Raw genomic sequence first — 139,911 nt, 5'->3', positions numbered from 1 at the left:
AGATTGAATAAAATTAAATTATTAATAAATATTAAGGTCATATAAAACATATGTTTCTCATTTAGAATAAAGATATTTTTATACTACTTATGTATTGACAGAGATATNGAAATTTTAGAATGCATGTGCTGTAGAATTAAGTTACAGAATTAAGCATATGCTCTTTTATTATAAGCAACATTACAAATCTCCTTANTTATGTAATCAATTTTCGATATATAATGCTAAATAAATATTACTAAATAATATATTATATTAATCTATTTAATATACGACTTTCATTTGTGAGCTTACTATTTTACCATTTTTTGGTTTTACATTTTGTCATGTTCATTATGTTATTTAAGTCANGAAGTGTTGATGTTGGTGTCGCCCAATTTGTGAAATGGGCATTGCGTGTAATGGCAGTGACTTTTATCTTTCAGGTTGTTTTCTGTTTTCTGTCATTTGATTGCTTATGGGCAAGTATGGCCTTCTGCATGCATTACTGAGCACACCTTGATCATATGGTCCTTTTATTTTGTACTTATAGATTCATCTTCTCTTGTTACTAAATAATGAATTTTTCTTATGGGAAACTTGTCTTTTATCATCCATAGTTGGCTTCATCTGATTGCATGTGCTAGGTCTATATTTGATATGTGATTTTCCGGTTGTACTATTTATGTTGCGAAGTCCTATAATTCAATATTTCTTCACACTTTTTAGAGACGTCTTACATTTCTTTTACAATTATTTAATTTAATTATTTTGAAAATTTTCACATTTAAATCATTAGTTATTCTTTTGAATTTCTTTTTCACAATTAGCTAGATGTCTCTTACATGTATGTAAAGGTTCTCTCTTTTTTAGAGTTATTATCACTATATAACATCATCTTTCAACTTTTCTTTGTACTCAACTTTCAGAGCACTCTTGATACCCCTTTGGCAATGGGACTGCTTGTTTCTTTTATGGTGATATATTTGTCTTTTACTTCCATGAAGTGGGAGTGGGACAACCTCTGGTAAGCATCACATGATTTCTCTTTATTTTTGGTTTGCTTTTGCTATTTCTTGTAATTTACTATTCAGTTTTTTATGCATGTTTCATGATTAACTCCTCCTTTCATTGAAAAAAGTGATGCTTTGTTTCCATATTCTCCTGTCAACTCAATACTGTTGAGCAAATTTTGTGAGTACCAAATAGTTTTTGAAAAAGCATGTATTTTTTGCGGTGAAACTTTTTGTGATTATGTATATCCAATGTGTTTCAGTGTACATAATGTGTGAATCCATTATAAAAGGATGATTAAAACATTGAGTTTTATGGATGGTAAAAAAGAGGAGTATTCTGAACTTTGGCGTGTTCAGTTGCTATTATATGTAGACTGTTGCAATTTAATCGCCGAATCTTGGTTCCCTAGATCAACTAATACTACTAATTTTTCTTAGTACGTGAAAGTATATCAGATTGTACCCTTTGATGCAGGAATCATACATATTCTGGGAATGGGAGTCTGAAGGGATGGAAAAGTGGAAGGCTGATTAAGAAACGTAAGAGAACTGAATTCTTAAGTAGGCCTGGGGCTAAGCATTCTGGAGGAACTATATGGGAAAGTCCCAGGAGTGTGTCTCCACAGTTGAGATCTCCTTTGAAAGTGAAAGGTATCTATTGCTGGTTATTGCTCTCTTTTCCACTTTCTAAATTGATTTTAGTATCTGTATGTGTTGCATGTATGTTTTGAGCAGATGAGTATATAGATGGTGGATAGACATATGCAGGCTACTGAAGAAGTGAAATTAATGTATTAATGTATCCGCTGGTTAGTCTTGGATAAATCTTTTAGTAGACAAGGAAAAACATAATTTTAAGTTGCAGATATAGTTGAAGTGTGCAACTTCTGGAAAATGCCTTTGAATAATTTAAGGTAGAGGTTTTTTTGGGGCCAAAATTCAGGTGGCTGGAAAGAGAGGCAGGGTAATTAAGATTCAGCTCTATATTTTATCATGAAAGGCTTGATCAATCTCCGTCATTTACTTTACGAACTTCTTGAAACTTTTTTCAATGGTCACAATTTTTTGAACCTGTGCGAGCTAAACATAATTATGCTAAGACGTGCCTTTAAAGGACCATGTTTTTTCTTTTTTTGAGACAATACCAAGCTATTTTGAATTAACTTAATTCTTTCTCCTCTATATTGTTTGGCCTAGGAATAATTAGAAAAATATAGATAAAATAATTTTTTTTATATTTTATATCCCCTAGGTGTTCCATCACCATCTGGCGGCAATGTAAGAAGTCCGTCAACATATTATTCAACCTTCCACAAGACTCCCACTAGAAAGAAATATTCGGAGGAAGAGTGGAAGGAGTTCACAGAGGCATCTACTCGTCAGGCAATGGCAGAGTGGGCATCATCTCCTGAATTTACGGAATGGATCACGAAGAATGCTGATAGGATACAACTCCACCATGGGGATAGCTCTGAAGAATCTATTGGAAGCGGGTCAGATTCGACGGATGATAACAAGGCAGAGAGCAGCAGCAGAGGTCTATTAAAGTGGCAACCACGGGGTTAGAAGGTATCTTATCTACTCCACATTGGAACTTTCGAGTTCTTGATAAACCAAGGTCTTGCCAATTTTTGCCCCGTTGTCTTCTTCCTCTATATTTAATTTTTTTTGTAGGTCAATCAATCATTGTGCTACGTTTGTATATTCTACTGTCAATCATTTTGTACGTCATGGACTTTATATCATATTTGGATTCAATTTTCAGACCCTTTCTTAGTTTACAAAAAATAAATCAAACATTATCTTATTCTTCTCGAAAGATTTGCTTTCCCTTTTTTATTATCTTCTGATACTAATCAATACTTTAATTCTATCTTTATAACAACTCCACGAAAATAATGTATCATTATGTTTTACTTTAATTCAACAAATTTTCTATAAAAATCTTTTTAAAATACCCCACACCCCATTTTAAAAAAAAAAACTCATATTACACCATTGCCCCTATTCCCACACCACTACATAATGTAAAGTAAACATTATCTCAGCCAAATAATAAACCAACATACATAAATTTTTCTAAAACTATTTCTACGAAACATTCCAGGGAAAGCGAACTTAACCAGGACTTCCTCAGCTCCTCGTATTCATCCCAAGATGAACATAAAATATAATTTTAAATAATAGAAAGAAAAGCTAAATATCAAATATTTTCCGAAGACAGCTCAAACCAGTATCAAAACGTGACAATTCTTAAAATTCGACCCCGAAAGGATGATCGGCATACTAGTTAGTAGCTTGGCGGGAGGCCTTAATTCCGCCTCCTCCGAAGGACACAATATCCAAGTCCTCCCAATACAACAAAAATAATGAATCCATCAACCACTACTATCAATATTACCATCCATTTCTTCAATCTAGACTTCTTGCCTTGCCCATCTCTTGTTACTTCACCCACCTTCACCAGATAGATAACTCTCCTTCTGCCCTCTATTTTCTTGATCCCCATGGCCATCCTATACAAGGAGCATTGTCCCGTATGCGAATCATCATCTGCTATTGCATATTGTGTTGCAGCACAAGTGCAATCATCCGAACACAAATTTGAACATTCTTCTTTAGTCACATTAGCTTGGTAAACACCACCATTCAGTACACTAGCCACACCTTCCAACTCCATCATCTCCGTTTCCCTCGTGCCACACAAATCATCCAAACTTTCTTGAACATTGATGCGTGAGCACGAACCGGCTGAAGTGCAAATACCGTGAGGTTCGCAGGCCAAAGGAAGATCACAAGTTGAGTTAATTGCTTGAAATGAAGTTTCAAACTTTCCCTTTTCATTCGAGTAATAATAGAGTCCCAGATTACCAGTGCCGCCCCCCAATGCTAAAAATTGTGGTGGCTCGGGACTGATCGATGTAATGCGTCTTATTTTTTTTGTCTCCCACTGAATATCACCAGCCCATTTGATGTCAGCTGCAAATGTGTGATGTTTTGGTCACCGGGAGGCCTGAGTTCCCAGTAAGAATACTTCCACTTATCAAAATTTATGTACAATGCAATCTTGTTGTCTTGAATTTCAAATGAATAAAACAGAGTTGAGTTTATTGGTAACGAAGTCAATCGAGTCTGCGAACTTAGTCTCTGCCCCCACAGCATAATGTCAGTAGGAAAATTGAAAGTCTGCCATTTTATGAAGTTTCCAGCATCCACTAGAACAAGATTGCCAGTTCTCAGCAAGTATAGTCTCTGCAATGGTATGAAATCCTAAATCAGATAATCGGATAACTTAAGGTAAAAATACAAAATAAGACAAGACTTCAAGTTACCTCGGCGCCTTGTCCGGAAGTTCCACTCCTCCATCCAACTCTTTCCTTCTGACCCTTCAATCTCAAGTCTCCATCTTTTGTGAGTTCAAGGCTTCAAGCACACATTTTTCCGTAGTCTAGAATCTTGACAAATGGCCGGAGCTCCATACTCTGACGTCTGTGAGAAAGACATCTAGCGAACACGAGTATTTTTCATCGACAGCTTCCACATTGATGGCTGTTCGGAACTTTGATGTCATTTGCTCTGTTTCGATTAGAAAAGCTCTTCCAGTGAATCCCTTTGTGTATTCAGCGGGTATGGCTAATGTCACCTTGCAGCCAATTTGAATTTCTGAATCAGAAATAGTCTGTGATAGAAATTGTAGTTGGAGTACAAAAAGAAAATAAAACTTCATTGCAAGTTCAACACTTTATCTCCTCTTGCATTCAATCAGGGGGGATTCTGTTCCACGGAAAAAGTTGTACATATATTTTCCTAAAGCCATCAGAACTTTCATTTGCATTGTTCTTTATACGCTTACTGGCATGATGAGGCGGACCCGGATTTCCAGGGTGTGACTCAGTAGACTTGTACTATATAACCGATTTACGCTCGCTCTATTCAAAGATATAACAGTTAAATATTTTAGTCTCACATTCTATTCGAATTAAAACTCGAGTTCGAACTAGACTCGAAATATTAGATCATGTTTACGAGCTATTCAAATTGTTGTTCACGAGAGTACCCAACAGTTTGAGTATATAACAGTTTGAGTATATATATATATATATATATTAAAAAAATTATAAATCAAAAGATCACATAATAGCAAATTTCATGTATTGAATTTATAAATTTGTCCGAGATAAATTTTTTTTACAAAATTGCTTCTATTATCCATTTTTAAATATCAAATAAAATGGTCAGAAAAAATGTGAGACGATGAAACTAATTGTTTAACATTTTTGCCTTAAATTTATATATTATGAGAGCTGATTTTGGAACTTAAGTTAAAAAAAGATTTTAGTTCTGATTTTTGTTTCACTGTTTTTGAAAACCATGGTCGGGGTATAACTTTAGACCCTTAACGCCTAAATCTTAAACATTCTTTGTAGATGTTTTCAATACTACCGAATTTTGTTTATCGAATTTATAATTTGTCTGATATATAATTTTTTGAAAAATAAAAGTTCTACTAAAATCTTTAACTTTATTAACTCTCTGAATTTTTCTATGAGATTCATATTTTATGATATTATTAACATATTAACATTCATAATTATTGATATAAATTCTACTAAATAATTTATTAAACTCTTTATTTTCAACTCTTAGTTAAAAATTATAAAATATATTAGTATTAAATTTCATATTATTATATTATTATATATTTATCATGTAATTGTACTATTGCATATATAATTTTTTTCTCTTCTTGTGATAATATAATTTATTACTTAATTTGAAATTACACTAAAATATAATTAAAAAATTACATTAAAATCATAAAATAGCATGTAGAGAGAAAATTAAAAGGATAAAATATTTAAAGGTAGTATAAAGATGGATTATTTGAGAAATTTAATATAGGAGTTACATTTTATTCTTGAAGTGATATAAGTTACTACAATCAATATATATTGTTGTGATAATTCATTAACATTTGTTAGACTATTAATTATATATTATGTGGAATAATTAGTCTATTAATTAATTATATATTAGGTGGAATAAATAAAAAATTTTGATATTTCATTTTTAGTCTTACAACAATTAGAAATTTACATATATATCTTTATTGAATTTTTGGATTTGTATTGATGAGGAGATCATTTTTATTTTTTGACAATTGGAAAACATGGCCAATGATCTACACTTTTGTAGGTATATAGATAAAAAAATATTTTTATTATCAAACATATATTCATTTTTAATACATAGATTTCCCATAAATTGTGTAGAAAATTTTCATGCAAATCTAACAACACACAATTTAAGGGGTTAGTAGAAAATTTACAATGAAAAACTTTGTTAAAAAATATATTCTTGTAATATTTTTTCTAAGAATTATGTATTAAAAAGATGTTATTTTTCTAATGTATTTTTATTATCAAATATTTATTCAATTTTTATATAATATTATTTTCAAAATTTTTGTAATTTTCTATTAAAAAATAAAAACACTATTATGTTCCTCATGTATTTAATGATAGNGCACGAAGAACGAGGTCATCATTACTTCTTCTACTATAAATACCAGGTTCTCCCTTTACATTTGAATTCATTGATTCACACCAATATCACACAGTCATCACTTGACTACATTGGTTTTATCGCTTGAGTACCCTGCTGACTTAAGCATCGGAGTGGCCACGCCGGACACCCCTCCGGCACCCATTCACGAGTTCTTTTCATTGTTTGCAGGTGCTATTGAAGCCATTATCTTCACTCAAATTTCCTAAAAACTATAAATTATTGATTTGACTCGTTGGAGCTCCTTACCCGGCTCACCCATTTCAAAGAAGTCACATCATCTAATGTATTTTTTATTATCGAATATCTATTCAATTTTTATATAATATTATTTTCAAAATTTCTTATTTTACAATTTTCTATTAAAAAAATAAAAACACTATGATCCTCATGTGTTTAATGAGTTCAAAAAAATAAATAACCAATACATTACAAATTCAATATCCCAAATTTGTCCCTAAATTTTATATACTTGTTCCACCAATGCTCATGTAATTAATACAAATGTCCATGCAATTAATACAAACAATGCATAGTGTTTGGCAATGTAGTAAAATCACAATGCAAAAACTTTGCCCTTCATCCACACTTTTATAGGTATATATATATAGATATAGATTAGCTTTGTGATTCTTTGTCTCACGTACGCTTGATGTGTGAATTGAGGCCATTGGTGGCTCATCTTATGGTGAATTCTGGATTATCTAACTGGATTGTTGAGATCGGTGTCTTCAAAACAATTCATGTTATTCAAGTTCATAATCCTTTATCATTGGAAATACGAATCCCTGAGAATATAAGTTGCCTCTGCTCTAATGCACCAGAAATACACTACACAGTACGCCGTTGTTTACTGTTAAGATTAGAGCTTTGATCAAACTCAATCTCAAAAGTTAGTTGACGAGGGGAGGATTGTCCAAGCCATACAACTCTTACGTATTTTATCTAACCAATGGGAACAACTAACACACCCTCTCACGCTCAGGATTGAACATCTAGAGCGTGAAGTTTACAAATGACACAACTAGGGGCGGAACGGATGGTCCAACACATAACTATAGAACATAAGCTCTGATACCATGTTAATATTATAACTTGGACCTAACTCAACCCCTCACGCTCAGGATTAAACATCTGGAGCGTGAAGTTTACAAATGACACAACTATGGGCAGAACGGGTGGTCCAACACATAACTGTGGAACCTGAGCTCTGATACCATGTTAAGATTAGAACTTGGACCCAACTCAACCCTAAAAGCTAGCTCAATAGGGGATGATTGTCCAAGCTCATATATACAACTCCCATGTATTTTATCCAACCGATGTGAAACAACTAACAACCAAGTGCATTATAAACTTGGATTTCAAATCCATGGATTTTGATTATAGTTTCATTGTTTTCGAAGAATCAATTGTTCAAATCTCAAATCTACATTTTACTTATTTACATATTAATAATATAAATTAAAATGTATTTCAACTGAATCTATTATTGGGTGAGCTCAACATTCATCATAATTAATATGAAATACTGTATAAATATATAAGTGATGAATTTGAAGTTCATATTTTTATTTCTCTAAATAACAATAAAAAAATATTTGAAATTCAAGTTCTTACTTGCACGTAAAGCTTAATTACTACAAGTCAAATTTTTATTTATTATTGGATGCGATTCCTTTTGTTTCCAAGTTGTAAATAATGATTTGATGACTTGTTAATGAAATTTCAAAAAATAAATGAATTTTACTCATATTCTATAAATTAAATAGTGAATATATTCATATTATTTATTTATGATACACACACAAATAAATTAAATAAAATTAAATTAAATAGAGGAGCTAACCCACCATCTTTCTCAATCGCATTTTACCAAAAAGAATCTGCAATTTTCACAACTCATCTCTCTTTTCTCGCAAAATCTCACACTGTGAACAAAATTCTCCATTTTGCATCTTTCTGACAAGTGATTTTCTCATTTTGTGTTTTTGTGAGTGCCATCTCCAGCTGTTTGGCGCATCGACATGAAAATGAAATGGCCTCATCACTTGCATCCAGTCAGGTTTGTTTTATTCTAGTATTTTATTCGTGTGTTTAGAAGAAAATTCACAAAGATGAGAGTATTTCATGCTGTTGATACATAATTTTAGTGTGGATTACAGTCATCCGTTTGATTTTTTTTTCTTTTTAAAATTTGAATCATAAATGGAGAAAAGAACGAGAAAAGGATATCGCAGTGATGCAACTGCGAAGGTATAGTTTCAAAGATTTAAAACAGCAGAGTTTGAATCGAAATCGAGCCTGTGCTTGAATAGTGAATAGAGCTGAGCTGGAACTCAAATTTTATGTTTTCTGAATTTCGAATTGAGCTCAAAGTCAAGTTTGAATCTTTTTAGGTATTTGTTACGATTTGGTTAGCTTGCACCTATTGTGGACTGTAGACATGTCCATGTCCATCACATGATTATGTGTTATAATCGGAAGGTTGGTGTTAGTAGTTTTTGATTCTTGTAATTTGTTTATATTCACTTCTACTGTAAATTTAGTTCACTTCTTATCTTCTTTGTTTTTTGGACAGAGGCAATTTGAAAGTGGTAGGAAACATTATCCTATCTGTGGTTATGGTTCACTTCCTCCAAAGATGGAAAAAAAAGGCAGGTTTCCTTTGCGTTAGACTTATTTTTTGTTAGTAAGAGAATCGACACATTATATATGTCATATGGTATTATCTGCCATTGCAGGAGCCTCAGAATCTAACACATAGTAACTTGCTTTGTGATTCCATGGACATGCGGATATGCTTCCTCCAGACATGGGAACGCAGAGGTAACCAAAAACGGACCACTAATTTGATTCAGATATGATCAGCACTTGAAAGGAATATATAGACCTTATCTTCAGCCTTGTGTCTCCTTGGTTTTTTCTTTAACTATTGTAAAATGGATCGGGTTTTGTCAAAATATTACAAATTAGCCCGACTTCTCCATTTATAACAATCCGTTGACTGGGTAGAATCTACCAACCTGGAAATTTGTTTTTGTTTTTGTTTTTGTTTTGGTCCACCTGTCGAACAGAACCGGTTAACTCGATTTTTTTTCATAAAAACGGTTTGGTCAGAATCCGTTGATCGAGCCTGTAGATCATGGCCAATCTCTTATTAATGTGAGGCGGTTGGCCTTACATTATTGAGCCAGCTTAGCATAGCCAGGGGTTGCCTGCAGGCAGCCTTGATCAGCTCCTTATATATATTTTTTTCCAAAAAATTCCCTTTTCTCCTATAAATTCACCCCAATCCAACCAGAAATTATTCATCTCTAAAAGCCTATTTTTGCTTACTCTTTTTTACATTTTCCCTTAAATTTTCTATTCCATATTTTCCCTTAATCTCATTTAATGTTAATTTCAGTTTACCACCGGCTCTCGGTCCATATAAAAATGGACCCCCAGAGATCCCCAAATCCATTGAGCTCCGACCTCCGCCGCTTACTATGTAAGAAATGTCTTCTGTTTCCTTCTTCTCGTTAGATTGATTTAAAGTTGAGAAAAACAATGCTAATTTAACCTAATTTATGTAAAAACCTCCCTGACATGAATTTCTTTTTTAATGTCCTGTATTTGTAGAAAATGAAGGAGCCGTCGCCTTCAAATGATCAGGTTGATATTTTATTCGATGATTCTTTTTCATTCACTCGTGTAGAAAATGACAGTATTCAATCAATTGCTGTTGGTGGACCTGTTATCGAATTAACTCCCGAAGGTAATCGATTACCCTCTTAAATACTTCATTCTGAGTCCTTTTTTTGCTACCCGTTCCTGGATAATTGCTTGTGATTTTTCTTTGACTGTGCTTTGGGTATGCTTATGCATGATTTCCTGTTATATACAATTGATATAAGACCATGCTCTGAGAATAACTGAACATATTTTTCAAGTTTTTCTCGACAGTGTTATACAAATTCAGAAACCATCTACATGCATTGAACGCTAATTATTTGCAATAAATTGTAGAATTTTTTTTACTAAATCAGTCAGCTACCAATTAGGTCAAAGATATCTTTTAAATTATTTGAATTTTTTTGCCGGCCTTTTCCACTGAATTCGAATTTCATTTATATTGAATCAAATTCCTTAATCTTTGTTTGATTAAGTAGAGTTTTGCCTTAATAAAACATTAGAGCGCTGCATCGGCTTTTTCATCAACAAAACAAATGGCAGATGATTTTCTTTTAATGCTGGACATTGAGTTCACTCTATTCCCAAGCTCGTGATGGAGGAGTGAATACACATTTGGATTATGTGTGGATGTGTGCATATGTGGACACACACAAGGAGTTGCAAGCATTGGTGTTTCAGAGAAATTGTGGCAACACTTCTTAGATTGTGTTTTCAGAGGATGTCTTATGTTTAAATGAGATTTTTCCAGGCTTCATATATTTCACATAAGTTTGACTTCATAATGTTTTTTGATTCCCAGAAGCTGAACTTGGTTTTCCTGTGTCAAATATTTAGATCTTACATTGAAATTTATTATTTTTGACAATGATTTTTCATAACTCATGTAGTTAGTTTCTTTATCCATTTTCAATATGATGATATTTTTGAAATGTGAACTTGTGCTTAAAGGTTACTTTAAACTGCGACGAACATGGAAAAGCAGAAGAACCTTTCTGCCTTCAACACAATACTTCTCTCTTCCATCAAAATCTATCAAAATGTGTTTGTGCTTACCATGTTTTCATGCATACATGGTCGAAGATTGATACAAGGGAATAAGCAATCTATTTCCAAAATCTATATAAAGACTGCTCTTGTGGACCATAGAAAGTACATATTAGCTTGTGGTTTTGGCTTTTCTCTCTGTCTTCTTTTCTTTTTATTCTTGTGTTTGGGCATGGAACTACCATGACATGAATGGCGAGTCAGTTGTGACTAAAAATGTTGTGGCTGTTTTAGAACTTGGACTCATGCTATCATGTCGTTTGAAATTGCATTTTACAATGATGTCAAATACATCGCGTGAGCCTAGAACTATTCTTTCGGACCATGTATAACATGTCAATGCAAACCTAAAAAACTCTGTTTTCTGCTGTTTATTTTGGTGGTCAAACCAACACTACTTGACTTGTGCTGTATATTGAAGAAATGCAATTCAGACTTGCAGAAGGTTACCAAGAATACATGGAGATGATCCCCATACCAGTTAAGCGTGGCACCACTATTCCTGGTACCTCATGGATGGGGTTAGGCAACTCTATCGAGCAGATATATGGGCAGCCTCTGCACTACCTGACTTATCTTCATCTAAAGCAGTTGGACAAAGAGAGGATTGGAGCCAAGGATGAGAATGTTCCCTTGGATATGATTATCCATCCTTGTAAAGCTGAGGCCAGTATCTGGATCATTGAAGAGATTCACCGCCATACTTCTTCTCCGCATCATCTGGCAAAACTGTGGGAAAATGATCCCAGTCATCATGCTCTAATTGATGCCATTTTCCCAAAGCTCTGATCCTGAACCGACCATCAGGGAGAAGGAAAACATTTTCTTGGAGAGTGCAACTTAAGATTGATGAATTTAAGATATTTCTTTTATTTAACTTTATATCTTTGATTGATGCCAATAATTTGCTCTTCCTGTTAATCAGGCTTAATTGCAGCCAGTAGATTATCAACTTGATTTGCATTTGGCATGTTTGGTGAGTTATGTACCAATCAACTGGTTTTTTTTTAAGACCTTGAGTTGTGTAAGATATAGGGCAGGTTTTTGAAAAACCAATTTATTAGAACTAAGATGGAATTTTGACCATTCACATAATCAAAAACCGAAACAAACCAAATGAAAAGGCTATTTTTGTAAATTAGTACATATCCATGTTAAAGTCTACAACCAATTCTCAAGTTGTAGTGCTTGTATAGCAAGTTTTTAGAACTTTCATTTACCAAATTTCTGTTTCGTTCCATTCAAGTCTAGTTTTCTTATAATCATGTACACCCTCATTCCAAGATTTTACATTTTCTGCAGTCAAGTTTTCTATTTAATTTTCGATATTCGAAGCTGTTTTAAAACCCAGAAAATCGTAAATGTCTTATATTTTTCATAATCCTATTACTAAAAATCCATTGAAGGAAAAATAATGATAATTCGAGTATATAATATAATAATATCACATACAAATTACAATCATTCACAATCGTCGCTATTTAGTACTCAAAGATAATGTATTATTATCGAGTGTTATGGTTGGGTAGATCTAATCAGGTTGGATTTCCACTTAGCTATTTTAAATTTGTCTTTGTTTGGCTACTTAATCCAACTTTCGAGACACCACTCTTTTTTCTTTTTTTGATTGATCGGTTGAATTGAATCCACCCCATTGGATGCCAACATTAAATTTTATCTTCATTTATAACTATTCCCACTTTGGACATGTATCAAAAATATGACATCAATATCTCAAGTTAAGACGAAACTCGAGACCCAATTGCAACAACCTCCTCTTCAACCAAAAAGAATAGCGTAATATCTTGTATGATAAAGGTTTTTAACTATTCTTAAATCATCACGAATTATCATTCAAGTTCGTCATAAACTAATAGATAGTTTTATTTTCCATTTAAATATCAAGATTTGTGTTCAGAAATATATATCACTTGGTACTATTAATTAATATAGTGTATTAAACAAGCTTTGAACAGATCACAGCCAATGCAAATGGTTAATATATAAATCAGGTCATATTCATTGAAAAAGACTACTGATTAACCTTTTTGGCTTTACTATGATTAATTGATTAATTAATTTATTAATCACAATCAATCAAAACTTTTAATCTCGAATTTAAGGTTTCTTTGGCATTATCGACCATTTTCTGTTATTATTAGTTTAAACAAATTAAAGGGAATTACGTATGTTCTAAATATACAGGGGAAGTGGAAGAATCGTGTATTTCTCCGAGCCAAAGAGCGTGACTTAACCAAACAAAATTCACCTAATTATAAATGTAATCTTAATAAAAATACTATATTTTTTAATCAAATAGTTTATCTTGAAATATATAAATATATATTATATATATGAAATAAAATCAATGATATTTTTTTTCTTCTGTTAATACTTAAAAGAAAGCTATATTATAATTAAAGAACAATTTAATTTATTGGTAAAAGTTATTATGATTATTATTTTTGTATTGGTAAAATTTATTTGATTATTACTAATTCATAAACATTTTTCCCAATCATAGTTTTTAATGAATTCGTACTAGATTATATATTTTGTTAATCTGGAGCAAAATCTATCATTCTATTGTACGTAAACTTATGTTATTAAATAATAATTCAAAGGAAAAAAATATTTAAACATTTAATTTATCAAAAAAATGGAACAAATTATAAATGTCCTAAGTAAAATGTAATTATAACTTATTTATATTTAAACGGTGGTATTTTGGGAACACGAATAATATTTTATTTTTTTTATATGAAAATGTGTATAATGACTTTTAAAATAATTTCCATTCATTGACCACATCTCTTCGCAGTTTTTTAAAATAACAATAAAAGAAAAAAAATATTTATCCATTTAAAANTCAATTATTTACACCTAACATATCAATGAACAAAATAATATTTAGGCTATGATTAATCTCATGACTAGGAGTCACCTCAGCACTATTTAATTTGCTCTCATCAAAATAAATATTTTAATTTATATATACGGAATTAACAAAATAAGAAGTAGTCGCAAAAATTTAAATCTCAAATATTATTGTTAATCCCAAAAATATTATTTTTCATTTTAGATATAAATCGAGTCAATTCGTCTATAAATCTTTAAGATTTTCTCACAAAAAATCTGCTATATATAATTGTTAACAAATAACACAATATAACAATGACATGATGAAGTCCTAAATCTTCGTAATAAATAGCGAAAAGAAAAAAACATGATAAAAAGATATTATTTTTTATTATAAATATAAATAAAGTTGTCATTTATCGTCTCATAAAAAAACCAATTATTTACAAAATTACAACCTTCATGTCCTTATCTTTTACGCTGAAAGATCGATTCGTATACGTACAAACTCTCTGTAGAGATGTGTAAAACGACCGAAGCCCTATCCAAAGGGCAGGAAAATAAGAAAATGTATTTATTTATTACTAATTCAACTATAAAAAAAATATGGACACGATAGCCAAAGTTAAAGCATATGCCTCTCTATATATACCCCACGTATGAGTTTAAACTGTGTTCCAGTTTACCTTTGCTGATACGTTCTTCCATCTCCACACATATATATACATAGACACGCATACGAGGTAATATATATAAGTAATATGAGGAGTCCTGTGATGATGAGGACGTTATGGGAACCGAGACGGTTCAAAAGCTGCCGACGTTGGCTGACTCGGACTGCCGATGCATGTATTGTGGCGAGCGAGGCGGACATAACTCCTAAGATGCCACCCTTAGACTATACTCCGCCGGCATACACCGGCCCCACTGCCGACGAGATTTGAAGAAGCGATGAGAGTTTCTTAATTAGCCCGTCGATGTTTCACTTGTACAAAAAACCCGTGAGTTGTTTTGCATGTTTAAAATCGTAAAAGAAAAAAAAAGGAATTTTGCTGGAAAAAAATTCATATATTTAATCGGAAGATCATGCTAATTTAAAAGTTGTTGGGAAATTCTGTGGTGGGCCAGCTTTGTGTTAATGAAATGCTTAGTCTTATTTAACTTAGGTTGGTGGCGTAGATTTCTCAGCCTGACATGCAAACATGTTCTTTACAGACTGATTGATACGTTATTTCCCCTTATTTATTTGAGCTGTCTTATATTACATGATTCTTGGTTCGGAACTTTGATTTGACTGCATATGCAATCTTTTCTTAAAAACCCATATGTGGCAATTAGTCTTGCATGCTAAACATTTTGAAAATTTAAAGTTTTATGCCATTATTGGATGGATGATTATTTTAAGAAAACATGAAAGACCCAAATTTAGTCGGTAGCCTTGTCATGTGTGGCATACTTGATCTGTATTTCTTCTTTTGTTTGTGATGTTATGAGTTGACTGGTGAAAGTAGTATAAGAAGTGATAAGGATGATTATAACTTAATTTACGGCATGATATACCCATAGATACCGGTTATTATGAGGTGTTGGTGCTTGGTATATAGGTATAGATAGTGTTGAATGAGATTTAAAAGGTGTGCTTGATAAGCACATGAAAGGGATCATGGATGATAATAAGTTAATTGAAATGTAGTAGTTGAGATGAGCATCAAGTGTTGAGGCCGGATGCATTACTTAACACATGTCAATATAGTGCACGGCAAGATGCAGTACTTATTTGATGACAACGGGCGTAGATACGTCGATGCTTTCGGCGGTATTGCGACAGTGTGTTGTGGCCATTGTCACCCTGATGTGGTTAAAGCTGTTACCGATCAAACCAAAAGTTTGCAACACTCAACTATTCTATATCTAAATCATGCAATTGCCGATTTTGCTGAAGCACTGGCTTCCAATCTACCTGGAGATCTCAAGGTATGTGTTATACTTTGTTTTTTACTAGAAGTCGCCCATGCGCCTGGTAGCTCGTGTTCCATTAGCCACCTCTATCTTCTGTCACAGCTTATGACCGAACCATCATAATCAGCAATATGTGATGTGAAGAAGGAATGTTACTAATGTAATGGGATCGATGGTGTAGGCTGTTTTCTTTACGAATTCTGGGACGGAGGCGAATGAACTAGCAATGATGATGGCTCGATTTTACACAGGTTGTCATGATATCATATCCCTCAGAAACGCGTAACATGGAAATGCAGCAGGGACCATGGGAGCCACTGCGCAATGTAATTGGAAATTCAATGTTGTGCAGGTACAAGCCAGCTGTATTATATTGATTATTGGAACTTGTTTTGGAATAACTCGATGAATCATGTAAAATTTTAACTACATTTCAACAAGATTTTCTGATAGTATGTTCTCATCAACAGAGCGGAGTTCACCATGCCGTTAATCCAGACCCCTACAGGGGTTTTTCTTTGGTGCAGATGGTGAAAAATATGCAAAAGACGTTCAAGATTTAATCCAGTTTGGAACTTCTGGTCATGTAGCTGGTTTTATAACTGAAGCAATACAGGTGGCTACTCTCTTAAAGTTTTAATAGGAAACATATCATTATTTTACTTGAATTTATTTTTGTATAACAGGGTGTAGATGGGATCGTCGAGTTAGCTCCAGGTTATTTGCCTGCTGTATACCAAAGCATAAGAAATGCAGGAGGACTTCGTATTGCAGACGAGGTTCAGTCCGGATTTGCTCGCACTGGAAGCCATTTTTGGGGATTTGAGTCCCATGATGTTGTCCCTGATATAGTTACCATGGCTAAGGTTGATCTGAATGTCCTCGATTTTGTCAAGTGAACATCCCTTAAGCCGCATTTAAAGAAAATGTTTGTTGCTTGCTTAATGGATTGTAGGGGATAGGCAACGGAGTTCCCCTCGGAGCTGTGGTAACTACTCGTAAGGTAGCTGAAGTCTTGACCCGAAGAAGTTACTTCAACACGTTTGGAGGAAACCCCGTCAGTACAGCAGCTGGACTCGCTGTTCTAAGAGTCGTCGACAGAGAAAACCTTCAAGAAAACGCTCATGTAGTTGGTTCTTACCTAAAAAATCGCCTCAATTCTCTCAAAGTCAAACATGAAAGTAAAGATGTCCATTTTCTCGTATAATTTCAAATTTTCACGACTCCTAATATATTTTCTTGACATTTCATACCTGGATACACAGTTATTGGTGATGTGAGGGGAAGAGGATTAATGCTTGGGGTTGAACTGGTTACGGATGGCCAACTGAAGACCCCTGCGAAAATCGAAATTCTTCCAGTGATGGACCAAATGAAAGGTACCTCGTCTTCTGTCCCTTTCTAAGATTATTCGTGCCAATGAAACATCAACTAATTCCAACGGTGATAACTTTAAATTTGAGTGTCAAGATATGGGAGTACTTATAGGAAAAGGAGGCTTCCACGGAAATGTATTCAGAATTACACCTCCACTCTGCTTCAGTAGGGATGATGCTGGTAAATGACAATAACTCTAGCTAATACTTGCATGCCGTTTGCTTTTACTTTACTGATGTAGTTATTTGGTCATGATACAGACTTTGTTGTGGATGTAATAGACCTTGCAATGACCAAATAATGAACAGGGCCATCAAGTTCGCTGGATCTTTTGCTTCTTCAATGATGACTGTCATTAATTGTTCATATTTGACCGTTAATCAAGCATCATGTGTCCCATACTCCCTAATGAATATCTTCTAATGTCTTACTTCGTTTTCACGTTTATGTTCTTATACTTGAGGAGGTCAACGGATACAAGTATATTTAAGTTGTATATATAAATTTAATAACATTTATTCGACATTCTTGTCATTATTCTCAATTTTGTCCCTCGAGTTTTGCGTTTACTAATTATATACCTTAAGTTTTAAGTCGTATCCCGATTTCATCACAGCCTTTATTCGACGGTCAAAACATGTGAGAATCGAGTGACTACATTTTTTGCGTACAAACTGAAAATTAGCATCTGTAATCTCTAATTTTATCACGCTATGAATCTCTAAGTCTTTAATTTAAACGTTCGAGTGAAATTAGAGATTTGAATGTTGTTCATTCAATCTCGAGGAAAATAATGAACTAATGTGGTTCTAACGTGCGCTGGACAAACCCTTAATTCTGTGCTAGTGGTTGGGATGAAACTGAGGACATGATCTAAAATTTGAGAGATACAATTAGCACACAAAACTAGAGTGAAAAAATTAAGAATACGGACAAACTATAAATTTTCCTGATTTATTTATAACAACTAGGAATATATACGTGCGATGCACGTAAGTGACTAATAATGAAAAATATAATCATGAGAATTAAATAATGTTTAAAGTCGTTTGAATACTATCATTTTGATAAGTATTTATCAATCTAAATATATCAAAACACAATACATAAAAATACATCATGACAATAAATCATATATATTCACTTATTTATATGATATTTTTCAATACATGACATAATACAACTCTCTTAAATGATAAATCAACAAAAATATTTTTCATTCAAATATCATTCAAAATGAAAAAAACAATAAAAATAAAATTAACAGAATAATGAATTTTACCAAAATCAAAACTAAAATTTACTTAAATAGAGTATACATAGACAAACGTCAAATAAAATTCTCTTAATTTACTAAATTATCATAATAATGTTAAAATAAAATCATTAAACTTGTTATTAAGGTAAATATCACTTTTGATTTTGCTAACTTTTAACACATTGCGGATTTTATTTTATTTCTATGTTTTTTTTAGAATACATATTATAGATAATTAAGTTTATATAAGAATCAAATAAATTAAAAATTAATATTGGTGATTAATACTTTAAGAGAAATAAAATTTTAACATAATACCACTCAAATAATTATATATAGTAAAAAACATATATAAATAAAATAATATTTAATACTTAGTTAAAAAAATTTATATGTAAAATTGTAATATATTACAAATGATAATAAACTATCAATATAATTTATATTTATTATAAGGATTACATTGATTAAATTTTTTTTAAAGATTATATCATAAATTTAGTTTAAAATTTAGAAAAAATAATAATAATAATGTGTAGTAATGTTCAAATATATCTAAGATAGACAATAAATCACAAAAATTGACTAAGAAATATAAATAAATAATTTTTTTACAAAAAATTTAGAAAATAAATAAGAATGTGAATTAATGTCCAAATCTATCTAAGATGGACAATGAATCACAAAAAAACCCTTAAAAAGACATATTAATTTAATTTGTTAACTTAAATGAACAAGGAAATGTAAATAAATATTTTTTTTGGCATAAAATTTAAGAAATAAAGAAGAATGTGTATTAATGTCCAAATTCATTTAAGATGAACAATGAATTACAAAAAAAAGAAAAAACCCTTAAGATAACCTAATAATTTAATTGACCAACTTAAATGAACAAGGACATATAAGGAAATTCACAATTGAAGTGGTATATTAGAAATATATGATTTTATTAGTTCATATTTACAAATCAAAATGTGAAAAAATTGACTAAGAAATGTAAATAAATAATTTTTTTACATAAAATTTAGAGGGAAAAAAAAGAAAAATGTGTATTAATGTCCAAATATATCTAAGATATACAATGAATCACAAAAATTGACTAAGAAATATATCTAAGATGGACAATGAATCCCAAAAATTGACTAAGAAATGTAAATAAATACTTTTTTTTACATAAAATTTAGAAAAGAAAGAAAAACGTGTATTAATGTCCAAATCTATCTAAGATGACAATGAATCACAAAAAACCCTTAAAAAGACATTAATTTAATTTGCTAATTTAAATTAAAAAGGAAATGTAAATAAATAATTTTTTTGGCATAAAATTAGGAAAGAGGAGTAATAAATCTATCTAATATGACAATGAATCACAAAAAAACCCTTAAAAAGACATTAATTTAATTTGCTAACTTAAACGAACAAGGAAATGTAAATAAATAATTTTTTTGGCATAAAATTAAGAAAAAAAAAGAGGAATAAATCTATTTAAGATGACAATGAATCACAAAAAACTCTTAAAAAGACATTAACTTAATTTGCTAACTTAAATGAATAAGGAAATGTAAATAAATAATTTTTTGACATAAAATTAGGAAATAAAATGAATGTGTAATAATGTCCAAATTCATTTAAGATGGACAATGAATACAAAAAAAACTCTTAAGATTACCTAATAATTTAATTGGCCAACTTAAATGAACAAGGACATATAAGGAAATTTACAATTGAAGTGGTATATTTATATGTATAATATGTTAAGATGACAATGAATCACAAAAAACCCTTAAAAAGACATTAATTTAATTTGCTAACTTAAACGAACAAGGAAATGTAAATAAATAATTTTTTTGGCATAAAATTAATAAAGAAAGATGAATAAATCTATTTAAGATGACAATAAATCACAAAAAACTCTTAAAAAGACATTAATTTAATTTGCTAACTTAAATGAATAAGGAAATGTAAATAAATAATTTTTTGACATAAAATTAGGAAATAAAATGAATGTGTAATAATGTCCAAATTCATTTAAGATGGAAAATGAATTACAAAAAAAAAATCTTAAGATTACCTAATAATTTAATTGGCCAACTTAAATGAACAAGAACATATAAAGAAATTCACAATTGAAGTGGTATATTTATATATATGTTAGATATACGGTAAAAAAAACTATATACTAAAACTGGAGAGAGATAACAAATGATATTATTAGTCCAAATTATAGTTTCCAATACATAAAACAAATGCAAATCCTATCCATAAATTTCAAGAAATGAAACCAGAAGACTGCCAAATGATAGCACCCACCAAGCATCCTAAGTGGAAATCTATTTCATCAAGCAGCTCCTGTCTTTCACTGCTGGCTTCAACTATAGTGCAATGACTCTAGATCAAATCTAATATCTACACCACTCATACTCCACACTAAAAAACATTTACACCAAAATGACATGATGCAACTAGAATCCCAAATCACTAACTATGGTTGGTGGATCCTGATAAGCTTGGTGATGAATGACTTGTTGCTTTAAATCCTCCATCCGTACTGCCAAATACATTAAGATCTTCAAACAACCTGTATGATGGAATAAATGGTTTCTGTCCTGCATTGGGAGCCACAGACCTCGGACTGGAGATGGCAATTGTAGTTCCATTACTTGACTCTTGTCGCAAAGGCCTAGGCGTAGATGATGACGTGGGTCTTGGAGTTTCATATGTGTTAGGCAGTCTAGGCCCGGGATTTGGATTGCTGAAGTAGCCAGGAGTAGAGGCCCATGGTGGAGGAGGGTACACAGTCGGAGCATACTGGGGATATTGAGGTGTCGTAAGAGAAGATTGTGGTTGCTGAAGGGGCTGCTGCTCAGATTGAGAATGAATGCCATGTTGGGGTCGGGGTTGAGCCCATGGGGCTACATAATTGTTGAAGGCCACACCAGGGTGACCAGGATAAGCCTTGGAAGAAAATGCAACCCCTGGACTGACAGACGGCATATGCCCCTGAGGTGTGCTATGCACCGGAGAAGTCGGAGTCTGAGAAGGTTTTTCAGTTGATAACGTGATGCTCAGAAGGTCTATAATATCTTGATCTTTGGTTTGTACCGGAGTGGCTGTGGTGGTAGGAACTAGAGCATTACTCATGGAAGAGCTCAAGGGGGATTCTGGATATGCCGCATCTCGCATCGTCTTTACAAGTGTCAAATCTTCGACTTTTAACTCAGGCGTGCTATTTGAAGCAGCAACAGGAGTTTTTGAATGTCTGCATGCATGCCAAACACACTTCATTACCAATTAATGAATGAAGATAAATCAAAATTACAAACGAATTTTCTTGAGCGCATATTTTGAATGCAAAGAAACTTGAAAAATAAACCATGAGTTCAGAAACTGTGACAGCATCCACCAAGCAAATTTTCTCGAGCCTGTGAGTTCAAAAGAAAAAAACTAGTTTCTATTGAGCTTGACTCACCTTCTGCCCTGAGTATCTACCAGTCAATTCGCGATTGCCAAAAAGAATGCTTGAATATTTATATCCAGTTTCAAAATGATGGTGATATACAGATACACCGCTAAATTTTTTCACTTGAGAAAATGTGTGAGGGGAATTATCAATAAAGTTAAACCTTCGGGCTAGCAAAGCAAACTCGTCTTCCTCTTCCTCCTCCTCACTCAGCTCCCTATGAACAGGAACTGGTACAGAAGGGTCGGTATTTGCTGTATCCTTGGCTACCTCAACTTCAGCAGGCTGGAGACTGGAGTTAGGTTTTCCTGCTTCCCCGGGCTGCACATTTGTTACTTGAACAGGCGGTGAGGAACCAGAGGCTACTGCATCATGCTTTGCGAGCGTACTCTGCAGGCTATCATTCAATTCAAGACCCTGACCAAGAAGTTCTTCATCCCTGTTATGGTGCAGATTACGGGGCAAAAAACATCTAAAATTAGAGGGAAAAAAACCAAAGATGACAGCAGAAAACAAGAAAGAAGAATAACAAGAAAATAAATATATGAATGACAGACCCCGTTGTTGATAACATCTGCATTAACTTCTTTTGATTGGCACGACATTGCTCGACAAGGTCGACTATCACTTCATCTTTAACGGACTACAAGGAAAAAGGAAAATTATTTTTTAAGTATGCGACAATTTCTTATCATTGATGGCTAAAATTGATATTTCTATATACCGTTCGATCACTTGGATCAATAGCTTGCAGCATGTCAATCAAGAGAGCCAAAACTTGTCGCATGGAATCTATGCTAGATGAGCTACAGGAATGAAAATTGGAGTGTGGATATATTATAACTAAGCTAAAGTCGTTGAGATAAGAGTCATAACATTCGGGTCAAAAAAACCAAGTACACTACAAACAGTGTTGGGTCAAAACCTCAAATTTTCTTCAGCTGCCATTGCTTCATCAAGCCGTGTTGAGGAACTACTTGGCATCCCATAACCTGGTTGAGGAAGTCTTGATGTTGGATGTGTAGCTGGTGGAGTAAAAATTGGAGCTGCATGAGGTGACTGACGAGGAAATTCTACACCAAAGTGCTGCCACATCATAACATCCAGCAGTCACTTAAAAATCTATCCAACGAGCCCAGTAAAAGTAATATTACCTCAAAAGACAATTATCAGCAGTCAGCAAGTAAGGGAAATATATTTAGTTTGATTCAGCAACTTAACGTGATAAACAAAACGGGGCTGTAAGCATATACAGGTGACATCAATATAGATACGCACATCCAAAGAAGAAAATTTACCCTCAAGTCCTCGTAAGCCATGCAATATTGAGGATATCTTCCTCCAGATCCACCAAATGCTTGGTACCAAGAGCCTATTAGGATTAAAATTTTCTCTCTCACGTGCATATCTGTCTGGAGAAATCATCCAAAAAACAACCTATTAGGGTAGGCTCTATTACGAAACCGAACAGGTAATTTAATATAGGACCGTAAAATTTGTGTAAAGTGACTCAGAGGGAAGGAAAATACAGGAAGTAGGAAAACAGATAAATTGTTCTAAGCCGATGAAGATAAAAGATGAGTGATGAAATGGTAACGCCACTAAAAATTGCAACCAAGTAGATTGATATTAGTACACAAACTCATCCAAGAATAAACACAAACTGAATTTTTTTTCATGCGGGTCTAGCTAAAAAAACCACCAGTCTTAAGACTTGACAAGTTTCATAAGGTTTTATAAACTAGTGATGATCGTCTCACCAGTAGCATATACTATTTGGTAAGTAACTTTTACTAGTATTAACTGTGTGTTCCACAGTTCCACTTCAATAGACGACGAAACTAATTAAAAAATAACAAAGAACGACCCGCATTAGAATCGGATAGGACATCATTCAACAACGTCACTGCATGCTTACATTCACCACTTTCAGGTAAAAATAATTACGAACTTAAGTTTGGAATAAAAAAGAAAAAGTCGTATATCCAATGTCAATGCCCCCAAACTTAATGAAAAGAAAGCTTGCCTTTTTCTTAACAATCTTAACCATCTCCTGCAGTATATTTCTTTCTGCAATTTGCATATGCACGTAATCACCACAGTTCTTGACCATCGTCTCCAGAAGCTACAAGAAGATGCAGTTATTAATTAAATGGGAATTACAACATTAAATTAGCTGGAGTTAATAGATAATTTCCTTATAAACCAACTTTTTTGGCGAAAAAAATACTCTTGACTTATATCCTGCTCTAGTTACAAATTAATTTTAGTGATCTACAAGATTCGTCTAACGGAATTACTTTTGCCCATAAATACCGTTAAAGCAAGTAATTGAACTTTAGGATTCTTGTGTTGCAACCGTTTCTTCACAGCTTTCACAACATCTTTTGCCAGCCTAACCAAGTGAAACACATCATCAGCCTTGAAAAATGTTACTTGTCTCTGTGAATTTCAATCAAGAAAATACAGAGACAAGGAAAAACAGACAGAACTTCAACTAAATATTACAGACATCCAAACTAAAATAAGCATCAACCAACCACCACTTTCCCTATTTCATTATGACAACACAGAAAAGTTAGAATTTTGATAGTCTTCTCCTTTAAACTGTCAAGAAGTTTGATTGACATCCCCGATTAGAGATTCCAAAATCAACATATAAAAGAAGGGGGGAAATAGAAAGAAACACAGCAACCCTTCTCCGTTTACAGCACGCATATAACACAATACGACAAACAAAATCAATAATCAAAGGAAGAAACAAACAACCAATGATCTATTCACAAAATCCAAACGAAACCCGTAAAAATTCCACCGATTTCAACAAAATCAGAAGAAGAAGAAAAAACCCAAGAAAAAATTCTACAAAAAGAAGTCAACTTTGCATGAAAACAAGCGAAGGTAAAAAAAACAACAGATCATATAAATACACACGCAGCATATACACATACATCTGATTCAAATTGATGGTATCACAGATATCAATATTCATAGTCCAATCGGGTCCGATCAAGAACTCGCTCGTTGCTTTCTCGACCCTAACAGTGGCTGAAGAAGATGTCGCGATTGAAGCCATGGATGAAATCATCTCTTCTCCTACACCCGAACAGCCCCCTTCAATCCCGTGAAGAATAATCAGGAAACCCAATAATTTTTGCGGGTTCGACTAATGTGGTTCGTTATTTCTTGAAAGCAATTTCTTTTAAACACTTGTTCCAAGAAAACACATGAAAGTTTCTTTCTTTATCCTTCTTTATGGTGTTCGTTCGTGTATTAAAACTTTAAAAAAGTTTTTGCTTTATTGATGATAACATCATAATTATTATTTCTTTTGGGCAAGGATTTTATACAGGACCACAATATTTATGAGTTCTTCAGAAATATGTTTCTTTTATTTATTTTTTCTTGATTGTTCATAGGCATATCCAGACTAAGTGGTCCATTCTTTCTTTCTTTCTTCACCAATGTGTAACACATTCAAACGGGATTTTTGAATTTCATTCTGCTTCAATTATTGTCCCATTTATAAACTTTATGAGAAAATATTAATTTAATATAATTATATATAACATAAAAAAAATTAATATATAAAATTTGAGTAAATGCGGTCTCACGAAATTTTATCTGTGAAGACATATAAATCTTACCGATATTCACAATAAAAAATATTACTTTTTATTTTCATGGATGACTCAAATAAGAGATTCGACCCACGAAATTGATCAGTGAGACCGTCTCACCAGAAATTTTGTGATAAAATTATAGTTTATATTAGTTAAACTATGATGTTTAAGTAGGCCATAATTTTTTATATATAAATATTGTATAATATATAATGGAACGAAAAAAGCGGAAAGTAGTACTAAATCCACCTCTTTACAAAATGTTATTGAATTAATGCAACTTGACTACAACATTTATTAAAAAGAAAATGAAATATGTCGATGTCATTAGAGCTACTATATCTCAAAATCATCAAATAAAATAATCTATTATCTATAGATTGTCTCAAACCAAATTCTCGAATTCAGACGAATTCTTAAGTTCGAAATTCAGCGGTAAGAAACTTTTCATTAATAATAATAACAAAAACCACATAACAAAATCAAAGAGAAAAACTACAATCAAGATGATAAATAAACAAAGATACATAAATTTATAACGAGGGATAAATACAAATACATCAAATAATTAAATATGAAAACCAAGATTGGAGATTTTAAACATTTAAAATCACACAACAATACAAGCATTCTCTCTTTTACAAGAACCAATGTTGTGTATGTATTAAACAATTTGTGGGTTTTTTTTTAATACATTCTAGTATGGTATAGCCTTGGTGTAATTATCATGTACATTACTAATATTCTTGGATGAGTCGGTCAATATCCATATTTCGAGATGGCTCCAAAACTTACAAAAGGCAAATAAAAGAAAGTGGAGACGAAAACTATACTCTTCATAATTATGGTCATTCAATTTTTTGTGGCTTGAATTTAATTCAATTGACCCTTCGTGTCCAATAAAAGCCGATATTATTATCTTTATTTATTTATATTAATTAAAATAAAAAATGTGATTTAGTTTTGTAACTTTACATGTTTTGCATTTAGTTATATAAATTATATTTTTTTTTGAAATCACTAAATCCAACAAATATTGTTTATTTAGTATTGATGTTACTATACGTGGCTCATGTGACGATAATCAAATATATATTACACATTAAAATTTACCGAATCAAAAATAAAAAATGACGACAAGTTTGTTTCTTTTCATTTTGAAATATTGATATAAATACTTTATTTTTCCCTTTATGTTAGCATAAATATATTCTAATATGTGAGACATAAGTTTTTATTTATCTCATATGAGCCACGTATAATAAAATAAGAATCAAGTAAGCAATATTAAATGAGTTTATTGGCTTCTGACAATAAAAATCTAAGTGGATGAAAATCAAACTTTAACAAGTTGCATGATTAAATCAAAATAGACCAATTATAGGGCTAAATGCAATTTTCCCTAATTAAAACAGAATATAATTGTGTTAAAATGATATTTAATTATTTTTTTATCCTTTTGAGAAAAATCTTAAACTCGATATTTTCCTTTTCTACATCTATTTTGTGAAGTTAAGAATCGGCCATTCATATTGATAGTTTTTTTTTTTTTTTGAGGAATCGGTTTTTTTGTTAATCTTTTTAGAAATTAATTAATATGAAGTAGAAGAATACCATGGGTTTGGTTTATTCCAAACTTATTTAAGAATTAAGGTGAGAAACTTTTGTGAATTGTATATGAGACATCGGAAAAATATATATTTTTTATTATCTGAGTTTACAAGTAAGTATTTCTGTATAATTTGAACATAATACTTTAAAATAAACTATTGATAAAATTCGGATTTAATATTTAACACGACCTAAAATAAAAACCCAAAAAGATCTTCCAAAAAAAAGTTGTAAAATGAAAAACTATCGGGGGCTACAAGTTGGGCTTCCAAATGGTTTAAAGATTGGTCCGTGAGTTTGTTATAATTGGTTTTCGGATTCGAGAAATCGTTTCAAATTTGAAATTTGGTGTACAATATTTTATAAAGCTTCGATTATAATTATACAAAGTATTTTCTGAGTGAATTACATCAGCATCCTCATTAATTGAATTTAAAACTCGTGTTTTTAAAAATCAAACATAAAACCCCTATTTAATACTAAATGTTCTTTAATTTTTAAAAAGGCAAAAGCTTGTGTGAGACGGTCTCACGGATCGTATTTTGTGAGACAGATCTCTTATTTGGGTCATCCATGAAAAAATATTACTTTTTTATTTTAAGAGTATTACTTTTTATTGTGAATATTAGTAGGGTTGACCCGTCTCACAGATAAAGATTCGTGAGATCGTCTCACAAGAGACATACTCTTTTAAAAATAGAAGAAATATTATCCTCTTAATATTTTTTTAAGAGATTTTATTTTTATAGATTTTTCGTAGTGGAATTAACCCATTAATTTTTATACTAACAAATTATGATCTTATTAAAACAAAAAAATTTAAATATGATTTTATAAGATTTTTGACAATTAATAATCGAGTAGGATAATTTTTTGTTATTTTAAGTTTACGGTGGTTCATAATAAGTTTTATAATTTTAAATTAAATATGATAATTTGTGTAAATGATTATAATATATGATAAACTTTGGCGTATATTACGTAAAACTCCGAGCTAAGATAATAGCTTGAGAATCATTTTAATCACGTAAATCGTATTTGACAAATCATGTAAGATAAACTCATAAAAAAATTGTTAATGAAGGAATCAAATTTATAATTATCAGTAAGCGTTTGTCTGTCCACCAAAATTCCCAAAGTCACAGAGTCTATGTTTTAGTGAGTGTGTAAGCTACCTAAAGTTCTAATAAAGTCTCTAGATCTCTTCGAGCAAGCCTTCAACTATTATTTGATGAAGAGAATAAAATGTCCCCTCCAACCATTCAAAGAACAGTGGCTCCAAAGTTTTTCTCATCAATTAGCCATGCGGTCCTTCAAAAAATCAATAAAAAATGGTGAAATTACCCGCCTCCTTTCTTCCCTCGTGGATTCCTTCTCCGCTTACCAAGTTGACCCTTCTCCCAAAACTTACCGATTTGTATTCAAGTTCTTGACTCAAAAGCACCGCTTGTTTGGCCACCAGATCCCACAAATTCTTGATCACATTGAGAAAGTTGAGAGCTTTGAAACACCCGAATGTGTAATTATTGATTTGATCATTTTTTATGGCGATAATTATAACTTGTTGAATGGTGCTGTGGAGCTTTTCTTTAGGATACCGAAGTTTAGATGTGAACCTTCTTGGAAGCTTTGAATGCTGTGCTTTCGGTTATTTGTAGGGAAAAAGGGGACATGAGATTGTCCCTCAAATCTTGTTAAAGACTCATGCCGTGAATATTAGAATTGAGGAATCCAGTTATCTGTCGGTTGTGCAAAATGGGATTGTTTTCCAATGCCATATAACTTCTAAATGAAGTTGGTTTCAAGGGATGTCGATCCTAGAACCCAAGGCTTTAATGATACGGATTTTGGCTGGAAACTTTGTGATATCTCGGAATCGAAATTCACATTCAAAAGCTCCTCTAATGCACATCAAAATATTTGAAGCTGAAAATGCAAATTCCCAGTCGATAAGTGTAACTAAAAGAATAATATATTGGAAACCATTTCAAATGCTAACACGTTGATTCACTCTTACAAAGTTTTACATGTTTGGACTTTATGAATGCTGTAGCAGAAGAATTAAAATGCAGTGTGGCAAAGTGCCAATTATCTGTCTTTTTTCCTTCTTCATTCGAACAAATTTCACAAATCGATTGGCTTATCGGTTTGTTTAATGTTGTTGATGATTCCTTTTTACTCTGGAATTACACATTTTACGGGCTTTAGTTTGATGCTTGATTTTGCCACCCTGATTTTAGAAAAATAAAAATCAGGGGGCCCTTTGAGTCAACTTTATCTCGATTCCCACGGAACAAATATTGCTTAAAATACCTGTTTTCGGTTACCCATCTTCGACTTTTCTTTAATGAGTTGATTCAGTAAATAAGTTTACTTTGGATTCTCCGACCACTGGATGGTTGAGTTGCAACCAGACAAGATTTGATAGAATATGATATAAACGTTTCTTATCATAATTAAAAATTTGGACCAGTTCAATATTTTTCTTGGGTAAAAATTATTTGGTTATCCGTTTCCAAGAGACTCATCCTCATTAAGGGATAGAAATTTACATGTTTGACTTTTTGAATGTCTATCGCCCCCATTTTCTTCATAAAATATAGTCAATGAACCTTTTTTTTCCGGTTCATAATATCTAGAGGTGATGTGACACGATGCATATATATCTTGTTAAGTTAAAACACCGAAATTCCAAATTCAAACCAGCAGAATTTGCTGTCTTTCTTATGGATCCATGATCACAAACATTTAAAAGTGTCGCTACGATCTTATTTTTTGATCGGATTAGACCCCAGGGATTCAACGTGAAAAAGGTTGAACCCAAGAAATGGTGCCTGTGAATGAATGCCGTCAGGATTGACACATAACCAGTTTTGGCTGTGGGCCAACAGTCATGCATCAGCAGGATATATACTTGGTCAGTGCAATGTGCACAAGAGAATGGACTTCAGCTTTCGACACTTTGGAGCATATATATACCCTGATTTTGTAACATTAATGAATTTGAAAATTATGCCTTATTTCGCACAAATCACACAGAGAGCATGAGCGATTTTTGCCTTGATCGGTTCTACATTCGACGTATCCAGGTCGCGCTCGTACGCTTGCACGCAAGTCAAGTCTTTTCCAGTTCAAATCGGGCTCATGATTTGCAACCCATCTGCGCCGGCATGCACGAGAGAGAGCCTCTTGACCAATCTTTCTTACACTTCCATAAAATATAACACAATAGAATCTTATTTATACCACTTTATTTTTCTTATGTGGGACAAACCCACCATCCATTCATTTATATTCACACATAAGGAAAGCATATTAACACACAACCCAATATATATATTATATATATACATAATCCAACAATTACACCCCTAAACAAATGTAAAATGAATGAAAAACAATGCGTACTATGTAAGTCATGATATGAATGCATGAATAATAATTTTCATGTGTGCTTTTTTTTTTTCCCTAAAAAAATTCTCTTCTTGTGGCTTAACATATCGGCCTGTGGAAGATGAGACTGCAAAGCACTAAATATAGCCACCAACATATTCGGTGCCTGCCGGACCCATTTTTGAAGCTCCTCCAAATATTTGATTCATTCGAATATCCACCCATCCACTAATGGCAAAAATAATATCGTGTCAATTAATTTGAAGACCCTATTCTCATATAGACCTATCCATCTACTTACAATAATAATTTAATAACATTAATAATACTTTTTTTAAAAAAAAACAAAACAAAATTGTAGTGTAATAATTCTGCATGCATTATTGATATTAATCACAAGAAATAGTTCCTGCATTTAAAAGCAAGATTATTAGTCAAACAATTTGTGAAGATATGCGGGAAAGTGAACAAGAATTAATGATCATGCGTATGGAAGAGTGTATCGTGTCAATTAATTTGAAGACAACTAAATACCTCCAGTTGAAGTGTCCTGTACTAGATCAACCTTGATATAATAATACCTTAAGTTTTAATCTGCAAAATATGAAAATATTACACACAACTATATTCATATTTATCTTCAATTCTGGCAATCATTTTCATCATTAAAAATATCGGATCAATCCTGGTAAAGGGTTCGGAAACCTACGTGGAAGTATCGATGTAATTTCATAGAATCATTCGGTCTAAATGCCACATGACGAACGTATGCCTGGACGAAAAAAAGATGATCTAGGATGTCGTTCTTGTCTTATAATCTGAAAAGGTTTCTAGCAAATTATGGAAAGATTTGCTAGAATATGACACAAGACAGATTATCAGGTGATGATTATATTGCCCATGATTGGTATATCTAATCATATGAAACCATACAAGACACTTTTAACGATGCTAATTTACCTGAAAGTGATACTTGAGAAATGGTACTCGCCGCAACATCTCTGGATCCGGCAGTACTGCAAAGACGGGTTATTTTCGAGACTTCTTGGAGTTACAAGATTGAGTGGTCATGGTGGGGAAAAAGGGCACATGAAGAACCAACTCCATTGAAATAATCTAAATGAGCAAGTAATGCACGTGCCCTGCTTCTCCATCGTGCTCAACTCACCTTCTCGAGGTATACGCATGGAGGCACCTTTCTATGCTTAATCTGCACACTTACATGGGATTTCGGACAAGATTTTGGTCAGTTTTTAGGCTTCTTCTTTCTCTGTTTTTGGAGCTGAGTGTGGATTTTATGGCTTGAAACTACGAGTAGTCCACCCTTTTCTTCTCCATTATTTATAATAGCAGCACCGATAATAAATATTCTATAAAACGGTCAATCAGTCAAATTTTTTAATATATAATTTCAACAATCGAGTTAATTTACATAATATTAAATATTTAGAGCATATATATATAATAAAATATTTTCTGAAAAAAAAATATTGAATTATCAATAAAGTAGACGTGCGTATGAAGTGAAATCTAAGTCAAAGATTGATTTATGATTAATTAGTATTTTTTTTTGCAAGAATCACAAGAACTACTAGTTGTTGAAAAGGAAGAAGGATGAAAAGGCAGAAGGAAACCTCGAGGGTGCGCACGAGGAATTGAAAAATATAAAGTAAAAAATTAGTCGAAGTGGGACGACGTTGATTAATTTTTCCTAACCATACAAACTTTTCCATTACAAAACATAGGACCACTCACAGTCACTATACAAACGATGTTACACCACAATCAATTTTCCAACGCGTATACACAATCGGGTAACATTTCAACTGACGGGTCGATATTGATCATGTCAGCAATACATAGTTATCTCAAACGCTCCGACAAAGAAATGCAAAAAAATTCAGAATTATTACCTGTTAAGATCAGCACAAAAAACCAGTAGAGGATTACTTACAGGACCAAGTTTGCATTTTCCCTTAATTTTTCAAACAATGCTAAATTTAAAACCATGTTTTTTAATTTCTCCAGAAATTAAGACTTTTTTAAGACATCTAACGATTAAAATTAAATTTGTAGCAAAATTAGATCATGTGATTTTGTATGATCATTGATCACAGGAAGGGTCGTAATCAGAAATGATAAATGATCCCTATTGTGGCGACCGAGTTGGCCGGGATTAATTGGGCTTGACGATGGATCATAGCTGGTACCTGGGATACATGATGAAACAAAAATTTGAGGTTGGGTACGTGGCAAGTCTTGATCTGAGACAGACAGCACAAGTTGTTGTGGCATAGAGAATATCCCTACTTCTGGAGGGTTGGCGTACGTCGTTATTTTTGGGTCTATTATGAATGGACATAACAAGATCTTGCATGTTATACCCAGATTTTGAAATTAAGGTTGCTGTCTGAAGCCTAATTGCTGCAGAAAATCTTCTAAAATATTTGTTGTTTCATGAGAAAAATATATCATTATAAGTTTCCTAAATGAATATTCCCAACATTCACCAATTCATCCTGTTAATATATATAACAATGATTTATAGCACATATGACATCAAAGCATTCGTGACATAATATATATTACAAAACCTCTCCCCCAACTCCAAACATTACACACACACACACACACACACACACACACACACACACACAAATTTAATTAATTAGTTATTTTGTAGTCATATATAAGTGCTTTCATGTCTCTTTTTAATATGGGGCGGGGCCTCCTGAAATATGTGGGGGAAGAAAAAGATATCGACTCCCGTCCATTTTTGTGTCAGGGATGATTATTATTTATAAGAGTGGGGTAGTGCATCACCGCGCATTGTAGCGAAATTCTTAAATTTACAGATATTTTATTTCTTATCTATGAAAAATATTATTTTTTATGATAAAAATATTATGTGAAGATCTTGAAAATCCACATACTTAGTAGCATAAAAACGTGGTTTAGTGGATAATTAAACATGAATTAGAGGCATAAAAATGTGGTTTAGTGGGTGAATGATTATATAGTAGTGGCTTGAGACATAAGATCATGACATGTAGTGGGGTGCCTTACCGACTTTCTATAAAAGGGCATCAATTATCACACATAAATCACCTTTCACAAGCTTCAAATCTCTCATATTCCGAAAACAATTCAACAACAAAACATTCGAGCAACACTCTACTCACTTTGAAGCAAAAGTTTCGTCCAAGAAGCAAGGTAAGCAGCACCGAATTCTGAACAACACTCGACCTTTGTTTGAGCCAAGTTCGAGCATCAAGGAAATATCATTTCGAGTAGCAAGTCATTCACACTTATTTCGAGAAAAGAACATGTAAGTGGGCTTATAAGTATGTTTTAAAATAATGATGTTTATTTTATTTTTGAAAACTCGATCGTACATTACACGTCTCATGAGATTTGATTCTGTATATGTTTCGTTCATCGTGATCCCTTTGCTATGCTATGAAATCTCGAATATGCACTATTAGAATTCAAATTAAAGTGGTAAAGAAATTTCCGAAACATGACAAGATAAAACAAAGTCCTGATACGGTGGGTTATAATAACCGATATACAGCCTCGCCCTTTAGAGGAATAACAATTAGGGACTGATCAGTATATCATTGATAAGGAGATGAATAACAATGTTGTGTATAAATTGATACTCCAATTACGATATGTTTTGATGTCTTGCTTCGAATTCTATTTATCGTATGTATTGATTCATGTTGCGACATGTCACATTTGAACTCAAATTTTATGTAAATTTCATATTTGTACGATTAGCCCCCCACATATGCATTACATTTTTTTTAACTTTATTTTTCAAACTATTTTTCTTTATTCACATGTTTTGCTTGACTTTGGCATTGAAGGGGTCACGTCGGAAACAAATCATGTCATCCCAGCTATAGTGATTCAACAGAGCGCAAATCATACGTGTGTGTAATATGAAAGGATGAACAAAAATTGAAGTGAGAGATCGTCAGTATATGAGTTTGTTCCACTTTTGAAATCAAAATAATTGAAAGCTATATAGAAGATTATACAATCAGTTTCCCTAGGGGTTGAAATTTCTGCATGATCTTTTTCACTCGGACAATCACTCGTATACCTTTTGATCTTTTTCATCTATCAATTCACTAATACTTACAATACATAGGTTGAATTTAATAAATAAAAATAAAGGCCTATCGCGTCAAAATATTTAATGTGTTTTTTTTAAATGTACTCAATATGGAGGGCCTTGGATTTTCACATATTTCTTACTTTCACATGGGATTTTTAGCAGGTTTCGAATAATAATTGAAAACCATTTCGAGGCTATCGGGAGGCGCACCACTCGTCCCTGTGTTCGTTACTATCTTATAGTCATGACCAGACATCCATACATATATTCTCCATCGGCCAATTGTTCGTCGTCGGGGTCGGGATCCTCAGGTTTGAAACGAAATAATTGCAAATAGGCAAATTTTTTATATATATAAATATCATAACAATAACAACTTTTTCGAAATGTAAATTTCTCATGTCTTTGAATTCAATTTATAATTTATTTAATTTTTATATATGTAAATAGATAGAGAGGAGAAAAAAGGTTGGAATATAAAAATTCAGTGGAGGGTTTCTCCATGAACATTACAAATACCTTTTTATATCTGCTTGTGAATAATTAGGTTTTTCACTTTTTTCAATGGACACAAAGTGAAAAAGGCCCATCAAATGAAATATTTGTGCCTAATACAATCACTCACTATATTAAATAAGACGAATGCCCCCACTTACAAATAGCATTGACATAGTTAATTATATATTAATTGTAATCTCAAGTATTGCTTGAGGTTCCAAATATGAGTGGGTCTCTTGTGAGGCCGTCTTACGGATCTTAATATGTGAGACGGGTCAACCCTACACATATTCACAATAAAAAATAATACTCTTAGCATAGAAAGTAATGTTTTTTCATGAATGATCAAAATAAGATATCCGTCTCACTAATACGACCCGTGAGACCGTCTCACACAAGTTTTTGCATCCAAATATATAAGAAATTGAAAGAAAGTTAGAATTTATTATTCACTTCTTCTCACCACCAACATTTCCTCGATCAACCCTATTACACATGACTTGCTTAAAAATTTATCCAACGTACACCTAAAATTTCTTGCAAATTCAATTTCTACATAGAGTTAATTCGATATCGTTTGATGGTTAAAGAATTTCTATCTTCTTATATAAATTTATTCAATCAAATTAAATAAAGACATAAAAGATATAGAAATATAATTAATGATTTAATTCCATTTTAGATATGTCGAACTTTAAGGTATAGTTGACATCACGTGATTGTTTTAAGAATAAGTCCAATGCAATTAGAGATTCATATGGTGTTGCCACCGCGATTTATTACATCTCAGAATAATGGCAAACATGGACCCTAGTCACGGGAAAGATTGAATAATTAAAGGGAGACAAATATTAGTGGGTGGATTATTAATTGATGAGATGTAAGTGAAAAATATGACCTTATTTCAAGGATTTGGGGGGGGGGTTTTGATGGCGCATCGATGTCTTGTTAGTGTGACATTAGTAATGTAGCAATATTTATCTTTTGTGATTTGAAAATTTATTACTTTTATTCTTGATTCAAATTATTCACGGGATATTCTAATCTGGATTGAAGAATATGGATCCGAGAGATATTTGAGGATCTTAAATGAATCTTTGTCGGAGTGTATTTGAAATCAACTTCAATAACTTAAAAAATAACTATTTGAGATTTGAAATTCGTTATCGACTGGATTAATTTTACCAAACTTACCAAATTAAACATTAGATTTTGTGTCATGTTGGATAAAATATTTAGAGGTTTTTTGGGTTTGTTTAAACTAGAAAACTTATCACATCGCCATATAGTTTAAATGTTTTTTGAAATTTTTATATCTTAATAATTATCATTTAATAATCTTAATATAGTTGCCTAAAATTAATATAAACCACATAGTAAATCATTTCACATTAATATTACATACTATATTGCATAATGGGCTTGTTTTAGGAGTAAATCGGTTTGGGCCACTTTCAAGTTCGCGAAATTCATTTTTTGACCTAGTTATTGAAACGCTAATTAATTTTGAAACCCACACTTTTCAAAGAAATCAAATTTATTTCACGCGACTGAAATAAACTGGTCTATATTTCAGTTACCAAAAAACTCAGGTGAGAACGTCTCACTAATCAATTTCGTGAGACAGATATCTTATTCAACTCGTTATATGAAATAATATTAATTTTTATGCTAAATTATTGCTATTTTACTCTAAATATTGATCCGGTCAAACCGAATACATAAAAATCATTGAGACCGTCTCATTGAAAACCTACTCTGATAACGTAATACACCTCACCTCCATTTGGAAAAATGAGTAATCTAGAGTATTATACGAAATATCAGGACAATAATTCTAGATATTTAATTATAAGAAGAAAGGCACGTGTATCATCATTAAGATGAAATGGTTGAGAAAACGATACCAGAAATAGATAATAGAGATGTAATTTTTCCCCTCTCTTCTTGCACAGGAGATCCCTCAAACTTGTGAAAATTCGGGTCAAGGATATATGCTTAAGTAATTGTATGATTGAAATGTTTAGATCTCATATAAGATTAATCGATCTCCTAATCTTTCAACTTTAAAATCCAATCGACTATTTACAGAGCGAATTTGTGTCATTTTTCAACAACCGACTTATCCACTGTAGGAAGTCTCTTGACTTGATGACATGATCTCTCGTTAACAAATATCCACTCTCATTACAAAGTAGCTTTGCAAATCAATGTTACAGGGTGGTGGTTAAATCAGATCACCAAGCTCCTGATGTACTAACAAAGATGAACTCAATCATATGAAGAATCGATTTAATCTGCAAGTTGTTTGCACCTCTTGTTTCTGGATTCATTATCAGCTTTGTGACGTTAACTGCATCTTCCCTGGCTATGGCTCTCTGGAATGTGTTATCTGTGTTCTTGCAATATCGGCTTTTGATATCGGTATACAACGGGATTCCAGCTTTGAAAGAAATAAGTGAAAGAAGGATATCAAGATCTTTGGTGAGGGAAGTAGATGAAGTTGACTTGGAGCAGCCAGAGAGCTGCCCAAGAGGGACGATAATCGATAATTTTTCTAATACTCCTTACATCAGTGCATGGAAAGCGTATATTCAGCAAGAAGTAGCCCTACCAGGACTAGCACTTGCTCTATTGTACTTCATACTTCACAGTTCTCAGGTTATCCACTTTCTGGATCACAAAATGTTCTCTTTTCTTTGTGCTCGTTTCTTTTTGCTCAACAAAATGGTGCCAACAGCTTTGGATCATTAATGACTGCTACATTGGAATGGGAAGGTATACCTACTTATGTAATTGGAATTGCACGTGGAATAAGCGCGACAATTGGTATCGCTGCAACATTTCTGTATCCTGAGTTGCAGTCTCATATTTCAACACTTAGAACTGGTCTCTGGTCCATTTGGTCTCAGGTAAGCCACAACTTTTCCTTCAGAAAATCAATTATAGTTCTAAATAACATAATAAGCTAGCCTTGATCCAGGACTTGAGTTTAAATATTTGCAGTGGACCTATCTCTTGCCTCGGTATTTATCAACAACAAATCCATAGCAGCATACACGCTGATGAGTGGAGTGGCCACGTCACGGCTTGGACTATGGATGTTTGATTTACCGGTCATTCAGCAAATGCAGGTATGTGCATTAACATTGTCACACTTTGAGTCCACGAGCCCTCAAGAAAAATGAGACTTTAGAAGGAATATCCTGCTTCCAACAATTCCCATATGTTCTCATTTTGTCAAAACAGTATTCTTCTAGCAATTATTCTTGTTTGTTCTTATTTTGTGAAATAACTAAACCAAGTTGTTGGAAAAGTCCTTTTGTATTTTGTAATGAAACTATTCACATCCGTCCCACCATGCAATGTAGAACGAGGTATTACAATCACCCATTTTTTAAAAAAACGCCTTTGTCGTGAATTAACACATCAATCCAGTAGTTTGAGCATCTAGAAGTGGTGATACTATTTTGATACGCACGGGATCCACAAGCTCATGCTAGTGAGAATCTAAAATATCACAGACAACCTTTTACATATTTCATGATTGATGCTCATGATATGAGTTCTGTGCTATACTCGAATAGGATCAAGTTGCTCAAATGGATCGATGTGTCGTTAATGGTGTCCAGAACTCGCTTCAATCCATCTTGTCAAAGTTGTGTTTTTGTTACGTAACTTTGCGTTATGTTGGTTTTTAGTCATATTTGTCAGAACACTTACGTACGACAAAAAATGTTGATATCATATGTAAAATTTTTATTTTATTAAAAACAAACAAATATGAATCCAAGAACTTGTTCAGAAATATCATAATGAAATGAACATAAAAATTTGTCTCTAGTTATTTGATCAAATAAGATCGTCAAGTTCCTATAGAACTTATAATTAAAATCCCCTATAATAGGCTAGCCTCGAGACCGTGTAAATCATTGGCTCAATTGAGTAGGTACATTCGATTTGAAAAAATGTCACGGAGTAACAATAATTATGGTAATTTGGATGGGAACAAAAGCCTTAATTTCAACGATAGAAACAGATTTCAGCCATAAAATTCAAGATGTTTTGACAAAGTTATCAATGCCAATTAGATTTGACCAAGTTATCAAATATCACTGATAGAAACAGAATTCACAGATTTGCATCTACGTAGCATTTTTGGATAATTTAAAAATATAAGGGTATATTTGTAATCTTATAATAATAATATCAAGAAAAAGTCAATAATTATTAATTATAGAGTTTTCGTTCCTTTATAAGATGATTTTTCATACAATTTTTTAATAAGTTAAGGTAGGACAAAATTTTTTCTTACCCCGTAATTTTATTTTGTAGAATTTAAAATTGCATAAAAACTGGAACAGTCTGAAAAGTTAAATTGGCTAGCTTATAACTTTTCAGACACTCTAATTTTCAATGTTGAAAATTAAAGTGAGATATCGAGCTCGAGACGCACTTAATTTCCAACTTTTTTTTTAAAAAAAGTCTTTTTTTCCAAGATAATAACATAAGTAATATTAAAAAATAATAAAAGTATGATTATTTTTTTGAATAATATAAAAAAATAAAAGTATTATAACTTTAAACATTATTTATATTCGATTATTAGATCTAAGTTAATATTAAAAGATCCTCCTTCAACTCATATATTTAAATATTCCGTAGTACAAAATGGTGTACGGGTCGGCAAACCTAGTGGAATATGTCCTAGTTTGACAATTTGATGTACCCCTTCGTCCTTTAATTCAAATTTAAAAGATGCTCTCAAAAAACTCGGTCCAACCACCTCTTTATTTTCTTAGTTAAAAAAATAAATTTTTTTTTATTTGTATGCGTGTAAATTAATTTTTTATATACGATATTTTGTGGATTAAGCACTTTATTAAAAAAAATTATAAATTATATTAAGATCCAGGGATATAAGATTTTTTGATAATTAAATAAAAAATGTATAATTTAATATAATAATTTCTTGGGGTTTTTTAAATTAAGGATGATATAATATTTCTTGGTACACATGCTTATGAGTAACTAAGGATGATTAACATAGACTCACACAAAAAGAATATATTTTGTGAGACGATTTTATGTATATATATGTATGTTAAACGGATTGACTCCTTCTATAAATAATATTATTGATATAAAAATAATATTTTTGAATGAGATAGAAAATCAGACTATTTCTGTTATCATCTAAAGCAAAAGTTAAGAGATTCACTTGGCAAGTTGCATGGTATAAACCTCCACAAGTTTCAACCTCCACCAAAGCTTTCTCTCTCTTTTGAGTGCTACTATTATAATACAATAATTTGGCAAACTTTATCCCACAAGCACTGGGAAATATAATACTAATTTTAATGTTATTTCTAAGTTCCATAAATGCGTGTATAATAATTATTTATATAACTTTGACTTCTTTTTTATCGATGAAATCAATATTTCCCCGAATCCACCTTACTGTAAATCCACAATTAGCAATGATACCTCAAGCATGAGTTCATCAAGATACGGCCCAAACTTCTAACTTATATTTAGGGCCCATAGGTGAAGGACTCATGACAAGCCTATGTATTCTCCTATAAATACCAAGTTTGAGCGTATGATTATTCATTCACTATATTGTTTTTAGCCGTACTCTTAGCTGCACTTCACTTATATCATCAGTCTCTGATTTGAGCGTCGGAGGGGCTACGTCGAGACACCCTCCCGGCTCCTTTCTAACGGTCTTCTTCGTGATTTCAGGCTCAGGGTAAATTCAAAGCCTGCGTTTGGACTAGTGACACTTGCTGAAATCAGACCTTAAATTTCCTGTGAGTATCAAACAATTATATGCTTGGCAATGAGAAAATTACACAAAATATCTTTTTTAAAACCCCAAGCACAACTTTATACAATTTCAACGATCAAATCGTAAATCCACATATCAAAATCTAAATTATAAAATCGACACATTGTAACAATAGTGTAACAACAGAAAGTGAAAACATCGTCTTTTGATATATAACATGTTATTCGATGTCGTGGATGTCAATCAGCAACTCGAGTTCGAGAACTCATTATTATTTTATGTTGAATCATAAAATACTTCAAAAATTTACTTATTTGATAATAATATATAAATTATAATGTTGATAAGGTGAAAGGGACTTAAAAGAAAATATGTGTAAATTGAGGGAGTGGATTATTATTGGTGTTGGCGTTCTTTATCAGGGTAAGGTCGTAAGTCCACAAGTCATAAGTACGGCCTTCCCCACCAACAATATTAAAAGTCCTATTCCTTTTTTCAACCATATTTTATTTAAAAATATATAATAATAATAATAATAATAATAAAGATGTTTGGTACTTTCCGCACTTACGGTACGTCCTTCCTCAAATATTTTCTCCACCGAATGATACCCGAATGGAATCAAGGAAATGACTTTTTATCTTCCCCAAACTACCCTCGTCACGTCCTCCCCTGGTCTTCTACCGTTCTTATCTGTCCTTTTCCGTACTCCCCCTGTCAATTCAGAGTCCAAAAGACAAGAATACCCTTCTCCATACAGTTTTGAATCTTTTTGAGTTGAGTCATTCGGATTTAAGTTTGCTTTCAGAGTTTTGTGTGAATATATACGTGTATTTTAATGAAGGAATCATATGCTATGATGTTTGTTGTTGACGTAGAGAAAATATCTGTATCTATGCCAGATTTTTAATGGGAAGTGTCTGTATGGGTCAAAACTGCAACATCCCATGTGCTGTCTATGAAAGAAGGGTAATTATGTCCTAAAAGTAGCTGATAAACTTTTGCTTAATATGCGAGAAGAAACCAAATAATTAATTTATTATGCTCTCGTCTCTCAATCTACGCCATCTCCACCTGCGATAGATTTTCTTCCGCATGTGACTGAAGAAAGCTTGAAATCTGTGGCTTTTTTGAATCATTTCGAGCCTGCTTTCTGCTTGTGTTTCGGAGATCCTTAAAGATTCCGCCTTTATCATGCCAACGAAGAGGCAAAAATCGTCTTCCTTCAACCCCTTTGATGTTCTCTCCGAAGAGATCGTTTTCATCATTCTAGATTTCCTCCAAGGCGACCCACTTGATACGAAGTCATTCTCTCTTGTTTGCAGATCGTTCTACACGATCGAGTCTCGCCACAGAAAACTTTTGAAGCCCCTTCGTTCAGAACACTTGGGAAAAGTTCTGAAGAGATACCCTTTCGTGTCAAATATCGATCTTTCCTCGTGTCCCAGGATTACAGACACGTTACTGAATATAATATCATCTCAAAGCAAGGAAATGTTGAGTTCGATCAATCTTTCCAGGTCCATGTTTTTTACTCATCTGGGGTTGTCAAATCTGGTGATGAATTGTCGGAATTTGGTGGAGATTGATCTGTCAAACGACACAGAACTCAAGGACTTGGCCGCAGCAGCGATAGCTGAGGCCAAGAACTTGGAAAAACTGTGGCTTGTGAGGTGTAAATCGATCACTGATATTGGGGTTGGTTGTATTGCTGTGGGTTGTAAGAAGCTGAAGGTTCTCAGCTTGAAATGGTGTCTTGGTGTTGGTGACTTAGGGGTTGGCATAGTTGCTGTTAAGTGTAAGGATCTTCGGTACTTGGATCTCTCTTTCTTGCAGGTAAGGTTTCATGTTTTTCAGTAGTTGCAGGTAGTAATTGACGGAACATTTAGGATTGCTCTGTTGCCAATCTTGAGCTTGTTTGGTTTCACGATATAGCTAATGTATGTATATCCATAGAGATAGAATAATGGAGTAAAAAATTAATATTGTTTGTCTAAATGTTGTTGTATGTAGATAACAAATAATTGCCTGCCACAAATCTTGGGGCTCGAACGCCTCGAAGATTTGGTATTGGAAGGGTGTTTTGGTCTCGATGATGAAACTCTTGCAGAGCTCAAACAATGCAAATCACTCGAGGTATTGTCTGGATTGGGCTTTTTTTGTTTTTTCCTTTTTGATTCGGAAATGGCTGCCAAACTCATGTTATTTCACATTCTTTTCTGAGTTACAATTAATTTTTTTGGTCGTGGTGGATTATTTAGGTGACTTAGATTACATAGAACATAAAATTCTTGAAATTCCATCAACGGTTCTTAGGATTCTGTTTTACAGCAAAAATTGCGGAGCAGTATAAGTTCTCATGCTACGAGTTTGTCTCTACTAACATATGACCTCTCGGTCTTAGCAGAAACTTGATGTGTCGAGCTGTCAGAACGTAAGCCATGTGGGTTTGTTTTCTCTGGCCAGTGCTGCTCCATATTTGAGGGAACTCATCGTATCATATGTTTCTTGCGTGAGTCTCCTCCATAATTCCTCTTCCTCTGGTGATGTAGTTATCAATTGGCTCATTTTATACTTTTTTCCCAGGTGGATCTCTCTCTTACAGATCGTTTGCTTAAGTTCTCTACACTGCAATCTGTAAAATTTGACGGTTGCGAGGTCACATGTTCGGGGCTTAAATCCATAGGAAACTGGTGTGCATCTCTGCGAGAACTGAGCTTAAGTAAGTGCGTGGGAGTGAGGGATGAAGGACTATCTTTCCTCGTCAATAAACATAAAGATTTGAGAAAACTAGATATCACTTGCTGCCGCAAAATTACTCGAGTTTCTTTATCACATATAATGAGTTCTTGTACCTCCCTCACTTCCCTCAAGATGGAGTCCTGCACCTTGGTTTCGGCCGATGCTTTCGTTTTGATGGGGCAGCAATGTCCATATCTCGAGGAGCTTGACCTTACTGATAATGAAATAGATGATGAAGGTAACTGCTTTATTTTTCTGAAGAAAATGTCGAATGGTTACTAATGATGAATTTGGTATTGAGGATGGTTGAATTATTTTACTTCAGGCTTAAAATCGATCTCGAGGTGCTCACACCTGTCAAGCTTAAAGTTGGGAATCTGCCTGAATATAACTGGTGAAGGGCTTATCCATGTTGGCAAAGGCTGTTCGAAGCTCAGAGAGTTAGACTTATACAGGTTAGCATATGCATATTATTTCCATGTTATCATTTGTATCATTGTACCAATTCATTCTAGTTATGTTCTGAATAATTTGTTTGAAAGCAACAATGTCCCTGTACCCGTGTGATGCTATTGTGTCGCAACAATCAAAAGATGGTGTTCACTGTTTTATTAAAAAGAATCAAATTTTACAGCAAATTCGATAGTTACAAATGCCCGGGCCTGCAATATGCAACATATTTCTGGAACTTTATTGTGTTGAACTTTTTGAATTGTAATCAACCTTGAAAAATCTCATCAATAACCAATTCTAAATACTTCATTTCCTGTTTGAAAATTAATACGTATTCTTCTCTTTGCAGATCGGCTGGAATTACTGATTCAGGGGTTTTGGCCATTTCTCGTGGTTGTCCTGACCTTGAAATAATCAACATGGCGTACTGTGAACTCGTCACTGATCTCTCGTTGATGTCATTATCAAAATGTTCGAAGCTACACACACTAGAAATTCGAGGTTGCACCCTTATCACATCTTTGGGTCTAGCAGCTATAGCCGAGGGATGCCGACAACTTACGAAGTTAGATACTAAAAAATGTCCTAACATCGATGATTCTGGAATGATTTCTCATGCCCACTTTTCTCAAAACCTCAAACAGGTAATTAGCAATTATTCTTTAGTGTTTTCCCCATTCTTACACACGATTTACGTCCAAAAATAGTTCTTTCTCATTTATCCACTTTTCATTCAGATAAATCTGTCATACACATTAGTCACCGACGTGGGGCTATTATCCCTTGCAAGCATAAGCTGTCTACAGAGCTTGACTGTTCTTCATCTAGATGGCTTGACCCCGAGCGGAATAGCGGCCGCACTCTTAGCATGTGGAGGATTAACTAAAGTAAAGCTTCACACGTGGTTTAAATCATTGTTGCCACAACGTCTATTCGAGCATTTGGAAGCTCGGGGTTGCTCATTTCAGTGGAGGGATAAAGTGTTCGAGGTAAAGCATCAGAATTGAGTATCTTCCATGATCAAGTACTGTAGGTCAAGTGTGATTGAATTGTGTGTTTTTGTCGATTTGCAGGCTGAATTGGATCCCAAATGTTGGAAACTTCAGTTGGATGAAATGGAATGAGGCGAAACCATAACGATGTGGAAGGTTATAAGATCAAGGCTCGAAGTGTGGCTTGTTGGACTTCCCTTCAAGTTGGACAGATTTTTTGCTTAGATATTGTGAGGGAACAGTTATGTTGGGTCTGAGGAACGATGGCTNTTTTTTTTTTTTTTTTTTTTTTTTTACAATTTATTTTCTGAAGTACTTTGTTAATGGATAATCAGTTGAAGTTTTGATAAAATGCCAAAAAGAATCAAAATTTGTTCCAGAAAAATTAGTATTCAAGAAAATAGATTATCTGCATAAACCAATGTCTGGAACCGCTGATCGTTTTGAGCATATCGTTTTGCTCGTTATCCAAATGACTTGCTTCGAACGATTTTATCTAGAGTCGAATCAAAACAGAGAACATTACAAGCAAGCCAATTCTTGTATTCCCAGCACATTTCCTAGCTTGTTTACGATAGGGGGGAAGATTTTTCTGTGTTTCTAAGCAAACACAAAGATCTATGAAGCTTGGATCAAATCTAAACACGATGAGAAGTGTCCATGCTCATGATCCGGAGAGGAGAAAAATCCTACCACATACCAAATTTTAGTGAATCTTTATTTCATGGAATGGAAAAGAAGAAAGTATAACGCTTAGGTTTGTCAAATCTTGTATTTAATGTCTATAACCATTCTTTGTAACTACGTTTGAAGACCAAATCAGTTAGGCTGAAGACAGCAAGAAAAACATCAGAAAATGACAGAGCTGTGACAAACAAAAATTGACATGAAACTTTTTCTATTCAAGCATAGAATAAAATATCGTTTTAAAAAAAATTACTCCTATGAATAAGAGACGAGTTTGATATAATAGTTGAGTGAAAGTCTTTATATACATGATATCCAACCATTATAACAAAAAGGGTTCTTTAATTAACTTGTAGTTCATGGTTATGGAATGGAATATGTAAGAAGATATGATATAAAAAGACTACAACATTTTGAAATTTCAATAAATATTGAACTTGTACTAAAGTTTTGAAATGATTAGTGAAACATTTTATGCATTTTCATAAAATACTTCAATTGAATACATCAGTTGTTTGATAAAAATATTTCCACTAAATATTCGGTGAATGTTTACTTGTATCAGTCAGTTTATACCGTTGCTTTTATAAGAACACACTTAGTGCAATCACTTGACAATCATTTACTTCTCTCTACAAACTAGATTTAGTTTTAGAATTCACTAAAAAAACATTTTATTTTACATCATCCACCTTATCATATAATTGTTTATGGTATAGACATTTTTTAAAAATTTTTATTTTTAAATTTTCAATTGAGGAGGTGATTTATTATAATTAATAAAAATTCGAAACATCGTCTAAAATTTAAAATATTTATGTGTGTAGAGTTATAAATAATGAACTTATTTAAGCCCAAATTTTGTTGTCAAAGCCCATCTTTAAGTGCAATCGCCTTGATCAAAGCCCACGTTCAGATTTTGGCCCAAATAAATTGTTTTTCCTAGATTTTTTTCCCAATGCGATAAACCCTAATTCCCGAAACCTTCGCACCTCTCTTCTGATATATACACGACATCACCTGAAGTTCCTCGTCGTTAATCTTGATCTATAACTTTCAGATATTGGGAATGGCCCGGAGCTTAAAGAACCCGAAAAAGGCCAAACGGAAAAACAAAGTAAAATTCAATTTTTCATTGTACTTTTTTTTTTTTTTTTATTGTTTGAATGTTTTATTTCGGTACTTTATTTCGTCAATCTGAGTGCTTGAATAGATGATTTTTAAGGATAATATGGAAATAACTATAGGGTTTGAAGAAAGGTGAAGGATCATCATCAAATTCTGAACTTTCAGTTCCAACAAAGGTATGGCAACCTGGTGTAGACAAATTGGAGGAGGGAGAGGAGCTCCAGTGCGACCCTTCTGCGTACAACTATCTTCATGCCTTTCACATTGGATGGCCTTGTTTGAGGTCATTTTCTTGCAGAAAAGTATTTACTGCCATGATGCTTTTTTCTTTACTGATCTCCAATAATCAAGTGTGACCATATTCTTTTTTTTGTGGATTAAGTGAGCGTTGGCATAATACTGTGAAAGAGGAACTAATATTATATTTTGATCTGGAGCAGTTTTGATATCTTGCGTGATTCATTGGGGTTGGTGCGAACTGAGTTTCCACATACAGTGTATTGCGTTACTGGAACACAGGTTTGTTCTTAATCCCTGCCTATAAGCATATTAGTTCAAATTTACGTATGTAGTTATGAAGCTGGGACTGTTACACTGATTATGGTGTTATGAGCCACGGAAATTTACGACATTAAAACATATGCCTTAGCCTAAATTTTTTGCAATGTCAGAGGAATAGAACACTGTTGATACGCCCAACATGATTTTTCGATGAGAAAATGGCTCAATGTGCAACAATTTTGCCACATGTTGTTTTATCTAGTTTCAATTTTCAATATTTTGCCATAAAGTTAAAAAGTCTGTTTGGTAATTTCTAAAGTGGCAGTGATTCATCGTCATCAATTGTTGATTTCCCATATTTTCAGGCAGAAAAAGCGTCCTGGAATTCTATTGGAATATTTAAGATATCTAACATTTCCGGGAAGAGACGTAAACTATTGCCAACAAAGAAAAATAATGATGGTTCTGACATGGATAGTGATAGTACCGACAGCGATGAGGATGATGAAGAGGAGGGTGGTGGAACTATGGCCCCTGTTTTGCAGGTATTCTTGTATTAAGTGGCTGATATTTAATTTTTTAGCTTCTTTAATTTCATGCAGTGGATATAAGGTGTTCTGCATCTTCTCTTGATGGATCTACAGCTACGTAAGGTGTCTCATCAAGGATGTGTTAACCGCCTACGTGCTATGCCACAAAATCCCCATATCTGTGCTTCATGGGCAGATACCGGTCTTGTTCAGGTAATATTTTTTGGCATCAGATGTTCGGTGAGCTTTACATAGTACTGCGGATTGCTTTTGCCTTGATTTAGTTCTTTATACAGTGAAAAATTATAATTTGAATTCTCAGTATTTTAGTTTGTCCAGTATTACATGAAAAAAATGCAAGGACCAAAAACAAACAGCCTCCATTAAAGGCTGGATATGACTTAGAATTTGAATTCTCATGATCAGATCTTATTTTGTCCAGTACACCTGCAATGACCACAAACAATGGCCTTCTTTAAAGGATGGATATGACATTTGGCTTTCTTGTAAATGGGACTTGTCAAGTGAAATATTTATTTTAGGAAAACTCGCTCTATAACCTGTATGATATGGTTTAGACATATCCCTTTTCAAGATATTCTAAATGCTTAAACTTCTAGATTCGTTTTCGATGATTTGCAGTTGTGGGATTTCAGTTCTCACCTAATTGCTTTGGTCGGATCGGATGCTGAAACTAACCATGGAGAATCAACTGTATCAAATCAATCTCCCTTAGTCAAATTTGGCGGACACAAGGATGAAGGCTATGCCATAGACTGGAGTCCACTTGTCCCTGCAAGGCTTGTGTCTGGTATTGCTTGGTGGCTTCCTTTATGTTGCTCGACTACATCAGATTGTATTTCCTGATAGCTAAACATGCATAGAAATTGGTGTAATCATTATATGCTTCCATATACGTAGGGGATTGCAAGAATTGTATTCATCTGTGGGAACCAGCATCTGATTCTACGTGGAACATTGATAGCAATCCCTTTGTTGGACACACAGCTAGTGTGGAAGATTTACAGGTAAACTTGCATTTTTAAACATGTTCTTATATATTGCTCTCTGTTCCGCAATGATGGTTTATTACCTATTCGCAGTGGAGTCCTACAGAACCTCCCGTCTTCGCATCATGCTCTGTTGATGGGCATGTTGCAATTTGGGATATCCGATCAGGAAAGTCTCCAGCTGTTTCCATCAAAGCGCATAAAGCTGATGTAAACGTTTTAACGTGGAACAGGTGTTTAACCATCAGCATCATGCTACTGTTTTTCCATCATCTTGCCAAATATCTTTATTGTATTGCTTGTTTGTTTAACTAGATTGGCGAGTTGCATGCTAGCATCTGGCTGTGATGATGGAACATTTTCAATCCGGGATCTTAGATTGCTCAAGGTGTGTTTTCAAATCTTCTCGACAGTTACTAAGACTTGGTGTTAATTTCTTGGTTGTGTGGGAGGCTTGGAACTTAACTGGGATTGGAAATAAATTGAGTCAAATATTAGCCGAGCTCGAACATGGAACTTAACTGGAATTGGAAATAAAACCAGTTCTCAAGTTTTTCGAGTTGGTTTGAGTTTGCTTCATATATTAGTCGAGATCGAACATGGTCGAATATATTTTTTAGTCAAATTCCAGCCAGAATGTTTTGTTTGACAGCTTGAGCTTATTCCAAACTTCAATATTTTAATTGATATTTTGTAAATTTATTTAAAATTGTACTAGTTCAAAAGCTTTATTCTGAATTTGAGCCCTTGCTTAATGGAGCTCAATAATTAAATCCAAATGAATCGAGCTCAAATTTGGACTCCTAGTTGACCTGAGCTCGAGCCTAAAAATAGTTTTTTTTAGATTCAAGCCGAGCGGGCTGAAAATATGGAGCTTGGGATCGCATTGTGTCCTCAAGGTCTAGGAAAAGCTCTCTCTCTGATTTTGCATTTGACAGAGCCATTGATGCTTCTTTCCAGACCGTTTTTTGGTTTTGGTTTTCCCAATTTCTTTGACGGGAATGAAACGAAAAAGGCAATTTGCTCGAGTGCGTAAACCTGTTCTTTTTTAGACAGGGATGAAACGAAAAGGCTAATTGCTCGAGTGCGCAAACCTGTTCTTTTTTAGATTAACTCAAGTTTGCCAGTCTTAACTCTGTTTTTGCCCTCAGGAAGGAGACTCGGTTGTGGCACATTTTGAGTACCATAAACATCCCATTACTTCCATTGAATGGAGTCCACACGAGGCTTCCACCTTGGCGGTTTCTTCAACTGACAATCAATTAACGTGAGAAATCTCCAAATATCACCCTTCACTGATAGTATCTTCTAGCTGTTTAATCCTCTTAACTCGTATTATATCGACCCACTCTACTTAAAACTTTCAGAATATGGGACCTTTCTCTGGAGAGGGATGAAGAAGAGGAGGCCGAGTTCAAAGCCATGACAAAAGAGCAAGTCAATGCACCCACAGATATACCTCCACAGCTCCTCTTCGTTCATCAGGTAACACCACATTCTCTGTCCCTTTTCCTGAACTGAAATCAATTCCACTCCCAAGCCTCAAACTTGTTCATCTCGCAGGGCCAGAAGGACTTGAAAGAACTTCACTGGCATTCACAGATACCGGGAATGCTCATTTCAACCGCTGCAGATGGTTTCAACATTCTCATGCCTTCAAACATCGAAACGGCTCTCCCACCAAATAATTCTTGAAAGAATGGTATATGATCAAACTTTGTGTTCGATATGTTATGTATCATGTTATGAGATATATCACTACTTAGTTTGGAAATTTTGTCGGTAGGAAAGTTGTAAATTTGATCGGCATTAAATTCAATTATCCTGATTTATATATATCATTATGTTGCTATCGTAGAAACTTGGACTCTTAAATTTTCTTGGCATGAACTCCTCTGATTAATTTCACGATGGAATCTACAATCTACAATCATATTAACAAGAGACAAAAATAGTTGGCATTGAACCAAATGAAAATGAAACTTGAACAAAATAATACACTTGTTTATTTAATCGCACATTTTCTCTAGCAATGTGCTTTGTCTTTATTAATCTGTTTGTGCATGTAGCTATCTTTGTCGACTTCTTTTCTTTAGCATGGGGTATGGCAATTTGGTGGGTTGAAAGGGTTACTTGAGGGGAAGACAAAATTAATGAAGTAATCTTGATTTAATAAGATTTTGACGTACGTCCTACTAATATTTTTTTAACTTGATTCAATCTATACTCGGTCATGACAATATATTTAAATAATTTCTTTGTTTTTTTTTCTAAATATTTATCCTAGTATTTAATTTATGTCTTTTTATAAAGTAGAAGTTTAGTCTAAAATTACTTTTAAAAAAAAAGACTATTCGTTTAGGTAGGCATGAGACGAGAGAGTTCAACCAAAGCTTCATATTTTTCGTTTCTAGAGTTTGGGAAAATTCCATTTTAACATTTGATCTATCGAGTTGTTCGATTCTAACTTTAAGATGATCTATATTCATTACTGCATTTTTGTCAGTGGAGAAGACACGTGGTTCGGGTGATCTAAATTTTTTTTAAACAAAATTATATTTCAAATTAGTATAAGTTACTTAATTTAAAAAATTAAAATGTTATATATGATTTAAAATAGAGCAAATATGCTGACTGCTCTCCGTACACCCCACCCCGCCTGCGTGTAAGCCATAAGGGGGAGTAAATGGATTATTGGATTAATTAGTTTAAGATTAGTTCCAGAAACTTTAAATGATTTTGTTCTTAAAAAAAAAAGTGTGATCAATCAATCGGTTCTTGAAAAGTGGGAAAGCAACGAAACTAACGGTAACTTAAATTCTTCCGCCGCTAACGGAATCTGATATCCAGCTGGCAAAATGGGGTTAACCCCGTGTCGCCATCCTTTCCAGCTTCTCTCCGCATGTCTTGTTCCCATAAATAATCTCCTGTACCCGGATGCACTTCTTTTTATCGAATTGAGAAATCTTCGACATCCGTTGATGCATGGAATTATAGAGATTTCTTATGCAAAAATTATATCTCAATGTACTATACAATGTGTATTGTCAAATGAAAATGACAAAAAAAATTCAATTTATAAAATTTAACAAAATATTACCTCACACTAACTCTTTCTACTTCTCAAATGTTGGGAGAGTTTTTGATCACACATCACAATTGATATAACAAAAGAGATATAAATTAAAATCTACTGGATTGAATTTAATCAAATAACAGTAACACATTTGAAATCACAGAAATATAGTCAAATGACTCAATCCAAATATGTTTTTTTTAAAATTTTAATCTGTTTGTATAATTAATTATTTAAAATTGAAATTTATAATACAAACATATTTTTTCATATATAATATAAGAATTATGTACAAAGTGTGAAGGTAGAAAGAATCTGATCGAGAAACATTCTATTTGACTTGTGCAACTGCTGCATGTGATATTAACTCCTTGACGACCGGCTCCTCCAGTCACCCACCCCACGTCGTCTTCTTCCCCTATCCATCCTCTCGCGTCCATTATTTTTCTTTCCTTCTTCAAACCAAAGCTAAAATCCGAAACACTCTCTTATAATATACGAAGATTAGCTAAAAATCATTACTATTTTTAGATTAATACCAGAAAATTATTATGACCTAAATTTCTGAGTCAGTTTCGCCAACCAACGGCCCAATTATGTTTCCCAGATTTGTTTATCTTGTTTTCTTCAAGTTTCCTTTCTTCTACCCTTTTCCCATCCGCTCACTCGTCGGGGGTAACCATACTTCTGCTCGCTTCTGCTGTCGTTAATTGGGAAGATTATTCACTGTTTTTTGAAGCTTGACATACACGGGAATGCACACAGAATAGGAAAAAAAGATTCTTTTTTTAGATAGGATTTTGATTGTTTGTTTGTTATGGAGCCGAGTTGGGGGAAACCCAACTTTCTGAGGAATTTTCTGGTGCGGCTGTTTCTGTTGTGTGTGTTTATCATCGCTATCCGATTCGCTTACGTGGTGACTATCAGAGGAGAGTCGTGTGACGTCGGCGATTTCTGTTTCTTTTCGTTGCCGGATAATTTCACCCTCGTCGCCGGTGCTGGGAAGCTGAACAAAGCCTCGTCAGTGACCTTTTCGTCCTCCGGTGTGCAGTCAGCGTCGATGCCCAAGAAAGTTCCTGATCTCTGGTCCACGAAGGGATTCCAGAAAGCTGTGAGATTTTTCTCTTCTGTGTTCCAGGATCTCATATCTGATGGTGTTTTGAGCCTTAATTCGAAAACCCTTTGCGTGGAAACACCAACAGGAGCTGACGTTTTCGCCCTGAAGGAGCTAGGTGTGGAGGATTCCGTTGGTATCGCTAAGAAAGGTTTCAAGCCATTGGTGGTTTCGGGGCAGGGTTTTAAACAGCCGTTCGATGATGAGAGTTTTGATTTCGTCTTTTGTGGAGGTGGAGTAGTGGAGAAATCATTGAGGCCGGGTGATTTTGTGGCGGAGATTACTCGGACGATGAAGGCTGAAGGGTTTCTGGTTACCCACACTACGACCAACGATACATACAGTTTTGAATCATTTCTTGATTTGTTCCATTCTTTTAAACTGGTAAAGACTAAGGATTTTTTTGGGTTCGATTCTGATACGCGTTTCATTCGGGAAATTGTGATGCAAAAGGTGTATGTCAACACGGATAGTGGTCGACTGGTGAAAAAAGTGGGCGGTGGTCTGGACAATAAATGCTCTGTTGCCACTTATAAACTGGATTTGATTAGGAAAGCTGAGCCTTTGATTGAAGAAGAACCGAAAAAACCATGGATTACTTTGAAGAAGAACATTCAGAATATAAAGTACTTGTCTTCCGTGGCTGATATCAGTTTTAAGACAAAGTACGTGTATGTTGATGTTGGAGCTAGGAGCTATGGCTCTAGCATTGTCAGTTGGTTTAAGAAGCAATATCCTAAGCAAAATAAGACTTTTGATATATACGCGATCGAAGCTGATAGGACTTTTCATGACGAGTACAAGAACAAGAAAGGTGTTACTTTACTCCCCTATGCAGCTTGGGTGCGAAACGAGAGCCTGTTCTTTGAAATTAACGAAGACCCTGGTCATAAAAAGCAAGAAAAAGGTAGAGGAATGGGGAGGATTCAACCAACTCAGTCCTCTGGTAGTTCAATTTCCATTGGTGGTGTAGATGAGATACAGGGATTTGATTTTTCGAATTGGTTAAAGGATACGGTGACAGAAAAAGAATATGTGGTGATGAAGATGGATGTGGAAGGGACTGAATTTGATTTAATTCCTATGTTGTTTGAGACGGGAGCTATTTGTTTGATCGATGAGCTGTTTCTCGAGTGTCATTACGATAGGTGGCAGAAATGCTGTCCGGGAGAGAGGACAACCAAGTACCAGAAAACATATGGGCAGTGCTTGGAGCTGTTTACCTCTCTTAGAAAAAGTGGAGTTCTGGTGCATCAATGGTGGTGACCGGTAATCCTGCTGTACATTTTGTTACTTTTATACCTTCAATTCATGTAAACAAATGAAGATCATGTAGTTTTTTCTATCTTTCTTCTTTACATTTTACATTCCAATTCCAAATGTATTTTAATGTTGTTTGAAGACAATTCTGACAGCATTGATTCGCTTTTGTTGTTGTCATCAGATTGCTTGAAAAAATGAAGATATCGAAGAACTCATTAGTTTTTCCCAAAAAAGATATCAAAGAATTATTTGTAGTTCTAGTTTCTCTCGGAAAAAACTAATGATTTTACAACCATTTTAGAACTACCCATAATCATTTGTTTACTAGGGTGCAAAATCTTGTCGACTTGACCTAGGATTTATGTTGAGGCGGTGGGTGATTACTGATTCATATTTAGGGGAAAACTTGCCATTCACCCTTGTTATTTGTTTGTTGATAGCTAATGAGTCTATGTTTGCGATCGTGAATCCATATTCCTTCTGAGTAAACTGTCGCATGCACTATTTTATATGAATCGTTACTTGCCAGCTTCGATGTTCTGGCGGTTAGTCTGCTACCTCTACTTGTGAGGTCTCATAGACAACGCTCTTTACAGATTGTGAAGTTGTTATATAAAATGTTCCCTCCCCCGGATTTTCATTCTCTCGCCCTCTCAATCTTCATTTCTCTTTAATCCGTCTGAACACTCAACGTACCAAATCACAACCGTGTAGTTAATCAAATCATTTTATCAGTTCTTCTACAGTATACATGTTAATGATGTTATTCAATACTTCATATTTATGTTTAGATAGAGACTGCATTAGTCAGTCGAATTCTTGCAGTTTGTTCATTTTAATTCAATAGAGTTCAAGCTTATGTAATTGCATCTGTTCATTAATAAATTTCTGGCCGTAACACTGTGCTCTGTGTTTGTAGGTGACGGCTACTCCATTAAGCAATCACTTATTCATTCCATCTACATTTAATCACATTATGGTTTTTGGTTAAATATTATGCAAGTACTTTATAAGGATTTGTTTGGATATAATTTGCAAATGTGAACTAGAAAAATAATTTATTAGTGTGGGAATTTTTGTTGTTGGAGAGTTTGGATTTTGCTTGCATCAGTTAAGAATTTCTTTGTAGCAAAGTGAAAAGGTCCTGAACGAGAAAGAATACCGAATATGGATTCTTTGTAAACAAAATGGAAGTGTTTGGATTAGTTACCGTCTAAACTCATGAGTAAATAAAATGAAAACCAACACCAACGACAGAGGTGCATTATAAGTCCAAAACAGAGAGAATAGAAAGAAACGAGAGAGGATAACACTTTTGAAGGATTGATATCCATGCAGATGCAGATTCCCTTGCGCTGGAATTGATGATTGTGCTGTTTTATGCTTGTTCAATTTCAAACATGTTGAAGGATACAATTACCAGATAAAGATCAAGATAGTCGAGCTGCAGTTGGCTTTGCCTCGAGTGTAGATCAAGGGCTCATATATAGTCAAGTAATATTTACTATTTAGTATGTAGTGGTTGACTATGACGAACAAATTATAAATTTTTATAAATTCTCCTAAAATGCAAGGATTGTGAGGAGTATTTAAATTGATTGGTAAAAGGTTACAACATATTGGATTAACCATGTTCGTAAAGTAAAGATGTATACGAAGTAATTGCTACATAAGTTAATTGTGTAGATGTTCTTAAACAGACCTTTGAGGTGTGACATTTATACCATTTCACAAGGATTTATTGTCAAACCCAGCAAAGCCAAAGCCTAATTAACCTAGATATCAGAGGTTCAAGTTTGGAACCCAGATCCTCTCTATCGTAGAAAAGGAAGGGCTTAAAGTCTGAAAACAATGTTAGTTTAGTAGTTGCATTGACAACAATGAAATAATAGACTTTGTGTAGGATAACTAACCCATAATTAATAATTGAAAATCTTTACATTATTGAAATTATTCTACTAAATATATTTGCGTGGCATGAAACGTAACACAAAATGAGGCTGGAGATTTGATTCCAGAAACGACTGAGGAGATTCTGAGTATGTTAGTATCGGAACTGGGTTGTTTGATTTGAGTTGTGTTAGTAGCGGAAAACACCATGCAACACCAGTGCAAGCTTAACCAGACAAAACTCTGAGCAGTAACTATTTATTAATACATTTGAAAAGAACGGAGACTTCACATATATAAGCTATAAGGGATAGAAAATTCTCCATAATTGGAACAAGGCAACTCTAATGCAACGTAGTTCTTCCTCAAATTACTTTATATAAGAATGATCAGTGGCATGCGCAGTTCAGTGATTTTAATCTTCGTGATTCTTCGAGTTTCATGATCCCAAACATCAGCTGTGCTTTTATACAGTCCATTCGTCTCGGTCACAAACAAGGAACCACCATCGAGCAATCGCTTCTGCATTCCATGAGTGCATTTTTAATCAGCTACATGGCAGAGAAAACATAACAGCTCAAAAATGAGCAAATAATTTCCGCACCTGATCGGGGATGCTGCTAAGAGTTCGGAAGTCTCGATCGGGTATTTGCCACCAGCAAACATGCTAGTTCTCCATGATCCTGTCAGGATTGTTGGATTTGGGAATGGTACTAGTCCCTCTCTGGATTGCCCATCTCAAGAGAACCTGTCCCCGGCCGGCTCTTGTTTAGTTTTCTTGCTATTTATTCTACGACTGGATTATGAAGTAGATCTCGACCGCCCTGTGAACCTAGGGGCGAATATGCCTGCAAAATCATCTTCGTTCAAAGTTCTTCCTTCTTATTTTCCTAAACAAGAATCAAAGATTGACATTTTACCGTAGCATGGATGCTATGTTTCTCGCAAGCTTCAAATATTTTATCATTCCTCCATCCAGGATGCATTGCCATCTAATATCGGAATATCACAATCAACCGAATACTATGAATCTTGGACTAGAATAACCATGTTTTACCTGGGATACAGAAGGCTTTATCTGGGCAAAACTCAGTAGCTTGTAGAGTTTTTTCACAGTAAAATTGCTGATTCTAATGTTAGAAACAAGATTGTCCTCAGACAAGTTTCTCCTTTTCCTTCCATACTCCTTCCATGTCGAAATCCAAAACGTCCCCATCTTTCGGGGGACCTGCTCGCTCCATCTCTCTGGAGAAATGGCCAATGAATCTTAGCTTGTTAACGAATGACAAAAACAAACGGATTTAAACTTGACCAGAACCATAAGCGAATAACACTCTCAAATTGAACACGGTCCAAGAATCCAATTACCAGAAAAGTCCAGCTGCAGTTCTTGACTTGCCTTCTTAATTCAGATGTAATGAACAAATGCTCTCGTTCTATTGCTGCTTCGATTCCTCTTCCCACCTGAAAATGATATTAACAAGGAAAAAAACCACCACCAGAAATTTCACTTTTCTGGACCAAATTCTTCTTGCCCTCGAGTTGTAGAACATACAATGATAAAAGGAAACCTGATCTTGAACACCATATTCTTCTACCTTATCTGCCATTTTCACATCAAAACATCCATCTTTCTCATAAATTGTTGAGAGGACAAAATTAACATACTTTAACTTGTATATTGGATCCAAAACAATAGCTACAAACTACAACCAATTGACCTTATCAATACTTCCCCAATACTTGTTAAGCTTTTATTTCATTCGATTTGTCATGGAAATCATATGAGAATCTCCCTCATTGATCATATTGGACAAACCAAGATGCATAATCGCAAGCTCACGGAAAAAAAATATTTGAAGTGATATATGATGAACCAGAAAACTTTAAAGTCACATTATAAAAAATTTTCAGAAACTTAACAAAGTTTCTTGCAACAATCCAGTCAATCTCCACTGGAGGACCAATTACCTTCCCTTTTCCTTTTTTCTCCTCTGTATTCTCATCTTGATTCAATTCATAACAATCAAAGTAGTTCATGTATTTTTGATCTTCATCCCCAAACCTTTCAAAAGCCTTTTCAAATTTTTCAGCAGCCTCAAGCATCATATAAGTTGAATTCCACAGTGTTTCAACATCTAAACAAACAAGGCTCTTAGAATCAATTTTTTCTTTTTCCACACACTTCTTGAAAGCATTTAGCCTTGCTGGAGAAGATCTGACATATTTAACAGCAGTTCTAATTCTCATTATTGTCTCATTTTGCTCTTCCAATCCCTCTTTGACAATCAAATTAACAACATGAGCACAACACCTTACATGCATGTAATCATTATTCAAGATACTATCTTTCCACTTGCATTTCCTTTTCAAGTGATCGATTGCTCTATCATTTTCAAGTCATTGATTGTCATATTTCAGAGCTAATATTTGAACCCTCTTTGGTAACGATATCAACTGGTTGTGCTTTCTTTTTTTTAGGTGGTTTTTTGTGGAAGTTTTTATCTACTTCTTCTGTGACACATGAATTGATCTGTGGAGGGACATCACCTGATTGATCAATATTTGAAGCTTGCTCTTGCTCCTTACTTAGACTCGTTGTTTGGGCTTGAATTTGCAAAGTTGAAACTTCATTCGAAGTTCTCGCATCCTCCTGTTAAAAAATATATACAAATTCAATTAAATTTAATCTTTAATTTTTGTGTGCAAATTACTGTTTGAAATATTTTCAATTTCAGTAGGAAAATTACTATAAAATATTTGTAACTTATTCCTCACGCAAAAGGCCTAGAAATACATTTCACATTGAAATTCTAATTTGCTTCTTATTTCTATGTTGTAACACAACTTGAATCTAGACTAAGTTAGAAGTGAATGCCACAATTAGCGTGAGAATTCTATATGCTCTCATTCATAACATAAACAGGGTAATTTTATTGGATATGAATTTAAAACTAATTTGATATTTACAGCATAAATAAACAAAAAACCTAGCTTAAAACGAAATGGGTCAAGGATGAAATCTGAAACGTGGAGAAACAAAGTTAAAAAACAAAATCACAAATCCAAAATCAAGTTTAAAATAAAGAATTAAATGAAAAAACTAGAAGTAGAAATATAAACTATAATTTACCGTATTTGACATATTTTTATCTTCTAGGGTGCTTGAAGTTTCATTCTTGCTCATGATTACATATATATAATTTTGGGATGTGCAATCTACGAAATTTGTGAAGAATCGTTCGTGTTAACATGAGTGAGAGTTTACTTGACTGCACTCTTTTTCTTTACTATGATTTTTATTCCAATGTGTTTTTCCTAATAAGATTTTTAACGAGACATTATAAAAACACGTAATGAAGACGATGATCATATATCATGATTATCCTCACAAGGGAGAGTGTTGAAAATAAGAGTTGAAATTATCGAATGTTGAAAATAAGAGTTGTAAATATTAAAAATTAGTGTGTGATGATGTAATTTTTTTTGGATTATTTCCAAAAAAATTCTATAAATAGATCTCTCAATTTGTGAAGAAAAAACACAATTGAGTAGAGAAAATTTTATAAAATATATAGTTTAATATATTTTATGAATTTCAGATTTTAATAATACCGTAAATTTTTACTTTTTAACATTATTATAATTTTAACGCTTTCAATTGTTTTGGGTGGGATTGGGGTCTTCGTTTGTTCAAGGCCTAACTATTTATAGAATCAAAGCCCATAACTGGTCCAGTTAGAAAGCCGGAACCGAGTCACCGACCACCAAATCTTCCGTCTCTAATCGTATCAGGGGTTTTAGCGCGATTAACAATTCGATTCTAGATTTGGAATCTATGTCAAGGCTCTGTTTCTGGTTGTCGTGGATGCACGAATTTGAACTCCTGTGACGTCGTAATTCTCTATTTATCATATTCTTGCTGCTTTGTGTTTTTGGTTTTTTTTGCATTTTCGCCATGAAATTAGGAAATCTGGAGCTTTACCAATATGATGTCTCCATGAAGTTTTGTTTACTCAACTGCGATGGATTGTATTGCGAATTTTGTTTTTCTCGTGTCTAACTCCAAAATCAGATTTTTATGGCGTGGTTTGTGTCACGTTTTGTAATCTTTTTTTCCCATGGGAGGGAGATACTGGTATACTACCTATCCGGGGTACTGAACCATGATAAGTGTGGCATGGTCTGACAATTTTCTTTGAAATTGGAAAATGGGCAGTTTTCGCATGTTTTTTTTTTCAGTTAGGAAGTAGTTTGCGGTCAGTCTGCTTGCTATGAGAACATGATATTTTTTCACTTCTCAATAGAGTTCTATTTAGGAAATTATGAGAATTTTAGTAGGATGTTGTGTTTATGACTGATCAGGTTTATGTATGGTCAACTTGTCGTGTTGTTTCTTGTTGATTTTTTTTTTTTTATTAACTATGCCAATTCCTTGTGTGATATTAAGTCTTTATTGTCAGATTCAGCATATTTGCTTATGTTGTGCATGCATTGTGAATTAATCCTAGGCTGACATGCAGCTCGAACGTGTAGTAATGCAATCGTTCTTTCTGTTTCTTAAACTGGAAAATACTTTTTTGCAGGAAGATGGAGGAATGATGATTTTTTTAATTAAAGCTACATAATAGCTCAGAAAGATGCTGCAGATTCGACTGACCAAACCAGCTAGTGAAAGTGGTGGAAGTGCGAAACCCGCCCCAGCTGACAATATCAGAGTTGCATGCCCGGATCATCTTGTTTTAGCAGATCTTCCTGTAACCAAGAGCCTTGGTTCCGCAAGTGCTTCAGCTGTCATCAAGACTGTTGGCCGCAGGTCTCGCCGCCAGCTTGGTGAGCGTGTTCATTTTTGTGTCAGATGTGATTTCCCTATCGCTATATATGGGCGTCTGGTAAGTAGTGCATAGAAGTTCTTACTCGCATTGCAATTTCACAGTTTTCTCCTCTGTTTTTTCACTCGATAAACTATATTGCTTGGTAGTCTATTTTCAATAAGAGAATGTGTCTCAAGGACGTGGAATGATTATTCTGTTACACATACATATTTTTTTACCACTTCAACAAATGTGATGCCTGTACATCTGTGTTATTGTCATCACTCTGAGCATTCACCCTCAATTGTTGTGGTCTCAATAAATTACACCAAGAAAGAAATCTGAAAAGTTTTTGCTGCATCACTCTCACACTCCCTCATTCGTTATGTCTCATGCTTGTCACCATTGGCCCAAGTGTGATGGAAACTTTTGTTTCATTGATATTATTAACTTGAGGTTCTGCAATGAGCCAATTACAAGTAATACTACAACATATCTGAAGTATCTTATAGGGGATTATAAATTTGATGGATCATTTTTTCATCAGTTGTACCACGGTTTAGTTCTAGAGAAGATCACAGTTATCTATTTATTATTCTCATTACAATGCATGCTTGTTGCATGGGCCATAGTGTTTCGGCATTTTTATTCCCAGTATGGATTTTTATGCTTGTCCTTTCATTCCAGGGTTTTTTTTCTCATTGAAGCCATTTGATTTACACCTTTTATGTTTCATCTATTTGCTTGCAACTTTATCTTCCCCATCTTTGTGTTTTAGAAATTAACAATTTTATGTTATGGCAGAGCCCCTGTGAACATGCATTTTGTCTGGACTGCGCTAGGAGTGATTCTCTTTGTTACCTGTAAGAAAAGTTTATATGACTTTTTTTTTTATATTTTGGTAGACTAATGCGACATGTTGTCTTGTTCCATTTGCTTATGGTCTTCCAGAGTTTGTACTTGTCCAATAAAAGATTTATGATATTGATGATCGTGGGAGAGGGATGCTATAATATGGACTTGAATATGATTATTTTGTGACCATACTTTTGACTTTAGTTCACTTTGGTTTACTGCGATAATTTTCCTTGGTATGCAGCTGTGATGAACGCATTCAAAAGATTCAGACAATTAAAATGATGGAAGGAATCTTCATTTGTGCAGCTCCTCATTGTCTCAAGTCTTTCTTGAAGAAAACTGAATTTGAGTCGCACATAAATGAAATCCATGCTGACCTTCTTCATCCACACAAGGAAAAGGAAGGAAATGAGTCAGAAGCTACAAGTGCCAGAAAACCTTTGGCCTCAGATTCTACAGTTCAAGCACCCCTAAGGTCAGTATTTTCTTCAAGTTCAAATCTTCAGGCTCATGACCACGAGGACAAAAGCCAACGACCCCAATCCAGAGATCCACCACCTCTAAGACCTAATATGCATCCAATGTCATCGCCACATTTTCCTGGAAAAGTCCCAAATCACCCGTCAGAGCAACAGCATGATAATAATCAATCCCAAGTTTTTGACAGAGCTGCCTCCCAGATCCATTTTCCTCAACAAACCATTGATCTGCAGGGCGGTCTGAGGCAAGATTCAGGTCAGTTGATATATTGGAAACAAAAAGGTTTTATCCTTATCAACTATAATTTCTATCCACCTAATTTTTGCAGCAGCAACCAATCAAAACCCAGTCTTACCTGCCCCACAATTTGGCTATTCTCCTTATGTATCTGATGGAATGCAGCAGTTCTTTGGTGCTCCATATGATGGGGTGAGGCCAGGTGCCATGCCTGAAGCTGGATCAGATCAAGTTACATTGTTAGGTTTCCCACCTGGTCCTGCTGGACCCATGAATTTTGCACAAAACTATCCCCAGCCATGGAATATGGGAATGGTTTCTGGCCCTTTGGATTCTCCTCTTGTTGCCCAAGGAGCTACAGATGGCTTCGTGAACGTGTCTGATCCTCAAGGACGAGGATTCTATCAGGGTGATTATGGACAGAATGTGGCTGCGGCCAATAAAACTATGGAACGGAGGCCCCAAACCTTGCCACTTCCACCACCACTTCCATCTCCTCTACTTTCTTCCCACTTATCTCAACTAAAACAAGGGTGGTCATACCCTAATGATGGAAACCGTGATGCGCCACCAGGCTTTGGTTGGCAGACTGAGGGACGTGACAACTTTGGAGGTGGCCCGGATTAGGCATTTTTCTTTCCACAGTTGGTTTGCTAAAATTTCCTTCAACTGATAATTTGATTTGACACACAATCGTTGTATGATTTGGTTTGTTTTGAGATGACGTGTAAAACAAAGGAGTGAAATTTCGAGTGTTTTGGATCAGTTGTGTTTGGCTTTGGTGTCATTTAAGTATTTTTGAAAAATTATGCTCCATGTAATATTTCTATGGTGAAAACTTGGAAATATTGATGAACTGGAAAATATGTAACATCCCTTATAAGAATCATTTTCTCCTTTTTCCTCGTATTTTTTTAGGAAACGATTGACACGAGAAAATGTAGTGGGCTCGAAACCTGACCCAGTTTGGAAACATTTTCTTTAAAATACTTTCAAATGTTTTACTTTTATTGAAAAGAAAGAAGCGTTTCTAAAAATATTGTTTTCCAAGGCATTAAATTGAAAGTTCTGAATTATGAATTTTAGCTGAAGTTTGTCTGAATTGAGTTATGTTATAGATAATCCAGATAGGCTGAGGCAATGCCCGCACCTAATTTGGTTAGACCCACGGTGAATGCTCCACTAGGTGTCCTCAGCATTTGCCATGTAGATGTTATGCCGCTGACATGCTGGAATTTAGTTTAGATAGCACCATTCCAGATAAATGACGCAATGTTCACTCAGTTATTCTTTATTCTTAGTTTGAAAACAGAGAGTCGATCTTCTTTTAAGTGTTGGAAGTTTAGCAATCCAAAATGGAGTAAATAAAAGAAATGTTAAGCCAAACAAAATCAATAGAAACAAAAGTAAAATGAGATAGTATGCGGAAAAACAAAAGGCAAAACCAAAAAAAAAGGGTCAAAAAATAGTTTAAACTATGAGCCATCAACTCAATTTCTTCTTTTCCAGAATCCATTTATGAATCTTGGCAATGTATTCTTCCTTAAATCTTATATACAACTCCAGCAGTTTCCTGTATCCAACTAGTGCACGCGACTCTATGTCTTTCATATCTTTCATAAAGTGCTGGAACTTAAGAACAAGAATACGGCCTGCCCACAATACAACAAGAATTAAGGCTAATGAATCAAGAAATTCCGACGAAACATATAATGACTTCTTTTGGTCTTACTCGTGTAACCCAATGTAAGGAAATCGATTAGACCCCCAAACCACGGAGATTATAAACAGACAAAGACCAACTTTGATGAATATTCTCGAGTCCCGTCCTAGGGCGATATCTTCAGATGCTGAAAGCACCACATTTGCAAGGTCACGAATGAAAGTTGCTGCCTCATTTACCATTTCTTCAGATAGATGCAAATGGGGTAGAGGTGGTGCAGGTCTGTCTCAAATTATTTGAGGGGATTGTTAAAGAAACAAAACAGTAGTTGAAATTTCAATGATAGGCTATTTGTAATTCACAGATTATACCATTTGAAAAGAGAAAGTGAAGTTTTATCATACAACTCTGATGGTATAATAGGATTGTAAAAGAGAATGAAGATTGAGATGTAACGCAAAATTCACACATCAAACCCCAAAACTAAAAGTTATGTACCGACTAGAACCTTCATACAAATTCAAATCTCGATTTTATGGTTTGTTTATTGTCTTAATATGAGATGCATGGCAAGTATATACGCAGTACGATAGAAGGAATGACATAGCACAAGAAACGTGGATGAGGCATATCACAGCCTGAGAATCATTCCACCCATTTTATCAGTCATCAAATTATTTGATTGCTGTTCTTGGGCTTTAGTACCTTCATCCTTCCGTATCTGTTAGTTTCCTTTTTCTGTTTCCTTTGTCTCTATGTTTGTCGTATATACAGTTTAGTTTATTTTTTTTGTTTTCTGTTAGCAAAATACATGATATAATATATATCCACTTCTACATGATGAAAATTTAGCAAATGAGTTGTGGTGGCATGCATTTCAGACAAATAAGAAATTACGCATCATATTTCATCCTGTTTTTCGTCTCTTGGGGATAAACAATAATGCTCACATTACATATTTTCCATCAGGCACGCATTCCATCTATGTTTTCATCATCTCAGAAAATCCAAATTCAGTTGGTTTGACAATTCAGTATAAGCTTTCAAGTTCAGTTAACTTATAACTCCAACAAAAGAAAGAATAAGAGGGAACTCAAGAGTGTCCGAGGACCCTTAGAAATGTCCAAGTATCATCAACTTAGCAAGAGAGGGAAAAACAATAAAGTAATGAACTCACCTAAAGTTCTGCCTCTCCACCCCAAAAATCAGGCCTCCTAATACGTTGGCAGTAGCTGCAATGGCACACAATATCATTTGAGTTGAATTAAACTGAACAAGAAGAAGACCATAACTTGGAAAAGTTAAGTCCAACAGAAAGCAAAAATTTTATGTCAACCAAATTGAAGGGCTCACCGTCTCAAAGGTTCCTCAACAGTTATTGCAATCAACGCCTCTTCATATTGATGCCGTTCGTTGCCATTGACACAGATGATCTCTCCGACAGCCATCCGTAAATCATCTGCCACCCATTGAGAGCTTTGATTAGATGATTGCCAAAAGCTTATACAAATAAATGAAACAAGACATTGTAATGGTTTCATCAGCATATATGCAAAACCTGAAGAATTGCATTTGATCCCTGAATTAACATCAAGCATTTGCTGTGAAATGGAGGACACCACCGACAGTACAATAATGCAAAAATCACAACCACGACACAATAAAAAGACAACAGACACGTTTAGATTTCGGATGGCCGCCTTCAAGCTTCTTAATCACAATCTATAACTCGAGAATGAATAAAATGACATTTCTTTTAAAAAAGAACTTCAGCATTCATACACAGACCTGCATTTTCCCTCTCTTCTCGGGAGCTAAGTGGCACACCTTTGTTGAGAGCCATTTCTTTTACCTGAGCTCATTCAACAAACGTAAAGCCACAAAATGAAAAATAAAAAGCATGGTGAAACCCAAATAATGGCTGACAAATTGAAGCATGCTTTATTGAAACAGAACTTTCGGCAATGACCCCAGCATTGAACAACATTTGATTGTATATACCACAAATTCCAAAAAGCATTCTCCGTAGCTACAAATGAACATTAACAGTGATTCGGGGCCGGGCAGCTAGCAACGCATGCCACGAGTTGTACAGAAAGTCTCAATTTCAAAACAATCAGACTCCGAGAACACAGACACTTCACTCATACCAGGGCACGAAACAGGCAGCCTCCATCCCCAGCTACTCTCCGAACAGAATAACGCTCCACTTTCTTCAACGGCGGCGAGCACGAACCACTGACCAAACAAACGAACCAAAGATTATCCAGCACCACGTCAAACTTGATCACTTGGGGGGTGAAAAAAACCCAAGAGCCTTATCAAAAGAACAACTCATTTACGCTAAGTTTCCAATCCTGGCAAAGAGTCGAGGCTTGGCGTCAGTGAAAGGCCCGAATGGTCTCGAGCTTCGAGGGAAGTGAGTGGAAACTGAAGGAACAGGAGAAGAAGAGATTTCGAAGTCGATGATTCCGAGCTTGAGTTGCTGGAGAATGTCATCTGCCCGGTAGAACCCCAAAATTGTTAGATGCGACTGAGATAGGAAATGCATGATACATACAGAGAACAACTGGGAGCTTACCATTGGAGGAACTTTCCGCCATTCAACCACAACCACGAGAGTTCGACGAAATGCATCTTCGATGATCCACACAGTAACTCCAGCTACTCACCGGCCGTCTCCCATTTTTAATTACATGGACCGGGTTCTCAAATCCCGGATCCTCCTTTCAATTATTATATTATTATACGATTTAAAATATTAAAATCAATTTTTTTTTCAAGAAATATTTTTTAATAAATAAAAAATTTGGATAAATATGAATTTATTAAGTGTGAGTCGGACAACTGAGCAAGACGAGTAGTGAGTTTAGTAGTTGAGGTTGCTGTGTTTGTGCGGGGCTTTCAACGGCCCTACCGAAAAACGTTGGCCTTCATTATCGACAAAGCCGAAGCACATTCGAGCTAGCTGTTTTTTATTTATTTATTTATTTATTTATTATTATTAATTCAGCATTGGAACCATCGAAATTCATATAAATTCCCCATTCTGTCTCAGTAATCACAAACCGGCCTCGCCATCCCTGACGATCTCTCCTATGTAGCTCCGCGATCTTTCGATTTCTTCTCCAATTTGATTCCATTCCATCGGTTTCTCAGATCTCCTTGTTTTTGTTCAACTATAATCGGATACGATTTCGTTCGCTGCTGCATTTGATATATCAGGTGTGTTTTCTTTCAGTTTTTGGCCGAACTTTCTCCGATTTTGGTGCTTGGATGCTGGATGCTGTGTTATTTGCTTTTTTTTGCTTTGAATAACTGTTTTTAGCTCGGGATAACTTGTGCTGAAGTCTCTTCTTTTGTTTATGTAATTGCTATATTGTTTCGTTGTGGGTATGAATCTGTGGCAGCATTTTACAAAATTGTATATATTTTTTGGGGTTTCCCGTTTTCTTGGAGCTTGAATACTTTTATTTTCGATTTTTCCCCGTTTTGTTGAATTTTTTCCTTTTCTATGCTCCTTAAATTTATGCATATAGTAGCTGCATGTTAAATAAATGTCACCGTTCACTGAACGGTAAAATCACGTACCTTCATACTCTCTTTCCCCTTATTGCGCTGTCATAATAACTGAGCAATCAGAAAAGAAACTGAAGTAAGAATTTGAGTGCTCTTGATGCATATTAGGTTCCTCACTAGCCTAGCCGTCGCTGATAGTTTCGTAGTACCCCTTCTTTTATCTGGACATTTCTCAAACGACATTTGTGAATAAGGTTTGAATGACAGTGTGCACTTATGAATTGGATTCTCAATTTCTTAAAGAGAATATTTTGTTTATTTTTCTCTTGGTTTTAGTATTTTACGTTTTTGGTACTTTTCTTTTTGAAATGAATGTTTTTTCCCCTCTTTCGCCCTTTAAAGGTATTCACTGTCCCAACTGATCTGGTCCTTCAAGTGGGACGATGGCTTCCATGACCCCATCTCCGGTGGCATTCAATGGGAATTCAGCTTCCAAACCTACTGCTTTGGATCTTCTTAGGAGCTCAAGTAATGGAGTTTTTGGCGTTCCCCTAAAAGCACTTGGAAGGGTGCAACTAGGAGCAAAAAGGAGAGGTTTCACTGTATCTGCAAAGCTCAGGAAAGTGAAAAAGCATGAATATCCATGGCCAGAAGATCCTGACCCAAATGTGAAGGGCGGAATCCTAAGCCATCTCTCACCTTTCAAGCCTTTGAAAGAGAAACCAAAGCCAGTGACATTGGACTTCGAGAAACCTCTCGTGGATCTGCAGAAAAAAATAATTGATGTATGAATTTTATAAGATCTTAGCGCACATTTATGAAATGAACTCCTTTATGTAGAAAATTTCATGGCTTGCTTCGATCCTATTGATTTTCTTATGCAGGTGCAAAAGATGGCGAATGAAACTGGTCTGGACTTCAGCGATCAAATTATCTCTCTGGAGAACAAGTATCAACAGGTTTAGCCAATAAACATGCTTATAATTTCAATTCCATTTCACCACACTTCCTCTTTCGATTCCATTGCAAATGCAATTCCTGCTACAACTGTTATCATATAATGACCTTCTACTTAAGACTTGAGAGGCAAAATTTATGATCTTATCTCTATTTCAAACTGTTTTGGTATTTTCACTTAATCCATGTCAATTTGCAGGCTCTAAAAGATCTGTACACTCATTTGACTCCCATACAACGTGTGAATATTGCACGACATCCCAACAGGCCAACATTTCTTGATCACATATTCAATATTACTGACAAGGTCTCTCCACCTGCAACTTATTTTAAACATAGGGTTTATTGTCTGCTTTATCTTGAGAATTAATAACATCCAGTAGAAGTATAAGAAAACGATGAATTGTAGATTTAATAAGGAAGAAATTTTTTCCTGTATCTGAATTGGCCTGTACTTTTACATATGTGCAGTTTGTGGAGCTCCATGGAGATCGAGCTGGATATGATGATCCCGCTGTCGTCACAGGACTTGGTACAATAAATGGAAGAAGCTACATGTTCATGGGCCATCAGAAGGGCCGGAATACAAAAGAGAATATACAGCGGAACTTTGGGATGCCTACTCCTCATGGGTATGCATTTAAGAAAGAATTCTTACATTCTATATTTCTACATGATCTTAACATTGGTGGAAAAATGAAAAAGAAAAAAGCAATCAATGCCCTTTCTTTCTTGGTTAATAGTATCTGTTTGACTCTGGTACAGTGACATGGAAAATTTCACATTTCCACAGATCATGGAAGTTTTAGTGGGCATATTTCTGTTTTATCTAGCGCTGACTGTGACATTCTGATTTCAACAGTTACCGGAAGGCTCTGCGCATGATGTACTATGCGGATCACCATGGATTTCCAATTGTCACTTTCATTGACACTCCTGGGGCATATGCTGATCTTAAATCTGAGGAATTAGGCCAAGTACTGTATAGCATTCCATCAAGTGAAGTCCTTATTGCTGAATCGTGTGTGCCAAGTGTAAAGGGTTTATGTTGACTGTTTTTTCCCTTTATTTTTTCACGTGAAGGGTGAAGCTATAGCTCAGAACTTGAGGACTATGTTTGGTCTCAAAGTTCCAATTGTTTCAATTGTGCTTGGAGAAGGAGGCTCTGGTGGAGCACTGGCAATTGGTTGTGCTAACAAGTTGTTAATGCTTGAAAACGCTGTCTTTTATGTTGCCAGGTGCATCTCTATCATCGTTTTGTTTAACTACTATGTGCCTTAAGATGCTTGTTTGGATTTGTCTTCGTTTTTCTTCCACACTCTAGATACCTGCTCAGTGACACCGATGTATAATTTAATTACCGAATTGTGTGATGGCTGCTGCTTTGAGGGGTTATTTTATACCTGAGTTATTGGTTCCAGTGCATACTTTATCGTCTATATCCTCCGTTACTCTTACCATCTTTGGCTTTCGTCATGGCTACAACTGGTTTACTTTGGAAATTTTAAGAGTAAATGATTCTCTTGAGCAGTGCGATTTTGGTTTCATAGTTTTTGAAGTGCTTTATTGTTATTAAGAAACAATAGTGAAACATAATAAGCTAAACAGTTCTTGGAAACTTAGCAGTTTCAGGCAATGCTATTTGAGTGCATTATGCATAAACGTAGAGATTAACAAATTATGTTCAACTTATAAGACTTGATACTCCGTTGAATTAAAAGTGAAACCTGAAAATTCAATATTAAGCTTCCCATTTGCTGAGGATTGAGATAATTTCACTTAGAGGAGTTCATGCAATAAAGCTTTTTGTGTTGCTGAAACATTATATGCAAATAGCACGCAGTCGCCCATTCAGATGGGTTTCCACTTCTTTCTTAAAAAACTCTTATCAGTGTATGTAAATTTGGTTGCTATTTTGATTTTCCTTTCCCTTTATGTGACAGCCCTGAAGCATGCGCAGCAATCTTGTGGAAGACTGCCAAAGCTTCACCAAAGGTGATTTAAGAATGTATCTGTTTTACCGGTCATAACCTGTGATAGTTTTGACTTGTTCCTTTTTTCCCTTTTCAGGCTGCTGAAAAGCTGAAGATAACATCTAAAGAGCTGATGAAGTTAGAAATTGCTGATGGTGTCATCCCAGTAATAACTTCTTCACGTGTTCTATTACTTGTGTCAGTATATTATTTTCTACTTTCATGCCTTCTTGTCCCACTATTCAATGTCTCTAAAATCATTTGTCTCATTTTTGTATACTGAAAACATTTTCTTTTTCAAAAAAAAAAATGGTACAGTTTATTTTGTTTTAACATGAGGTTCTAGTTGGAAAATTATGTTAAAAACTTTGTGGCAGCTTCATGATATTAAATATTGTTCCATCTTAGATTGTTCATCATATACCTTAATCCTGTGCTTCAGCTTTCAAATATTGGCACTGGTATGATTTCCATTTCTACCACCTTACTATCAAATGATAATTATTTGTGGCTCGTTGTAGGAACCTCTTGGTGGTGCACATGCAGATCCTTACTGGACCTCACAACAGTTAAAAACTGCAATTGTTGAATCCATGGAAGTAAGTGGCACATTCTTCCTCCTACATTACAATTAGTGTTTGAACGGATATTCATCAGGAGACTAAGATGTTTCTGGTGCATACAGGAACTTGTAAAGATGGATACAGAAACACTACTAAAACACAGGGCTCAAAAATTCCGGAAACTTGGCGGATTCCAGGAAGGGATTCCAATAGATCCCAAAAGGAAGGTCAATATGAAAAAGAAAGAAGAACCCATAGTACAGATAAGCAAGACCTCAGAATCGGAATTGAGGGACGAGGTAGAAAAACTGAAACTACGGATCTTGGAAGCCAGTAAATCACCCTCAGAGATTCCCGAGACAGGATTGAAAGAGATGGTAGAGAAATTGAAAAGAGAGATTGATTACGAGTATGATGAGGCTGCAAAAGCTGTAGGTATGGAGGACAAAATTTTGATGGTGCGAGAAGAAATTGCAAAAGCGAGGAATGTACAGGACCAGCTTGCCCATCCCGCATTGAAAGAAAAGATTGAACTGCTTAAGGATGAGTTTGACAAAAAGATTCCTTCAGCTCCTAATTACTCCAGCTTGAAATATAAGCTTGATATGATGAAAGAGTTATCCAAAGCTTTGAATCCCTCAAAAAGTAGAACAGACAAAGAAGAAACGAGACTGGAAATGAATAAAAAATTCAGGGAACTCGTGGATCAGCCTGATATGAAACAGAAGATAGAGACGCTGAAAGCTGAAATTTCAGAGTCAGGATTGTCGGATATTGGTTCAAACCAGGAGCTAAAAGCAAAGGTTTTGCAATTGAAAGAAGAGTTGGACACCGAATTTAAGGCTGTTCTTGGATCCATGGGTTTGCAAGTGAACCCACCTGCTGTCCCAGAAGCCAAGGCAAAAATAAAAGCATTCAATGAAGAAGTTAACATGATCATAGATGACGTTGTCAATTCATCAGGTTTGAAAGACAGGATTGAACTGCTAAAGGCAGAAGTGGCAAAAGCTGGAAACTCACAAGATCCAGACTCAAAAAGTAAGATCGAGGCTTTGGAGGCTGAACTCAGGCAAGCCATCGTGGGGGCTATAAGTTCCCCGGAATTAAAAGAAAAACATGAGAAGATGGTGTCTGAGATAGTTGAATCCGCTGAATCTTCAGCAGGATCCGATGCAAGTTTGGGTGAAGAAGAGAACCAGTCTAATAATGATGAATTACAGGTGAAAGTCAATTTGGAATCTAACCGGAGCTTTGTCTGATGTACGTACACGCAACTCACATTATCTGTCAATTAACTCAATTCCAATATATATAGTTTCCTTTGAGTACTTGCTGAACCGTTGTTCTATAGGTGACATGCTTCATGAAATTGTGACGCGCTTGCCCGTGAATTTGGTCGGCCAAAAAGAATCAGCTTGCTGTGGCGAACTTTCTTGAGCTTCCGTTTAATCTTCTGCAACCCTGGATTTGTGTTGGCAAACATATGAAGTCGGTAGAGAAGATCAGCTTCTTATTCAGCCATTTCTTACATTTTATACATGTCTTGGATGTTTCCTCTTCAATTTTGTTACTCCGTTAAGATAATTGGCTATGTTTTGAGCAGATAGACATAGAACATTAAATAAAATGACCTGAATTTTCTTTCTGGTAGCTCATGGACTGTTTCCATAAAGAGTGTGAATTTATAACGTCTTCTTTAATTGTCAGTGTTGTAGACTGTAACTCCGAATCCAATTTTTAGTCTAATTTTGAGCTTGATCATGTTTGACTTGTTTGATTTAAAGCAAGTCGCCCAAGGTTCCGTTTCCTTCGGTGGTTGGCAAAACTTGAAATTGGCAACTTTCAAAACCATATCAATGAAGTATCTAATCTAGTGATTTATGCTATAAAAGATGCATGTATATCACCCATTGTGTTCTAGGCTTAGCTCTCTTTAGCAATACATCTGCAGAGATACAATGAACAAATTATTTGGAAGCCCATATTAAATCGGAGGAGGAGAGAAATCCAACAAGTCATTTACTAGGCAGTGTGGATCACAAAATAAAAGTTGAGGAAAAGGGAAAGCAAAATTTGAGGACTGCAATATTATGATTCAGTTTGACTCAAACAAAACAGAGGATTATTTCTGACAGTCCGTGCAAAATTTGGGTCATTTTGCTTTTAGGAAAATGCTAATGTTTGCTTTCCCTTTTCCTCAACTTGTATTTTTTAATCCACACTGCCTAGTAAGTAGTAAATGACTTTTGGATTTCTCTACTCCTTCGATTTAATATGGGCTTCCAAACCTTATTTCATACAATGAAAAAAAGGCAAACACTTGTGTGAGACGATCTCACGAGTCGTATTTGTGAGACGGATCTCTTATTTGGGTCATCCATGAAAAAGTATTACTTTTTATGCTAAGAGTATTACTTTTTATTGTGAACATGGGTAGGGTTGATCCGTCTCACAGATTAAGATCCGCGAGACGGTCTCACATGAGACTCACTCATGAAAAAAAACTACATATTATTTCAAGACTTAGATAATAAGAGTATTTTAGTAAATAAAGCGAAAAAGAAATATTATTAAATATAGAAACTTAACTACATATTTACAAATACAATTTTAAGTATGTTGATTTTCTTTTTTTCCATGGTAATTATGTTGGAATAGTTATTCCATCAAATTTCATATTCGGAATTTTTTTATTTTAATTTTCATTAAATTAGGGTATTAAGGGGGGAAATGGATAAATTTTTACATATGAAAATTAGGTATTTGAAAATCTCATAAATAATAATATAAATATTCATTTTACGAGGAAAAATTATGGTATGGTATATTTTGAAGACAAAAAATAGTTATTCTATAAATCTCGTGCTTAATAAGATGTTAGAGATTAAAATTACTTAAATATAATTGTATGCAAAGTTTATGTCATACATAAATTATGATTAATAGACAAATAGTTACCATAATTAATTAAAAAAAGAAAAAATTATGATTAATAGACAAATAGTTACCATAATTAAAAAGAAAAAAAAGAAAAAAAAAGGTCACAATAATAAAAGCGACTCCCTTACCAAACACGCCCTACCGACTTTCTTCATCCTTAAATACCCCATAGCCACCTCTCCCCTTCGTTCCATTACAAGATTTTTGAAACGAACTTTCTTTGTTCAGTTAAAATTACCATATTGTCCCTCCCCTCCACATCTGCAGATTGTTTCCTTGTAGCTTTACCCCTCAAATCTCACATATTTACTTCCAACAAATTCCTCCAAAACATAATCCCACTGATACACCACCGATATATATATCTATCACATACAACGGCTTCCTATATTTACATATATATTAATCGAATCCCTTTTTTCCTGATGTTTTTTTTAATCGTATTCTCATGATTTGAATCGCGCGATCTTTGTGCCTCCAGTGCAGCCGGTTTTTCTGTCTAGGGTTTTTTCCTGGTGTCGAAGTACGATGTGAATTTCACTCAATTGTAGGGTTTTAAGTCGTGCGGGGAATTGAAGAGCAACCTTTTTTTGGATTGGTTTGTCTTGAACGAGAGTTCTGTTTGGTGTTGCCAAGGCGTTCAGCGGATAATTGATGCGCAATCGATTGGAGTTTTCTCTCTTTTTTCCTTCAGGTTGGAATCGTTTTTCGCTTTGTCGGGTTGGGGATTAATGTCCATTGCTGCTTTCAGCAATTGACGGTTTTTTTGTCGTCAAACTTTTACTTGTGTGGCATGTCCTCGCCCTTTTAAGGATGCTGTTTTAATGATTTTTTTGCTTGTGGGATTTGTGTTTCTGTTCAAGAGAATGTAAGAATTGATGTTTTTATGAATCCGTTCTTGGTTGCAGAAGAAAGTTTTCAATTTTTATCTGTACTCATTACAGGAAGAAAGTTAATAGTCTTAGTAATTTCTTGTTTTTAAAGCTTTCATTACTTCAGATTATGAATTTCACTTTGATGTTGGTTGGGATTTTTTTAATGTTTTTCAGACTACTTTAGCTTCTTTAACTTGTAAAACTTTCTTATTTTTCGGCATTTTATATGCTTTTGATGATTGCATATGTTGGAATGTGGAGTATTGTTGCTTTGCTTTGTTTTGTTTTAATCAGGACCTGATGTTTGTCCTACTCCTTAGAATCTTTATAGCACGATATATAATGCAAAATTGGTAAATAATGCAAAAATCCTTACAAATACCCCACACTATTAAGGTGTAGCATGGAAAGAGGAGAAAGGAGTTATTGAAAGAGACAAACATAAGGGACCGTAATGGATATGGGAGATTTATTTGCTGCGTTCATCTTGTTTATATCTGAATGGTTTGTTGATTTACTATGAAAAGAATTCCTGCAGAAGAGATTAGTTCTTTATGCGATTTTGGTAGTACATGGATTATTTATCATGAGTAAAGAGCGGGGGGTGCGTACGTTTCTCAAGGATGGATTTGATCCATGATGCTTCTGGTCAATTAAGATAATGTTTTGAGGAAAGATGCACTTATTCGGCTTACCACATATTCATTATTGTTTGTTAATGGAAAAAATTGCTAAATAATTTCTGCAGTTTCCGTTGGTGCATCAGAAAATGCTTCTAATTGGATTTAATGATTTCCAGCATGGACTTGAATGCATCTCCTGAACCTGAAGATGAGGAAGTGTTTCCTGAACCACAGTTGAAAGAAGATTATGCGCAAGAACATGTGGGATACAATGAACAAGTGGAACATGGGGAGACTGCTGTTCAGCTTTTGCGGCGGGTATCTCTGGCATATACTTTACTCCTACAATATATGATATGTCAATAATGTGCATAATCTTTCATTGGGTTACAAATTTGATATCTATTCTCCAGAAGCACAAACTTGATAAAGCTGATCAAGTATCGTGCCAGTATTAAGATTGTACTTGTTGATACCTTTTGAACATGCGAATTTAAGTTGTCGATCAAATTATTACCGAGGAAAAGTAGACTTATGAATGAGTATTACTGCTTTTTGATTGTGTATGGTGTTTTGAAACTTCATCACCATGGTACTATACTTAAAATATATTGTATTTTTTTTCTTTTTGATACCGGCATGACTACTTGATGGGTAGGCTAAGAAGAAGGTAAATGTTATCCTTATTTTTGTTAGCAATTGGCTTGGTGAATTGCGCTTAGCTTTTATCCCTATCTTCTTGTCAACTTTCTTTTCTTTCAACTTGCTCTTTCTGAAAACCTTAGTGCTGGCACTGTTATTGGTACATTTATTTGTGTATAGTTTTTGCGGAGTATCTTTGCAAAAAAATTTCTGGTAAAATGTTTTGGATTTTCTATTAAGATGACAAAACTAATCAGGGGCATAGAGATACAGTTCTCTTTTTTCTTATGTTAAATTCTGAATCATCGCTGCTGACATCCCAAAATATTTTCTTTTCTTTTATCCTTTTTTTTTCTTTGGGCATCAGGAACGCGAGGAAAGGATTCAACGTCTTCGAAGGCAGCGCCCTGATGATAGACCTTCCTATGGATCTCAGCCATATCAGAGAGATGATGGGTATCAAGTGAAGAAGCAGAGACCTAATGATAAACTCCCTCCAGGTAAAATTTTATCCATTTATGTTTCTTCTATTCGGCGACATGACACCAGCTGCAGTCAGTGGGTACCGAGTGGACATGAGATGATTTTTATTGATCCTTTCCATTTGGTTGTCAACCAAAAATTTTGAAGAAATTGTTTGACGAACTTAAGTTTCTCATTTAAATACTTAATTGTTTGATCTTGGCATAATCAAAGACCTAAGTATGGTTCGTTTGGATGGTTTTAATACATATAGTCAATTCTGTGAGCAATGCCTGTTCGTGGCTGGTTGGCCATTTTCCTTTCCTTTCGTTTTCTTCACTCGGGTCGTTATTTAATCATTTCTATAAATGGGGGTTAAAGGAAGGAAACTTACTGGGTTATTATTGTATGTAGATTTGGATCTTTCTGGCTATTTTTCTATGAATTTGCCGTATCTCCTCCATGCCACATGGGATATTAGGATTTGGGGGTGGGGTAGGTATTTGTGAGGTTTGATATATTTAAAATTTTTATATGGACCATTTTTGTTATGTTTGCTGTGCGCTGTAACTGGTGTTTTTGTTCTCAGTCCTTTGGTGTCATCATCATTTTTAATCATATAAATGCTATCATTTTGTGTAATTTTTTAATCTGTCACATGGAAGGTTGGTTGGACTGCCCTGCGGTTGGACAGGAAATATGCGGTTTGATCCCTTCAAAAGTTCCATTAGGTGAATCATTCAATGACTATATTTATCCTGGTAAAAGATACTCCTACAGGCAAGTTATTCATCAACAGAGAGTTTTAGGGAGAAAGGTTAGTAATAATATGGTACTTAATATAATTTTTCATTATAATAGATTCATTGACAAGAGCTTATGCAATTTTGGGTGCATGTGTGAATATCAACTGGTTTGTTTTTAAGCTGTCGAAAATGTTATACTTCTGGATTGATTTTATTGTATACTCAAATGATAGTGTTGTGATGCATGGTTGCCTGATAGTAGTGAGTGACGTGCTTATTATTTTTCATTCTTGACATATACGCACACACATACATATATGTTGTCTATTGTATCCTTCCTTCATAGTATCTTAGACATTTTAGGTGTGCTTGGAATGAGGGATTTGAAGCTATGAATTTCCAATCTATTTGATCGCTTGTTAATTTATGTGGATGTAATGAAAATTGTGATGGATTTGAAATATACCAAAGATGGATGTCATTTCAAATTCATTCTTCGTATCTCTTCCCAAATCAAATTATTTGATCCAAGTGCAACCTTTGGGAATTGCCACACACTGTATTCATAACATCTCTTTTCATGTGCGTGCGACATAGATGAAATACTTCATAGCAAGATCGGATGGATTTGAGGGCATTGTGTTTCTTAACAATTAAATTGGTCAATGATGCGACTTTGATTTCCCTCGCTGCTTGTGTTTTATTTCTTGACCAATCTGTTTGTTACTTCTTATCAATAAAATGCCTTCATCATGTAAAACTATGTTATCTATTGTGTACTAATGGAAAGTAACTTGTAGTATCTGGTCAATTAAAAATAATGTATTTTAATACTTTGCCACTGCCTAGTCATTAGTTGAAATTTTTACTTATTTTTGCTTCCAGCTTGGCTTGGTAATTGATCTTACAAATTCAAGTAGGTATTATAATTTGAACGATTGGAAGAAAGAAGGTATTAAGCATGTCAAGGTGGGTAATGGTCCTCTCCTCTTACGTGAATGATGGATTGGAGTTTTAATCACTCCCTGAATTATTGACTTTTTTGTTTTTTATATTATATTTAGATTGCTTGCAAGGGGCGTGATTCTGTGCCAGAGAATGAGGCTGTAAATAAGTTTGTTTATGAGGTAATATGCATATGGATGCATTTTTCTACATGATTTACATGATATTTTTGTTAAAATTAGTTTCCATTTCTGTTCGAAAAGAATTTGGTTTTTACTCCTTTCTGGGTGATAGTGTGGTCAGGTGGCTTTCCTACTGGATATTGGTGTATGCTAGTTAGGTATTTTAGAATGAGAAAATTTTGAATGTGTGCCTTGATAAATACCTGTTTGTTTTACAGGAAATATGTTGTACATTCAGAGTGAATTTTAAAATAAAAGGCTTTGCTTTAGGGCTTCGATGGAGTGACGTCTTGTAATCTTCATAAATATTCTGCTCATGAAGTTCTAGGACTGTTCAGCCTCCAATATTAATCCTCCCCCGAGTCATTACACCAATGTTCTACTTGGTTATAAGCTATTCATTAGACTCCCTTTTAGGAATGATTATTCCTTCCCAAGGTTGTAAATGGCGGAAGGCGGTGGCGGGGCGGTCGGTGACCGCCTACCGCCTAGGCGGTGCCCAAGCGGTGCCTAGGCGGTTGACCGACCGCCTACCGCCTCGGCCGCCTAGGCGGTGCCCAAGCGGTGCCTAGGCGGTTGAATTTTTTTAAGCAATTTTTTATAGATAATCATGCAATATAATTACAAATAGTCATCATTTTTTTATGTAAAATGTGCAATTAAATAACGTTTAAGCACAAAGAAGCTTCATACAATATAATATCATCTAGATAATGTGCAATTAATAAAGTTTCATCCTCATATTAATGCTATTATGCTAACAAAGTAATATCATTACTTCAACTTGTCGTACAATACCCGTAATATGATGTTTCATCCTATAAACTCCTCTTTTAATAAGCCTCTTACACGACTTGCATGTGATCCAATCTCTTTTCTCTTTATTATACAACACCCCATATTCCCAAACAATATCATTAGACTTTGGGAATATGGGGTTGTTTGGTGGTTGAGATTTGAGAGTGAAAACCAAAAATAAAATAAAGAAAGTGAGGTGTACTAGGGTTTTGATATTTAAAATTAGTTGATTTTGACTAGGTTTTTAAAATTGTTGACTAGGTTTTTAAAATCTTGACTACCCGCCTCGCCCGCCTGCTCGCCGCTTTGCTCGCCTAGCCCGTCAGCTCGCCGTCTCGACCTGCCTCCCCAAACGTCGTATAGCTTGGGCCGCCTAAAACACCCGCCTCATGGCCTCGACCGCCATTTAGAATACTGTTCCTTCCCTAATGCTGCATATACTCTACCATATTCTGTGGTCTCCAAATATGCTGTTCCTCATTCTTCCCTGCCTGAAAAGCCATTTTGAAACAACTTTTGGGTCGGCCTGTGGCTTTATGAAGCTAGAATAAAGTAAGCATAAAACCTCTATGCTAGCATCAGACAGTCTGATACGCCATTCATTTGCTTACAAGAACATGTTCACACTCTTCAGATTGTAGACTGATGTCCACCTTTTAATTCCTTTTTCCTGGCTGTACTTATTTTTTTGGCATAAAAATTTAACTCAACTTTGTAATACTGATTTGAGTTGGTCAAACATAAAAGAAATGTCAATTCCCTTAGAGTAATTCAAAGTGAGTTTGGTGAAGCAAAATATCTTAAATCAGAAGCACAATCATGCCTTCATTGTTGCAGGGTGGTGTTGTCACTTCAATACAGGTGTAGGTACACACAATTGACCTCCCTTGCCTCAGACAAATCACTTTATTAAGTCAACTTGTGATGGGGTCAAATTTTTTAGTTAGGTTTAGAACTGATAAAGGTGACAAGAGGTGAAAATGTGGTAGGAGATTCTAAAGAAACTTTACCTTCAAAATTTTTAAAATGTTGTCTCTGTCTAACATGTATTTGTTTTTACCAATTTCTATTGTAATAATAGCAGCATGTTAAGTTTTAGATATTGTTAATTATGTATGATTATTGAGCAAGGGACCTGATTCATGGTTATGCCTGTGCTTCTACTTATCCTTGGAAATCATAGTTTTATTATGTGATTTATCAGGTTTCCCAATTTATTGCAAGGCAAAAGCAGCCAAAAAAACATATTCTCGTTCATTGCACACATGGGCATAATCGTACTGGATTTATGATTGTTCACTACCTTATGCGGTCACGGCCTATATCCGTCACTCAGGTAAGCTGACTGTCATCTCATCTTTATTTGGTAGATTTGAAATAATGATGTTTGAAATTTGTTTTTGTCGTTGCAGGCAATCAGAATTTTTTCTGATGCACGCCCACCGGGTATATACAAAAAAGACTATATTGATGCATTGTACAATTTTTATCACGAGAAAAAGCCGGATATGGTTGTTTGCCCTCCAACTCCAGAGTGGAAAAGATCTTCTGATTTTGATCTGAATGGTGATGCAATTCCAGATGATGACGATGATGATGGAAATTCTGCAGCCCCTTTAGATGTTTGTATTTTTTTTAAAAAGTAAAAAACTATATGTTTAAAATGGTCTTTGGTGCACTTTTATACATCGATGTATTGAAAGTGAAACCGAATGGTGAATAGCTAAACCCAGTCCCCTTTAACCTTTGAAAACATGTTAATATTTTAGGAGAATCAGGAGACACAGTTGATTCTGACGAACGATGATATTTTGGGAGATAAAATTCCTGGTGACCAAGAAACAATGCTGAGGCAATTCTGCTATCAGTTTTTGAAGTTGTCTGGAGGGGTAGGTTTGTTGGTATTATCTCATTTTCAATTTATTACATTGCCTAACATTTTCTAAAGTTTTTTGTAGCAGTGCTTGATCTTTCAACCTTTTTTGTTGTAACCTGTGCAATGTGCGGTGATGGCTGTATTTTTTCCTTCGGTTTCATTAGGTTGATGTCATGGTTGATGTCATGTTTATTTTCATATTCTACAGGTTAGAGGACCTCAGCATTTCCCTGGATCACATCCAGTTTCTCTTAGCAGGTCTCACGTTTTATCACATTTATTTTGTGCAGGAAAAATATAAATAGCCTGCATTAACTTTCCATTTCACATTTTCAGTTAATTCCGTCTTGCACTAGTCTAGCTGTGTAATTTTTTTGAAACAGCTGTGTAATTGCTACAACTGCAACATGTTAATATAAATTTTCTACTAGTTCATAGGCTTTTGAACATGAAACTTTTTTTGTGTGTAATTTTTTTGAAACAGCTGTGTAATTGCTATAACTGCACCGTGTTAATATAAATTTTCTACTAGTGCGTAGGCTTTTGAACATGAAACTTTTTATGTAGCTTTGTACTTTAATACATGGGTCTGTGGGTATGTGCTAGGCTTAGGTAAAAAGTTGCCATTATATTTTTCTGGTCATGCGACACTCTCCCTAGTCACTGAAGAGGAAAGAAACCAAGTTGTTATTAGTTTATGTCGAAGTTATGTCAATGGCGCAGTGATACATTTTGGTTACAACCAGGGACAATTTGCAATTGCTAAGGCAACGTTACTATTATGCAACTTGGAAAGCTGACGGAACGCGATATATGATGTTAATCACTATGGATGGTTGTTACTTGATTGATCGAAATTTTAATTTTCGGAGGCTCCAGATGCGATTTCCCTGCAAACACACTAATGAAGTAAGTGTTTTGTGGGGACAGTGTAATAGCTTCAGTTTTTACTAGCACTGTGGTTATAAACTTCCTGCTGATGATTTGTATTTCATGGTTTTATTTTTCTTAAGAAGAAGATGACAGAGAGATTCTATCATCATTTCACATTACTTGATGGAGAGATGGTAATTGATACCATGCCTGATTCGCAGCGGCAAGAAAGAAGATACCTCATCTATGACATGATGGCAATTAACCAGGTTTCTCTTGTAGAGGTATGATATAGAGAATTGCTGTAAATCATCTATCATCATGGGCTTCAGAGTTCAGTGGCCAAATTTTTTTTTTTTGTGACTTGTAGTTGTTGGTACTCCGAAATAATGTTACTTTTCAGTTTCGTGTTTCTTGCTGTATGTTGTGATTGTAGGTGTTTGGAATATGACTGGTTGATTGCAATGCAATGTAAACAATCTTCTGTTCGGTCTGAAGGCACATTTAGATATCATTGTCCATGTCAGAACATCCCACATATTTATCTGGCCTTCTAAAGAATGAATGATGAATAGCTCTTTATTTTTCTATTCCTTATTGTTTTGTTTTATTTTGTTGAAACAATTTTCTTGGTCCATAATTGGGGTAACCTGAGGTGTTTCTTATAACCAGTTAATGGAAGCTTAAATGTGTTTGACAGTTTCATACACTGGTGCCCACCGGCAACCACAAACTCGTAATTATGAGGCTCCCTCATCCTACATAGTCTTAATTGGCAAAGGCTTGATTTCATGCTGTTTTTCCCTTTTAACCCCAAGGAGAAAAGATTATTTCTGTTCACAGAAGAGATACACATGTTTCTTCCACACACACACAAAAAAAAAAAAGAAGAGGTACACAAGTTGGGAGATAAGCTCTATTTTTTTAGTTTGTGAAGCACCAAATATTTTATGGAAGTCATAATTGTACGTACAGTAGTTTTTACTTTTTATCAGGGCTAATCATTCTTGGACACTGGAAAACTGAATGATTTGTAAGAAATTCTTCCAGTCTGGGTTCAGTAGTGATGTCACAATTAATAGCTCTTCTTTGGTTTTGGCTATGATTCTTAAAAATAGTGCTATTTTCGAACCTAATCCACTTTCATGCAGCGGCCCTTTTATGAACGTTGGAAAATGCTTGAAAAGGAAGTGATTGAACCTCGGAATATCGAAAGACAACATATATATCAGAGCCCAAATCCTTACTACAGATATGACCTGGAACCTTTCAGGGTTTGCATCATTACACCTGATTGCCTTTTCCTTTCTCTCCACCCCGTATATCATTGCCTGCTGGACTTCTTGTTGATACTGCTGCATAAAACTTGATAGGTAAGGAGAAAAGATTTTTGGTTGCTGTCTACCGTAACAAAACTTTTGAAGGGATTTATTCCAAAGCTTTCTCATGCAGCAGATGGTCTTATTTTTCAGGTGTGAACACTGGATTAATACTCATTTCAACTTTTATACATGGTTGGATATAGTTTGTCAAAACTGGATCTTTTTCTATATCAGATGGCTTAAAGCTGTAGAAACTCGATTCAGCCTGATTGAAATTCTTATGTAACAGTATATTTTCTTGCCTATGAATTATTAAATTGAAGTTAAAAGATATTTAGTGTGAGTGGTGAGCAGATGAAAGTTTGTGCTTTGAATTATACTTTTCCGCCGCCATTATATATGGGACGAAATATCTAATTAAATTGTCGTTCAATGCTTTGTTCTCTATGAAAATTGTTTCCCGTGGTTTCTTATGCCAGGGTTGGGATGATCCTTATGTCACTCGAACACATGAAGGTCTTTTAAAGTGGAAATACCCAGAAATGAATTCTGTGGATTTTCTATTTGAGGTTTGTTTTCATACAAGTATTACACCCCTGTTTCTCTATTGCTCTGCAAAATGCTAAAAATGAACATGAATATATTGTCAACCTTTGGTATTTTTACTTTACTCACAGACCACGGTTGATACACGTGATGTTCTTTTGGTTTGCTACATTGCAACAGGTGGTTGAGAATAACCAGTCACTTTTTCTAAATGAGCGAGGGAAGAAGAAATTAATGGAAGGGTACAGGGTTGTTTTCCCTGGTTAGTAGTTTATTGATAGTTTTGCAATGCCATTATAGTTGCATCTGTGGTGCTAAGGTTGGAAAACCTTTGTTCTTTCAATTGATTAGCCAGTGCACTTCACCATGTGTAAAAATCTTGAATCTGCACTATGGCAAGTGAGATTTGTAACTGTGCTCCATTATTCCTATTTTACTTCTTGAAAGATGTACGGAATTCTTCACGGTTCAGATTCAATTTTTGTTTCAAAAGTAAGTTTTAGTCCATATCCTGCTATATCCTACTGGCTAATATCCGTTCTTTGATTTGTCACTTCCAACTTCAAATGCAAATTATATTGCATATATCTAATCCCTTTGAAAATAAGAAATAAGTTATTTTTTACCTCATACATTTCACCTAAGATTGATATTATCAATCCCTTTCTAATCCGTGCCTTTTCACAAATCCCATATCATGCATTTTATAACTTGATTGATTGTAAATGGTCGTGCAGATGGGTCTGATGCCTCTACGTATTCGGGTAAGATCATTGAGTGTTCATATAATTCAGAGGAAGAAGTATGGGTGTGTATGCGGGTCAGGACTGATAAAGGAACTCCTAATGAATTCAACACTTACAAGAAGGTACATATCACGTTTCTTTTCAAACCCATTATTTATGTAATGTATCAAGTACTTAACTTTCTCCAAACCCAAATACAGGTCATGAGAAGTATAAAAGACAATATCACGGAAGACGACTTGTTAAACGAGATCAATGAGATTATCTGCCTGCCTATGTATGCAGATAGAATACAGATTGAAAGCAAAGCCCAGCGTCGTCTAAAGTAGAACAAGTTCCTTCAAAAGAGGCTATTCGTATCTAAACTCGTGATAGATACGAGTGATCCTTGCCTTCCATTCTCTCATAGCATTCAAGATTATAGGAATAGCTTTAGGATCACCTTGTATATTTTACTTTCGGTTACTATTTCTCTTTTTACTGGTAAACTTGGGGAAAAATGCAGTTGTTAGAATTAGTAATTTGAGATTTAGAGACATTTTGTTGTGAATATAGTTGAAAGTTAAACGGGTTAGCTTTCTATTATGTTCTTGTTTGCAGTTCATTAATAATTAAATTTGCAGGATAATCATATGTTGCAAGAATCCCTCTCGCTTTTTTGCATGGTTAAACATGCACACGTTTTTAGAGCAGCCTGCGAAATATATATTTATGTGTCGCACATAAATATTAGGTGGGGTACTTATATAATTTGAAATTAAAATAATTAACTAGTAGCAAGTGTTTTTCCTTTTTTCCCCTTAGAAATAATAAATAGGTTAATAGTTTCAGAAAAAGGGTCGTGTTGGGTGCTTTGTGATGTAAAATAATTCATTCATGATTTTAGTTTGATTAAGAACCTAATTGGCTACATTTGTCTTCTATATTTTACGAATTTTCAGTAATTGGACAATTTTTAAATTTTTAGTTTTTTTTTAATAAGGCTTTAATTCGTTTGAATAAAATAAATTATAGGTGGAAAAGAATTGAGATTAGAGAAGCAAACAAATCGAGCATGGAGAAGAAAAATAGGAAAAATAAAACGAGTTCAAAAATGAATCTCTCTCTCTTCTTCTCTTTCTCATGATCTCTCATCTTAATAGCTTGTGGTAAAACTTAGAAAACATTTTAAATCATATAAATTCTAGAACATATTATAGAATATTGTAAAAAAAACTTGTAAATTGAGCCAAACAAATCTAACTTTTAAATGTTTTTTTTTATAATGATAAAAACTACCGTTCATATTTTTCGATGCAGTACTAAGTAAATCTTCGTGCTAACATAATAGTCTGCAAACTACATTAATTGGTAAACCGTACTGAACAAACTCTTGTACAATATGTTCGTTCGAAAAAATATTGGTTATAGAATCGAAGTCTTGGTTAATGTCCAAATTTAAATATTTCAATCAATATAAATTGAGATTATTTTCTTAGGTTAATTATATCAGACCATAACATGTTCATATTTTTTATTTATATTTATTTTGACCATAAATTGAGTAGTTGCCCCTTTTGGGTTTTTTTTAAAAAATATTATAAATTAATAAACTAATTATAAAAATGTTGCAACTTGAGATTGTTTACAAAAGTATAATAATCCGAATGTTTCTGCTGCGGATTCATAGTTTTTTCAAAAAAAATTTAAAAAATCAAAAAAGAGACAGCCGTAATCCGTGTTTTGCTGCTGCGGATTTAACAAGATTCTAACTTTTTTTAATTTTTTTTTTTTGAAAAAAGAAAAAGAAAAAGGAAGTGGGGCACGGAAATAGCGTGTATTCCCCTTCCATTTCATCCGCCGAAAATATTTGTTCCTCGTATTCATTCTCGCAACTTATTTCTTTCATCCGATTCATTTGAGCAAAATCCATCTTTTCTACTTCGATCTTGTATTAATATTATTTGTTGATTTTATCATCCATTTAATTTGAAGAGATATCAAGAGGTAATGTTTAATTTTTTTGATAATATTATAATTATATATTAAGAAGTAATATTTTTTTGTGTAATATTTTTTATAATACTTGTCATTTATTTCAGATATTAGCATCGTCCGTTGATATTATTACAAGTTCCGTATAATTACGTCTAAGAAGGTGAACAAAATATAAATAATACAAACAAAATATTAAAAAAATTACTTAAATTACCTTCTCAGATGTAATTATACGGAACTTGTAATAATATCAACGGACGGTGCTAATATCTGAAATAAATGACAAGTATTATAAAAAAAATTACACAAAAGAAAATATGTCTTCTTAATATATAATTATAATATTATCAACGAAATTAAACATTACCTCTTGATATATCTTCAAATGAAAAGGATGATAAAATCAACAAATAATATTAATACAAGGTCGAAGTAGGAAAGATGGATTTTGCGCATATGAATCGGACGAAGGAAATAAGTTGCGAGAATGAATCCGAGGAACAAATATTTTCGGTAGATGAAATGGAAGGGGAATACATGCTGTTTGAAGGAGAAAAGCATTTATATAAAGTGGACACGGATTCTTAAAATCCGTGACAGTCTGTCACGGATTCTTTGAATCCGTGCCTCACTTCCTTTTTCTTTTCTTTTTTTAAATTTTTTTTAAATAACTCTGAATCCGCAGCAGTGAATCTCAGATTGTAATAGTTTTATAAACCTTCTCACTTTGCAACATTTTTATAATGAATTTTTTATTTTATAATATTTTAAAAAAAAAAACCCCCTTTTGTTCATAACACGCCCTCGTTGATATGACAATTTTAATTTTTTAAAATTAATATTAAAAGAAAAAGAAAAAGAAAAAGATTAGACTAAAATTAATATTACCAAACACGCCCTCGTTGCAGCAAACTGATTTCTTTTCGCTTTAGATCCCAAAAACTATTTACTGGGCTTAGACTAAGGGAAATACCTTCGATTTTTTCGTTACATTTGAGTTCTTGAGACGATTGAGAAAACGATTACCTGAAATTCATGAAATCTTGGGGTGTTCTATTTCTTGGTTTCCTTGTTTTCGGGTTGTCTTGTTGGAGTTTCGATTATGCCGTTGCCCAATCGGAGGAAGCGAACAAGAACAAATTTCGAGAGCGTGAGGCTACTGATGACGCCCTCGGTTATCCCAATCTGTAAGTATTTGTCTGGGTTCTTGTAAATTCTTATCCTGAGTTGTAACATTACTTGCATAAACAAAATTGTGTTTTTGTTAAATTGGTGAACTTTTTCAACTGTTAAAATGACTAATTATATGGCATTTTGTGAGTAGTGACGAGGATGAGCTGCTGAATACACAATGCCCTCAGCATTTGGAACTGAGATGGCAGACTGAAGTGAGTTCTAGCATCTATTCTTCGCCTTTGATTGCAGATATCAACAGGTGATCGAACGTAACTGTCTAATTTGGATTTACTGGTATCAAGAATTGCGGTATTCAATGCATTTAATTTTTCTCTGGTCTTTCTTTGTTTATTTTGCTGAACTGTGGGGGTTTATTGAGAATAAGATTGAACTCAAAAGTATTGGAGACGATGAATGGATTAAAAGTAGACTATGTTGGTTGATTTAAATTGAAGTCCATAATCTGTTGAAAAGATATAGAATCAAAATTCAAAGTCTTTGCTTGTTATTCTCAATCCATCTTGTATTATGGAATCTTGATTATTATTCTCGTATTCTCAGTGATGGAAAGCTTGAAGTAGTAGTTCCCTCCTTTGTTCATTACTTGGAAGTCCTAGAAGGTTCTGATGGAGATAAGTTGCCAGGTATTGCTACTTGCTAGAGGATTGCTATATATTTGTAGTTTTGTAGAGTACAAGGGGCCTGCTGCTAATGTACATCAAAGAATGATTATATGAGCAGCTAGAAGGGCTAAACTTCATGAATTATGTGATTCTCTATCATCCAGACAAAATGAACCTATTTTTTGTATTATGTACATCAGGTTGGCCAGCTTTTCATCAGTCGACTGTTCATTCTAGTCCTCTTTTGTATGACATTGACAAAGATGGTGTCCGAGAAGTAGTTTTAGCCACTTACAATGGTGAAGTGCTATTTTTCAGGTAACATGTGCTGTTCCTCCAAAATGCCTTCTTTAGCCGTTGAATAATAGTTAGCTGACTTGTTGTTTTCTGTTTATTGAAAATCAGGGTTTCAGGCTACATGATGTCAGATAAATTGGAGATTCCGAGGTTGAAAGTTAAAAAGGATTGGTATGTTGGTTTGCATCCAGATCCAGTTGACCGGTCTCACCCAGATGTTCATGATGAGCAGCTGGTCGAGGATTTTCTCACGGATTCGATATCTAGTAACTTGCTTTCCTTTTACCTATTGAGAATTAATGGTTCTGAAATTGTGGCACTTAAAAGTTATTTCCTGTACTTCGTGTTGCCCAATGTTCTCCTGAGCCTTAATAGCATTTTCATGAAATTCATAATTTCTTCATTGCTGCTCAATAATAATTTCTTGAATACAACACGATGAACATTGACACACCACAAGATATCTGATTATCCTTATCTGCTTTCTTTTAATATTTTTGAACCAGCTTTCATGTGCTATGGGTTGAACCTTTCTTCTTCTTCACTGAATATATATTTATCTTTTGCCTTTACCATGTCATTGCTGTAACCAGTCTCCCTCTTTTCTTTTCTCCCGTTGTCCAATCAGAAATCTGCCACAGGCCATTTTCTTGTTGTGAGATATACGCAAGAAACTCCACGATTAAGTACACATTTGCAGCTATCTGGACATTGGCCTTGCTCTCATCAATCCTCATTTTGCATTAGGTGGATTATATATTATACTATTTTGAAATATTGGGAAAGCTCGGGCTTTATGTGGTCAACTTAATAATAGCAAAAGCTCCTTTGTAGATTATAATCACTGTATGAAATCTTCTGACCTGTAGCATTCGCCCAATTATATGAGCTTCAACTCAAAATCATCGTCTGATGATTGACTGGAAATTCTCTTGAACCTGTGGTTCACATTGGTTGGACTGTTCTACCTTAGCGATTCTGTTTAATTGTTTCATTTATTCTGCTATGTCAATTTTGTGAACACTATTAAGTTGGTTAGATTATGGTTTAGTGCTTAAAAAGGTTTTCTTAACTTTGAAATATTTTTTAGAGCACAATGGAATTACCATGCACAGTGGAAGTACAATTGCGGAAAACGTTACCCATTCTTCTGAAGAAGGTCGTCATGACTTACCTAAAACATCAAATTCTGTACCAGAAGAAGCTCATCATGAAACCTTGCAGAGCAATGTTTCTACGACAGATATTCAGCACCATGACCTGAATGCATCTCATTTTGAGAATCTTGGGAAGAGCAAAGATAGTCAACCTGAAGCAGACATAAAGATGCCACAAGAACCAAATAGTACACTTTCTAATTCTGGATCAGATAAAGTCAAGGATGAAGAAATTGGAAAAAACACATCAAGACGGCTTCTTGAAGAGAAAGATTCAAAAGGCAATGAAGGCATTCGTGCTGCAACAGTGGAAAATAATGGAGGCCTTGAAGCTGATGCTGATGCATCATTTGAGTTGTTAAGGGAGAACGATGAGCTGGCTGATGAGTATAACTATGATTATGATGATTATGTAGACGAGGCCATGTGGGGAGATGAGGAATGGACTGAAACCCAGCATGAAAAACTGGAAGATTATGTTCACATAGATGCACATGTCTTATGCACTCCGGTAAGTATAGTGGTGTTCGAAACAAAGATTTCATATTCACATAATTTTACCATGTAATACTTATTAACATGGTTCTTATCATTCTTTTCAGGTCATAGCAGACATTGATAATGATGGGGTGTCTGAGATGATTGTTGCTGTTTCTTACTTCTTTGACCACGAGTAAGTTTCTTCTTACATTGCTTAGAAAGCATTTATCCTCGGGTCTCTTTGTGGCCAGTTCTGATAGTAGTATTCTAAGTAGCAGAAATATCAATTACACTGTGGCAACTTTAGCTTTATTTCAGCTGATTATAGGTATAAACTTTTGTCCGTGATGTGCTACATTATTAGATGCTTGATCCTGAATTCATTTAAAATACTGTTTTTCCCTTTTCCACCTTTCTAGTGTACCACTGCCACTGCATTCAATTCCTACCCTGCATTACATTTCCATATCAGATACCTTCAGAAACACCATCACAATCATTTTAACTCAGTACACTAGAATCTATTGAAAATCTTACAAAGTACCAAAACCGCTTGCAACTTGCATTATACGACATTCTGGCATTACCTCTACTGCATCAGACCACGAGAAAAAGAATTCTAGGCTGCTTCTCTCATCAATTTTGTGTCAGTCATCTCTTTTATATGCATTACTCCTAAAGTACCCATTTATACTCAGATACTTTTGTTGTATATTTGGGCACATTGCTTGGATTTTTCTTGCTGTTACATGTGAGTGGAATTGAAATTGGAAATTGGTTATATATGGTGTGTTTCCGTCCACTGACATTTACCAGATTAATTCATGGGACTATGTGACTTAAAACCATGAGATGCCATTTGTGTAGAAAGATATAAGCTCCCATGGTAACATTTCTACAGATGTTTATAATCTAGTTTTCCTGAGAAATTGGCCATGTAAGCCTTTAATTTCGAAATCACCTTCCATGTATTAGGCTGTGACTATAATCTTTGCTGAAATAGACTGCAGTATGCTAGGGCTTCATACTGATATTGAAGAATTCATGAGAAAACATTATGTCTGCTTTTGTAATTTGTTTTTGTCTTTTCAGTGAACTTCTATTCAGCATAAGTATTTTAATATGCTTCAGATAATCAATATGTCATTTGCCAGGTATTATGATAATCCAGAGCATTTAAAGGAACTTGGTGGTATTGAGATCGGGAAATATGTTGCCGGTGGTATTGTAGTTTTCAATCTCGACACAAAGCAAGTTAAGTGGAGTGTTCAACTTGATTTGAGTACGGATACTGGAAATTTCCGTGCCTACATATATTCTTCTCCTACAGTTGTTGATTTGGATGGTGATGGGAATTTGGACATTCTGGTCGGGACTTCTTTTGGCTTGTTTTATGTTTTGGACCACAGGGGTGTGTTATTTTCTACTATTCCACTATATAAGTTTGTCGCACAGCGCTTATCTAATTCTTCTAAACACCAATTACAAGTTGGAACCAAGTGTGCTTTTTGATAGGTTTGCATGACTTGCCATTTATTACATTATTTATTGACTAGTTTCAAACTGATTTCAGTGAGTATGTGATGGGCTTGGGCTGGTGTTGGCGCTTGATTGATCTTTTGGGAATCGCTGGGGAGAGGAAGTGGGATAGATGACCTAAATTTCTTTTGTCAGTTTGGTGGCTCTGTAGAGATATCCCTTCTCATGAATTAGTCAAGAAATTGTGTGAGGTGAAGAATGCAGAGAGACTCATTTCTGGGTTTTGTTGAATTGACAAAAAGATCATGTAGAAACCACTGCATGGATCTGCTTTGAGGCTCCCCGTCTTGGAAAATGCTGATCTAACACTTTTTTTAGGAAATTCTGATCTAACTTTTTTGTTGAACTAAAATAATTTTGCGGACAAAACTTGTTGTTCTTGTACAGTTGTAGGTTCAGCTATTATAAATTGTCCAGTCATCTATATTTCTTGTATTCCTGGCTGGGGTTTCCTCTTATGTTCATTGAATTTGTCCTTATTACTTTGGTTCACTGGTTTAGGTAAATACAGAGAGAAGTTTCCTCTTGAAATGGCTGAAATTCAAGGAGCAGTTGTTGCAGCTGACATCAATGATGATGGAAAGATTGAGTTAGTGACCGCTGATTCCCATGGAAATGTTGCAGCTTGGACTTTACAAGGAAAAGAAATTTGGGAAACACATGTAAAGAGCCTTGTTCCACAGGTAACTCGCAATTTCTTGACTCCTAAATGTGGTTGAAGCCAAGCTACATGTTTATACTGCATGAGCCATATCGTGTTTCGCTCAGGGTCCTAGCATTGGAGATGTGGATGGGGATGGTCACACTGATATCGTTGTTCCAACATTATCTGGAAACATATATGTTCTCAGTGGCAAGGATGGATCAATTGTACGGCCCTATCCTTATCGGACACATGGTAGGGTTATGAATCAAGTTCTTCTAGTTGACTTGAGCAAACGTGGGGAGAAGAAGAAGGGACTCACAATTGTCAGCACATCTTTTGATGGGTATTTATACCTTATTGATGGACCCACGTCATGCGCTGATGTTGTGGATATTGGAGAAACATCGTAAGATAACTTGTATTCCTTGTATTATTAGGCCATTCTTTGAGCCGCTGTCTCACTTCACCCATGAATATGTCTTGTTTAATTACAGATACAGTATGGTTTTGGCTGAGAATGTAGATGGCGGTGATGATCTTGATCTGATTGTGACCACCATGAATGGCAACGTCTTCTGTTTTTCAACACCTTCTCCTTATCATCCACTCAAGGAAGGATACGATTAAAAACAATATCGTTTTTGTCTTGTTGGTTGATATTGCTATTCTGTCTTACAAATTTTATATCACCAGGCTTGGAGATCACCTAACCAAGGAAGAAATAATGCTGCTTCCCGCTACAACCGTGAGGGTATCCATGTCACTCCATCATCACGAGCTTTCCGAGATGAAGAAGGCAAGAATTTTTGGGTTGAAGTGGAGATTATAGACAAACACAGGTTCCCATCTGGCAGTCAAGCACCTTATAATGTTACGGTATGGAAGTTGTTTTTGCTATTCATTTCTTCATATCTAATTAATAATAGCCCGTGCTCACTGCCCTTGCTTGAGCTTTTCTTGTTTATAACCACAGGTAAGTTTACTGGTTCCTGGCAATTACCAAGGAGAAAGAACAATCAAGCAAAGCCAAATCTTTAATCAGGCTGGAAAACAGCGAATTAAACTTCGGACTGTGAGTGTAAGAACTACTGGGACAGTATTGGTTGAGATGATCGACAAAAATGGACTCTACTTTTCGGATGAGTTCTCCCTCACCTTCCATATGTACTATTTCAAACTCTTGAAATGGCTTCTTGTTCTTCCTATGCTGGGGATGTTCGGCATTCTTGTCATCCTGCGTCCCCAAGAAGGCATGCCACTGCCATCATTTTCCCGTAACACTGACTTGTGATTGGTGTCTGCTTTGACTTGTACATCCTACTCATAAATTTGGCTACAGTTTAAAACGCGCTCCAGTTATAATTAGCAGAGACCCCTTTCCGCGGGTGAATTCACTTCAAAAACTTGTCAATTGTCGTGGAGTTCAAGATAGAGCTTAAATTATCTCATTTTTGTAGCAAAGCCAATTTCTTTTGACAACTGGGATTATAATTTCAATATAGAAGACAATGGTGTAACTTTGAGGTTACCTTGTGTTCCTTTTTTTTGCTCAGCGCCTGCGATTCATCTTTATCTTTTTTTTTTATTCTTTATCGAGGATGACATATGTTTGTAGAATTAATTTGAGGTCATATATTAAATATAGTTATCTAAAATTTTCCTCTTCTTTTGGTGACTCCCTCCCGTCTAGACACATACCTTGTTTATTTAAAGAACTGTATAATCTTCGGCCTTAATATTCATGAAACTAGCGCTTGTATTTTTAACTGGAAAGGGGGACAGCATGAACAAACTGCAAGTGCATGCACAAAATCAATCAACAGTTGGTGGAATGGTAATTCAGGTTCATTTAGTTATCGTTGATTAAATAAGAATAAGAATAAAGAAACAACAAAGTCAACGAAAACCAAAGGAGGTCGATATATACTATCCGATGCGAAAGGATAATTTAACAAGAAAACATCACCACATTCGAATCCCTGTGTAATATTCTAGCAGAATGCGAGTTAATCAAAACAAAACGAAACATTTCACTGCAAGGTAAATGTTCAAGATCCAACTACGTTGTAACATGGAACATAGTATACAACTGTCTTCCCGAAGAAGAAAATGAATGGCAAATCAAATAATGCTGTGAGCCTGTTCGTTCACCGTATTGTGTGATTCGCACAACGATGTAAATTTAAAAAGAAAAAAGATGTTAAAAAAAAAACCACAAATTAAAGCACGAGGATCAGTATGCTTGAAGTGCAGGCCTCTTACCAAGCCTCTTGATTTCTCTATCCATTTGACCAGTAAGCATCAATCCAAACATCTTATAATCACAAAGCAGAGACCAAAATGGATGCCCAAAAGTTGCTGGAACATTTCCCTCAACAAAGAAATGACTATACCAAGCCAATCCATACCCAATTACAGGTACAGATATTACAAACCACCAATGGAACAGCACTGAGTATACCAAGCACAAAATACTGCAGAGTGTACCAGCAAAATGCCAACGCCTAGTTGCTGGCTTTGAGTGCTGGCTCATATAGAACGGCCAAAACTCTTCCATGCTCCTGAAATTCATTTCCTTAAGAAATCCCAGATCAGAATTTTGATAAAAATTGGATCTTGATTCGGAAAATGATGATTCAAGAAAAACCCGATCCACAAAATATTGATTTTAAATCCTGCCAAGTCTGATCTTAAAAAGACCTTATACTCTAGTGAGATTCTATCAAATTTCTTGAACAAATAGATGGCTGACTGACTTTCTGGGTGTTTCCAGCAGAACCAAGTATTGTGTTTAAACTAAAGCCCGAATCTCTCAAAGCAACGCGAATCACCAAGCTGAAAATTCTGCCAAATCAAGTCTAACAAAAGAGGAGAATCCTGGGAACTTTCAATTAATGAAACCAACACATAAGAGAAATTTTTTTAAAAAAAATCAAGGAGACAATTAATTGATGAGGCAAAATAAACGAGAAAGTTCGGCAATGAAAGAGCTACTTGTTGCCATCTGAAACTTCAATCTGTGTTGATGAACAGCACAAAATTGTTTCCAGAGCCTTCACTGATAACTATGTAAATCATTTTCTTTTCTTTCGCATATTTTTGGTATTTGTGATGGGAAGAGCTTACAGAAAAATCAATCATTGCTGTATTATTTTGTCCATTTCTTATTTCGCTGCACAAAATTTTATCCCATTTTCTTGGCTTACATGGTCAACGATTAGCTGCAAAACCCATTGTTGTCTTATTATAGAATATTCAGCAGTCTCGATTCTCTTAATAACTCGTATTTTTTAAAAATAAAAAATTCTATCATTCGTGATCTGCTATTTTATCAAGAACCGATCTCATCAATGAAATTTCGGTTATCATAGTGTAATAGCACAAGGCTTTGTGCTTTTGAGTTCATTTGGGGCTAGGGGAACATGTACCGACAATTACAATCTTGCAAGTTGAAAATATTAGGTAATTAAACAGAGAAGAATATTCCTCAGATGCTTACAATGTATCCTACACAAATCCTCGTTCTAGAACCATTAAAAGAGAGAGAAAAACAAGAGAAGGTATATATGTGTGATGTATTTTCTAAACCTAAGTAAAAGATGATGCGTATCTGTCTAAAAAACTCGTTCTCCTGTAGCATAAGATTCCAAAAGATGGCTGTTATAAAATAGAGACATGCAGTGAGAGTTAAGAATGCTTGGAAGGAACCTAGCCATCGTACAAAGAATCCTGTTCCAACTGTACTGATTATTGCTGCAAGTGTTCCAGCTGAAATCGAAATCCCTGTTTTGAAATTTTGTTAATGGCATAATAAGAACCTAGCCATCGTACAAAGAATCCTGTTCCAACTGCACTGATTATTGCTGCAAGTGTTCCAGCTGAAATCGAAATCCCTGTTTTGAAATTTCATTAATGGCATAATAAGTTCAAGGGATTTTTATTAAAACATGCGACAAGAACGTATAATGATCGACGAGGAATTCAAGGATTTTATACCGTGAAGAAATCTTGAACGCTGTGGTGCAATATCATGTTCAAAGAGATAAAATTTACAGAAGTTTGTTACTGATGTATTGGAAAATTTATTCAATGCAAATAACGCTTTTGATATCTTGATCATTTTTGGTTATCCGATGTGAAAAAAACTTACTTTCATATTCAGTAAAAAACCAGCTTGGCTGAAAGAACTCAAACTTAGAGATTCTGAGCGCTTGTTTTACTGTAACTGCCATATATATGTCATGTTTCCAGGAATACTTAGCGTTTGTTTAAATATGTTTGGAACTTTTAGTTCATTTAGCCCGGGTTTACAGGTTCCTGGTTCCTACAAACCGGGAACTGCACTTGATTCACTGAAGTATATTAATTTTTTTCCTCTCTTTGCCCCCACCTTATTCACCAGAGTGAACTCGAACACAATCATTGATTGATCTCTGCCTTTATCTTAAGTTTCAAAATTGTCACTTTAATTGCACGGCATCAGATGTTAAAAGGCTTTAGTGGTTGAAATTGTATAACTGAAGACAAGAATGATGCAAAAACAAGGGTAGCCTGATGTATTAGCCTCAGGTACTTGTATTTTATTTGGGGTTATAACTCAGGCTACATTTAATTGGGATCGGAAGTTCATGTTCTGAGATCTTCCTATAGTTTCAGTTTCAGATGTTTTTTGCCCTTCCCCCTGTTTTTTTTCTTCTATTTTCATCGCCAAGAACAAAAATGTCAGAACATTTGATGAGTTATTATGCACCTATGAACACAGATTGCCAATAAGCATACACTAATTATACTCTGAACTTAAACCCGAATGTGATATAATTCATGGGGTTATGACTCATGCTAAATTTATGTACTCCATGGTTAAATTAGAGAACGGAAATGCCCACTTCATTGCTTTTCTTCTTTCGTTTTTTCTTCTTCTGATAAAACAGTCTGCTCATATATCAGTTGTGACAGCAAACGGACCAAAATTACCGCTAGAACAGCCACTTTCCTCCAGTCAGACGTTGAAGAAATCGAGGCCTCAGCAATTCCGACAACTACCAAAGCAATGAGCGCTAGGTAAATATTTCTCCTGATTACTAACCCAGCATCGTTTTTAGTCACCTCCCTGATTTTCTCTGCCTCTTCCTTTGCTTTTGCTTTGTCAACCTGGGTTTTCCCCCTAAAGCTTTTAAAGAACATCCCTTCATTCATGTCTACCTCGATTTTCCCTTCGAAATCCGTGACCTTTTTCTCACTTTCTTCAATATCTATCCCGTTCAACTCCATAGATTCCTCAAAGCTGCTTGCATCCTGCTTTCTATATTCCCCATTATCTTTTCAAGAAAATGAACAAAACCAGGTTACTTATAACTAACCACTACGCGTATTTGTTTGAAAGAAGAAGATAAGAAATAAAAATAAAAAAACCCACACGTGCACCGGCTTCATCCAATTCCCTGAGGGCATTCTCTCCATTTTGGTCAATTTCAGCATTAGCTTCCTCAGCAAACTGCGTTAAATATGAGGATCTTTCGTCCAAGTAATCGGTGAGACGTACTTTTTGAGCTTGTAGCACGGCGATTCTGGCTAGAAGTTCCTGCTTGCTTTTATCTCCTTCAGGCGGTGTAGAATCTTGTTCTGTATTATTGTCTGAATTGTCATTAGACTTACAGAAGGAGAGCAAAAGCTTCCTTTTCTTGAAGAACTCTCTGTCATGAAAAAGGCCATGGTTTATTGGGGGGAAGGAGGTTTGAATTGCTTCAAGAGAAATCATAGTTCTTTTATATTTTGTCTGTGAGAGGGAAGTGTAGGAAACTGTGACTGGAATATGCACAACGCGACTGTTTTGCGTATTTGTCATTATCTGTTTCCGACCATATTGAATCTTTTTTCCCAGATATCCATTCTTTAGTTCAATCTTATCCTTGGCAAATCTTTACCGGAGAATGCTAATCCAGCTCATGGTCGGGTTCGTGTAATGTTGTTATACTTCTTGAACTCAGTTAGATTAGTTAAAGCATTTCCATGGTATCGAAATTATAGGTGCTGTTGCAGATTTCTTTTCGTGTATCCGATGTTTATATATACACTCAATTTTTTTACCAAAATCTAAGTTAAAATGCTCAATGATTCAATCATATTCACGTGCTGATGTCCTTCGGCAATATTGCAACAGACTTATATATTTTTTGTTTGTTTTTTCAGATGTATAATTCCATTTTGTAGTAGTAAATTTGATGGAATAAATTGAATTGTTGGAATTTGATGTTTAAATATTTTTTAGGTAGCTTACACTGTTGGATTGGCTTTTGGAATCAACCAAGTACTTTTTTTTTTGTTTTTTGAGCAAACAAACTNTTTTTTTTTTTTTTTTTTTTTTTTTTTTTTTTTTTTGAGAACGAACTACTTTATTCTGAGATCTACGCTCAATTGTTTTTTGAACAATGAGTATTGATTTCAGGCATTCTTTAATTAACAATAAAAGAAAATATAATAAATAAAATATTGCGTATTTGGTCCTTTATGTTGTGATATTCGTTATTTATTTTGTCAAATTTCAACTTTAGTACCACATTTAAGATACTGAAAATATATTGTTTATAGCGATATTAATAGTATACTGTAAATTTTGGTATGATATTCTTTAACTAACACATGTAATTTCGTGAGGAAGTGGTTAAAAAGGTTAATTAGGTAACATTTTTTTTTTAAAAAAAAAAGATCATCAGCAACAATAACATAAATAAAAGGCACAGATTATTACCCTCAAACCAATTTTACTTTCAAACGAATATTGACGAAATTATTTTCGATAATAACTTGGATCAATTATTTTCGTATGTATATATATGTGTGTGTTAAAAAAAATATTGAATTCCCCTAGCATATTTTTAAGGTAAATTTCTCTTCTTCTATTTATTCTCTCTTTAAAAAAAAAAGAAAAGATTAGGAACTTATTTTCAAGAATAAAGTTAATGTGACATTATGGATGCTACTTTAGGATCGAATCCATCCTACATATGGCGATCGATCCTTTGGAGTCGAGATCTTATTCAAAAAGGATTAATGTGGAGGGTTGGGAATGGATCCCACATCAATGCACTTACTGATTGCTGGATTCCTAGTCTTTTTTCTGGAAAAAGCTCGATGACAGGCTCAAGTGGTCTGAGTAAGGTTCAAGAACTTATTTCAGGTGACAGAACGTGGAATGAAGTTGAGGTACGCTCCAAATTTCCTTCGTGCGAAGCAGAATGTATTCTTGATATACCTCTGAGAAATCAGCACAATGACGATGATAGATTCTGGAAGTGGGGAAAGAAAGGCAAGTACACAGTTAAATCGGGCTACCTGGCTCAAATTGGATGCTTTGATCCACATGAATCTCTATCGGCATTCTCGTTGGAAAAGTGGTGGAAAAATATTTGGCAGCTAAACATCCCACAAAAAGTTCGAATATTTTTTTGGTTTGCGAGCAATGAATTAATTCCCACTGAACTGAACTTGTTTAGAAGACATTTACATGCCAATAGATGTTGTTTTTATTGTAGCTCTTCGAATGCTTCAACAAGCCATTGTCTAATCTTTTGCCCCCTTGTAAGACATATCTGGAAAGGTACGCTTTTTTGGCCATATCTAAAGAAATGTGATGTGCTGTCGTTTATATCATGTGGGTTGTGCCTAATGGATCAAGTTTCAACTGCTGATTTTGAATTGTTTGCAATGGTTGCTTGGGCAATTTGGAAAGAGATTTGTATTTTAAAACATAATAGCCAAATTCCCAACAAATGTATTAAGGTTGAGTGGGTATTGTCATATCTTGAGCAATTTAGAACTGCTAGATGTGCTTGAAATTTAGCTTTAGGAGAGGTGCAGAGTAGCAGGGATATGAGGTGGGTGCCTCCTCCGTTGGGGCAGTGGCGACTTGATGTCGATGCTGGGTTTAATGATACTATTGGTAAATATAGTGTGGGTGCTGTGATTCGAAATCATTGTGGAATTATTTTTGCTGCCTCAGCCATAGGCATACGTAGACCAGGATCAGTGTTGGAGGCAGAGCTCTCGGCTATCCATTTTGGTTTGATGTTTGCTGTGAGAGGTAACTTTTCTGATGTTTGGGTCTTCTCGGACTCCTGTAATGCTGTTAAAGAGGTAATGTCGAAGTCTGAGGCTCGAAACCATCAAGGACTGTTAGTCTTGAACATATTGGATATTTTAACTTCTGGTAGATTTAAAAAGTTAAATCATGTTAGTAGAAATGCAAACAAGTTAGCGCACTGTTTGGCGCATTTTGCTTTATCTCATCCTTCTCGTTCATGTTGGATGGATGGTTTTTACCTATCGTGGTTGATGGATGTAGCTAGTGTTGATTTAATTAATGCATAATATCTGATTTCAACTCAAAAAAAAAAAAAAAGAATAAAGTTAAGATTTGTTGTGAAAAACCAACCAACGCATGTCCACCAACCGGAAGTTCTCAACCAATCAAAAAATCACTTAGTCAAATTAATTTCATGGTAAAACTTTTTATAAAAAAGAATTAAGAATATAATCTCATGATGATGATAAAGACTGGTTCCCCATTTGTTATAACAAAGTTAGTTAATAACCAATGGTTGTCTAAATAGTAGAATATCTTAGCTTTTAAACAATTTTTGTGTATATGTTTGTCTGAAAGGGCTCTTGCAACTATCCTAAAGACATAGTACTAACCATCAGTCTTTGTTATTACATACCATACCATTGCATCAAGGGATATCGAGAAAATGACATTTTTAGTCGTGTAACTTGTACTTTTTTCATTGTCGGTCATATTGTCAATTTCAGGTCTTAGTCAACTAACTCGCTTTTTTTTCCTTCAAATTTTAGTTAATTTTCATTAGAGTATTGACATGATATCAGAAAATAATGACGTGTCACTGAAAATTGTTGAAATGGTTTTTAATTAAAACAAATCAAGAAAGTGTTTGTAATATGTAAAAAATTTGTAAAGAAAAATCCAATAATCACTTAGTCGAACAATTAATTTTAAAAATTGTGATCACTTTAACTCCCATTGGCCCGCTGTACAATGTACGTATCAGCACTCTTTAGCTTCCCAAATATACCAACAAATCGTGGAGCAAACTGAATGAACTAATGACCCAATTCAAGTCATTATAGTATCTTTGACGGCTCATAGATCACAACTACGTACGTACATGAATCAGACGCAAAATCAGAATAACTACGTACGTAGTATATATATGAATCAGACACAAATTCAGAGTATATATTTTAATCCAAAACTAATAAAATTCATGCAAAAGCAGAAAATAATGCTTTATGTAACAGGTAAGAAAAAGAGACAAGAAACCTAGTTTTTGCCAAAGGAGTCTTATGTCTGAAGCATCCATGGCTTCACCTAACATAAGAAAAACGACGTCATGGCAGATATACACACACTCATGCAATTATATATCACTCGATCGTCTATATATATATATTCTTCATTGAGTTGAGAAGTCATAAGCTTGAAAGACATATTGACAGAAATATTAAACAAAATTTTTAAGTTTATTTTTTTTGAGTGGAAAAAAAAGCTCGATTAGAGGGAATTATGGATTCTTGGGTTCGGGCTTTGATCCTCGTATCATGCTTCTTTCGCGTGTTTTTCGTCGAATGTAGGGTTCGTCATTACAAATTTAATGTAAGTGTTTAATGCCTTTTAACTTTTTTTCTTTTGTGTTATAAGTTTTTTTTTAATTTAATTCATTTAATCGTTTTATATTTGCATGCACATAGTTTTTGCTTGGTTCTGCATTTTGTTTATGCGTTTTAAGTTTTAATTTTGATTGTTAAGTTAAGGAAATGTCAATGGTGCAAAAAATACATTAGTTGCATTACTATAGATATTATCAATTTTTAGTTGAACATAATGAAATATATAAGTAAAATTTTATTTGGTAAAATAAAAAATAAAAAAAAATCGAAATATGCATTCTATTGGGCATTTAATCTTGAATCAATATAAATAATGAGGTCCATTCTTTTTATCTACCTAATTTATATCAACGGATCAAGAATATAATCATACTATTAAGAAAATATTTTCTTCCCAAAACAAAGAAAAATAAAAAAAAAATTAAGAATATCTTGAGACCGATTATTTTGAGCTATTAAACAAAATAATTTTCTCAAACGATGGGCATAATTATTTAACTTAATTAACATTTACTTTTATAATTATATTTTTCGACCATTAATTTTAATTAATAGCAAAATTTAAATATGATTCTTGTGAATCGAATCGATTGGTTGGCATAAGCTCATTCNTATATTACAATCAATTTGGTGGATTTGATGGCCTAAAAAACAAGCAATTACGAAGTCCAAAATCATGAAGACACGGAAGGTGTAACAATATATTTCAAGATATGACTATTAATTTTCTTTAAATTGTAATAATTTAAGATCAAGAAGATAATATTTCATACATTTTTGGCAATGTAATATATTGGTGTGCAGGTGGTGATGAAGAACACTACCCGTCTGTGTTCGACGAAACCGATTGTCACCGTGAACGGAAAATTTCCAGGTCCGACTATTTTTGCTCGGGAAGATGATACTTTGCTCATCAAGGTCGTCAACCATGTCATGTACAATGTCTCCATTCATTGGTAAGCAAAAATCTTTTTTTAAAAAAAAAAAATTTTATATGGTCGATTCTATGTCAGTTGTCAAACGTGAAACAACTTTTTTTTATAAAAAAAAAACTTGTTGATTTGCCGGTTTTCTCAAGAAAAAAAAGTCGGTATAATAGGATTTTGATAATCTAATTGGTCAAAAAAAAAAGTTGTTGATTTGCCGGTTTTCTCAAGAAAAAAAAGTCGGTATAATAGGATTTTGATAATCTAATTGGTCCAAATTTGGTTTTGGTGCAATAATATTTATTTTTTCACATTTAGTAAGAAAAATAATTATAATTATCATCATAGATTAAAAAAAACATTAAATGTTGTATATAATATTTTGGAAAATAAAACAATAAAATATACCTCTAGAACTTATTGTCGTTGCTAATAATGATTTCAGGCATGGAGTGAGGCAAATTCGAACAGGGTGGGCGGATGGGCCAGCATATATCACGCAATGCCCCATCCAGCCAGGCCAAAGCTATGTGTACAACTACACTATCACAGGCCAAAGGGGCACACTTCTGTGGCACGCACACATCCTATGGCTCAGGGCCACCCTTCATGGCGCCATGGTCATCTTGCCTAAGCGTGGCATCCCATATCCTTTCCCTAAACCCGACCACGAAGCAATCGTCATCTTGGCCGAATGGTGGAAATCAGACACGGAGGCCGTCATCAACGAGGCTCTGAATTCCGGCTTGGCTCCGAATGTATCTGATGCTCACACGATCAATGGTCATCCCGGACCGGTCCCGAATTGTCCTTCCAAGGGTAAAAATTGTACTATGATTGTGCCCAATTTGAAAGCTCTCGTAATTTATTACACAAATTTGATTTTCTTACATTTTTAGGTGGCTTCACATTGCCCGTTGAGCCCGGGAAAAGCTACCTATTGCGCCTGATCAATGCTGCACTCAATGAAGAACTATTCTTCAAGATTGCAGGCCACACACTGACAGTAGTAGAAGTTGATGCAACATATGTGAAGCCCTTCAAAACAGACACTGTTTTGATCGCCCCGGGGCAAACCACCAACATCGTCGTGTCCGCAGACAAGGGCGTCGGGAAGTACATGATGGCGGCCTCCACCTTCATGGACACTCTCGTGGTGGCGGTGGACAACTTGACCGCCACCGCCACATTGCACTATTCCGGCACGCTTGATACCTCTCCCATAACTCTCACCATCCCACCCGCTCGAAATGCTACCCAAGTGTCCAACAATTTCACCAACTCTTTACGCAGTTTGAACTCGAAAAAATACCCGGCAAACGTGCCAGTTAAAGTCGACCGTTCCCTCCTCTTCACGGTTGGACTCGGGGTCAATCCATGCCCGACTTGCATACCCGGAAACGGTAGCCGTGTCGTGGCCGATATAAACAATGTCACCTTTGTGATGCCGAGCATTGCTCTTTTACAGGCTCATGTTTTCAAGATCAAGGGAGTCTTCACCACTGATTTCCCGGGGAACCCGCCGTTTCGGTTCAATTATTCGGGAAGAGGGCCGGCAAATATAGGCACTAGTAATGGGACAAAGGTGTATAGATTGCCTTACAATGCTACAGTTCAAGTGGTTCTCCAAGATACTGGGATTATAGCCCCTGAGAATCACCCTATTCATCTTCATGGATTCAATTTTTTTGCAGTAGGCAAGGGATTAGGAAATTTTAATCCGAAAACTGATCCTAAGAATTTTAATCTTGTTGATCCTGTGGAGAGGAACACTATTGGAGTGCCTTCTGGTGGATGGGTTGCCATTAGATTCAAAGCAGATAATCCAGGTAAAATGTTATTTAGTACTCAGTTGGCTTCTCTGATTTCATTTGTTAGCTTTTTTTTTCCTTTTTTTTTATGACAACAAGATAATAAAATAGAATTAGTTTGAATATTTGGATATATAATTTTAAAAAGTTGTAACCAGTAGATTGAATATATTTTATTTTATAAATTTTAGGCCAAAATTTATACTTACTTTTGTATCTATATGTGCAGGAGTTTGGTTTATGCATTGTCATTTGGAAGTACACACAACGTGGGGGCTGAAAATGGCATTCTTGGTGGACAATGGAAAGGGCCCTAATGAATCAGTGCTGCCACCACCAAAAGATCTTCCAAAATGTTAGAAGATTGCCCAATACTAAAAATCCTTAGTTTTAGTTATGTAATTTTCAGGCCTAGAAAAGGAGAATCGAGGGCATAAAACAGGGCCCTGATAGAAGAAAACAAGAACAAACACAAATAAAATACACGCAGAATGGTGATAGCAAGAAATTGAAGTTTGTGCAAGCATTAAAACCAAGCTCTGTTTGTTTTAAGATAGGATTTGGGAAACCAAATTTGGTACAAAATTTCTTAAGGAAAAGGAAAAGGAAGGGAAGATGCAGCTCTGTTTGTTTCTTGAGGGAGTAAATTTTTGCTCAAGTAGGAGACAATAATCATACATTTCACGTGTGGAGTTTGTAATTTTTTGTGTCTTTGAGTTCTTGAAGATTTGATTAGGACTTTATTGAGTGTGTAATTCTTGTTTTGGCTATGCTTCCATGCCATTTTCTTTTTTTTGGATTGGGCGTTGATTATCGTAAATATCATGTCATATAGAAAAGTAGGTCTCTTGTGAGACGGTCTCACGAATCTTTATCTGTGAGACAGGTCAACCCTACCGATATTCACAATAAAAAGTAATACTCTTAGAATAAAAAGTAATACTACTCAAATAAGAGATATGCCTCACAAAATACGACACGTGAGACCGTTTCACACAAATTTTTGCTCACATAGAATATGCTGGTACATATATATATCCACAATCTTGTGATGCCATTATTGATTGGCTGCTTGATGATGATACATTCGTCATTCAACAACTAATAAAGTAATAATTTATTCAACTATCTTTAAATTTATATGTACCAGTCGCCAAGCAATTCCTTATTTAGAATAATAATTTTAATAATTTACGCATTATACAATGAATATTATTATATTATTAATTATTGGGGTCTAGAATTTAATTGTTAAATTCACTCATGTACAGAATATATTACTAATAATTGAAATATTTGTTCCAATCTAATCTAAGTTAAGATAATCATATATTTACATCACTCTCAATATAAAAAAATGTCATATAAATCTTAAAACATGAAGTAGCTCAAATATAATCATCATGATTGAATCATTATTCTAATTAATTAGTCGAAAAATCATCTCTAAAGTAGCTCGAACTTATTTTCGCACACCGAAGTCGAGCAAATTTTCTTCTTTCTTTTTTTTGCACCGCAGGAGCAAATTTTCTTCTTTCTTATTTTCGCACCGCAGGAGCAAATTTTTTCTTTCTTTGGAATACCGATCATCGAGCATTTTTCCAGCACATGTGTTCAAATTTTTCTACTTATTAACGTAAGTTCTCGGTATTTTTCAGAATAATTAGAGATAATGATGTTTTTTGTTGTTAATAATATTTATTATTGTGTTATCGTTATATCAGTTTTAAATAATAAGAATAAGTATAATATTAATTGTATTATTGCAATTATAATACTGTGATTCTGAAATTTTGGAATAATAATTACACTTAATTTAGTTACGATATATTTACGTGATATAATCTTATATGTACAATAATGATAATAATTATATTTAATGTACGTGATATAAAAATAATTAATAATTATACTTAATTTGATGACAGTAATTACATTTATGTGACATAATTTTATATCTACAATAATCACACTAATTACAATAATTAAATTTAATTTACGTGAGATATAATTATAAATATTATATTAATTTGCTCGACTTCGGTGTGCGAAAATAAGTTCGAGCNCACACCGAAGTCGAGCAAATTAATATAATATTTATAATTATATCTCACGTAAATTAAATTTAATTATTGTAATTAGTGTGATTATTGTAGATATAAAATTATGTCACATAAATGTAATTACTGTCATCAAATTAAGTATAATTATTAATTATTTTTATATCACGTACATTAAATATAATTATTATCATTATTGTATATATAAGATTATATCACGTAAATATATCGTAACTAAATTAAGTGTAATTATTATTCCAAAATTTCAGAATCATATTATTATAATTGCAATAATACAATTAATATTATACTTATTCTTATTATTTAAAATTGATTTAATGATAGCACAATAATAAATATTATTAACAACAAAAAACATCATTATCTCTAATTATTCTGAAAAATACCGAAAACTTACGTTAATAAGTAGAAAAATCTGAACACATGTGCTGGAAAAATGCTCGATGATCGGTATTCCAAAGAAAGAAAAAATTTGCTCCTGCGGTGCGAAAATAAGAAAGAAGAAAATTTGCTCGACTTCGGTGTGCGAAAATAAGAGGAGGGCACCCCGCATTTATACTGAAAACTTTGGTCACTGGTATCAAAATTCACGGGCAAAAGTCATGAATCCGTGACCCTCTGCCACGGATTCAGAATCCGTGGCAGGACTCCATTTCTTTTTTATTTTTTTTATTTTTTTAAAAAAATGTCAGAATCCGGGACAGTGAGTCCCGGATTGTAATATTTTTGTAAAACTCTCCCCAATGCAACATTATTGTAATGAATTATTTAATTTATAATATTTTTAAAAAAAAACCCAGATAATTGTCCCTACAAATTAATATATATATATACACATACACAGGCATATATATAATGTCACTCACTATTATTATAATATACTAGTGTTATGTTGCACAAATTAAATTTTTTGTTTAATAATTTTATATAAAAAATATTATTTTTTAGGATATGATATCTACATATTAGATAAAATTTAATAAGATAATTTAAATTTTTAGATAAATAAAAATAAGTTGGACAAAAGGAAAAAAATAGAGAGACGTATACAAATTATCAATAAATTCACACCACTAAATGTAGCTAACAAATAATGTAAATGATAATACTGTAAAAAAAAATTTATTGTCACGTTTATATATCAAAATTAATTAATATGAAATACTCAAAATTAATATAATTATAATAACTAGTGAACGACACAGAGACTATATATGTATAAAATTATGATTATTACATGATACACAAAAATCTAAACTCGACGACAGTTTCTTTGAAACTAAAAAGTCCCTTTTGATTGGTGAAGTTAGGGAGCCATTCGTGGCCGCTTGTCAAACAGGTATTCGGATTGAAGCAGATGGACGGAGTAACGGGACCTCTGAATTCTGCAGCATCATATTTCGGGAACTCAAAATGGTTGGAGGAGAACAAGGGGGTTAAGTGGACTCTAGAGGAGAACAAAATGTTTGAAAATGCTCTCGCATTGTTCGATAAGGATACCCCAGATCGGTGGAGCAATGTGGCGGCCATGATTCCGGGGAAAACAGTAGAAGATGTGATGAAACAATACAGGGACTTGGTGGAAGATGTTTCTGATATAGAAGCAGGGCTGGTACCAGTTCCAGGGTACAGAAACGATTCATTCACGTCGGATTGGGAGAATAAATATGGTTCGATTGGTAAGCGGAACTCTTCGATTCGGACCTCTGAGCAAGAAAGGAAGAAAGGGGTGCCCTGGACTGAGGAAGAACACCGGTAAATAAAAAATCTTGTTCCGGACACCATTTGTTTTTTTGTTTGTATCCCTAAAGGAATCGAGGTTTGGATTTTTATTAATTTTGTAGTGATTCTGAAATTCCAGGCTGTTTCTTTTGGGGCTCAAGAAATATGGCAAAGGAGATTGGAGAAGTATTTCTCGAAATTTCGTGACTTCAAGAACTCCAACTCAGGTTGCGAGTCACGCGCAGAAGTATTTTATCAGGCAGCTTTCCGGTGGGAAAGATAAGAGAAGTTCAAGTATACATGATATTACCACTGCAAATGTCACACAAACTAAACCGAAGAACAGCTTTGTTTCACCAGATGAACCCATCGTGATCAAGCCTGCGCAGCAGAATTCAGATGTGAAAAGTGTTTTCCGAGGAATGTGTGATTCTGGCCTGACGTATCCAGTAGAAATGATTGGACTTAGCACGCCAAATCTTACTCTAAACCTGCAGCAATATCATCTGCAGAGCATTAATCCAATCGGGTTCGGGTATCTGATGCAACCCAGGAGGAATTGTTAACTGGGATTTGTGGAAGTTGTGTTAATAGGTGATCTTGATTGGGAAGAAGGTTCTTGGGAAAATTTTACTTTAAATCCATTGAAATTGTTTAACTCGGAAGATTCAGGCCAAGGCTTGTAGATTCTATTTTTCATCATAAATTTGAAATAACTGTATCCATTTGTCAGCAAATAGCGGTGTGGAAAAAATTAAGATTGAAATTTATTTATTTTATATAAAATTTCCAAAAGCCAGAGAAGATAAAGGCAACAAGATCAGCAGCAACGGGCTCCTTCTGGTTAACAATAAAGAATCCCCACTATCATTATTTACCCAAAAGATTTTTTTTTTTTGGCAAGTTGCACCACTGAAAGACTGTTTCATACTTTACTCTTATTTCCCCGCATTCATTTGGTACTTTTTGATACATGCAAAATATTTTGAAGATAATATTTATATTTTAACAAAAACTATATTAACGCCTTTTGGTTTTTGCATAATATAAACTCTAACAGTATTAATTTACGTAACATACTCTATTATATGTGAATAAGAGATCATAGGGAATGAATGGCATCCTATTCATATTACAAAATAATATTCAAGATTTAAAGCATTTAGAATTTGAAATGAGTCAAATGACTAATACCAATTAAAATCTCATAACCGTGTGGAGTGCAATTATTTTATGCATCATCTTCTCACTTCTGTTGCATTGAAACCACATACCAGCACCAAAATCCCGAAACCTCACGTTAATTCTGCATATCGACACAGATGAACGGGCCAACTGGCAGAGCATCGCTCTACATTCCCATGGCGGGGGTCTCGAACCAGCGTCGTCCAAACAACCATTGGAACCGCCTCGAGAACTGTGATCTCTTCTTCCTCCAGAACCAAATGGCTGCATTATACTGTTCGTTTCGTATCTTGCGAGTGGCTGCCCTCCAATCATACTTCTCCATTTCCACACGTGCTGCTTTACCGATGGTTTCCCTTAGCTCTTGATCATCAAGAAGAGGCTTCAACTTGCTCAAGCAGTCCTCAAGATCTCCAGGATTGAATAGATAACCGGTTTTGCCCTCCTGTTCTTGAGGAATGATATCTGGGATTCCTCCAGCACGAGCAGCGATCACAGGAAGTCCAGATGACATAGCCTCCAGAACAACAAGCCCTAATGTCTCGGATTCTGAGGGCATGATGAAAACATCTCCACTGGCATATGCTTGTGAGAGCTCTTCGCCTTGTAACATACCAGTAAATACCACAGGCGAGCCTGAGAATATCCGCTCGAGCTCCTCCCTAACATAAGGAAACCACACTGACGAAATAAGCTTAAAAATTAATGTGTTGGCAACAATAATTGACACCACTATCCTTTGTAGATGTTATGTGATACTAATGTGTTGGGTAACAATAATTGACACCACCATCCTGCATGACTATCACGTGACATAGTGATCAAAATGTAGTGCTTGAAGTGCAAATTGTTTAAAATATTTGAATTACACTCGTGCTATCAGCTATAAAATTTAATACGGGGACAACTGCTCAATCCAACACAATTATTTGAAAATCGTGTACAAGTGAATGTCATTCCATCTAACCTATAGGGTCCGTCCCCAATGAAAGCTATTCGAGCTTCTGGAAGCCTGTCTATCACCCTGTTTCAAATTTGACATCAGTCGTCGAGTATTAATGCTTCCAAAAGATGAATACAAGATAACAGATGAACAAGGAAAAGACCTTTTGATGAAATCCAAACTTTTTTCAACTCCAATCCGTCCAACATGAACTATTAACGGTTTATCGGGCTCTCCATTGCTGAATCAGAAAGAACTTATATTAAAATTATATCAAGGTAACACAAAACACAGTGGAATTTGGAGTTACCTACCTTAGGAGCACTCTCATTGCATGGGAGCGAAACCGGGGATGAAAGCTTTCAGAATCGACACCCTTGTTCCAGAGGCGTATCTTGTTGGCTGAAGATTTGGAATAAAATTGACAAAATCAGTTTTATCATTGCTCCATCAACATAAAAAGTGAAATAAGTTTCAAGAAAAAACTGACTAAGCTGAAATAATAAATTTCACCTGCTGTCACCCTAGCAGCTTCTAGATCCTTTGCAATGGCAACAGAAGGCACCAGGGTAAGATCTGCAGCTCTATGCAGAAATTCTGGTAAAAGATGGGTAAATATATCATACATTCCACAACATGATAACTAAAATCCGAATTATAATTACAAAAGTATCTCACATACTCAATATTAACCACATTGGTTTGACTAGCCAACTGAAGGTATATCTTGGAATATATCTGCAAAATAACAATGTATAATTAGCACTTTTAATTTGGTAAAGTTACGGAAAAATGGATTGGATCAATAACTGCTCGAAGGTCACTAGGACACTCAGTTGATAGAGATACGAATTTCAGTTTTATTAATTGTTTTCTCAACAAATGGGAAGAAATAGGAACATACACAGGAACATGAGTGTGATACGACAATACTATTGGTACTGATAGTAATTTAGCGATGATAAGAGCACCAAACACCTGCAACCCATGTCAAAACAACCAGTGAATAAGTAAAAATAATTATGTTCCCTAAAATTTTGTATACCAAACAAAAGTAGAAGCATGAGGTCAAAACCCACCATAATCCCTGGAGATGAGGCGTGAATAATGTCAGGCTTGAATTGAGCAACTGCTGAAATTATTCTTGGGCTGAGTGCAAGAGAAAGTGGTACCTTTTGGTACCAGGGACAAGGGAAACTGCAATGAGAGTTTAAAACTATAATTGCACCCACATAAAACTGAGTAACCAAATATTTCAACATAGTAGAGAATGCATTAACTTAATCATCATTTATCAGGCAAGAATTTGGTAACAACCTACGTGAGCCAATCAATTTAGCTCCGTAAAATTCCTGTGGCACTCCTTCATGTGTGGTCACAACCATGACCTGCACCAAATACCCGAAATATCAATACAGATCAATCAATTGAATCATCTAGAAAAAACTACACAAACTTAAGCCATTGTAATCGGTTCTAGACTCGTCATTCCTGCAGAGTTGAACTTGTTTCATTCCACATAGGCATTGGCGAAACCAATTCTTCATGGCCGACTCATGTAACTAATACTTAAATTAAATGTAGCATTACCTCTTGTATGATTGTATCAGAATTTTCAAAAGAATAAAACGAATGCCTCTAAGCAGATGTTGTTTTTCACTTTTAGTTTGTTGAAAAATCAGGTTTCTTAATTATTATTATTATTATTATTTATTTTCAACATTATCCTTTGTTACAAAGACATTTCAAACCTTCCAGCAGCTAGAACAGAAAGGACCGCAGCAAACAACAAGGACATACCTCATCCCCCATCTCGCGTAGATATTTAATGAAATTCTGGAATCTGTTTTTATATCCAGAGATATAGCTGGACATAGTTCAAGAGAATGGACTCTGTCATGAAAAAACTCAAACTAGACTAACAGAAAGAAACAGAGCATGATAACAAAAATAAAAACATATTATGACCCGAAATTCTGAACTATAACTCTCTAAAAAGCTAACAATGTACCAAAAAAGTAAAACAAACTAATAAAGTACTGATGACATCTACAAACACTACAATGCCAAGACACAAATTCAGAATAGCTACGCATAAATCTCCTCTATTACAAAACAACAGAATGAATGATGTGAACACTGATTTGTAAGCATCAAATTGGGAGCAAGAAATTCTAAGCCATCAAAGCACAATATCTATCAAAATCCATCAATATATAGTAATAATAGTATATGCACAGTTAAACACCCAACAGTGACAAATTCATTCCACTAAACACAATGACCAAAAGAAACTCAAACTAGTATGATCAAGTAATGTTGCCCACAAGGATGACATTAAATTTCCTCCGGCATCACAAAATTTATTCCGTCAAAACAGTAATTTTTTTTCCCACCAGTTAGCGGGAAGTCTGAAATTTAGCTAAATAATAAAAATTTGCATAATCTTACAACTGTTAAATAGATACTTCAATGATCGCAACCATCTTTAACAATATTAACATGTCAAATAAATGCGTGCTCAACTACGTCTTTGAATTCGGATTATTTCCCTTAATAAATAATGGCAAAACAGAAATTTGATAAATTCCCCCTCAAGAACAATATAAAGTTGCTCCAAACAAGAAATGCATGATATGAATAAAATTCAACGCAAGGTCAAAAGCAAAGACTCACGAAAAGGGAGATGGCTCAACGAAGAGAGCAATACGCCTAGGCTTAGAATACATCTCAGACTCAACGGAGAGGGGAGGATTCTCCTCCTCTTCATCGTCGACTTCACCGTACTCAGCATTATCCATACTGCCGCCACTGCCCGCTGCAAGAAAGAGCCTCTCCCTACAGGGTTTAACTTTCAAGATTTGAAACTCTTTACTCCACTTTAACCTCCTACAGTTCAAAGATTGATTCCTCACACAAACCAGGTAAATGGGTTTTACAATTCTTGATTTACAATAGCAGGAAATTTTAGAACTGTAACTGCAAGAGGATGAAGTTGAGGCAGCGAACGAAGGAGGGGAGAGAGCAGGGTTTGTAGAAACAGAATAAGTGGCCATATCTATTTGACGGTGGTAAATACTGTTAATACTGCATAAAAAAATATTCTTGCACAATGAGAAGAATTTTTTTTAGCGGGTTTGTTTTCGTTTCTTGATTCATTACATGATTTCTCTTTCTTCGCCCCCTAATCAGAAGGGATTTGGGAAAGAGATGAGAAGTAAGACCAGAGAGGCCATGGAGGGCATTCTCCAATGGATATTCTATATTCTGGAATCGACAATTGGGGAATAATCGGAAGTGATAAAAGTATATGCTTCGCATCCAATCAGGGAGGAAGATGGATATAGGGTCTTCTTCTCTTGTGGTCCCTCGGACAAGGGAACAGGCCGGCACAATCTAACTCACTGCATAAAAAAAATGTGCAATGTGCTGAAGTAAATACTAATTTATAGAAGATCTTTAATATTTTTAAAAAATTATAAAATTTTAAAAAAATGTGATTTAGTTAGTAGTTTGAAAATTAGAAGAAATAATATGACGGTTCAAGCTCATTAGTAATATTATCCGTTTTTTTTCATATGTCTCAATGTTTTAAAACACGTTATAGAGAATTATGTGTCAAAGCAGACAATATAATTAGACGCCTGGAAGCTAAGAATAAAGTTCATCAAACTAATACTAGATGAGTACTTGAGAGTCGAACATGAGACAACAAAAATTCAGCTAAAGTTCAAGGAGAAATTTAAATAATTAATACACAAATCACTCACAGTAGCCAGGGATACGGAGGAGGATGCTCTAACCACCATGTTTTTCGCCTATGCACCTCCAAATTTCTGGGTTATCTAATCCAAAGTCTGTCAAAACCAACCCACAACAAGGTGTTACCGTGTTTTGCATAAAACTCGTGTAGTGTGCTTTGTTAAAAGTTATGTTATCTAATCCAAAGGCTCATAAAATCATTAGTTTTCCAAAAGAACAAGGAATATTTACATCAAGATGGAGCTCTCAACACAAAGAGCACACCTGTTTTACGACTAGTTTGTTGATTAGTTAAAGTTTGAAAGGTTGAGATTGAATGGGGTGCGTCTCTATTTATTCCGTTTTTGTGGGTTTCACATGACTAAGGCTGTTTGGTGGGGAGTGCGTCACATACACATAGAATGCAACTAAGATGGTTCACAAAAGTTTATTTATCCGATGATTATATTTGACCACAAATCCATGTCTAGTCTGTGCCAACTCCATAGACCTACACGGAACAAATACACCTCAACATATGGTCATGGATCCGTAGCACTTCATCCGTGTGTTCGTACGAAGAATAATGTACATAATCTATCTATTATCTATTATCTATCATCTATTATCTATTATATTTTATATATAAATACGTGACTTTATATGTGAAATTCCATTTCTCTCCTTATTAATTATTTGTTTTATTAATTGCTTGTTTTTAATATTGTATATCTTATTAATTGTTTGTTTTTAATGTTATCTACCCACATTATCAATTTAGATTTATTTATTTATTTTTTATTATGTAAATTAGTATTTGATATCTTTTATTCTACTCACATTATAATATGTTATTTTTAATCGAAATATGTGACTTTATATGTGAATTTCCATTTCTCTCCTTATTAATTATTTGTTTTATTAATTGCTTGTTTTTAATGTTGTCTATCTTATTAATTGCTTGTTTTTAATGTTATCTACCCACATTATCAATTTAGATTTATTTATTTATTTTTTATTATGTAAATTAGTATTTGATATCTTTTATTCTACTCACATTATAATATGTTATTTTTAATCGAAATATGTGACTTTATATGTGAATTTCCATTTCTCTCCTTATTAATTATTTGTTTTATTAATTGCTTGTTTTTAATGTTGTCTATCTTATTAATTGCTTGTTTTTAATGTTATCTACCTACATTATCAATTTAGATTTATTTATTTATTTTTTATTATGTAAATTAGTATTTGATATCTTTTATTCTACTCACATTATAATATGTTATTTTTAATCAAATGATTTAGATTTTTTTTATTTATCTTTTCTTACGTCAATTAAATTACTTATAATTTAAAAATAGTTCATTGTTGAATTATGAATTTTTTTTGGTGTCTTATTAATACTTTTTTTCATTTCCTCATTATTTATTTTGGTGACTTTGGCTACAACTTATTAGTTTTAAAAAATATTTTTTGAAAAAGAAAATTTCTTTAATAAAATATGGTTAAAAAATTTATTGTGATATACCATTTTTATAAAAAAAAAACTTATAATTTTTAAATCTCTTTAATTGTTACAGTTGGCTAGAATGTATGTGTTTAAATAAAAAAAATTTGAACCAACATTTTTTGTGGTTTATATTTATAAATTATTTGAATAAAACACGGTAAAATATCGTTGTGATTAGACAGACCCGTCAATTTGGGTTGGGTTCGTCTATTTGGCCCACATTGTCAAATAATTTAAGTATGTTGGGTTGAAATTTTGTCAATCTATTTAAAGGTGGGACTAAATGAGCCCGGACGAGTTTGTATTAAATATCAATATATCTACTATATTATCGTTTTTCAATCATGAATTCCTCATATAAAGGGGAGATTATCATCTTGATTTTAAAATTATGATTTTACTATTAATTGTTTGCTTTTATTGTTGTCTACCCACATTACAATATATTAATTTTAATCCAATGATTTAGTTTTTTTATTTTTCTTTTCATTATATCAATTCAATTAATTAAAGTTTAGTGAATTTATCGATGTTAAGATGTATAACAAATCTTATATCATAATATATAAAATTTCTACCTTATAAATGAAATAAATCAAACATATATGAGATATACAAAATTTTATTACATATACAATCAAGTAATTTATTATAATTGTATTTTATTCTACAAGAATTCTTGTCAAACTCGGTGATTGTGAATTTAACATCTATTAAATCAGCAAACTAAATAGCGTGTCAATTAAACTAATTGAGTAGTCACATATTCTTGAATTTTCTAATTAATTTTTAATCTTGATAATTTGTTTCATTTAATATTTTAAATTATAAGACACCGTTACTATAACTGAAGACACATTTTTTTTCAAATGTTCATAAGGACTCAATCATTAACTCATATGGAAAAACATTTATCGACGTACTATATTAAAAACATTCTAATTATTTCAACACATTTGCTGAAAATTTTCTAATTAATTAAGAAAAATTCATTTACAATAATCATATTTAATCTTTTTGAGCTAACACAATTTATTTTATAAAATATTCATCGCAATTCTTTATTTGTATGTTAATCCTTAAATCTGAATTATGATGTATATTATTTTTTCTAAAATTTCTTAAATAATGATTTAATACATTTATTCGACACTTCAATATTAACATTTTAAAATATATTAATTTTATATTGTACGCGTGGAACACTTCTAATCATGATTATAAAAATTCTAAAAATGAATTAGGTAGAACATAAAAAATTACATAATTAATCAAAAGACAGAAAATAAAAATTAAATAATTATCTATTACCTATAAACTACTAATACCGACTTCTAAATATTGAAGTCGGTGAGAGTGGATGTCACTATGTACTAAAAAATAAAAAGTTAATGCTTGAATGAGTCACACTGCAAAGTTAGTGAAGTAAAAACGAAGGACAAAGTCGGTTAATAAAAATATTATAATGACTAAGTTGAATGAGACTCATATATATAAGTATCTCACTTGGTCTCACCTTATCTTTTGTCACTGTACAAAGCGAAAATTTATGCACTGTAGTGTTCTACATTTTCTTAATTTCTCATCATCTATTGGTCTCTAAAGATATATTTGAATNGTCAATTCGGAAATTCGGTTCGGTTATTTCAGAAATTCGGTTTTAAAATTAAAAAAAATTCGGTTATATCGGTTAATTCGATCGGTTCGGTTGCGGTTTTCAAAATTTTGAAATCGACTAACCGAAACCTAAATTGAAAGTTGAATTAATACATTCATATTCATCATTAAATTTCNTAGTGGATAAACATGTTAAATTTATTAAAATTAAATAGTGAAATTTAATGATGAATATGAATGTATTAATTCAACTTTCAATTTAGGTTTCGGTTAGTCGATTTCAAAATTTTGAAAACCGCAACCGAACCGATCGAATTAACCGATATAACCGAATTTTTTTTAATTTTAAAACCGAATTTCTGAAATAACCGAACCGAATTTCCGAATTGACTCGGTTCGGTCGGTTAATTCGGTTTAACCGAATTTTTGCTGACCTCTAATAATAATGTGTAGTTTATATGTTATCAAGTATAAGTGTCTAATAAATTAAAGGTGACTAGGAAAGTAAAAGCATCCAGTATAAATTGTTGTCAATTTACATGAAAGAGAATAATAATCAAATATTGTAAATAAAAAATTGCATATCATTGATTGTCAAAAAAGATTGTAATAACTGAATATTATAATAAAATATATGCATTATTGAGAGAATATGACAAATAACAAAAGAAAACAATATGATAAAAAAGATATGAGAAAAATTTTAGTAGTCCAAATCTTTTTTTAAAATAAAAATATATGTTTTTTTTTTTCAAATTAGTTACATATGCTAATTAACACGAATTGTCAAAATTTACAATACTATTATCATTGTTTTTTGTTGAGTTAACTAATTTTATTTCAAATTCTAATTATTTCAACATATGTTTCTCGCGTGCAACGCACATGCATTATTTCTAGTATATAGAAATGTACAAGAATCGTTCTAGTCATTTCCAAAGGTTAGCAGTCCGTGATACAATATAAGTGGAATTGATTTATGCTAAGGCAACCCAACTAAATTGATTACACTCATATATTACAAGAATATTTTCTAATACTACCTTTCGAGTTGTAGAGTGGATATCATGAAGTCTCAACTTGTTTCACAAAGTCACGAATTAATCTTTTCCCAAGACCTTTGTGAGAATATCAGCAATTTGGAAGCGTATAGTAAGTAACATATGAAAGTTTGACTATTCTAGATTGTAATTTTTCTCGTATTAAATGACAATTTTTTTCGTAACCTCATTAAAGATGGGGTTAAAGCAACTTGATTGTGATCCCTTTGTGTAACTCTTAAATCTTGCAAAATATAGTGCAACCAAGTTAGCTTCAAGCATGTATTTGTCATAGCACGATATTCAGCTTATATAGATAAATGATATAGTAACATTACTTTGTTTCTTAGATTTCCACGAAATAAGTGAGTTCCCTAAGAAAGTGCAATATCATGTAATTCATCGTCTTGTGGTGCGACAACCTTCTAAATGTAAATCACCATAAAAAGGCCTTTAAAGTGAGATTGTTGGTGGAAGATAGTAAACAACCTTGTCAAAGAGTGCCTTTTACATACCTTTAAATTTCCATGGATGCATCCTAGTGAGATTTTTTGAGGTTCTTATATGAATTTTCTCAAAATTATTCAAACTAAATATGATATATCTGGCCTTGTGGTAGTGAGATCAATTTGAATTTAGCCACGTTTTGTCAAATGCAATCGGTTTTTTATGTGCCTTGGCTGCTAGTTTTTATTACTTATGTCTCTTTAGGATAGATGTCAAAGAGAAAATGAGGTGACGAGAAAGACAAATATGTCTCCACTTCATTAAAGTTATAATTTTTATAAATATGGCGTCTATGGTTTGATCGTCGGGCTTTCAACTACAATTTTTTTATACAATATTAGTATTTAATTGTCAAACACGATTAGGATGAAATATTCCGTTTGCTTCAAAAATATCAAAACAACTACAGTGATTTTATATTATAGAAATATATGATACAAATGTAATTATAATAATGTATATTTATTTCTTTATGATTTTGATTTTAATAGTATCAAATTTTAGTTTTAGTATGTTATATATATATATATATATTTTAATTTTTATCGTTTTTTCCAATTGACACTTATCAACATTTCATAAGAATCCTTTTGTGAGTTTGTCAACTCCTCAACCAGTTTATGTATGCAACTGGATAAATATATGTAAGCTTTTAATCAGACCATAAAACTAAAATATGTATTAATGTGGGTATTATTGAATAACGATGTACTTTAATCCAACTACATTACATTAATTTATATGCTTCCAACTACTTAAGGTTGGTCAAACATTTGACTTCTGGAACATGTAGGAGCCAAGCTGTCATATGTATGGAATTTCCAAACAGGCTAAAAATTTTTTTTTAAAAAAAAAATATGTTTCTCAAAAATAAAAACACTATTAGTACGGAATGAACCGTTGACAAATAATTAAAGTCGTCCTGAATTCTTAATGCTGCGCTCGTTCCCTCCAAAAGCCAAGCTGACATGTTGAAGGACTTTCTGAATAAATTTCCGTATTCCAAAAGTCAAAAACTCGTTGACCTTAAAAAGTCCGAACTCCGAATAATTCCACGCAAAACATTATAATTTGCGGCCCACTTTCATTTCATGAATCAAATTTTGTTAAGATGGCTAATAATCTAACTCTAGCATATGAAGAACGCCTGCCGGCGGTTCCGGATTGGCTGAACAAAGGCGACAACGCGTGGCAGCTGACGGCGGCGACGCTCGTCTGCCTCCAGTCCATGCCGGGACTTGTCATCCTCTACGCCAGCATCGTGAAGAAGAAATGGGCTGTTAATTCTGCTTTCATGGCGCTGTATGCCTTCGCCGCAGTCTTGATCTGTTGGGTTCTTTTCTGTTATCGTCTAGCTTTTGGTGATAAACTTTTTCCTTTCTGGGGGAAAGCAGGCCTAGCTCTTGACCAAGGGTATTGTAAATCAAAAACTTCAATTTTCACGATGAATTTCACCCATTTGAAGAGATTATTAATGCTTAAATTCTCGCAGGTACTTGACAAGACGAGCTTCAGTGCCAGAAAGCACCCATCTTTACTCAAATGGCACCATTGAGACGGAAATGAATCAGCCATTTTTTCCAATGGCTTCGCTAGTTTACTTTCAGTTCAGTTTTGCTGCGATCACGACGATTTTGGTTGCGGGGTCGGTGTTGGGGAGGATGAACATTAAGGCGTGGATGGCTTTTGTTCCTCTGTGGCTTACTTTTTGTTATACTGTGGGTGCGTACAGCATATGGGGTGGTGGCTTTTTGTATCATTGGGGAGTGATTGATTATTCCGGCGGCTACGTTGTTCATCTTGCTTCGGGGATTTCTGGTTTCACGGCTGCTTATTGGGTACAATTTCTTTACTTAAAAGCTCGTATAGCCACTTATCATATATTATTAAAGTTACTAAAAATAAGTAAAATATGAACCAAAAAATGCCTTCCATTTTTGGAAGATTTGATCTAATCGACTTAATCGTTCATGGATTTGCAATTTCTTGTTTTTCTGTCCTGAAAAACTTTCCAGAGACATAATGATGTTTTTCATGATTGTCATCCAGTAGTAAATTTCCATGCTACATATTGGTATTAAGATAAAATTTGGCATAAAGTAAAAATATCATTGATCAAATAAAAAATATATATTTCAGAGAAATGTATCATGCATATATGATTGCCTCTACTCTAAAATCAAATAATGCAATTTCAATTTAATTTTTCAGGTATAAACAACTTTCAATTATTTTATTTTTTTATCCGAGACAGGTCGGGCCGCGGTTACAATTAGATAGGGACAGATATGCGCCAAACAATGTGCTGTTGATGCTTGCCGGAGCCGGGTTGCTGTGGATGGGGTGGTCTGGGTTCAACGGCGGGGCGCCATACGCTGCAAATTTAGTTTCTTCAGTGGCAGTACTGAATACAAATATTTCAGCAGCTACTAGCCTTCTTGTTTGGACAACACTCGATGTTTATTACTTTGGGAAGCCTTCAGTTATAGGCGCTGTTCAGGGGATGATTACTGGTTTAGCTTGCATTACTCCCGGTGCAGGTATATTTTGCTTAATTCAGCATATAATTTATTTAAAAAATCAAGTTTGTTACTATCATATATATATATATATATATATATTGAGTTGAATCGTGACATATATATATGGAAAGAATAGGCGTGGTGCAATCATGGGCGGCTATAGTTTATGGTGTGCTTTCTGGAAGCATTCCATGGTTCTCAATGATAATTCTTCACCAGAAGTCAACTTTGCTACAAAAGGTACCATTCCCTCTACTTTCCCCTAATAAAGACTTCACAAGAACCCAAAATTCTTTTTAAGTAGTCCATATATCCAGCTAATTGGATGAACAAGAATTCTCAATTCTCAACATATAATAAATATAGCCTAAAATTATTTTAACTATCATGATCGAAATTTGAATTTCTCATGTTTAATTTATTTAACAAAAAATGTAATCGGTCGTTAATATGATTGTTAATATATCAAACAATGTTCCAGGTGGATGATACACTGGCGGTGTTCTACACACATGCGGTGGCCGGAATTTTGGGCGGCGCTTTAACCGGGCTTCTGGCAGAACCCACCCTCTGCAGCATGCTGCTGCCTGTCAAAGACACGAAGGGTGCGTTCTACCACGGAGGCGGAGTACTATTACTCAAGCAAATAGTTGCAGCGTTGTTTATTATTGGCTGGAATTTCATGGCCACAACAATTATCCTCCTATCAATCAAATTATTTATACGTTTGAGAATGCGGGACGACGAACTCGTGTCGGGAGACAATGCGGTGCATGGCGAGGAATCATATGCCCAGTGGGGCGGCGGGGAGAGATACGATCCAGCCATACACGGCATGGATAACCCAAGTCATGCGGTGGAAATGGTGGGAGTTGGGCATTTAAATGGTGCCAGAGGAATGACCGTAGATGTATGAATTTGGATAACATGTATTGAAGAAAAATAAAAGGTTTGGTGACGGAAGGCAGTGATCTATGGTTCATTCTTTTTTTCTTTTAATGTCTTTGTGTGTTTTTGACCTATTGATATTGCTTAACACCGAAAAGTGTTATGCTATCAATTTTTTTATACCAGTTCATGATATCAAATGTTTATCTATTTTATCAATTTAGACGAACTCTTCACGATTTACACTTTGTAATTTCATTTATACCTAAAGAACATTCATGTCTTTTTACTAGCTACTAAGTGTTTGGTTGACATTCAAGTTGATTTTTGAAAGTTATAAATTGAATATAAAATAATATACTCGTAAGTCATCAATGTTGCAAATGTACAGTAGAACATTATGATTTTTTTTGAAAAGCTAATAACTTAAAAAATTGCAAATACTTTTAAAAAGGTTAAAAAATAAGAAAAATAATATGATGAAGCTTAAAGGAGTGGAAGAAAGACAAGTAGCAAAGGGACAGACGCAAAACGGCGCCGTTGAAAGTGCCACGAACGACGTCGTTCTCCTCCGTTGCGTTTTATTCTCTCGTTACTAGCCCCCACTAACGGCTGTTGTCCTCTCACCACCATCCCCTTTCTCTGCAATTCACTTTCTTTCCATTCCTATAAGCAAAATCGTAAGCAATAAAATTCCAGATCTTGTGTATAACTACAGCAAATGGCATCAGTTCCTTCGAGTGCCCGAACTGTAGAGGAGATCTTCAAAGATTACAGCGCTCGTCGTGCTGGAATTCTTCGTGCGTTAATATATGGTATTTTAAGCTAAAAAAATATGTCTAAATACAGACCAAAAATTATACGCATTTTCAATTTGTTCATTTCGAAATTACTTTTTTGTTTGTTTTTGGTTTCTCAGATGTGGATGAATTTTACGGGATTTGTGATCCAGGTAAATTACTTTCAGTTCAGATTTTGTTTATTTAGCTTTTGAATTTAAATTTTGGTTTTTGTATAATTTCTGTGTAAGTTTCGCCTCTTTTTGACTTGGTTTCTGATTGTTTCATCGATAAATATCTTTACATTGTTGCTATTTTTTTTTGTTGGTGGGGTGTCGTCCTCATTTTTTGGTTTTTAGGTGATTGTAATTTGGAATTTGAAAAGAAAAAAGTGTGCATGTTTGGCCTTTGGTTTTTCTCTAACTGTTAGCGAGAAATATCTCTGCATTTATTTATGGTAATAATGTAGATTTTGATGTTGCAGCAGCTTTCATTGTATCTGTGTTTCTGTTGTCGGTTGAAAAACTATGGCTTTACCTTTCTTGATTCCTACCACATTCAAATCGGTTAGTTAATAATGTCTTGTAATTAACTCACTGTTAGTTTCCTAGCTGTTTTAGATACTTTCTTTTGGGAATCCTTATTCAATTACAATCGATTATATACTCTACTGGGTTGTATAGTGTTGTAAGGATCTTTGGAGTTGTGGAATTTTTTATGTAATATTTTGTGATGCCCGTTGCTATTATGATATTACCTCAAGAACAGAGTTGAGTGGGCATGATAACTGTAATAGGCATATGGTATTTCTTACATCAATATATTAGATACTTTTTTTTATAACATTTAACTTGTAATTTCATTTCTGTAGTTTTTCATGTCTTATTTTACTTTGATGTAGAGAAGGAAAATCTGTGTCTATATGGGCACCCTAATGAAACATGGGAAGTGAATCTTCCAGCTGAGGAAGTTCCTCCTGAACTGCCAGAGCCAGCCCTTGGAATCAATTTCGCTAGGGATGGAATGAATCGAAGAGATTGGCTTTCATTAATTGCTGTGCACAGTGATTGTTGGTTGCTCTCTGTGGCTTTCTATCTTGGAGCCAGGCTGAACCGCAATGAAAGGTACATATCATCTTTCTATTGATAGATATTGTTGTTAAAACTTGTTTTTTTTTCTAGGTGATGTGTGTATTTTTGCAGAGGGGGCCTCAGTTGGGTATGTATAGCATAGACTCAAGAAGTGTTTTTAGTTGTACCTAATGCATTCTTGGTACTTGCAGGAAGCGCCTGTTCAGCTTGATCAATGATCTACCGACAGTCTTCGAAGTTGTGACTGAAAGGAAGCCTGTGAAAGACAAGCCCAATGCAGATAGTGGAAGCAAATCTCGTGGCAGCACAAAGGTAGAAATAGGACCGACCACATATTTAATTTTATTACTGTTGAATCTTTTTGTTCTTCAACTTTCCTCTTTTGTGGCCTGGCCGTAATTTATTTAAAGCCACAAGGCATGAGCCTAGGCTCCTGGCTCCATGAGGCTCATCCTTTGCATCTCAACCCAAACCAATTTTCTTTTGTTTTCAGAGATCCATTGACGGACAGGCTAAAAGCAACCCTAAACTGGCTGAAGAAAGCTACGAGGAAGAAGAGGAAGATGATGAACACAGTGAAACTCTATGTGGAAGCTGTGGTGGAAATTACAGTGCTGACGAGTTCTGGATTGGCTGTGACATCTGTGAGCGGTGGTTCCATGGGAAGTGTGTGAAAATAACACCTGCTAAAGCCGAGAGCATAAAGCAATATAAATGCCCATCCTGCATGAAACGGGGCAGGCAGTAGCAATTGCTGCATCTACTGAGAATCAACAGTGTTTATTTGATGATTGACACAGTAGTATAGTTATATTACCATTTTGAAATATCTCTGGTGGATATCTTTGTGATGTTAACAACAGTTGGTTATAAAGGGGATAAAGTCTTTCATATTCCTGTACTTCAATGTTATACCTAGATTTAGGAATCTTTGATTTATTGAGATACGATTATATTATTGATTTAAATTAATGGCATATTTTCTTAAAGTTAATGGGTTGATTTTTATATCTTGTATTCTCTTCAACTCGAGGTATTTCATTTGTATTATAATCAAGTGATATTTTTGCTGGAAATAGAATTTTGAATGGCATGGCACGACGAGGATGAAAAGTTCTCCTTTATGTGTCTTGCACCATTACAAGATCCTTTTTTGTCTTGTTATTGTCGATTTTTAGGAAACTTTTCAAGTGGGAAAGCAGCAAATAGCCAAACTGAGCTGTTGATGATTGGAACTTGTTCCAGTTGTATTTTTAGGTTTCTCCTCCAGGTTATATAAACAAGAGAAAAGATTTTGAATTTGAGAATCTTCATACTCTTCTGTAGTGCGCTGTCATTGAGCCTCCAAATTTCAATTTCTTACTTTCAATATAGCCAGTGCAATGGTGGGTAGGATTGAATCTACATAAACGAGGGATTTATTTCTTTCGATAATAAAAATAAATAAAAGAGGAGATTTTATTGAATAAATACTAACTAAATAAATTAGTAAAAATGAGATTAACAAGCAAGGAAGGATAATGAATTTAAATAGAATAAAATGAAGAATTCAATACGAGCAGATTCTGATTTAAGGGGGTTTCAATATCCGATTGTATCACTGTCCATCGGTTAACATTTGATTTATTCATGCATTTTCAAGCAATTAACCTTAGAGTTATAAGGATAACCGCTAAAATCTTTGTTTTTTCCTAATTTAATTGACTAAACTCTGCATCTAGTCAAAACTTATTAATAATTAACTGCGCACGATAGCGTTCCATATTAATTAAAAATAACATTTTCGTTTTGTGAAAACAATTAATCCTAAAATCCAACAATCGAAATAACTACAATTGATAGATCTAGTTTCATTGATTTATTTAGACTAAATATGTTATTGCAGTAAAAATTTATACATCAAATTAATTTGTCAAATTAGTCGACATACAAATTTCATAGAATTAAATATAAATCAACAAATACTTGAAACAAACAAGAATCTTAAATTAAGCACAAAACCTCGCAGTAATGAAATTGAAATAATGGAGTTTTCCCTTGATTCAGAAATAAGATATTAGTCAAGTATGACTCGATTGTAGAAAAGAAGAGGGTGCGGAATAATCACGTTATCATTCTTATTGATCAAACCAGTAAATATATACAACCTAATCTCCTTAAAAGTAGGAGTTGTAACAAATCAAAAATAACAAACTAAGTAACAAGATAATCTTAAAACTAGGAAAAGATTACATGCCTAATCTATGAATATATATCCTATAATTATTCCTAAATACATGGCAAGCTTCTAGTTCCACAGTCCCCCTCAAGCTCGGGCATAGATATTCAGAAGATTGAGCTTGTTACACATATCTAGGAAGCTTGGTCGAGAAAGGGGTTTCGTAAGGATATCCGCTAACTGATTTTGAGACGATACATAGTTCATCGAAATAGACTTTGCCTCTACTTTCTCACTTATGAAATGTCGGTCGATCTCGATGTGTTTAGTCCTGTCATGATGCACTGGATCCTGGGACATGCTGATGGATGCTTGATTATCACATAGCATTCTAACTGGGCCATCAACACTGACTTGTAGGTCTCGAAGTAGCCGCTCAAGCCAAATTCCCTCGCACACTCCATGTGCAAGAGATCTCAACTCCGCTTCAGCACTACTCCTGGCGACTACCGATTGTTTCTTGCTTCTCCATGTAACTAGATTTCCCCATACATATGTGCACATCCCGGATGTAGATCTTCGATCGGAGACTGAACCACCGTAATCAGCATCCGTGTAAACATCTATATGTCGGCTGGGAGTCTTTCTAAATAAAAGACCTGATCCTGGGGATGCTTTTAAGTATCGAAGGATGCGTATTACTGCTTGCATGTGTATCTCTGCGGGATCATTCATAAACCTGCTAACCATGCTTACCGCGAATGTGATATCGGGCCGAGTATGTGCTAAGTAGATCAATTTTCCTACTAGTCTTTGGAATCTCCCCTTTTCCGCAACTTGCTCAGTCGTTCTTGGCCGCAACTTGAGGTTTGGGTCCATGGGAATATCCACAGGTTTGCATCCAAGCATTCCAGCTTCTTTGAGTAAGTCAATGGTGTACTTCCGTTGTGCTACTGATATTCCATTCTGTGAGCGTGCCATTTCCATTCCAAGAAAGAATTTCAGTTGCCCTAAGTCTTTGACTTCAAATTCGGTAGACAATAATTCCTTCAGCCTTTTTATCTCTTCCACGTCATCTCCAATTATTATTATATCGTCTACATATACACTTAGTATCGTACATTTCCCATGAGTAGAGTGTTTTGTAAACAAGGTATGGTCGGCGTGGCTTGGATGGTAAGACTGCCGTTTGAGAANGAACACGAACCCGTCTAACCCGCATCAACCCGTCTAACCCGAAACTTATTTATTTTTTTAATTTTTTTTAAAAAAAATTAATGAAAAAAATTCGAAAAAATAAAAAATTATAATAATATTTTAATTTAAACACATAATAACAAAATTTCAAATTTAAATTTGAAAGTTTAATTGTAGAAAATTAAAAGTATATTTACTAAATCAAATAAACAATTGTTAAAAAAATAAAAAATATACAAAATAAATATTAAATGATGAAAATTTAACATATAAATATACAATAAATTTTGTTCAAACATACAATATATAAAAATATAGGTAATATTTTTTAAAAAAATTCGGGTCAACCCGCGACCCAACCCGAAACCCGTCTAACCCAGCACTAACCCGAACCTTCCCAACCCGAACCCGAAAAACCCCAACCCGAACCTGATTTTTTTCGTGTTGGGTCGTGTCGGGTTGACGGTTCGTGTTGTATTTTGACACCCCTAATAGGGGCCGCAATCCCGAGATGGTTTCCTCAAGGCAATAGGTAGGTCCTGGTTAGTTTGATTAAAGACAGGAGTTTCAATAGGAGTGTGAGTGTTACCTTGTTCCGTTATAAGATCCGAAGCTGGATTAGATTCATGGATGTGTTGTTGTGTGTTCTCTCGTTGGACTCCATGAGGGGACTGAAGTTGAGAAGGAGGTGGAGGTGGGATGTGCTCTGGCTGATCACTCTGGAACAAGTACTGGGATTCACTAGGAAGGGATTCACTAGGAACATGCTCCCCCTGAATGACAGTACTGGTAGAATAGAAGGGTTGTTTCTCCTGGAAAGTAACATCCATAGTGGTGTAGTATTTCTTAGTGCTTGGAGAGTAACACTTATACCCTTTTTGTGTGGATGAGTAGCCAACAAATATGCACTTAAGGGACTTGGGATCTAGCTTATTCTGATTGTAAAGATGAACATACGCTGAGCAACAAAACACCCTAGGTGGAAGGTAGGATATAAGGCAAGTGTGTGGATAGACAGATAAGAGAGCTTGAGTAGGGTTACTGTAGTTGAGGATACGAGATGGCATGCGATTTATTAGATAGGTCGTAGTAAGTACAGCTTCCCCCTAATAGAATTTTGGTACGTTTGAGGTGAACATGAGTGATCGTGCAACCTCAAGAAGATGTCGATTCTTCCTCTCAGCAATGCCGTTTTGTTGAGGAGTTTGAACACATGAACTTGTGTGCACGATTCCATGAGACTTGAAGTAGTGCCCAAGTTCGTGGTTGAAAAATTCCTCAGCATTATCAGAATGGAATATCTGAATATTAGCATGAAATTGGGTTAATATCATGGCATGGAATTGTTGAAATAATGAAGCAGCCTCAGATTTGTTTTTCATAAGATATACCCAACTAAGCCGAGTATGATCATCAAAAAATAATAAGAACCATCGAGATCCGGTAATATTTGCAATCTTAGATGCTCCCCAAATGTCACAATGAATCATGGTGAATGGCTTAGATGCCTTGTATGGACGAGGTGGGTATGAGTTGCGAGTATGTTTGGACAGTTGACAAATATCACATGAAAATGCACTGATATCTTTATTAATAAACAATGAGGGAAACATTCTTTGCAGATACAAGAAATTTGGATGGCCTAACTGATAGTGAAGTAATAGGATATCACTATGATTACTGTCCTGAAAACTAGAAATATTATGAGAAGATGCGAGAGAGCATTGTGGAGTTGTAGTGGGGTTGTTGGTGTTGATGATGTAGAGTCCATAACACAGTTTAGCATATCCAATCATCGTCCCCGAGCCCCGAGCCTGAAATAAACAAGAATGATCATCAAAAGTTGTGAGACATTTCAAGTCCTTATTAATTCTAAGGACTGAGAGCAAATTGCACTGGAGTTTTGGAATATAAAACACGTTATCAAGCTTCAACTTTAGAATAACAGTGACTGATCCGATTCCTTCTACCATGGAATGTGTGCCATCGGCGATCATAACGGAGATAGGGTGGTCACATGGTGAATAGGATGTGAATAATGATTTGTTACCAGTCATGTGATCTGACGCACGAGAATCGAGAATCCAGGACAATTGAGCAGCCTGGACATGAAGGGCTTGAGAAGTGTTACCTCGTTGTGCAACATTGCTTGAGCCTGCTGGAGGTGATGGATGGGCTTGGTGGATGATGTTGTGGAGGAGATCAAGCTGCTCCTTACTAAATGGACTTGAGGTTGCAGTGTTGGCCTTGCTCTCGGGATCACCAGAATGGTAGGGCGACTTTCCATTTGGTGGCTTACCATGAATTTTCCAACACGTCTCACGAGTGTGTCCGAGCTTCCGGCAATGATCGCAATACGGACGTGGCTTTCGCGGCTTGTTGTCATATGTAGCTTTTGCTGCAAATGGCTGGTTGGAGTCGGATGAGCACATCGCCGAGGCCTCTACAGGGGTTGAAGACGGCAATGGTGGCTCGCCATCATCATTTTCCGCCGACTTTCTTCATGTCGAACGGATGAGAATGCCTCCTGAAGTGACGGTAATGGCTTGATACTGAGAATACGACCTCGGACGTCATCGAGCTCCTTATTCAGTCCGGATAACATCTTGAATATACGCTTGGTTTCAATGATTTTGTTATAGAGATGGGCATCTGTAGGGCATGTCCACTTTGTGTTGATCATAGAGGTCTAGTTTCTGCCAAAGTCGAACAAGGGAGGTGTAGTAGTGAGTGACTGAGGAATCGCCCTGCCGGAGATCATGGAGACTGCTCTCTATCTCGAAGAGCTCAGACGTGTTATCGATGTTGGAGTATGTTGTTTTTGCGTGGTCCCATATTTCTGCAGCAGTATCATACATCAGAAACCCTTCACCGATTTCAGTGGTCATGGAGCCGATTAGCCATGTCTTGACCATGTTGTTATTTGTCTTCCATACTCTATGGCTTGGATCGTCTTCCTCTGGAGTTTGAATCATTCCAGTCAGGTAGTCGTCCTTGCCTTTACCACTTACAAACATCAAAACTGATCTGGACCATGCTAAGTAGTTTTGGCCATTCAGCAAGTGATGTGTGATGAAGCTGGTAAATAAGTCTGTCGCTGAAGAAGTAGGGATGACTGGTAAAGGTGAAGTGGCCATGATGTAAAGATGGTGCTATGGCTCTGATACCATATAGAAAAGAAGAGGGTGAGGAATAATCACGTTAACATTCTTATTGATCAAACCAGTAAATATATACAACCTAATCTCCTTAAAAGTAGGAGTTGTAACAAATCAAAAATAACAAACTAAGTAACAAGATAATCTTAAAACTAGGAAAAGATTACATGCCTAATCTGTGAATATATATCCTATAATTATTCCTAAATACATGGCAAGCTTCTAGATGTTCCACATCGATTTACAATCTCCATAAAAATAAATAAAGAAAAAAAAATTATTAGAATTGTTGGAGCAAATTATCAGAAAATCTCACGCCTTGCTCTTGCTCTTGCTCTTCACGTGTGATGATGGTGGAAGAAATCCCTTTCGCTTTTTTTTTCTTTCTTTCTTGCACCTCATGACTTCTTCACGTGAGTTATGGTTCTTGGGTCAAGGAAAGAAGCCCATTAAATTAAAAAAAAAAAAAACCTAATGTACACAAAATCATATCCCAATAATAAAAAGACAAAAACTTGTGTGAGACGGTCTCACGGGTCGTATTTTGTGAGACAGATCTTTATTTAGGTCATCTAGGAAAAAATATTACTTTTTATGCTAAAAGTATTACTTTTTATTATGAATATCGGTAGGGTTGACTCGTCTCACAGATAAATATCTGTGAGACCGTCTCACGAGATACCTACTCTAATAAAAATCTCTCCCCAATTATTTTTCACAAATCAATTACCATAATTATGAGTCTAAAATTTGATATTATCTTTAAAGTTTCGAAATTCAAACTCAGTTGTGCCGGCAGTTGAAGAGCACGCATTCTGAAAATTTTCTGCTTCAAGCCATTTACAAAGTTCATATCGACAACTTTAATTGTGATATAAAATCACATTCTTTAGCTCATATTTATCTCAAAAACAGAAAAATTTCTCATACAACAAAATAACACAAAAGTATATTAATTAAGCACGTCAGAAGTAACAATGATGAGAAATATGACAACAAAAAATATAAACTACTACGAGCCTATCACTCTGCGTTGCTTGGTTTTCTCCGACGACTACGTAACATTTTGTGGCATCTTAACAACCAACCATTCCTCTTTGTTCCCATCGACTGAATTTTCCTGTCAACTGGTTTTATATTTATTTTTCCCCTTTCAGCAACCTTTATATATAATCGAGTATCTAAATTCATAGCCATTTGCCAGGTAGGATCACTAGGCCAGGCCGTCCCACTGCGACATGCGATACAGTCGGTCTAATAATTCATCAAAGGAGAGGAAATGGACCAAGGAATTACTTGATATGTTCGAAAAGGCGGTCAATCGAATTGGAGGTCCAGATAGTAAGTAAAATTTATGCATATGATCAGAAGTTATATTAAACTTCGAAGTATTTTAGCTCAGATCAGATCATGTTTTATATTGTTTGGTCGCAGGGACTACACCAAAAGGTATTTTGAGGGCTATGGCAGTTCCTGGATTAACCATCTTTCATGTCAAGAGTCACTTACAGGTTCTCTCTCCACAGCCAGACCTTTTATAAAACCAAGGAGCCCACAGCCTCAGGGCTCGTTTCTTGAGAGAATATAACATATATATTTTGATTTGATGATCTACTGAAATAATTTTTTTTGCCCAATATTAATAAAAAGAAGAGTAATTTGAATATTTTTTGTTCATAATTGATCAAACTAAATTTTTTTTCAAGTTCGGTTTGAACAATATCAAGAGACTTTGGGGCATTTGTTGAGTTTGGAAAAGTTAACGAGTTATTATTTAACTAGCTTGATGAAGTATTGTGTAGAACTTCAACAATTTTTTAATATTCTAGAGTTTTTGGAAAAACTGAATGATTTATTCTCAAATACTTATTTTCTCTATAAGATTTTGTTAACTATCCTAGTGACAGTTGCAAATAAACTCATCAAAGTTGAAGTTAATAAACACTTCAATGTATCATATAATAATGATTTGTAGTCTACAGCGTTAGCCAAATAGTTTACACAATGTGAACGAAAAAATAGATGTTTTGAGCTCCCGGGTCATTAAAAAATCAAATTGATTGTTTTTATTTAACAAAAAAACATTGAAAACATATATGGTAATAGAACAATTTGTTGACTAGTTAAAACAATTGACGCCATTAAATCAATTGATTGAATAAATAATTATTAATTTCAGCCCATCAATGTAGAAAAAAAGGATATCCTTTATAGTCGTTAAAAAAAACGTGCCATTCCTAATTCCCCACCTAAAAAGGGAAACGAAAAAAGCAACACAAAAGTTCGACTGTACAAATTTCAAACCTAAGAAGCAGACTCCAAACATCATAATACTACTTAAAGTGCATTTACACAACGTAGTGAATCAAAAGCATGCAAATAATTAATATGAGAATGAGAGGGAACAACAAGGAGTCTGAATTATTTATCATGTGGGTGATTTAACCAGTGAATCCACTTGGGACTTTCCATGGAGACCCTTTGTCCTAACATAGAGTCTATATTCATCAAATGTCAAGGCTGGATACAAGGACGGATGCTCCTTCGAAACAAGAGGCTCGGCTGGCTTGATCACTATGTCTCCCTTTGGGTTGTAGAAGTAAGCAAGGGAGACCCTCTCTTTCTGCGCGTTCACGATCACCCTATGTTCCACGCTTTTGTAATTTCCATTACTCAGTATCTGCAATATATATTTTGTCAAGAAACTTATATGCAACTCGAAACCTAGCTTGGTGTTAATCATGTTGTTTTATGGATGCATATATAAATTGACGCAACAAGGCAAAAAAAACAGATGTGGGGACACCTGAAGTTGATCCGCCAAGTTGACTATGAAGGCATTAGGCAGTGGCTTGACGGTGACCCAGTTACCGGCATGGCGAATTTGGAGACCCGAAACATTTTCATCGGGGAACAAAAGGGTCATCGTACCCGGATCCGAATGGGGGGAAAGACCCAATGTGAGATCCGGTTGAGGGCATTTTGGATAGTAGTTAACCCTTAAGCATGCACCTATCTCGTCGTCTCCTCCCAAGGCATCTTGAAGATACCCTTCTCTTAGCCCAAGATTTGTTGAGAAAACCTTCATCAATTTACTACCAAGTTCAACAACTTCTCTACTGTACTCGTCCACCAGTTGCCTGCAATTATTTCAACAATAACACATGAAATTGTCATGCAACTGATCATACATTGTCAATCTTCAAGACGGTTCGATTTTTAACCATAAAATATGTATACTTTTAAAGAATCTTGCCCTTTATTATCTATTTTTTGATCCATAATTAATTAAAATTTGAAGTTCACAAGCTCGAGGAATATTAAGCATGTCCACGCACTTAGGATGGCAATGGGTAGAGTATGGGTCGGATTTCATACATCCATCCCCATACCCATTTATTAAATTCATACCCATACCCATACCCATCGGGTATTGAATTTCATCCTCATCCCCATACCCATCGGATTATCAGNATTGACTGATGAATCTTTAATATAAATAAATATAATTACTATATATATACATATATACATACATATATATATTTATATATATTAATTTAAACGGGTATTCGGGTCGGGTGTGGGTCGGATTATATCAAACCCGCCTCCATACCTGAACCCGAAAATCCACATACCCGATTACCCAATTATTTAATCGGGTCTAAAAATCCCTCCATACCCTCTTCTATTCAGGTCGGATATCGGATCCTCCAACGGGTTCGGATGAAATTGCCATCCCTACACGCACTAGAATCTAATTATTTCCCTGACGGGATCAAAGTAGCTAGATGAAAACATGGGCAAATCAAATTCCTTGGCTTCTGCATTAATCTTGGATTCCATCTTCATTTACGTACAAACAATAATAAATCATGAAAGAAACATTTCATCGAAATATATTTAACACAATGAAACGGTAGAAGAATTATTTAAGATCAAAGGTACTAATATTTCAACTGATTATTTTATAAAATTTAGAAATTCTTCCCCGATTAGTTGATGCCAAAAGAGATTGGAACATCTGGTCCCGAGTCTCATTTATACACATAAAAATACATATATTGACTTTGAATTTAATCACGATTTGCCACGAAGACACGCAATTTACCTTCGAAAATGACACTTTTAAACACGTTTTTTGCGTAGCAAAATAGATACACCTGAACCTGCGGATACTATTCTAGAAAACAGAAGTCGATATACCTGCAAGAAACTGGAAGAGTCGGCCACTTGTTCTGATCCCTGAGCCCCACGGGCAGATAGTGAAGAAAGAAGTAATCACTCCAATCCAGGGACATCCCTTTCTCCACCCCCAGCCGACTCCCATATCCCTCGTAAGTAGTCGGCAAATTCGCGTACTTCTGCTTCTCCTCCAGCGGGAGATGGAAGAATTGGTACCAGGCCTCACGGGTACGCGCCATCAGCTCGTGGTTGACGCCGTGGTTGACCACCTGGAAGAATCCCCACTCGCGGCAAGCGCTGTCAATGAGAAGGGCCGTGCTTCGCCGGAGTGACGCATCCCCTGAGTACAGATCCTTCATGTCGATGGCAGGAATGTTGACTTCATCACTCGGGACAGGTTCAGCAGAACCCGGCCTTTCCAGTGGCTTCTTCACGTAGCGGTCGGGTATGACCCGTATCCCGCTGTCGGATAAATGTTGGACTCGCTCTACAGGTTCCGGCCAGCTCGCCAAGCAGTTCATGATGATAGAAACAGGCACAGAATTAACCGGGATATATAATACTAAATATCAATAAATAACTCGAACATAAATTTGATCATGAAAAATTCATGGTTTTTTTTAGCTTGTGAATATATACGTTACAAACAGAGAAATATGGGAATATGATCCTTATAATATATAATTTTACTCTGATATGTAAGAGCTAGGCAGTGTGTGCAGAAGAGTAGTACTGGGAATGGAAGCTCTAATGATGAGTTGTAAGCGAGGAAGAAGAGACATATACACACACATATATAGAAGAAGAAAAATTAGAGATACAGAAAAATGTAAGTATATAATTTATCCGGCGCCGTGAAGAAGTTGAATTCATACTCGATCTTTATGTCTCTCTGGCACACAGAGAGCTGCACAGCAGCATACATCTGATATTTTATTTTGTTATTTATATTTATTATAAAATAAATGTTATTGTTCCATGTGCGTAAAGAAGATTCAATTTTATTATAATACTTTTATATTTATTTTTATTTATTCTACTGTAAAAATGTGTGACGTTATTCAAATCTGATTTTGATTTCTAACTGAGAAAATTCAGCACTCGTAATTTAGAATTCAAAACTGTTATTATTAATTAGTATTTAAAAACAAAACACAATGCAGATAAGAAATCGTACGTGATAGAAACTATACGAACGAAAAGTTGTACGAACACGGCAGAACTCACAGCAAAGTTCGATCAGCGAAAACTATGAATGAGATTAATTGTTTTTCTCTACAACTGATAGATAAATAAGATAGAGGCTCTGATTCCATGAAGAAACAGAGAGTTAGTAAAAACTTAAGTCGCAGTATTGTGAACTGAATCATAAAAAATACAATTAATGATGTTTATATAATTATAATAAATATAAAAAGAATAAAATGAATAACCTATTTTGAAACTAATAATAATATATTCTAACATTTACATTGTTTACACTCATTTGTTCTAATAATGACGATTATCATGCAAAATGGATATATGAGACACAAGATAACAAATCTAGCAACAAAGTCAAACCAATGAGATTCTCCATTTTTTTTAAAAAAATTTTTTTGGCTTTATTAGGCGTTAGATGATTTTTCTGTAATTGAGATATTTCTATTATCGAATAAAATATTTGTGTGTTTATATATATATATATATATATAGAATAAAAATATATATGATTTTACATTGAATCATAAAAATTAAATTACACTCTCTAATGAAATCGTTAACTATACATATGATATGGACAAGTTTCTTTCAAGCTCTTTTCAATTTTTTTTTTCTAAGAAAACAATCGAGCAAGATACACTTTTATCCAAAACTATTAATAAATGCAAAACGACACGTGATCAACTATGGGCGTCCGTTCACGTGGTGATTTACGTTTGAAAAATTGTATAATTCTCGAAATCTGTAAAGATGTACGAAAGACGTGATATTTCAAAGATGTTTTCGTGAATATCTTGCAGCCGTCATGAGTTGTCTTGCGGCTTTCAAAATTATTATTTTATTATATTTGTTTGTTTTTACAAAATGATTTATTTATCTTTCCCATACGATTTAATAATATATATTTTTACTAAAAAGTATCAATAAATTAATATGTTAGCGATATAAATAAATCAAATTAAGATATTGTTTATTTTTTTTTTCCCATAGAAACCAGAAAAATGAAATAAATATTGTTTTTCCGGAGGATGATTAAGTCATTAACATAACAAAATTGATCATTAACGTTAAAAAAAATTATAATATTAAATTTTATGGACATGCGTGATCAAATCAATTGTTATACACTATCATATACGTAAGTATATATAATTATTTATAAAGTTTGTCAGATGATAAGGTTGGCCGACATCAAACTCTTGACTCTTAGTTTTATTTTATCAAACAATATATCCATAGTCATATACCGCACGTGGATAATTACATGAATAGGTCATGGATTGGAGTTAATGTAATTATTATTTTAAATTAAATTTTCTCCATCATATCACATTTCTTTATTTATTTTAATAAATAATCTATTATTTCAATTATATAATTAACCAATCTTATCGTTATTTAAAATCATGAAAAAGTTATTTTTTAATGTTTGAACTATTTTGTAGGCATAATTTAATTAATTTTACATTGACAATGTAAAAGACTCAATAAAGTGCTCTAATTAATAATGAGTTTTCAAAGTATTGAATAAATTGTTGTGGTACACCTTATGTGTATAAACTCGGCTCAATCAAGTCTTCTATGATGAGTCAATGACTATTAAGATTATATAAAATTATGATCTCCGAGACACAAATAATAACACAAAATATATGTGGTACACATATTCTATATATTTTTCCTTCTCTCCATTTGATCATAAATAAGGTTGTCGGTTTTCTATTGTCTTGGAATATCCATAACTACAATGTTATATCAATCAAGGGATTATGCTACGCGTTTACTATTATTTATATTTTTAGATAATTCGACATGAATTCCTCACATGTTGTGATATATGAATACAATCACGTGATTTATAGATTTTATTTATTTATTTATTAAATCTCCAATATTTAAAACTTAAAATATGATATAATTCAATATAACTAAAAATCTGTACACATATATATAATACTAAATAGCATACGATATAGTGACATTTAAAATTTTAATAAATTAATTTTTAATACATTTAATAAATTAAACTAGTTACGTAAATGAATTAACGGATAGTGTTCTTAAAAGGGACACGAATAATTTAACTAGGGGCCAAGGATATATTTAGTATTTTTTGAGATTTGCTTTGAGAAAATGAGTTTCCTTTTATTATTATCATCATTATTTTATTTTATTAAATAATTATTATAAAATGGAATTTGATACATCCTCTGATATATATAGTCTAAAAATGGCAGAGGCATGCATTTTGTATTTCATGATCGTTACCGATAACATCCGGTAGCTATTTTTTGGTATATAATGACTAAACCTCTTTGTTAACTATTAGTGTGTGTATTTGATTGTAATTTTTTATTTTATTTTTAAAATCTGATCAGAAATTCAGAAATCATTTGATGTAATCGCATGTATATAATAATCTGATTGATAAAATTATGTTATTGCCAGTACATCAAGGTTCCTATGTCATATCACATGTAGGCTGCATAGGAAAGAAAATAATAGATATATAACAAGTTATATATATATTGTTAATTAAGATTGAGACTTGGATCTAACTCAATCTCAAAAACTAGCTCAAGGGGGAAGATTGTCTAAGTCCATATATGGAACTCCCAGAGATTTTATCCAACTGATGTGTGACAACTAACACACCCCCTCAAGCTCAGGAATGAACATTTGGAGCGTGAAGTTTACAAATTGTAAGGAATTATTGTGTTCGACAGATACTAAAAGTAATAAAAATATCAGACTAGAATGTAAAATCGTGACTTTGTGTTTTATCAGAATTAAGTGTTGTGC

The 139,911-nt window shown here is 34.4% G+C and overlaps 19 protein-coding genes, 1 long non-coding RNA gene and 3 pseudogenes across 35 annotated transcripts in view; 14 read left to right on the top strand and 9 right to left on the bottom strand.

The window, feature by feature from the left end:
- Positions 1–2,736, top strand: part of LOC140965523 (uncharacterized) — a 5,716-nt gene extending 2,980 nt beyond the window's left edge. The window contains exons 7-10 of the mRNA XM_073425582.1: positions 348–425; positions 909–1,006; positions 1,471–1,646; positions 2,248–2,736. Coding sequence (XP_073281683.1) covers positions 348–425; positions 909–1,006; positions 1,471–1,646; positions 2,248–2,561 — 666 coding nt within the window. The 3' untranslated portion in view covers positions 2,562–2,736. The remainder of the gene's footprint in view (positions 1–347; positions 426–908; positions 1,007–1,470; positions 1,647–2,247) is intronic.
- A 278-nt stretch (positions 2,737–3,014) lies between these two features.
- LOC140965555 (PAN domain-containing protein At5g03700-like) lies at positions 3,015–4,842 on the bottom strand (annotated as a pseudogene).
- A 3,582-nt stretch (positions 4,843–8,424) lies between these two features.
- LOC140965551 (protein RDM1-like) lies at positions 8,425–12,368 on the top strand. 9 transcript variants are annotated; one of them, XM_073425638.1, is made up of 6 exons: positions 8,428–8,620; positions 8,960–9,047; positions 9,142–9,389; positions 9,970–10,053; positions 10,185–10,320; positions 11,704–12,368. In XM_073425638.1, the coding sequence occupies exons 5-6, from the start codon at positions 10,188–10,190 to the stop codon at positions 12,069–12,071; spliced, it is 501 nt and encodes a 166-aa protein (XP_073281739.1). In that variant the 5' UTR covers positions 8,428–8,620; positions 8,960–9,047; positions 9,142–9,389; positions 9,970–10,053; positions 10,185–10,187; the 3' UTR covers positions 12,072–12,368. The 9 variants fall into 9 exon arrangements, with proteins under 9 accessions (XP_073281740.1, XP_073281739.1, XP_073281736.1 ...); XM_073425635.1 differs by having other exon boundaries at positions 8,780–9,047; XM_073425637.1 differs by having other exon boundaries at positions 8,428–8,625.
- A 2,738-nt stretch (positions 12,369–15,106) lies between these two features.
- On the top strand, positions 15,107–18,015 carry LOC140965528 (alanine--glyoxylate aminotransferase 2 homolog 3, mitochondrial-like). Its single transcript, XM_073425585.1, is given in 9 exon segments — positions 15,107–16,115; positions 16,282–16,452; positions 16,571–16,612; positions 16,615–16,716; positions 16,787–16,966; positions 17,056–17,281; positions 17,366–17,479; positions 17,571–17,657; positions 17,738–18,015. Coding segments are annotated over 9 exon segments (1,212 nt in total). The 5' UTR covers positions 15,107–15,866; the 3' UTR covers positions 17,779–18,015.
- Positions 18,016–20,924: 2,909 nt separating this feature from the next.
- Positions 20,925–25,464, bottom strand: LOC140965533 (TOM1-like protein 6). Its single transcript, XM_073425602.1, has 9 exons — positions 25,147–25,464; positions 24,512–24,590; positions 24,222–24,320; positions 23,494–23,607; positions 23,121–23,281; positions 22,920–23,001; positions 22,753–22,838; positions 22,359–22,634; positions 20,925–21,994 (listed from the first exon to the last, which is right to left on the bottom strand). The coding sequence occupies exons 1-9, from the start codon at positions 25,281–25,283 to the stop codon at positions 21,214–21,216; spliced, it is 1,815 nt and encodes a 604-aa protein (XP_073281703.1). The 5' UTR covers positions 25,284–25,464; the 3' UTR covers positions 20,925–21,213.
- A 5,699-nt stretch (positions 25,465–31,163) lies between these two features.
- LOC140965553 (uncharacterized) lies at positions 31,164–32,422 on the bottom strand. Its single transcript, XR_012173105.1, has 2 exons — positions 31,783–32,422; positions 31,164–31,675 (listed from the first exon to the last, which is right to left on the bottom strand). It is a non-coding gene; the product is annotated as an uncharacterized lncRNA (long non-coding RNA).
- A 9,622-nt stretch (positions 32,423–42,044) lies between these two features.
- LOC140965549 (F-box/LRR-repeat protein 3) lies at positions 42,045–45,784 on the top strand. The gene is made up of 8 exons (XM_073425631.1): positions 42,045–43,073; positions 43,251–43,373; positions 43,645–43,749; positions 43,824–44,217; positions 44,305–44,434; positions 44,782–45,076; positions 45,170–45,421; positions 45,506–45,784. The coding sequence occupies exons 1-8, from the start codon at positions 42,432–42,434 to the stop codon at positions 45,554–45,556; spliced, it is 1,992 nt and encodes a 663-aa protein (XP_073281732.1). The 5' UTR covers positions 42,045–42,431; the 3' UTR covers positions 45,557–45,784.
- A 1,253-nt stretch (positions 45,785–47,037) lies between these two features.
- LOC140965516 (protein HEAT STRESS TOLERANT DWD 1-like) lies at positions 47,038–51,118 on the top strand. The gene is made up of 12 exons (XM_073425571.1): positions 47,038–47,228; positions 47,359–47,522; positions 47,680–47,758; positions 48,106–48,285; positions 48,385–48,483; positions 48,913–49,081; positions 49,192–49,298; positions 49,374–49,513; positions 49,596–49,668; positions 50,432–50,547; positions 50,648–50,765; positions 50,844–51,118. Exons 1-12 carry the CDS (start codon positions 47,181–47,183, stop codon positions 50,973–50,975), a joined length of 1,425 nt encoding a protein of 474 aa, XP_073281672.1. The 5' UTR covers positions 47,038–47,180; the 3' UTR covers positions 50,976–51,118.
- Positions 51,119–52,775: 1,657 nt separating this feature from the next.
- On the top strand, positions 52,776–54,910 carry LOC140965539 (uncharacterized). Its single transcript, XM_073425620.1, has one exon. It carries the CDS (start codon positions 53,174–53,176, stop codon positions 54,734–54,736), a length of 1,563 nt encoding a protein of 520 aa, XP_073281721.1. The 5' UTR covers positions 52,776–53,173; the 3' UTR covers positions 54,737–54,910.
- Positions 54,911–56,990: 2,080 nt separating this feature from the next.
- Positions 56,991–58,948, bottom strand: LOC140965522 (aldose reductase-like; annotated as a pseudogene).
- A 1,380-nt stretch (positions 58,949–60,328) lies between these two features.
- On the top strand, positions 60,329–63,913 carry LOC140965536 (E3 ubiquitin-protein ligase HAKAI homolog). 4 transcript variants are annotated; one of them, XM_073425609.1, is made up of 5 exons: positions 60,329–60,519; positions 61,210–61,515; positions 62,242–62,300; positions 62,537–63,030; positions 63,107–63,913. In XM_073425609.1, exons 2-5 carry the CDS (start codon positions 61,264–61,266, stop codon positions 63,637–63,639), a joined length of 1,338 nt encoding a protein of 445 aa, XP_073281710.1. In that variant the 5' UTR covers positions 60,329–60,519; positions 61,210–61,263; the 3' UTR covers positions 63,640–63,913. The 4 variants fall into 4 exon arrangements, with proteins under 4 accessions (XP_073281710.1, XP_073281707.1, XP_073281708.1 ...); XM_073425606.1 differs by having other exon boundaries at positions 60,330–60,519; positions 63,104–63,913; XM_073425607.1 differs by having other exon boundaries at positions 60,352–60,519; positions 61,244–61,515; positions 63,104–63,913.
- Positions 63,914–64,388: 475 nt separating this feature from the next.
- On the bottom strand, positions 64,389–67,404 carry LOC140965519 (OVARIAN TUMOR DOMAIN-containing deubiquitinating enzyme 3-like). The gene is made up of 7 exons (XM_073425578.1): positions 67,257–67,404; positions 67,018–67,174; positions 66,826–66,913; positions 66,464–66,527; positions 66,029–66,134; positions 65,853–65,907; positions 64,389–64,957 (listed from the first exon to the last, which is right to left on the bottom strand). Exons 1-6 carry the CDS (start codon positions 67,276–67,278, stop codon positions 65,853–65,855), a joined length of 492 nt encoding a protein of 163 aa, XP_073281679.1. The 5' UTR covers positions 67,279–67,404; the 3' UTR covers positions 64,389–64,957.
- Positions 67,405–67,520: 116 nt separating this feature from the next.
- LOC140965518 (acetyl-coenzyme A carboxylase carboxyl transferase subunit alpha, chloroplastic-like) lies at positions 67,521–73,446 on the top strand. Its single transcript, XM_073425577.1, has 12 exons — positions 67,521–67,900; positions 68,597–68,979; positions 69,079–69,153; positions 69,351–69,458; positions 69,623–69,783; positions 70,014–70,128; positions 70,235–70,389; positions 71,095–71,146; positions 71,222–71,290; positions 71,646–71,723; positions 71,810–72,947; positions 73,039–73,446. Exons 2-11 carry the CDS (start codon positions 68,638–68,640, stop codon positions 72,944–72,946), a joined length of 2,292 nt encoding a protein of 763 aa, XP_073281678.1. The 5' UTR covers positions 67,521–67,900; positions 68,597–68,637; the 3' UTR covers position 72,947; positions 73,039–73,446.
- A 1,378-nt stretch (positions 73,447–74,824) lies between these two features.
- Positions 74,825–85,845, top strand: LOC140965517 (uncharacterized). 4 transcript variants are annotated; one of them, XM_073425575.1, is made up of 18 exons: positions 74,825–75,321; positions 76,251–76,443; positions 77,135–77,267; positions 77,895–78,046; positions 78,861–78,944; positions 79,040–79,102; positions 81,105–81,236; positions 81,313–81,522; positions 81,670–81,789; positions 81,985–82,034; positions 82,523–82,685; positions 82,796–82,933; positions 83,801–83,923; positions 84,023–84,121; positions 84,451–84,540; positions 84,698–84,779; positions 85,255–85,385; positions 85,464–85,845. In XM_073425575.1, exons 2-18 carry the CDS (start codon positions 76,291–76,293, stop codon positions 85,590–85,592), a joined length of 2,052 nt encoding a protein of 683 aa, XP_073281676.1. In that variant the 5' UTR covers positions 74,825–75,321; positions 76,251–76,290; the 3' UTR covers positions 85,593–85,845. The 4 variants fall into 4 exon arrangements, with proteins under 4 accessions (XP_073281676.1, XP_073281677.1, XP_073281675.1 ...); XM_073425576.1 differs by having other exon boundaries at positions 74,826–75,321; positions 76,302–76,443; positions 82,790–82,933; XM_073425574.1 differs by having other exon boundaries at positions 74,826–75,321; positions 82,793–82,933.
- Positions 85,846–88,126: 2,281 nt separating this feature from the next.
- On the top strand, positions 88,127–94,681 carry LOC140965530 (protein DEFECTIVE IN EXINE FORMATION 1-like). 2 transcript variants are annotated; one of them, XM_073425588.1, is made up of 13 exons: positions 88,127–88,427; positions 88,565–88,675; positions 88,978–89,060; positions 89,240–89,357; positions 89,445–89,602; positions 90,427–91,004; positions 91,096–91,166; positions 92,128–92,384; positions 93,014–93,195; positions 93,281–93,564; positions 93,653–93,771; positions 93,853–94,034; positions 94,132–94,681. In XM_073425588.1, exons 1-13 carry the CDS (start codon positions 88,276–88,278, stop codon positions 94,447–94,449), a joined length of 2,613 nt encoding a protein of 870 aa, XP_073281689.1. In that variant the 5' UTR covers positions 88,127–88,275; the 3' UTR covers positions 94,450–94,681. The 2 variants fall into 2 exon arrangements, with proteins under 2 accessions (XP_073281689.1, XP_073281690.1); XM_073425589.1 differs by lacking the exon at positions 88,127–88,427 and having other exon boundaries at positions 88,569–88,628.
- A 483-nt stretch (positions 94,682–95,164) lies between these two features.
- LOC140965510 (uncharacterized) lies at positions 95,165–96,349 on the bottom strand. Its single transcript, XM_073425564.1, has one exon. The coding sequence runs from the start codon at positions 95,728–95,730 to the stop codon at positions 95,392–95,394; it is 339 nt and encodes a 112-aa protein (XP_073281665.1). The 5' UTR covers positions 95,731–96,349; the 3' UTR covers positions 95,165–95,391.
- A 667-nt stretch (positions 96,350–97,016) lies between these two features.
- LOC140965509 (uncharacterized) lies at positions 97,017–99,003 on the bottom strand (annotated as a pseudogene).
- Positions 99,004–102,649: 3,646 nt separating this feature from the next.
- On the top strand, positions 102,650–106,375 carry LOC140965520 (laccase-4-like). The gene is made up of 5 exons (XM_073425579.1): positions 102,650–102,828; positions 103,647–103,798; positions 104,214–104,587; positions 104,668–105,597; positions 105,809–106,375. Exons 1-5 carry the CDS (start codon positions 102,739–102,741, stop codon positions 105,937–105,939), a joined length of 1,677 nt encoding a protein of 558 aa, XP_073281680.1. The 5' UTR covers positions 102,650–102,738; the 3' UTR covers positions 105,940–106,375.
- Positions 106,376–108,909: 2,534 nt separating this feature from the next.
- On the top strand, positions 108,910–110,149 carry LOC140965544 (transcription factor DIVARICATA-like). Its single transcript, XM_073425625.1, has 2 exons — positions 108,910–109,415; positions 109,522–110,149. Exons 1-2 carry the CDS (start codon positions 109,018–109,020, stop codon positions 109,946–109,948), a joined length of 825 nt encoding a protein of 274 aa, XP_073281726.1. The 5' UTR covers positions 108,910–109,017; the 3' UTR covers positions 109,949–110,149.
- A 338-nt stretch (positions 110,150–110,487) lies between these two features.
- Positions 110,488–114,842, bottom strand: LOC140965543 (sulfoquinovosyl transferase SQD2-like). The gene is made up of 11 exons (XM_073425623.1): positions 114,187–114,842; positions 113,311–113,377; positions 112,828–112,898; positions 112,590–112,707; positions 112,415–112,488; positions 112,193–112,248; positions 112,024–112,107; positions 111,825–111,912; positions 111,674–111,751; positions 111,535–111,591; positions 110,488–111,229 (listed from the first exon to the last, which is right to left on the bottom strand). The coding sequence occupies exons 1-11, from the start codon at positions 114,564–114,566 to the stop codon at positions 110,734–110,736; spliced, it is 1,569 nt and encodes a 522-aa protein (XP_073281724.1). The 5' UTR covers positions 114,567–114,842; the 3' UTR covers positions 110,488–110,733.
- A 6,161-nt stretch (positions 114,843–121,003) lies between these two features.
- On the top strand, positions 121,004–123,433 carry LOC140965546 (ammonium transporter 2-like). Its single transcript, XM_073425628.1, has 5 exons — positions 121,004–121,341; positions 121,421–121,766; positions 122,183–122,468; positions 122,587–122,690; positions 122,932–123,433. Exons 1-5 carry the CDS (start codon positions 121,040–121,042, stop codon positions 123,364–123,366), a joined length of 1,473 nt encoding a protein of 490 aa, XP_073281729.1. The 5' UTR covers positions 121,004–121,039; the 3' UTR covers positions 123,367–123,433.
- Positions 123,434–123,881: 448 nt separating this feature from the next.
- On the top strand, positions 123,882–126,216 carry LOC140965506 (PHD finger protein ALFIN-LIKE 2-like). Its single transcript, XM_073425561.1, has 5 exons — positions 123,882–124,153; positions 124,258–124,290; positions 125,019–125,241; positions 125,400–125,520; positions 125,702–126,216. The coding sequence occupies exons 1-5, from the start codon at positions 124,060–124,062 to the stop codon at positions 125,954–125,956; spliced, it is 726 nt and encodes a 241-aa protein (XP_073281662.1). The 5' UTR covers positions 123,882–124,059; the 3' UTR covers positions 125,957–126,216.
- A 7,740-nt stretch (positions 126,217–133,956) lies between these two features.
- On the bottom strand, positions 133,957–136,690 carry LOC140965529 (jasmonate-induced oxygenase 1-like). Its single transcript, XM_073425587.1, has 3 exons — positions 135,928–136,690; positions 134,528–134,861; positions 133,957–134,401 (listed from the first exon to the last, which is right to left on the bottom strand). The coding sequence occupies exons 1-3, from the start codon at positions 136,425–136,427 to the stop codon at positions 134,150–134,152; spliced, it is 1,086 nt and encodes a 361-aa protein (XP_073281688.1). The 5' UTR covers positions 136,428–136,690; the 3' UTR covers positions 133,957–134,149.
- Positions 136,691–139,911: the final 3,221 nt, after the last annotated feature.

Source organism: Primulina huaijiensis, unplaced genomic scaffold (assembly GCF_012295235.1).
Source record: "Primulina huaijiensis isolate GDHJ02 unplaced genomic scaffold, ASM1229523v2 scaffold10763, whole genome shotgun sequence".
Lineage (NCBI taxonomy): Eukaryota > Viridiplantae > Streptophyta > Magnoliopsida > Lamiales > Gesneriaceae > Primulina > Primulina huaijiensis.
This window is presented reverse-complemented; position numbering and strand designations above follow the sequence as displayed.

Excerpts from the sequence above, each read along its gene's own strand:
- LOC140965551 (XM_073425639.1), top strand. The coding sequence starts at position 10,188 with ATGAAGGAGCCGTCGCCTTCAAATGATCAGGTTGATATTTTATTCGAT. Across the intron at positions 10,321-11,703 it reads TATCGAATTAACTCCCGAAG|AAATGCAATTCAGACTTGCA; the intron begins GTAATCGATTAC and ends TGTATATTGAAG.
- LOC140965533 (XM_073425602.1), bottom strand. The coding sequence starts at position 25,283 with ATGATTTCATCCATGGCTTCAATCGCGACATCTTCTTCAGCCACTGTT. Across the intron at positions 24,591-25,146 it reads ACCATCAATTTGAATCAGAT|GCTGGCAAAAGATGTTGTGA; the intron begins GTATGTGTATAT and ends TCACTTGGTTAG. Across the intron at positions 24,321-24,511 it reads TTCAATTACTTGCTTTAACG|CTTCTGGAGACGATGGTCAA; the intron begins GTATTTATGGGC and ends ATCTTCTTGTAG.
- LOC140965549 (XM_073425631.1), top strand. The coding sequence starts at position 42,432 with ATGCCAACGAAGAGGCAAAAATCGTCTTCCTTCAACCCCTTTGATGTT. Across the intron at positions 43,750-43,823 it reads TCGTATCATATGTTTCTTGC|GTGGATCTCTCTCTTACAGA; the intron begins GTGAGTCTCCTC and ends CTTTTTTCCCAG. Across the intron at positions 45,077-45,169 it reads TTTCTCAAAACCTCAAACAG|ATAAATCTGTCATACACATT; the intron begins GTAATTAGCAAT and ends CTTTTCATTCAG.
- LOC140965516 (XM_073425571.1), top strand. The coding sequence starts at position 47,181 with ATGGCCCGGAGCTTAAAGAACCCGAAAAAGGCCAAACGGAAAAACAAA. Across the intron at positions 49,514-49,595 it reads AACGTTTTAACGTGGAACAG|ATTGGCGAGTTGCATGCTAG; the intron begins GTGTTTAACCAT and ends TTGTTTAACTAG. Across the intron at positions 50,548-50,647 it reads TCAACTGACAATCAATTAAC|AATATGGGACCTTTCTCTGG; the intron begins GTGAGAAATCTC and ends TAAAACTTTCAG.
- LOC140965539 (XM_073425620.1), top strand. The coding sequence starts at position 53,174 with ATGGAGCCGAGTTGGGGGAAACCCAACTTTCTGAGGAATTTTCTGGTG.
- LOC140965536 (XM_073425606.1), top strand. The coding sequence starts at position 61,264 with ATGCTGCAGATTCGACTGACCAAACCAGCTAGTGAAAGTGGTGGAAGT. Across the intron at positions 61,516-62,241 it reads TCGCTATATATGGGCGTCTG|AGCCCCTGTGAACATGCATT; the intron begins GTAAGTAGTGCA and ends ATGTTATGGCAG. Across the intron at positions 62,301-62,536 it reads AGTGATTCTCTTTGTTACCT|CTGTGATGAACGCATTCAAA; the intron begins GTAAGAAAAGTT and ends CTTGGTATGCAG.
- LOC140965519 (XM_073425578.1), bottom strand. The coding sequence starts at position 67,278 with ATGGCGGAAAGTTCCTCCAATG. Across the intron at positions 67,175-67,256 it reads GGCGGAAAGTTCCTCCAATG|ATGACATTCTCCAGCAACTC; the intron begins GTAAGCTCCCAG and ends TCTACCGGGCAG. Across the intron at positions 65,908-66,028 it reads GTTGAGGAACCTTTGAGACG|CTACTGCCAACGTATTAGGA; the intron begins GTGAGCCCTTCA and ends GTGCCATTGCAG.
- LOC140965518 (XM_073425577.1), top strand. The coding sequence starts at position 68,638 with ATGGCTTCCATGACCCCATCTCCGGTGGCATTCAATGGGAATTCAGCT. Across the intron at positions 69,154-69,350 it reads TGGAGAACAAGTATCAACAG|GCTCTAAAAGATCTGTACAC; the intron begins GTTTAGCCAATA and ends GTCAATTTGCAG. Across the intron at positions 71,724-71,809 it reads CAATTGTTGAATCCATGGAA|GAACTTGTAAAGATGGATAC; the intron begins GTAAGTGGCACA and ends TGGTGCATACAG.
- LOC140965517 (XM_073425572.1), top strand. The coding sequence starts at position 76,291 with ATGATTTCCAGCATGGACTTGAATGCATCTCCTGAACCTGAAGATGAG. Across the intron at positions 81,237-81,312 it reads GGCCTATATCCGTCACTCAG|GCAATCAGAATTTTTTCTGA; the intron begins GTAAGCTGACTG and ends TTGTCGTTGCAG. Across the intron at positions 81,790-81,984 it reads TTTTGAAGTTGTCTGGAGGG|GTTAGAGGACCTCAGCATTT; the intron begins GTAGGTTTGTTG and ends CATATTCTACAG.
- LOC140965530 (XM_073425588.1), top strand. The coding sequence starts at position 88,276 with ATGAAATCTTGGGGTGTTCTATTTCTTGGTTTCCTTGTTTTCGGGTTG. Across the intron at positions 93,565-93,652 it reads GTGGATATTGGAGAAACATC|ATACAGTATGGTTTTGGCTG; the intron begins GTAAGATAACTT and ends GTTTAATTACAG. Across the intron at positions 93,772-93,852 it reads TCCTTATCATCCACTCAAGG|CTTGGAGATCACCTAACCAA; the intron begins AAGGATACGATT and ends TATATCACCAGG.
- LOC140965510 (XM_073425564.1), bottom strand. The coding sequence starts at position 95,730 with ATGAATTTCAGGAGCATGGAAGAGTTTTGGCCGTTCTATATGAGCCAG.
- LOC140965520 (XM_073425579.1), top strand. The coding sequence starts at position 102,739 with ATGGATTCTTGGGTTCGGGCTTTGATCCTCGTATCATGCTTCTTTCGC. Across the intron at positions 104,588-104,667 it reads CCCGAATTGTCCTTCCAAGG|GTGGCTTCACATTGCCCGTT; the intron begins GTAAAAATTGTA and ends TTACATTTTTAG. Across the intron at positions 105,598-105,808 it reads ATTCAAAGCAGATAATCCAG|GAGTTTGGTTTATGCATTGT; the intron begins GTAAAATGTTAT and ends CTATATGTGCAG.
- LOC140965544 (XM_073425625.1), top strand. The coding sequence starts at position 109,018 with ATGGACGGAGTAACGGGACCTCTGAATTCTGCAGCATCATATTTCGGG. Across the intron at positions 109,416-109,521 it reads TGGACTGAGGAAGAACACCG|GCTGTTTCTTTTGGGGCTCA; the intron begins GTAAATAAAAAA and ends CTGAAATTCCAG.
- LOC140965543 (XM_073425623.1), bottom strand. The coding sequence starts at position 114,566 with ATGGCCACTTATTCTGTTTCTACAAACCCTGCTCTCTCCCCTCCTTCG. Across the intron at positions 112,708-112,827 it reads AAATTGATTGGCTCACGTAG|TTTCCCTTGTCCCTGGTACC; the intron begins GTTGTTACCAAA and ends CTCTCATTGCAG. Across the intron at positions 111,592-111,673 it reads AGTTTGGATTTCATCAAAAG|GGTGATAGACAGGCTTCCAG; the intron begins GTCTTTTCCTTG and ends AATTTGAAACAG.
- LOC140965546 (XM_073425628.1), top strand. The coding sequence starts at position 121,040 with ATGGCTAATAATCTAACTCTAGCATATGAAGAACGCCTGCCGGCGGTT. Across the intron at positions 121,342-121,420 it reads GGCCTAGCTCTTGACCAAGG|GTACTTGACAAGACGAGCTT; the intron begins GTATTGTAAATC and ends AAATTCTCGCAG. Across the intron at positions 122,469-122,586 it reads TTGCATTACTCCCGGTGCAG|GCGTGGTGCAATCATGGGCG; the intron begins GTATATTTTGCT and ends TGGAAAGAATAG.
- LOC140965506 (XM_073425561.1), top strand. The coding sequence starts at position 124,060 with ATGGCATCAGTTCCTTCGAGTGCCCGAACTGTAGAGGAGATCTTCAAA. Across the intron at positions 124,154-124,257 it reads TCTTCGTGCGTTAATATATG|ATGTGGATGAATTTTACGGG; the intron begins GTATTTTAAGCT and ends TTGGTTTCTCAG. Across the intron at positions 124,291-125,018 it reads TTACGGGATTTGTGATCCAG|AGAAGGAAAATCTGTGTCTA; the intron begins GTAAATTACTTT and ends ACTTTGATGTAG.
- LOC140965529 (XM_073425587.1), bottom strand. The coding sequence starts at position 136,427 with ATGAACTGCTTGGCGAGCTGGCCGGAACCTGTAGAGCGAGTCCAACAT. Across the intron at positions 134,862-135,927 it reads ACTCTTCCAGTTTCTTGCAG|GCAACTGGTGGACGAGTACA; the intron begins GTATATCGACTT and ends AAATAATTGCAG. Across the intron at positions 134,402-134,527 it reads ACTTGGCGGATCAACTTCAG|ATACTGAGTAATGGAAATTA; the intron begins GTGTCCCCACAT and ends TATATATTGCAG.